The sequence below is a fragment of the Polyodon spathula genome, chromosome 5 (assembly GCF_017654505.1).
Source record: "Polyodon spathula isolate WHYD16114869_AA chromosome 5, ASM1765450v1, whole genome shotgun sequence".
In the NCBI taxonomy this organism is placed as follows: domain Eukaryota; kingdom Metazoa; phylum Chordata; class Actinopteri; order Acipenseriformes; family Polyodontidae; genus Polyodon; species Polyodon spathula.
The window spans coordinates 64749538-64893716 of NC_054538.1; the positions used below are offsets into that span (position 1 = coordinate 64749538).

Sequence of the window (144179 nt, forward strand, 5' to 3'; positions counted from 1 at the left end):
CAGCATGCATGGAGCTGTTTCTTACAAGTTCTGTAACCATACCAGTTAGTTTTCCTTTAATGAAGAAGTGCAGAGAAAACCAAGGAAACCACACACCAATATACTGTGAGGCCAGATCATTTCCGATAAAGTCTTTTTTTCCCTACTCAAAAAAAAGACGTAAGTACCAGCTTTAGTTTAAAAAAAAAAAAAATAATGGAAATTGTAGCAGTACATGTTTATTGTTTTAGAAACAAGCATGCTAATAATTATGAAACCATCAACCACACAGTGTGTGGGCAGACAACAGCAATAGCCTAAAGATGGTGCCAAGCCTAAGCAAGAAGTACCCTTGCCACGTACTGCACATCAGTTTCTTCAAATGAACATCCAGCAAAAAACAAGCGGTTTAGACATTGGCACACTGTAATGGCTCCCTAATAAGTTTAGTTTGTTTGAATAAACCTCTGTCACATCCTTTGCCTCATGTCTCCTCACACTTATAGGGTCATAGACTGCAGAGTCTACCTGTAATGTATGTTTAAGTTTAATTCTAAACGTTTAAAACAGCGTGACTGGATGTATTCTTGATTGTAGAACCCATCACTGGGACCTTTATGCAAACTTAAACTGTTGGCTTAAGGTTCATACAAAGTCATAAATTATGTTTGGGAAACTGAACTATTGTTTATAAGAGCTTCAATGAAGACCTTCCTGAAAAAGAAAACCCTGCTCAAATGATGTCTCTAGATTACATGATGCTCTTATTTACTGTAGTGGCCTAAAACAGTGCCATGCTATCCTTCTGGAAGTGCTCTCTCTGTCCTTTCAGCTGAGCATCCTCATGAACTGTTTCCTGTTTCATGTGGAATGCAATACTCTGGAGCAGCATTTTCACTGAGCTCTTTGTTAGCTGTGGCTCAACGATAATGTTTGATCAATGAACACAATAGTAGGAATGTCCCAAGCAAGATTATCTCACCCAGGCTGTGTAAAGAGGAATATAACAGACTGAGTAGACCTCCACCCAGGTCCGAAAATCTGTGTCATTATGGAGCGAAATGGCCCTCTTACAAACTGTGAGAGATTTGTCCTCATAATAAACAATCAGGTTTTCATATTAGTCTGTTTCATATTGTTATTATTTTTCCTGTCTCATTAGGTTATAGAACCCTGATTAGAGGTCATTCCTGTCTGACAGTCGATCGCAACAAAAAGATAAAAACTTAAACACACAAACAAGGTCAAATATCAGAGTCAGGGTTTGTACACTTAGAAATGCATTAACAGTGTCTCCATTGATTTAAATGACTGCTTTAATTACATGTTTAGTGTCTTGCTTTTCTGCATGCTATTATAAACCTATAAAGGGGGGTCTTGACTATAAAGACATCTTTAAAATATATTTCTAGGTTTGGAGTGGATCACATAGGCTAGACTATTGATAAGATTATAATACTGCCATGTAACAGGGGTGGACGCTGACCTGTAAGTGCAGGACGCGAAATAAAAAGAAAAGAAAAGTACAGACTTGCTGTGCAAACCTCAAGTAAAAGACACTGAAGCTGAAGCCAATAGATCCCTACGCTATCTTCTGACATCCTTGCTGCTCACAAAACAGAGCGCAAGATCAGAGCCAATCCTCCTGTTCACGATTTAATAACTAAACTCCTATCTCAGCCCCTTAAATACTGCACCAAAGACATGCCCGGCTTCCAATGGTGTGTGGTATGAGAAACCACGCCTCACGTGTGCTAACACACTAGTGACAGCCAGAGCCCCCTGTATAAAATATAACCTGCAGAACAAGAAAGGAATCTTGATGGCATGAAGCAGGCTTGCTAACTATTCCTGTTAAAGAGAAAAAACCTTGAAAAGTAATAATAAAGAACAGGCCGTGCATTTTTTAATGGCATGTTTACTATTGTGTGTATGTAATGTAATTCTGTATTAGCACGAGACTTCACTGTGACTCAGCGAGTTATTATCCCTGTTAAGACTGATATAAGTAATGCAGGTGGCAAAAATCACTGTTCCGTGAGTGTTGCTTTAAACAGTGTGAAAATGAGAGATTCTGATATGAGTCAGGGCACTGCACCATTATGCCTATTTGTCAGTTCTTCTGCTGGGGATTGACAGCGTGATGTTATAAAAAGAAATATTGTCAATGAAGATTATTTCTCCATTGCTGATCTTGATGACTGCTTTAAGCCAAGCATCAGTTCAGTTCAGACAAGCTTTAATCTTCCATGAACACCGCAACACAGTCAAAAGCCAGGTTACGAGTCATTATGTAAGATATTACATGGTTTTGCCATGTCTGTTTTAGAGTCAAGAGTTAAGGCTGCTTCAGAATTGCATATATTTTAAATATCTTCCATTTCCTACCCATTTCCCTTTGTATATTACTTGCGGTAATAATGCATTAAAATAATACTATAAAATGATAACGCCTCCAACCTTCTCAAATTGAAGGTAATCGTTCATAAAATTGATGTCATAGGTTTAATTCAACCGGAAGTCGTGTGACAGAGCAATAGGGCACATCTGGACTGAACTAGTAAGCTGCCACAATTGTTCAGTAACATTTCCCCTTTTTTATGTTCCAGTAATAATTTCTTGTCAACACCTTGTTAAAGTGGCTTGTGGTAATACAGCTTTCAAACTAGAATAATCTGATTGAATTGGTTACAATGTCAAGATCCCCCATACCTTTTCCAAATAGATAATAATTTCCATGAAATTAATGAATGAAGTGAATCTTATACAAAAAGATTTCATAATGTCTTTAACAGACTTTTTAGGTTTAGTGAGCTTTATTGCGTTAGCCGTTTAATGATATGGCATGTAACGTCAATAAAAATGTCACTTAGAGCCTGTACTACTACTACTAATAATAATAATAATAATAATAATAAATATAATAACATGAAAATAATTAGTTAATCTTTAGAGTAACGACAGAATTAAAAATTTTATTTAACTTAAAAAAACCCCTGATGGTGTTAATTTTAAGACAGTGGGTTTTACATATAGGCACGGATTTGTGGTCCTGTGGTGTGTATGTGTTATATATAGATATATATAATATATTAGAATTATATATATAGAAGATATATAATAAGTAAAGATTACATAGAAGCACCAAGCGCCCTCCACTGCTGGTTTCTGTCATTACATGTTCCAAATACAGGTACTAATTTGCCTTCTTAGAAGGCACTGATACTTTTATTTTTGACTATAGACCATATTGATCCCATTATTTATTCTATTATTATGTGCTATTAAGAAGTTTTCTCTCTGAAAACATTATCTTCCCCTTGGACACATTTGTATTGGTCTTTATTTGAGCTGTTCCAGTAAACTAGCAGTATAGGATGCAGATGGTCTAGACCTTGACTCAAGGGTGCTGGAACTAGGGGTGCTGGAATTGTAGAGCATGTTACATTGCCTCTGTATGGCTTCCATCATATACAGGGGTTACAGTTTTGTCGAATGGCTTTCAGCACCCCCACTTTAAAAATCATTCCAGTGCAACTGCCTTGACTATGACAGCCAGTTAACTAATAGCCAACTGCTACAAGTCTTTACATTTATTCTGCACAACTAATTTTGGGACACATGCTTCAGTGCAAAGATGGGGATGATTTGATCAACCTTTTCCCACCAGGATAAGTCACAGTTGGAATTGTAGAGCATGTTACATTACCAGAAAATCCACCAAGATTGCATAAACCATTTCTTTTTAAGGGATAATTCCAGTATAAATAAGTGCAATCAAGGGTGTTTTCCCAGAGCTGCAAAATGCTACAACAAAATCCAGTGGAGTCTTATTGCTTCATGATATGCCTCCATTTAATAACCAGTGTCCTGTTTGTTGAAATCATTCCACACCACCCCACAGAGCACACACATTAAACACAAAAAAAGAAACAGGAATGCATCTCAAATGGAAGTTCATGATGAGCCCATGAGATTGCTATAGAGATAATAAAAATATATATTTTTTAAAATAAAGGTGCATCTTTGTGCAAATGTTTTTGGACATCTTAAGCTGCAAATATAATTGATCACCATCTAGGATTTACAATGAGCTTGATGTGGGAGGAATCACTACTGTAGGTCCACATCTCTAGCAATTAGGGCAAGAAATGTCATCATGGTGCTTTTTCATTAGGCAGTATAATCTGCATATGCCATTGAAAATTCATCATCATTCTAACTAAATTAATGATGTGTGGAAATTGCTTGGGTTATTTGAGGATACCTAATGGACAGCCACCAACTGTGTATCAATCACGATCAATCATGTCTAAATACGATCCAAATAGAAAAATACGGCAGTGATGAATTAAATCAGCCCGGGGTTGGTGTAAAAAATATATATATACTATATATATATATAATTTATATACTATTTATATATATATATATATATTATATATATATAATATATATATATATATTATAATATTATATAGACACACACACACACACACAACACACAAACAGGTAATAGGTTGTGTATATATCCTATGCTGTTGTTAAAAAGAACTTTCTGAAGATAGTGGTTTCAGAAAAATTAACGCTCTTATGAGGGCTTTAGGGTTCAACTGATAAATGTGGCATCATTCTGCTAATCTGCCACAGTTGTACAGGGGACAGAAATTACAGCTGCACATTCCAGCAGTTTTCATGCACTGGATTTCTGCCACATCTGACAGGTTGATTTAATTTGCAGATCTTGTATTCTTTAAACAGTAACAAGATATTGATGCATATAACTTAAGTAGTATTCCAGAGGCACGGAGAAAATGGAATTAGTTGAAGATTTTATTAAGTATCATTACACACAATCCAATTAAAACCAATTGTACTGTAAGTAGATTACTGAGAAGACTATGAATAGAGGCAGGTTGCCAATTTAGTCGATTAGATTGAAGAACTCTGACGGCACATGTCAACGTAAATTACTCGTATCCTAGACTACGCCACCTGGTGGAGGCTCATGAGCACCAGGACTCACTGGGAGGTATTGTCAGAATTACACAGGGCCGAGTTTAAAACCAGGAACGTGTCAATTTGTTCTATCCTTTCTTTGCACAGGTTTGTTTTGATCTGGGGGTCCACACACCAAATGCACAGCAAGGAGGCACACCATCAGGTAAATATTATGAGGAAGCTTTTTTACAGGAAAAAGGTAAGCACCTAAAATTTAAAAATAATGAGAGTCCAAAAAACAAGATTAAAAATAATAAATAATAAAAAAAAAACAGAACGTCACAAAAATGAAGGGTCAAGCAGGGGGGAGAAATGTAGAACTGCCGGAATGACCTCATTGCGGGGAAAAGTACGTAGTCCAGCCTGAATTATCTCAGCTCCAACTCTGGTTTCACCACTCAGGATCCTAGTCACCTCCAGAAGCCATCATGGAGTGCAGATAGTAGGGTAAGTAAGTAGGAGAAGACAGGAGGAGAGAGGTCTGAGGGAGTGGGTTAAAGGATATGGCTATATTCTAAAATCCCTCCTCTACCCGTGTAGGACCACCTCACACCACTGTGTCCGTGGCCTGGTGTCCCAGTAAAACACTGTACTTATCTCATTACTGATCAATCAGCACATCCAAGCCACGCCACTCTGAGGGAGCAGGGTCTCTCATATCTACTAGGTTTCTCAATGTGCCGTGGGGGGGGGTTGGGCATCTTGGGGTGGGATGGTGATGAACAATCAAACAGAACAAAACTTAGTCCAGCAACATAAAAGAAATGCACATACAAAAACCAAGACAAAAAGAAAAAGTTACCCAAAACCATATAAGACTAAAAATCAGCCAGTACAGGGGAGGAAAATGGAAAGCGTGGTAAACAGAAAGGACAGCACGACATTTATCCTAAAACATAACTCTCTCAGACCTGAACTTGGTCGTCCTCTGCCCAACTGCTTCCGTTTGCTGGTTTCCAACTGTTCGTGCTCCCTATTCTCATCATGCTGCTATGTTACTGCCTCACTGCGGCGGTGACGGCCGGCCTGAAGTGGGGGTGGGGTGTTGGTCTGAGTGGGGTGTGCCGTTCTCTTGTTCTCTCCTGTAGGTCGTAAGGAGGCCCCAGGTTTAACGCTTCACCAGGCAGGGCACGGGGGAAGCACAAGCTGCCTTTGCGCTCTGTGTTATATGAGTTTAGGCCTTTGAATGTGTTCAACCCTATAGAATATTATAAAAAATATTCTTGTATGAAAGAGAACAAAGAAAATTTGTTAATGGAAAAAAAAAAACAAAAAAAGAGGAAAAAAAAAAAAAAAAAAAAAAAAAAAAAAAAAAAAAAAAAATAATAGAAGCAGTCGCTTTCATTTTTTAATTTTTAACAATAACGCCAAAGCTGTTTGTTAGGTGTGTAATAGGAAAAAAAACTTTTCAAAAAAGTTAAAAGTTGTCTTCTTGCAAACAAACAAAAAAACAAAAAAAAAAAGGAATCCTGGTCCTGTCCTGGTTTTGTGCTTTTCCTCCCCCCGTTTGTTTTTTTCAACATTTAACTTCTCTTTAACCAGAGCATAGCGGCAGGAAACATGTATTAAAAACGAAATTCACCCAGAAATAATATTTCATAACAAGCGAGCATTCTTTATAGGACTAAATGTTTAATTATTACATTATGTAAGGTTTTTCGCAATACCCTCCCTAAAAATGAAAATGTAATGTTTTGTTGTGATTTTGTCATGAGATAGAATTATGGCCGTGATTATTATATCTCAACCATGCCAAGTTTAATATACCCATTAACAGGGGTGTACTGGTGTCACTGTAGGGTAATAGTGTGCTCGGTATGATGTAGATTGTAATGAACCAATCCTATAGTGTTAGCTGAGGCCTGTAGCTAACCTATCAGCTACAGGCCTCAGCTAACACTATAGGACTGGTTCATTACAATCTACATCATACCGAGCACTCTATTACCCTACAAATTGTTATAGGTGAAGATCTGTCTAGGCCTTTCCCTGGTGGATCTTCTTATTTGGTCAACTGTCACATTCTCTGAGGAGATGAAGACACTTGTCTGCCACACCCGTCTTCTGGTGATTCAGGCCTTATTCTGTGTTCACAACACTTGAAAGTTCTGATTTAGTAGAGAAATTCCCTCCATCAGATCGTCTTGACAATTCTTGGTCTCCACCCGACACCAGAATAGTATTCATCTCTCGGGACAGATCTCTTCTCACAGGAGTTTCTCTGAACATGGTGCTTCCTGTTTCATTTACTTTTTGGGTCTTATTAAAGTTCCCTATGGTTCCGGAACTTTAGCCTGTATCAGATGTTTGTGCCTTCCTCATCATCAGAGTCGGTGCTTAGTCTTTTCTCTCTTCTTTATTCCTTCTATTACTTCTCCTCCACTCTGATGTTAACTAACAATAATAGGTTCCTGTGCAAGATCCGGATAAGTGGTTCACCTGATTCTGGCTACATTTTATAAATGGCTATCTTTGACCTGTTACTTTATAGATGGTCTTCTCCCACCTCTCTCACTCATATTTTGTACAAGAATTATGTCCTCAGGTTGAAGAACTATTCCTCTTATCTGTCTGTCATAGTACCTCTTGCCCTTTGCATTTGGGTTTGCTGTCTTCAGAAGCAATCTTGTAGGCCACTTTCATTCTTATAGCCCACTTCTTTGCATAGCTTCATGGCAAGCCTTGTCCCTTTTTTTTATCCCTAGTCCAAACAGTGAGTCAACTGGTAACCCTGGATGTCAACCGTACAGCAAGTAAAATGGTAAGTAGCCAGGCTGTGTTACTATTGGCCTCTGAATGTGTTTTTTGCAATTGTTTTATTTTTTAAGTTCCACTTCAAAACACTCTCACCCACTGAACACATGATTGCAATGCAGCTGTGGAAGCGTTAGGGAAGCTTGGCTGGACAGGTCTTGTCGGTGGCAGACCTTGAACAATATAATTATCTACAGTCTTGATACTTGCTGATAGTGTTGTGTACTGTATTTGTGAAACTCTTCTAACTAAAAGCTGCAGGTGTCTAAAATAACCAAGATATCAGCAGAGTAGGCACAATAATGTTTTGATTAATTTATTTTGCTTACACTTTCAAACCTTTCTGCTCAAGCATTTTCTATTGATTGTACAATTTGTAGAACTTATTATGATTTATTATGTATTATGATTGTTTATTTTATTTATTCACTATTTTATTATTGTTTGATCACAGCAAAAAGCATGTGTGGATATTTCATTTATTTTGTGCTCCCACCCCCTGCATCTGTGCCTTGAGTGATCCTGCAGAATTTCAGAGCGTTGATTTCTAGTGATTGACAGCTGTCCCCAGAGCAGGAGCAAGATGGCATCGGATGTGTTGATTTAATCAATTTCAGCTTGCGGGTTATTTAAAACAATAAACCAGGTTGAAAACAGCAAGAAACGTAGGGCAGAAAATAAAGCACTCCTGTGCTTAGTGTCTGTCTGTCTGTCCGTCTGCTGTTTTATGTGAGATATCGAGATCTTTGGTCTTTTGTCTTTTTAATTCTGGTTTTGTTTTTGTAAATCTAACAGGTTGCAGCCTTCATGTGTCGCCAATACCACACATTCATTATTATACTACTGGACCTTGTTTGCAGAGCAAAGACACATTGTCTGTAAAGGGTGCTACAAACCAGACACGATGTGACAAGCAAAACTGTGTGTTACAGGTCTCAAACAGATATAGCGTGAAACAGACTACAGTGTCTGAAAAATAGGATAACAAAGCACAGTATAACGGTAGCTGTGGCTCTCATTCTTCCCACATTTACTTCTGTCAGGAAATGTGCATCAACTACCCTTGCTACTAACGTCCTGCTTCCATTTGGTTCCTTCTAGTGGTCAATAAGATAACTCAACCCTTGGATGACTGTCAAATGGCCATAAAGAAAACAAAGCAAACAAAACGTTTGGGCTTCAAGAGTTTATAAAACAATGACCTCACAGGAATCTTTCATTTGTTTGATGGTTACATGTGCAAAGATGCGACAAAATGAATAGAACTTGTGCTTTTGATAAGTCTCTTTCACACCACAGGTAACACAATAAATAGCATTGAATCCTATTTTAAATGAATTGTCATTCAACAAGTTGGGAATTGACCAATCAGAGAGCAGCAAAATGACAGTGGAAAAAATACTTGCTGTGACAAAAATCATAGCAATGATAGAGATACAGATTTGAAAGGTAATATATAGAGTCCATTTCGAAGGCAATGGATAAGCCTGGTATGTATCATTTATTGCCATTTATGTTAAAATACCATCAGAGAAGGCACTCGTAATTACTATTGTAATATGTACCAGTCTTTATCATAGTTTTGCCAATAGCCATTTTTTAATAGTTGTATAGCTCTGGCAGTTTTGTAATCTGTCGCACCACCTATGTGTTGCTTTTAGTGTGTATGGTCATGTCACTGCTAAAATGTATTTTGTTGCCCAATTAAAAATTGCATCACATCTGGTGCATGGCGGTCTTAACTCTTAGAATAGAAGTTCTGAGCTATAAAGGTCTTGGGTTAAAGAAAATGGGTTGAAGTTCTAATGCTGCATGAACAATATGTTTTAAAGTGAGTATGATTCTGCTTATTGTGAAACTGGGGTGTGCATGTTATCTAATGACTAATGTACAGGAATAATGTAAAGAAAACAAAACTGGAGGTACTTGAATTAATTGTACAATTGACTACAATAAGAATGAAACATAACTAAATATTCTAGATTTAGAGTGCTTTATGTTTTATTGGTAGTCCTTTTTGAATTTGATTTGACCAGTCCTAAGTTTGTGATTTTTAAATTAATGTTGTATGTAAATGGAAAGATGATCACTTTCCCAGCCAGGCTGTGCATTCTTTAATTAATTCAGGAGAGAGGCCATTTGTCCTTCAGATGAGACATAAAACCGACGTCCTATTGTAAGTGACTCTGTAGCAGTAGTTCTGATGCATAGTTCACTTTGGATAAAATTATCTTCTAAAATGACTAAATAATAATAATAAAAATAAATTGTATTCCTGGTGTCTTGAGGTGTGTACTGAGTGCTGCTACCTGCAGGGGAGCAGCGACTTTTCAATATACCATCCTCCGTACAATAGAGGGTTTGGTGGTGATTGACTGGTCATGTAGGCTAATGCTTAGTCAATGAAAGGGCACCATTCTTGTAAGGGGGAACTGCAATCGCAATGAACCCCTAACTAGAACATGGGAATATTATACTATATTTGGTTGATTCTTCTCCTTGAAACCGACAGTATTTTGCTTTACTGAGATGATGCTGAGTTACTAGCCTGTATGGATACTTCCAGATGCAATTTGTTCAGAAAAAGGATGCTCTAGTCCTACTTGCCAGAGAGTGAAAATAACCTTATTCCCCAATAATTTGAATCCCTGTCTGTAACTAATAGCTACAACCTGTGTTGCAGGGTTTTTGCAGGAGGAGATAACCATTCTGATAACAAACATATGTCTGTAGTCACTGTGTTTGTTTCAGTCTTAGGATATTTATATTTAGCAACTGCAGAGAAGCAAACCTTAATACAATGCACGAGTTGCGTGACATAGATCAAAAGGGTTTTTGCATTGTTAAATCATTGAAGTGTGCTCAAAGACATGTCTGACTGTCAGGTGGTTAAATGAAAAATGTACTTTATTGCTATACTCCCACAGAACCTAGGAGAGGAACAGTCAGCCTCAATTAATGTAAAAAGAGCCTGGTCTTTTCACGTGCAAGCATGCTACTCAGCTTCTATGAAAGCCCTCCCAGCTGGATGTTTTTAATAAATAATAGTCTGTTTTCACTTATCTCACTGTCGAAACAAGGTCGCTGCTGTGAATGGGCGAAGTTGCTGCTGTGAATGGACGAAGCAAAAGATTTGGATAAACCCCTGAAATTATTGCTTACAATTTGTGAAATTCGTGTGTGTAAATAATGCAACGATAACTAATGATAACAATTCTAAAAATATATTGTACATCTGTTTTTGTAGACTACGCATCACTTGACAAGGTGGACTCTTTTGGGCTCTGTCTTGTTCAAGGAAAGTTATCTTTACTGTAGAATCTCTGGACATATTAAATCAAATGTACAGTATAAAGAATTCACTTCTTGATAATCATGTTGGGTTTGGAATTGAAACCATTCCTAATGGAGTGCCAAAGAAAGCATGTTTTGGCAGATTTAATTTCAAAATAACTCATACATTTGTTAAAGGAAGCTCTCAGTTTACATATCTTAGTTGAAGAAATCATTACATGCATATATGCACATTCATGGTCATTTCACCTGTACAGTAAATTGTAACTGGCTAATGTGACTAATTGAAAAAATACAGCTTCAATTTAGCTAATGATTTTCAACTGATTTTTTGGACTTATGTGACAATGCAACAGAAATAAACAGTGCAACACATATGAATGTATTATGAATTATTTTAATTATTTTAAATTGGGGCAAGCGGCAAATCACTGAATTTTATTTTTGGCTAGCCCGGTCTCACACTGTAACATTCGTTTTAGTGCACTCTAATTATTGTGTTGCACACAGATGTTATTATTGTATTTGTTTTCATCGGTATGCTGAAGAGAGTCAACTATATATTTAAAGTGCATACCAAAATAACCCAAACTAGACTCAATTCACAGTATAAAAAAAAAATCACACACAGGGTCTTAAATAATATTTACTGTATTTTAAAACCAATCTGGAAACTACAAGAAGCACATGAACCGATATTATTTATTATCTATTATCTATACATCTTCTGCTCCAGTCCCGTGAAATCTCAAGCATATGTACATCTTTATCTGCATAACGTACTTAAAATGCCACTCTGATCAGTATTTTTCAGTATTTCGAAACTGTAATTTTGAAAACGGCCACTAAAACATGACATTGAATTGTCACTATATTTTATAAAGCCTTGCAGATACATGGTACAACTTGGCAAAAGCTGCATTTTAGTAACCTGTATTCATACATTAAATAATATCTGCTGCTACAGCATCAGCAGTAATTGGACCACAAAACAAATGCAGCATGTCACGTTTCAGGAAAATCTTCTTTCGGAGAGAAGTGAAGGTACAGTTACGCAGAACAAAAGGCCAACCAATAGAATGATAGCAAAGCTGCGAAGAGGTGGTCGCCCTAGCAGCCAGTAGAACTCAGTGAGGATCAGTAACATTTTTTGTAAAAATAGGTCAACGGTTGGCCATTTAAAGTCTCGTACCGGTTCCGATATTTTATGACTTAGGGTCTATTTTTCTTTGTGAAGATGGGCTTACTTTGTTTCGCAAATTCGTGGTGAGGCTAGTGTGTGATGTGGGATAAGAAGGCATAATATTTTGGGACATGCGCAAAATAGGTTTGGTCTGAGGATAAGCTTACATTTTTGAAAATGTTATAAACCTACAACTATCTAGCAGTAATATGTTTCACAGTCTTAAAAGTGAAAAGATGATACTGCAGTGGGTCCTCTGTATATAGATAGAATTAAAAGGAACCAGCAGCTAAAATACCATATATCACAATATTCCATTCCCAGCCTGTCACAGTATTCGAGTACACTAATAGCACCCATGTTCTCTTAACTTGTTTTTGCATAGTACCGTATAATAATGACAAAAAAGCAGCAGCATAAATCTGGCAAGTTATTTAATCTATATGTCCTTTTGCAACAACACTTTCTTTTTAAATGTAATATCCTATATGGACCATTTTAAATAGGTGCAGCCCTCAATTTAATTAATCAAAATGGGCTTTAAAAAAGTCCTTAAAGTAATTATTGCTAATAAAATAATTCCATAAATCTCAGCCATTTTGCACTTTTATTAGCTTTGATGGTCTCCAAAGTGCAGTTTTAAAAGAAGTGTCCTGCAGCATGCATGTATTTTAAATTAAAAATCATATCTGGTACTATTCTCCTGTTATCTATTTGCACTTGCACATCCTGGGCCATTTCACCTCAGCAGTGTCTCCTGTATCAAAGCATGTTACTGATTGAAAATACAGGATGCAGCTGGTTATTGGTTATGGACAGCAAAGAAGTCAGAAGTCAGAAAAAAGGTGGGGACAATTTCATTCTCCAGGTGAAATGACCCAGGAAGTACAAGACAGTCTAAAAGCATGGTTTGCAAACAGATTTCTTTTAACCAAGTTTAGTACCAGATATCATGTTTTAAAGTAAAATAAAGACAAGCAAAGACATTTTATCATATGAGAAGAAACAATTAATATTTGTACTTTTTCCCGATTCTCAAATAAAATGAAATGACATCTAACATTATATAAAAGCATTTTGCCTGGGATTCATTATTGTTTTATGAGGAAGCATAATGTTACATATTTTAAATAATGGGATTTTGTGGCGCTCGTGTTTTGACAATGGAAGAGTTTGGGTGTTATGTTTATGTATAAGTTGCGGGTTAAAACTTGCCATTTTATTTTTTAGTATATTTTGCTTCATTAAAATGATAGGATGAACAAACAACATTGTAGGCTGTGAATTAAACAGCAATGCAGAACAAAAAATACAGATACTTCAGTACAGTTCTGTGAGAGAATAATCTACTACAGACAAGCCAGCCATTCAGAACAGACTGATCATTTTCAGTGACGTTAGTAATGTATTTCAGAATGTTCAGCGCAGGCCAAAATAATTAGTAGAAAGGGACATTATTACGATGGAGTGGTTCGTAAATTATTTGGGATGTTTGAAAATTTGACTTGCTCAGTGAAAGGTTACATTATTTTCAGATTTGATTTTCACTTGTGGCGTGTGATTTAAACCAGACCAAGTTGTTGTGTGCGTTTTAAATACAAACTTTGTAGAGTGGAGCCCCCTCCTATTCACATTAATTCATTGACTTGTGATGGAAACATTCATCATGTCCTTGTTTGTTTTTCAGGAAGAGGAGTGTGGTTTTTGTATGATGAATATAATTTAAAAAAATCTGGATATACTTTGGGTTCCTTGGCATGGTGGCATGAACAGTTGATATTTGTTTCTTTCTTTCTTTTAAAGAGAAACTAATTATTGTTCATCAAACAGTCTCAAGACAGGCGATATGCACACACAGGCCCACTGGTGTGAAATACACATTATATAAACACAGATTTCTTGAAGCAATGCTTGTCTCTAAATAACTTTCGATACTCAACTCCAGAGCTGTGTCATTAGTAAAGAAAGGCTAAATAGCATAAGTAATCATTTTTTAATTAAGATGCTTATTAAAATAAAAAAAAAAGAAACTTGTGTGCAGGATTCAAATGTAGTACTTCAGAAATCAAAGGTTATCCACTGGACTACAGCAAGCAAATACTGCACTGACATTGGACCACAAATAGTAAACACACATTACATTACTACCAGTCTCTGGTGCATACAAGCCAACAATGCCACAAATCATTTTCTAAGTGCAGTATATTGGAAAAAAATGTTTTACTTATATTACATAGCTTATATCTACAGTGATTTCAACAAGCTGCTCATGGCTGAAAGGCCAGGTGTGAGAAGATCTGTTCAATGCAGTGTCTCAGGATAAATTGAACTCATATCTGCACAGCTGAGACAGCTGCACTAGATTTGCTGTCCCTAAGAGTAACTGAGAATAAGAAGATGGAGCACGGACGGCTATTTTCTAGATTTCTAGGTATTCACTTTTACGAAGGCTGGAGACAGTGCTTCAACACTATGAGCCGTACTATATACATTTGCATCCTATGCTGCCCCAGGGAAACTATTTGGGGTCAGCTGGAATCTTTGTGAATGGGGATAGAAAGTCATGAAAAGAAAACAATATCAAGAGGAGTCTTGTGAATCATTCAGAAATGAATCAAACAAATACGGGACCTGTAACAATGTTGTTAAAAAGTAAAACTTTGTAAGTGAAGTAGACAAACGTTTTGGCTTTCAGACATCTATATAAGCATTAATTGAAACAGGAAACAGATACAAATGTATTTTTTAATTTTTATTTTACCTAATTTCTCAGGTATGATTTTACACTGATTAGGTCAACAATAGAGTTACAGAAGCCCACAGTATTCCTGTCTCATTGTATGAGAGGAAGCAAATGTGGCTTTTGGCCAGTCAGTGTATCCACCTGATTGTATTATATTTACTTATTATTTTCTATGAGATAATGTAATTGATTCAATCACTTCCATGCATGCAGATGCTGGAGGTTTATTTGTGTGGTTTTTAAACAGAGCGATTAAAAGTGTCAAACCAGACAGCAAGGCTCAGGAATGAATGTTAACAGACTCCCTCATGAATTGCAAAGATTTTATATTTCAGCTACCACCTACCATTGCGGTCAGGTCTACTCCTTGTAATTCAGTGCCGCAAGCATTTACTGAGTTAGATTAGTCAAACACACAGCCACAAATTAGTGACCTCCCAAAATGTAGCACTTGTCATTATTTTTAACAAACCTATTCTTCCTGGCAAACGACAATGACACCCAGAAATGTCAGTGGACATCAGCCTTAGTTAATCCATCTTGAACACAGCAGCAAAAAAAAAAAAAAAAAAAAAAAAAGCTATAGATTTAAAAGACCTGAAACACTAAAACATGAAAGCATTGCTAACTGGTTAGGAATTTAACAAGACAAAGTACTTTTCCTTTTACAAGTCATTTACAGCTTTGCACAGAAATAATGAGGCTATTTTAGAGTACAGGGGATTGCATCCAAGCAACTGGAACAGATTTACAACCTCCAGGCCATTCTGTGTGCTGTTTTATGTGAATATTGCCTTTGAGTGTTATGAAGTATTCACCTAAAACACTTCCTCGCTTTTCTGTGAATTAAAAAATTACACCTCTTTAAGCATGTTTTACTTATGGTAGAAAGGATTACATATTTGCCATGTTATTGCAATGTATCCGTTAAAAGAATAAAGAACATTATTAAGATCACAGTGCCTAATTCTTCTAAATTCTACCTGCATTTCTGCCATTAGACTGTAATCTCTCCAGAAGCAGAACTTTGAGAGTTTGCTTGCCAAAGACAGTCTATAAAGTTATATTTTAAGCCTGATATAGACATTTTAATGAATAGTTTTTATATTTTCCTTTCATTGCGAGTTACATCTCACCTGATATTCTGGGCTCATTTCCTGTTCCATTGCCAACTAATTTATGAAATATAAAAGTAGACAAACTTCCTGTTATATTTGGTGTACACCAAGGCAAACCATGCTTTACCATGTATTAATTTCCTTTTACTACAATGTTCTATGCTAAAAGGTAAACATAACCTTCTTAACAATAAGCCTTAGTGTTGTGCTTGTAAAGCTGGTACGTGAATGTCTACACGCAGTACAGATACGGTATATTACCGGTATTTTTGTTTTGTATCCCTTAAATGCATTTCCAAAGAGAAATGGTTTTAATGTCAAGTGTAGGGCATGTCCTCATATTCTATAAACACATAGTCAAAAGATTATTGAGTTTTGAGTCTTCACTGTGAGCTATACTTTTTGTATAACCAACTCTAGCTAGTTGCCCTGTATGTTTGTCCTTTTGTACAAATATGGAACACCTTATAACCAAAGTCAGTAAAATTGAACTTTATAGAACCACAGAGGAAGATTATATCTACGATTCTACTACAGATATTGCCATAATGATTGTTAGCTCGTAGATTCACATTTTTAATATTATTCTATCGAAAAACACAGATCTCATTAAAATGTATTTACTGTATATATAAGGATGTTGGGCCCGATCTTCGATCTTTGTGCAATCCCCTCGCTAAATTTGCGCCTTGCAAAAAATAGTGCTTTGGCACAAAATGAGAGATATTCCAAAACGGCACAAAGCAGTTGCGAGACATTGGAATATAACAGTTTTTTGAGCAATTTGCAAATCTGCTTGTGCCTCGCAAAACCATCTGTGCATTCACTACCAATATAGCAACTGCACACAACAGCCAAGCGAGAATGCAGAATGGTGGACAGTCACCATTAGTAATGCGACAAGCTGCTATCATTGGTGTTGCCACAGTATGTGCCGATATGACAGTAGACGAGACCACACAATATATCGTGCACACATACATACAGGACCATTCAAATACGCAATTGGCTCCATAACTAGGCGCCACATTTTCAAATTAATGTACTGATAACGCTATTGTTTTATTGAATACGGACAGTATTGTATCACAAGGAAATACTATACAGGTGCACAAACCTTTCGAATATCGGGCCTGTTGTCTTGAATAACATGTATTAAGAAAATGACCTACTGAAATTTTATAAGCATCACCATTCTTGATGACATTTGGTAGGTTGATAATGTCATTTTTTACTAAGAAGAAGACAAACACTCCTGTTATGCAATGGGCAAAAACTCATCCCATTCAGACCACCAGCATTCCTTTTATCATATCTAGCAATATAAATCCCAGGAAAAAAAATCTACTTTACTTATCATTCTTCCAGCTGTAACCTGCCTGAAATGTAATGGTAGTTATGGAAGCACTTTGGAGTTCCAGCTGCCTGTACCTACCTAGAATGAGCTGTGCTTCTTCTAAGAATGCTTTTGATATAAAGGTTTAAGGATTAAGCCAGAACCTCAGGTGCACATACCATTACCAGTACAAATTAACACCCTTAACTACAATGTGCTTTTTCTATGCTGAATTGCAATGTATCCTGGATTAGCAGAAAGGAAGCAGTGCAGCCTAGATCTGTTAGACTGATTTACAGTTCATTCTTTCAGTTTTGGACTACGATTCTCACAAGTTTATAGTACTAAAAACAACTAATTGTAATATTGCCTAGACAAGAAGTCCTTAAACTAGTTAGTTATAGAAACACACTGACAAAGACTTTTAGAGATCTCTTGCTTGTTATTTTACATAGGTCTTACACAATGTCCTTCACTGTATTGAGTACTGCACACTGTACATTTAGAATTGAAGCATTAAAATTTGAATATAAAGTGTTTTGGACTATCAGACTCTTTAAAGGGTACCTGAATGACTACCCATTTGTCGCTCAGTCAAATCCCCCTGTTCTAAAGATTTTTGCTGCTCTTTCATCTTGCAAGTGCATAGAGTAGAACTGCTGCAAAAGATACCCTCTGAATGACTGCAATAAGAAACCTTTATGAAACAGTGAGTTTCAGTGGGGAACTAATTACTGGTGCACACTCCTTGTGGTTATTTGTTTATTGGCCTCATTACAGAAATCCACCTTGCTTAGGCTTGCTGAGATTGGTGACTTTACTAAATTGCTACATATCCATGAGTGCTGAAACTATAATTGATGATGTATAAAAACACGTCATGATAGATAAAAAATGAAATGCCAATTTTGGTGCTTTAGTTTAGGGTATAATATATTCCTTTAAGAACAGAGCACCGGGTTCAAGTGCACACAAGATCACCTGTCCAAGAAAACCCCTGCTGTTTATTTCTAAACACTGAAAGGCCTCTGTAGTTACCATTACATAGTCCTGCTAAGATATATTGACTGTCGTTTTAACTGTAAACTAATTTAGAAGCAAGAAGAACAAATTGTCTTGTGTAATGCAGGCATGGTCTGTCTCAAATGGACGTTGACAAAACTGTTGATAGGACAACCATCCAAAACAAACTGCTATTCAGCAAAGTAGTGGCTCAGGCAGGGAACTCACTTTAAACTAGATTAAAATCATAAACATCAAGCATATTAGACCAGAACATTCATCAGTGAAATAGCTAGTATCTCATTTGTCATTCGATAAGCAAGATGTCCAATGATCAGCTAGCAAGGGCTTTATATCTTAATCCATTTGTCCTTGTTGTGTGTCAGAGTTTGCCTCCTCCTCCTCCTCCTCCTCCTCTCCAGCCTTCACCTGTTTTTCAGCCTCGTCTAAGGGGGAGGGCAGCTATCAGGCCCCTCTGCCCATGGCTTCCCTACAGTCAACCTCTCCGCTATCAGCAAACTAAATTATGGGCAGGGGTGCCTCGAGGGGTGACGCCAAAGGTATAATGAGCACATGTTGTATTTGTTATCTAAGCTTTAATAAATATTGTCCTTTCTATCTCATGTGTTTTCCTGACAATCTATAGTCCTCATTACAAAATCTGATTTTGAAGTAGTACATTTCTTCTGAGACTTGGTGGCATCATTGGTTTGTTTCTGATAAAGACTGCTTATTGTTTGACTATAAGAAGAGATATTTGAATGGCTGGAAAGAGCTGGAATATGCCAAACATCATAAAAGATTAATTACATTGCAGAAGCAGAAGAAAAACCAAGTACATAAGAAGCAGAAAATGTTAAAACAATATATTACTAATAGCTCCACTTATCATATTACCTGGATATTTTGTTAACACCTTATAGACACCACATTATTCCCAACCACAGCAGAAAATCAATCCATTGGAAATCCGTTCAGAAACCCAACATCTGACAACTAGGAGGAGGACATAGAGCAGTTTAATTAAATAAAAAATGATTAAGTGAATGGATGTAGTGGTGGTTTTGGAAAAGGTAAAGAGGAGCAATTTATAAGAAACAGGAAATGCAGAAGAGGGGGTTCATTTGTACAGGATCCCAGATCTAGTAAATATTTTTGTCTGACAGTTAAACAATTTTTAAAATGATGAACCATATGAAAAATAACAACAACAACAAAAGGAAACCTATATAAATGGTGCGTGAAATATAATTCCTTTGGTGAATGAATTGAATGACAGAATTGAATGACCGAAGTGTACCAATACTTTATATTTTAGGATGCGACGTCTATGAGAATAAAAACAAGCACTCTTAACAATAACAGTGTTGATGCTCCCGTTCATCAGATTAGTAGGCCAGCCAAACTTAAAGCATTAGAGCTACTGTAAATCAAACTCTGTATATAAGGTCTATAAACAAAAAAAGATGTTGGGAAATAACATGTAATGCCACAAAATGCAGTTCAGAGACTCTAATTCTAAAGCCTCTCTCCATCTATGTATCATCTTCCTACCCATCTACCTAAAAAATCTTTGTACCAAAATGTTAATATTTTCTTATTAGAGGTATGAAAAAATAATGTATTTGATCTCTTCTTAACTTTTGTTAAATTAGAATGGTAATGTTTACAAATGTACACATATACTTAAAAAAAAAACCCAAAAAAACAAGTCTGACACAATGGCTGACTGTTTCACTTGTTGTAAGAGACGAGAGGGTCATCAGTGATAATCAAGGCATCAGGAAATTGCAATAAAAAAATAGAAAAGAGATTTTATTTAAAAAGATAGAGGTAACTGAGAAAATAAAATGTAGAGACCATTCTGTATACTTTAGTTAAGTTTTAATTTTTTTGTAGTGTGATCACAAACAGATAGATATGTCCCTATTATACATTTCTGATTTGAATGACATGCTAGAGTTAATATGATAAATAATAACAAACAAGTATCTACTTTGGTCGATTAAGAACCCAGCTGATGTATCGCGATGTAACAGTAAAGACCTGTTACGAACTAAAACAACAGCCTTAAAATGTGCACGGTTGTCTAAGGAGAGATAGTATATTATTATCTTGAGGGCCTGGCTCTGGGTAAATAATGTTTAATGTGCGGCTGTAATGATAGGTTAGATTTCAAGGAGAGATGAAGATTTAAGGTGGGGGGATAGATTCTGGATTTCAGGGGGGCATTTGCTGGAGAACCATTGGGAACCGAGAAAGCTGCCAAATCTAATGAATGAAGCGTCTATAAAGAGAACAAGATCGTGGGATGCTGAAATGTAGTCGTCATAGAACAAGGAGAGACCATTCCAGTGGGAGATTAATGTGGCACACATTTTTGTTTCTTTCCTAGCTTCGGCAGGTATATTGATGTGGGAGTTTAGGTTCTTGGCTGCAGTGGAGAATGCAAAGAGACAAGAGATGAATGTTCTGCCCTGCGTAAAGCAAAGTTGAAATGGCCGAGGAGAGATATAAGGTCTAATTTCTTGATGGAGAAGGAAATCTGAAATGAACTGTTGAGGGAACTATTATGTTCTAGCTTGGCAGGAGGGAGGCTGGCTTCGAATTTTATCGTATCGAGCGTTACCCATAGGAATTCTAGAGAATGGTCCGGAACTTGTCTTCAGAAAGTGGGACGTCAAGTGAGGCGAACAGGGTTTTCAGTTGATTAATTGCTTGTGCTGGAAGATTCGAGGAAGAAGTCATCCATCAAGTGGAGGAGGAATGGATCCAGCAAAGTGCTTCTGAGAGATTTCAAATATTTTTGGGCTGCTACGGAAGCCAAAGGTGAGCGGAGTGGAGAAATAATATTTATTGTTCCAGCAAATTCTGAACAGGTGCCTGTTATTTTTATGAATTTGATGGCGTCTGATATCTTAAAATAATGCAAGGAGAACTGACTGTGAGGAAGAAAAGAGTTTATGCTGCTTGAAAGGCTTCCATGAGGGGCTGATAGATCGATGATGAGGCGCTTTTTGCCTGAGTATTTATGGGTAGCAATGCCTATGGGATTGATGCGATAAATAGGAAACGGAGGAGCAGAAAACGTTCCGACCATAACACCTTTGTCTATTTCTGCTTGACAATTTGAGGCTCGATTAGAGCAGAGTGCAGATTTTTGCTAGATGTTGGAAGATTGTTGGCCATTGATAAGATAGGATGTAAATTATTTGTCTGGGTAGTGTTGAAGCTCTTCTGATAAGGCTGGAATGTTGATGGAATGTTTGATTGTCATTTGAGATAGGGTATACAGATGGATATTGAGTGGGCATCGCCACAGAAGCTGCAGGTGTGAAGGAATTTGCATGAAGGAAGGTAACAGACTGAGAAATTGAAGCTATTACAGATTTGTTTAGAACCAGAAAACTTAATACTGCGGCCATGTCTATTGAGGATTGAAGATTTTGGACAGGGTTTGGAGCAGATAATCTTGAGCTGAGGTGTGGAGGGGTGGAGTGTACGCCTGATTTGAATGAGGTTGAAGCTGCTTTTGGACAGAGGGGGGTAAAGTGGGCTGTAGATGCACAGACTCTGCAGGCATTGGCTCGCAGACTGATGAAGATGCACTTGAAAAGATCCAAATCAGGAGAGGACCAGTCCACGATGTGATTACTGGCTGATAGAATGGAGGTGGCTTTAGCTGAAGTACCACCATAGCGAACAGAGACCTCTACTATGTAGAATAAAAACTGATCCAGTTCTTGGTGGCGGTGAGGATAGACTGCGAGGACAAACTCTGAGGGTTAAATTTTTTCGAACGCGTGGTTCGTGGGATTTGAGGATGACTGACAGGTCCCTGCAGTCCACAATGCGGTGGTCCAAAAACTCAGATGTGGTAATAAGAATAGAGACTAAGTTGATATCCTTACCTTCTATTATTTGCTTTTGAATATTTGGAGAGAGTGGCATCTAATGGTGGAGGCTGAGTGAGAACTGGATGCAATTGCTGATGCTAAATTGGGATTACAATAGAAGGGACTCGGGCTGAAGTACCAGAAGAAGAAGCTGCTGTGGGATGGGAGACTCAATTTCAGCCTTTTATTTTAATTGGGAATAATGTAGATTATGATTATTTTTTAAAACGTATTTTATGGTTATATTAGCAGTTGTTAAGTTGTTAAATATTTCTTTCTTAAAATTGTTAAGTTGTTAAATATTTCTTTCTTAAAATGCACAATGCTTATGGGGCTGTTAGGGCATGTTTTCAAAAGATGTCGGCACAGAATTTATATACATACCAATGGAATACATTTTGTGTGTGTGTATGTGTGTGTGTGTATACACACACAGTTGTAGTCAAAAGTTTACATATCCCAATGGAATTATATAATTTCTAGAAATTTGGAATTAATTGGAATTAATAGCTAGTTGAGGCACCTTTAGCAGTAATAACCTCTTTTAAACTATTTGGGTATTTGTCAATAAGCTTTTGGCACGATTCTTTAGTGATTTGACGCAAAATTGTTCTAGTTCATTCAAATTCTGAGGACTTCTCTTGTGCATAGCCTCAAAGATTCTCAATTAAGTTTAGATCGGGACTTTGACTAGGCCATTCCAGAATCTTGGTTTTATTCTTCTTCAGCCATTCTGAAGTAGATTTTGATGTTTGCTTTGGATCGTTGTTGTGTTAGAATGTCCATTTGCCCTTTAAACCAAGTTTTGTAGCGGAGGGTTTCAAATGATTGGCCAGAATCTTTTGGTATGCTACGAAATCCAACACATTGTTTGGCCTGTTTTAGATTAATAGTGTGTTTTGGATTGTACAGTAGAAATCTGATGAGATCCTCAAAACAGTTGTTGGGTTCATAATTAGCAGACTGCGTCATTTGTGTTTCGCCTTATAACGTATATTGTCATTTTTGTTCCCGAAATAATTTACAATGCCCACAGGCCAAATTTATATTGTATCATAGAGTGGAAAATGAAGGACGGAGACACACACAATTTGCAGATACACAAAACCATGATTTATTGGGACGATTATTCCTGTCCCGTTAGTCTGGACCACAGCAAAAACAACAGTCTTGCACCTAGGGTGACCTGACGTCCCGCGTCCAGATTGAGGTACTGTTGGGATGCCATTTGTCCCGATTTTTAGAGTAAACGTTGAAAACCCAGGCGTTAGGAAATTTCGCATATGTAGCAGCTGTAGTGTCTCGCAGTGCAACAGCATACTCTACTGGTTTAGGGCGTGTTGTTTGCATTGCATCTATGAGGCTATCCAATCACATTAACTTGCAACCACATGATGCAGTGTGCGTCATGTGTTTTACTTGGTGCGTCTGGTTTTACTGACTAAGTGTCAGGGGGATGGTGTTGACAAGCCTGTCACTAAAAAGCAAGACATAAAGTGCACGAATCGAACGCAGTGAGAAAAAATAAACTGGATTCAATCCTTGTGTAAATTGTGTAAAAAAAAGAACGCAGCATCACAAGGTGGCGAGTTGGATGTGAAGCATCACGCCGGTGGGACACTGTTATTATTATTATTATTATTATTATTATTATTATTATTATTATTATTATTATTATTATTATTATTATTTATTGTGACTGTGAATTGAAGCTTGTGCTAGTAATCGAAGCTCAAAAGTAAAAAATGAATTTCAGCATGTGCTGCAAGGAGTTCTACAGTTAAGTCATTGGCAAAAAGGATGTTATGCGCATGGTCAAGTCAGCCAGTTAGGATTAGGGTTATAGTTAGGATTTCACAGACATTTCGCGTACTTGTTTAAACATTAAATACACCTAGATAATACTTCATAACACTATAAAAGCCTAAAAATTGTGGTACTTGCTTCCTTAATGAAACAGAGCGCTGTAATTTGTTAGAAGACAAGCATGCAACATCGCCCAACATTTTTTGCCAACATTCTGTCTGGTGTGCATTTGCCCATACATTGAGACTGCACGTCTGCATCCACTGAATTGGTTGGAAGTAAGTGTAAGGCAATCGCTTTGCCAATTAGAAACAGTCCCAAAACTCGGTTACACCAAGGTTCTTTAATAAAGTGCAAATGTGCAGCACGTTTGTTGTCATGTTATTTGTCCCATCCAGGAATTTATTTTATCTATACTGAGTCTAGAAAATGTGCCTATTTGGGTCTAAAATTTTAACTGCGTTTAAAAGGTAAACAGCAGGTTGTTTGAACCGAGGAGCTTGTGCTTGATTGTACGTGTAGTGCTGATTTAACTTGGGTACAACCAACACAGGAATACTTTTTTGACCGCACTGACTTTCCAGTGTGTTGCTGTTTCTGTTTAGCAGCCTCTGTAGTAGTCTTTTGTTTAATGTGTGATTCTGAAGCTAAATAGCGATCGATCGTATTTTCTTTTAAGTCACAAGATGTGCAATACAATTACCTCCATCTGCATGCAGTTTCTTTGGGAAATGTCTTGTAACGATCCTCAGCCAAAATATACTTTGCTTGTTTTGCTTTGTTGTCCATTTTTGGTATTTTAAAAATAAAACTAGATTTTAGCAAACCTAATTCAAAACAATGCAGCACTGCCTGTCCCACCTGCTACCAGTACAGCAGGTCACAGAAAAACCAACGCAGACTGATCGGCTGATTAAAACATCGCTGTCATCTGAACAGTAAACAAGAAAGTTAACCGCTTATGAGTATTTTTTTAAAATTATATTTATCTACATTTTTGTTTTTCCCTAAGTTCAATGCACACAGGAAGAAGAAGGAATTAAAAAAAGCCTATCTACAGAAGACAGGTACGTAGTTTCCGTCGCTTGCGTTGTGCAGTAGTTAATTTAAACAAGATTTCTTTCCTCCCCGCACCAACGTCTCCCGATTTTTCACTCTTGCTATCTGGTCACCCTACTTGCACCCTCACAGCAGCGCATTCACACAGCAGCTTGTCTCATTTTAGTGCAGCATTTTTTTTTTCCTAAATCAGCCCTCTTTGGAGTCAATCTTATCAAGAAAACCTCTTAGTTTTTCTTCATCTTTTAGCCATCCATGCAATGTAGATTCTGCAAAATGTATATCTTTTGAAACTGCTGCTTGAGTTTCACCTACTCTGCCCACCGATTTGAGTTAAGTTTTAACAGAAAAAATATTTTCATTGTTTGCTATCTGCCATGCTTCGTACTGTATATCTGGAATGTTCACCCAACGTTTGTGAGTCAAATGGCATTATGGGAAATGGGAGCTGTAGCAGGGCAGTAGAAAATATTTAATTTTAGAACGGGTCTCCCCCTCCGCTCCTGTGTTATTTTGTGTTTGTTTATTTATTATTTATTATTGTTTTGTTGTTTTGTTGAATAGAAAACCTTGTGGTAATGTGTGGCTGTCGGCTAGTGCATTGTTAAACTAGCCGGCAGTCACACATAATTAATAAAGTCGTGCAGACTGTGGCCGAGGGGTAATAAAATATGTACTAACTAGTTAAACCGCTCGGCCACGGTATATAAACCTGCAGTGCTCTCAGTTGGGTAGGGTGTTCAGAGGTGGAACGAGAGTGAGCGATCTTTAAAAATAACAAAGGAACCATGAAGGCTACTGCACAGCCGGACCTTAAGTATTTGTGTTCGTGATTTGTTTTGTTTCAACCTTTTCTTTTGTGCTCTGTGAGCAAGTGTTTTTTTGTTTAAATATTTTATTTATTTTTGTTGTTTAATAAACGGCGCACCACGCATCTTTAAAACTGCAGTACTTTGTTTGTTTTCTGTTCCTGCATCTGGCCTGACGTCACCACTCGTCAGGCTGTCACAGGAGCCATGACCTTATTGTGTTATAACCGATTCCGCACTATAACAGGTCTTGTTATAACGGGGTAGCACTGTGCTTACTTCATTTAGTTTCCAATGATTTACTTAGGAGAAATGTAACAACTTGTTTCCAACAAGTAGCATGCCACGACCTTCAGTTTTAATATGGCGTGTAGATTTTACTGTAAATTCGTCATGTGGATGACTAAGCATTTACTGCACAGACAACAGAACTTCAGCTCTATAATAAAGTCTGCTTCAAAACTGGAAGAATCTGCACCGCCCCTTTTGATCTGACAGAACCAATCCTTTTAAATTTGTGGAACCAACTCATTTTTCTTGTTTCCATAGTAACACTCACTTAGGTTAACAGCAGGAATGAACATTCTGAATTCATTCTGCTTTGTCTGCAGTTTCGAAGAGAAGGCTATTGCCAACTGTAAAGAAACTAAAAAACTTTAAAAGCAACCCCCCCCAAACTTCAGATAGTAGCTTAACAACAAGGGACTAATAGTGTTGAGGTTTCTGTGCAGCCCAACGGCCCAGACGGGATTCAAAATAACAGGACAGCTTTTAAAAATGTATTTGTGTTGCCGGATTGCTGCACCACTACAGGCCATTGATAAGCACAGATAACCTGCTAAAGGTCACTCTGTCCAGTACAAGAAAGGGACATTTCATGTGTCTCTTGTTATTTTTACTTGTATTTATGTTTTTATTTTGTTTGATAATTCACTGATGGTAATAAAATAGAATGTCCTTAAAAGGTGGACTTAAAAAACAAAATCATATATATTTAGGAACATTTAAACAATATATTGAAATACTTGAGAAAAACACAGCCCTATTTTTTCCCTGATGCATGGCAACTCATTCTGGGCAACAGTACGATTGATCAGCTTGGACGGATCTTCAAAACATATGTTTTGTTTTATGCATTTGGAGATAGCAGCTAGGTTATGGGGGGAGGAGGGAGGGAGAGTGAAGCTGAGACTTGAGTCCCATCTGGTAAAATCTACTGAATTTAATGGGTTTTGTTTTTTAGGAATCAGATTTTGTGTTGCTTACCTAGCATTGTTGGAGTTAAATCAAAAGCAAATATGACAAAAACTGACAAAAGCAAAGAAATGTGTTCACTTCCTTGGAATTTTTATATAGTTATCTTCCCTGGCATTTGAATAATATAGTTCTACTTCTTGGCACTTTATGTTGGCAACGCCTGTATAGTTCCCTGACATTTTATGTATATGCTTCACTCACTGGCATTTTATGCACACAGTAATAGTTCCCTAACATTTCAAGTAAATAGTTCCCTGGCATTTTATGCACCGAATGTAGTTCATTGGAATTGTATGTAGTTAGTTCCCTGGCAGATCGATTGTTTATAGTTTGCCCTCCCAGAATTTAAAGTTAATAAAAAAACATCCATTACATGAAAACAAAGCATACAAAAGCAGTATGTGTGCAAAATAAACTCATATTGTTCCTGTTTGAAAATGTTGGCCACCATAAAAGTTCACTTTTCCACCAGCTTTTTAAAGCTCCAAAGCATACAAAGTGACTAGTCCATTCCTGGTCACACCTCATATTGACTGTTTCAGAATGACTCATTATGCTCACCAATGCTTCATTTTTGGAGAAGGGGGATACATGTTTTCTACGGATAATTTATTTCTAATTTGTTTTGGATTGGGCAGAGTTGAAGTTCATGCTTTCACCACAGTACAACACAGTACACTTTTAGAACTAGCAAGAAACAACTTAGTTACAGGAAAAAGCTGTTAATGTTCTGGGTAACACTTTATGTCTCTAACTACACTCTAAGTACCATGTAATAACAGGATGGTTGTGTAGTAACAGTGCATCTTTTGTAATTATACAGTATTTATACAATGGAATTACTATGTTCACATATACAATTACATTGTAGCTGGAGACACTTAATGACTAAGTAGCGGGAATCAAAAAAAGATAGCGTTATACATCCCCACGTATTGCCACAACTGTTTAAATAATGTAGATGTAATTTTTCTTTTCATTGTCAACTTTTTACATGTATAACGTTAAAGTCTGTTTCAAAGCTCTTTTCAAAATGTCTGCTTTAGTGCACTGGAAGTGTAAGAATTATTGCCCAAACCGTCAAACAGGTAACACAGCAATAACGATCCATGATGTGGTATGGAACAGAAAAGCCAGAGCACTTCTTGTTAACAATGAAAAGAAAAATTACTGGTATGCTATTTAAACAGTTGTAGCAACATTTATAACAGAAAGTTTGCCTTTGCACTTGGGTCCCAAAAAGCAAAAGAAAACAACAATCAACAATAAGAAAATATATTTAAATAAGTGTTACTTATTTACTGTACTTAAGTAAATGTTACTTACACAACAACTCTCAAATGATTCCAAGCAACCACAAATCAAATAAATCATTGCCCTTTGAAAAATACCAAGAGACAATATATATTTTTTTGTAAATAAATTTAGCTTGCCCAATTATTTTTCACTGTTTTTTTCCCCAATTTGTCCAATCAATTTTTTCCCTCACCTCAGCAATTCCCACAGGAGAACTGAAGGTTCAGCGGGTGTCCTCCAATCCAACGACCAAGCTAGTTTCCTCTTTTACACCCAGGAACTTGAGAGTGGAAGTCGGCAAACTACTGCTCTGGAGGACAAAGGCCAGCCCTGTAGGTGTCTGCCTGAGCTCATGGGGCAACTGACCAGCAGAGTTCTCTGCAACGCGATGAAGAGAAGCAGGCCCTGACGGTTTTGTCTCCCTAACCCACAGGAGTGTCAGAGCCGATGTGACGATCCCTTTAGAATCCCCAGCGAAGACAGGTGACTTCGCACAGCCAGGACGCTCACCTATGCTCCCCTGACTGTATGACTCGCGTTTACCAGGTGAGCCACTCAGGGACCCAGAGACATAAACATTTGACATGTAATAACATGTACTGCAAAAAAAAACAAAAAAAAAAACACACTTTTAATAAACTGCTTTGTGTTTTAATGCTTTTACATGCAATATAATGTAATGAATACTGACCTTTTAACCATCCAAACTGAGGTAATGGAAAAGCATCAAACTTTTTGGCATTAAAAAATTTGAATAACATCTGATCAAAATTATTGTTAAATAGAATGTATTTGTAAATATGGAGCCTAAGCAAGTTTTCTTCTATAAAGCAAATTGGTGGGCCTTTTGATCTCTTGCCAAAATGGCAGGTATTCAATCTCATTACAGAATCCCTTTGTCACTTGTTATGTAACTCAGCATCCATATATAATGATAGGATGTTTCTAGTACCTTGTGTTCCTATGTATTATTCATGAAGAGATCTCCAGTAGAATTATTTTCTTAAAGACAATGCTGTTGCTAAGCTAAAACGTTAGACGTTCTAGAAATGCAGTCTTAGTTATCCTTCTCCCCAGGAAATCCTCCCTCTAGCGTGTTGTTGCTACAGTACCGGTACCACACAGCAAAGCTAGCTTTTGTGTTTTTTTTTTTTTTTTTGTTATGTTTTTTTTCTTGCTGGATATTGGACAGCTATTAAAAGAAGTGAAAGGAAATAGAAATTCTACAGACTTGAGTCCCAAAATCCTTTTTTTAAAATGCTAATAATGGTTCAGAATAACTAAGTGCTTGCTCCAGTGTAAAGTCTGCAGCACTTTAGTGAAATGTTAAACATAAACAGTCCCAGAAATGTAGATCTCAAAATGCTGCACGAAAGATTGATACTAGTTTTGAAATATCAGATTTATATTCCATTTAGAAAACAAACCGATTGTGTGCACTGGTAATTTGAAAACTGATCCCACAAAAACAATTTCTGTAGCAACTTTAAACCAAAAACAATTTGTATAGCACTTTATAGGTGACTAAAGATACCAAAGCCTGTAGGTGCATAATTAAAAAAAAAAAAAAAAAAAGTAATTGGTCCTTTATATGGTTCAATAAACTGCAAATGTCAATTTTAGGAATGTGCGTTTCTAAACTATAATAATTAAAAACACAAAATGTAACTGCAGAATAACCACAGTTGAAATGTTACAGAGATCATGAATTTGGGAGGGAGCAAAAAGCTATCAGTTCAAAAATGCAAAGAGGATTACCATATTACCAAAGCAAAGTCAGTTCAGAGAAATTTCAAATGATATGAGAAGACTGCAGTGCAAAATATGCATACATCTTGAAACAATACCTTGTACTTTGAGGCTAAGTTCTATCTTGTATTCCCATCAGTCCTGACCAGTAGAACTAAAGCTGGATCCCATTAATTCCTATTATCACGTTTGTTTTAGCTGCAGTAATTTTCTTTGGGAGCTGTAATCATTTGTTAAATTGTTTACCTTACATGGAAAGTACATAAAAACACTGCAGTTAAACTTGCAAAATATAGTACTAAAAGTTCAGAGGCTGGTATTGCAATAAAATCAGACAGTTCGCGTAGGCAAAGCATTTTCAGGTAATACACATTTAACTCTCTGATAAAGGCTCTTTTCCAAAATTCTCATTGCCTTATACTAATATACTTTTCAAACATTTGGACTAGAGATAAAAAATTAAAAAAGACTAAATGCTCTATATGCAATGAATAATGCTTACAAAGTGGCTTGGCTCAAAGAGGTGGAATGGAAACTGACTAAACTTGCCCAAAGATTGTTGGCTTAAATCCTAGGTGACGAATCGGGTGTAAAATATTTTGCAGTTTTCTCTGAATTCTGGGCTTTGTTTTTAAAAGAAAAACTTTGTAATTTTCCTGGCTGGATATCTTGTCCCTCTTATTCTAAAAGCTGTGACCTATTGGCCTACATTTTGGTATAGACACAAATCTAAATAGACACATCATTTACAAACAAATTAATGTATTTTCATGTGAGTCACAATTTGACTTTTTATGTCATTTCCTTGTAGGTGTAACATTGGGGGATTTCTTCAGTAAAAATATCTCTAAAGGGCTCCATTTTTCAGCTTTTTTTATTCTTACATGTATATGCAATCTAGCAAATGTAATTGCTACAAAAGTGGATGTAATTCCTTCAGTTAAAAATTACACTTCTGGTTTTGAACTTTCTATACAGTACACTACATGTTTCCAATGCATTCACAGTTAATGCTCAGTAAACATGGTGAAATATAACCCTTACACAACATACTGAATGAAAACGGCAGAGGCAGTTTGTGCATTGCTTGGAAAAAGAACGCTTTATGTTTACATTTAGAACCTACCAGTAAATGCTGTCCACTAGAATGTTTTCAATTAAGTTAACGTATATGTTGTAGCATTTTCAGCTTCTCCTGGGACAGAATTAAAACTGCAATCGTGGGTAGATAAAGCCTCAAGCTGTTTGTTATTTACAATTATTAAATTTACCACAAAATAAATCATAAAGATGAGGGAACGGGAACTGGGAGTCGAAAATGAAAATAAATGATTACAATTAGTGTAGTATTTGGTTTATTTTGATCATTTTCCTCTTTATCTCATCTCACACAAAAAAGCACCTGGATGATCCTCAAGAGTTCTGGAACAATGTTCTATGGACAGATGAGTCAAAAGTGGAACTTTTTGGCCAAATGGGCACTGCATTGGCAAAAAGTAAGAACCATTAATTCTGCTCTGTAGAAGAGAATTCTACAGGAGAATGTCAGGCCATCCTCCATTAGCTGAAGCTGAAGCGCAGTTGGGTCATGCAGGAAGACAATGATCCAAAACACACAAGCAAGTCTACTTCAGAATGGTTGAAGAACAAGAAATGTAAAGTTCTGGTATGGCCTAACCAAAGTCCAGACCTAAACCCCGTTAAGATGTTGGGGCAGAACCTGAAACGACCTGTTTATGCTCGACAACCCACAAATGTCACTGAGTTGAAGCAGTTCTGCATGAATGAGTGGGCCAAAATTCTTCCATGGTGCTGTGAGAGCTGATCAATAACTACAGGAAATGTTTGGTTGCAGTTATTGCTGCTAATGGTGGCGTAACCAGTTATTGAGTCTAAGGGGATGATTACTTTTTCACACGGGGCATTGGGTGTTGCATAACTTTCTTTGATAAATTAATGAAATGAGTATCAAAATTTCGTGTTATTTGTTCACTCAGTTTCCCTTTTATCTAATATTAGATTTTGGTTGAAGATCTGATAACATCCACTGTCAAAAATATGTAAAAATGCAGAAAATCAGACAGGGCAAATATATTTTCACAGTACTCTGTGTGTATGTGTGTGTGTGTGTGTGTGTGTGTGTGTGTGTGTGTGTGTATGTATGTATATATATATATATATAATATATAATTATATATATATATATATATATATATTAATACTGCCTTGAACTGAGGCTCCTTGAGGCTGAGGCTCATTTTTGCCCTTTTAAAATACAAACCCAGGCACATGAACTATATGTTTAACTATAGATGTCCCTCATTACAATTAAAGTCAGGTGAACCACTTCCTGACTCACTCCCGTGGTATTCTGGGGAATGTAGTACCCTCCTGGACTACATATATTCTCCTCCACCCCCTACTCTGCCACTAATATATATATATATACACACACACACACACAAATACAGCTCTGGAAAAAATTAAGAGACCACTGCAAATTTTTCTTAAATCAGCCTCTCTACATGTATGGCAGCCATTCCATTCCAGTGTCTGTTGAATTCCAACACAGGCACACCTCATTCTACTGAATGGGGTACTGATTAGGGGATCACCTGAACCAAATCTTATTTAACGAGGAAAAGTATAAAAACCACTCTTGTGGTCATCACTATCCTCTTGCAATAGGACCAGCTGGATGGCAAAACAGTGCTAGTAGTACCTCAAAAGTAATTGGAATAAAAAAATAACTATTGACCTTACCCAAAGAGTTGAAAAGGAAAGTTTTGAGTGAGGAAAAGAAGGGTTCAATTCTGGCTTTACTGGCAGAGGGATCCAGTGAATGCCAGGTTGCTTCCATCCTTAAAATTTCAAAGACGGCGGTTTATAAGAACAAGGTCAAGCAGCACACATTGTGGATAACAAAGCTACAGACCGGCAGAGGGCGAAAATGACTCTCCACTGACCCGGATGACCGCCAACTCATTCGAATGTCACTCAGCAACCGTAGGATGACATCAAGTGACCTACAAAAAGTCAGCAAATGGCAGCTGGGGTGAAGTGCACGGCGAGGACGGTTCGAAACAGGCTCTTAGGTGCAAGTCTGAAGTCGTGCAAAGCTAGAAAAAAGCCCTTCATCAATGAGAAGCAAAGAAGAGCCAGGCTGAGGTTTGCAAAAGACTATAAGGATTGGACCGTAGAGGACTGGAGTAAGGTCATCTTCTCTGATGAGTCCAATTTTCAGCTTTGCCCAACACCTGGTCATCTAATGGTTAGACAGAGACCTGGAGAGGTCTACAAGCCACAGTGTCTCGCACCCACTGTGAAATGTGGTGGAGGATCGGTGATGATCTGGGGGTGCTTCAGCAAGGCTGGAATCGGGCAGATTTGTCTTTGTGAAGGACGCATGAATCAAGCCAAGTACAAGGTTGTCCTGGAAGAAAACTTGCTTCCTTCTGCTCTGACAATGTTCCCCAACTCTGAGGATTGTTTTTTCTAGCAGGACAAGGCTCCATGCCACACAGCCAGGTCAATCAAGGTGTGGATGGAGGACCACCAGATCAAGACCCTGTCATGACCAGCCCAATCTCCAGTCCTGAACCCCATTGAAAACCTCTGGAATGTGATCAAGAGGAAGACGGATGGTCACAAGCCATCAAACAAAGCCGAGCTGCTTGAATTTTTGCGCCAGGAGTGGCATAAAGTCACCCAACATCAATGTGAAAGACTGGTGGAGAGCATGCCAAGACGCATGAAAGCTGTGCTTGAAAATCAGGGTTATTCCACCAAATATTGATTTCTGAACTCTTCCTAAGTTAAAACATTAGTATTGTGTTTTTTAAAAATGAATATGAACTTATTTTCTTTGCATTATTCGAGGTCTGACAACATTGCATCTTTTTTGTTATTTTGACCAGTTGTCATTTTCTGCAAATAAATGCTCTAAATGACAATATTTTTATTTGGAATTTGGGAGAAATGTTGTCAGTAGTTTATAGAATAAAACAAAAATGTTCATTTTACCCAAACACATACATCTAAATAGTAAAACCAGAGAAACTGATAATTTTGCAGTGGTCTCTTAATTTTTTCCAGAGCTGTGTGTATATATATATACTTCACACAACGATATCAGGTATAAACAGGGCAGTACCTATATGTTTATTATTATATATGAGTCAGTGCTTAGAAATTCTGGCCTGTGATTGGTTAAAACCTCATAATAGGAGCAAAAATATATTGAACTATTGCCCTGACATCCTTACACTACTGGGCAATAGTCTTCGTCTGACATGTGATTGATTCACATCACTTTTTCTGCTATGTACTTTACAGTGCTTTGCAATACTTTCGTATAAAAAGTTGTATACAAATGCAATAAATAAATAAATATAATGTAAGCCGTTGACCTAGTTATTAAGCAGACTTGAATTGCATGCAGAGCTGAAGGTTGGTGCATGTTTATTCGGTTGTACCACACCCGATCTCCATCCTGTTACTAACTTGTCCAGTCCACCCACTCTCTATGAAGTCCTGCCAAAGTATTGTTGAAAGTACCCAAATGCTGCTCAAATGCTGGCAATAACACCTTAGCTTACCTTGGCAGATCCCTTTGGAATGTATTGCCCCATGGGAAATAATGATAATTGCAGGACAAAGATCTAAAAAGACAGCCCTGAGTTTCTGAAGATTTTGTTTATCAGCGGAATGGGGTTTTGTGGAAATCTTTTTTACCTGTCATTTTTTGCGCAGTTATTATTTTTTTTATTATATTACTTTGCAAAGGATGTAGTGATAATACAAACAAGTAAATGCAGGTCGGGACATCCTTATCTGTTTCCATGCAGTAATCCAAACACTGATGACATCATCCCCAATAGTACTCCAACTGCAGAAGGACTGGATAGGACATGCAGTATGTTATTATTGCTTTTGGTGTTGTATCCATCTGTTATGATTTTATTACAGATTTGTGTGTTCTGGCGTCAATATGTCTAATACTGCAATAGGAAATTCTGTTGGTAGGCCCACCTGGACGCTGAATTTTTCTATGTTTAAAGTCTGAATTATGTTCTTAATTTCTGTTGACAGTATGGAGATTCATAGATGTTGTTTGGTTTGTTTGTGTAATTTACACAATTTAAACTTTTTATCTGTCGATTCTGTTTTATATATAAGAACATCAACTTTGTTATGACCCAACTATATATATCCAAGCATAGTTTTTTTTTAGCGCCACATGCATGGGATACCTTTGAAAATGATCTAATTTGTAATATTAATAAGTGTACTGCATGTTGTTAGTGTTTTAGTTAGACGCAATTCAAAATTAAGGCCTTGTCCGGTCCGACTTGGACACATTTTTGCGATTTACAGGAATATGCATTGGAATTTTTTATACAGAGTTGTGAAAATTATTCCGAATGAGGGTAAATAACTTATAGGACTTAAATACCATTTAAGTCCTTGAAAACAGTGCTGTTAAAGAGTTATTTACCAGGTTCAATAAAGTATCCCAATGAACAGAGTTGCAGGGCTCCAGATAATTGCTAAGTAAATCTAGTCTAGTAATTGGCTGCAATGGATCACCACGACCATTAGAAAATCCAATTTAGAGAATAATGTGCAAAATAGCCAAATTAGACACGTTATTATAAAGCAAATATCACAGAAAGAGTGACAGACGCTAGCCATGATACATTGTTCAAACTCCTTTCAGCATCCCAGCATTACAAGACGTTTGTGCAAACTGTCATCCATGTACACAGGTAGTTAGTAAAACTCCAAGATTCTTCAGCAGCAGCACAGACAACAACACAGACAGCAGGTCTCTTTCTCTTGTTGCGGAGGCCAATGAATGCTATAATCATTTGAATGTGATCTATATCACCTGGCGGGGTCACCTAGGAAACAGTCCCCCTACAGCCATCAATAGGATAGTTCAGTTTTAAGGGAATGAATTTCTTATACCTATTACATATGTGCAGGCATGTGACCACATGACACTTCTGCAAACACACACATTAAAATAACAACAGAGCTGTAAAGAAATACATATAAAATGGCGGCCACTGTTTTATGATCCTACAGTGTCGCAGTGAATTTAGGACTTCAATTCGAGTGATTTTGCAATTATAGTTACTAGCGCTGAGGGAAAAATACAAAACAAAACGTGTCACCAAAATTGCATTATACTGCAAAGGCAGTTTGCTCACTTTTTCTTCTGGGTCAAAGTCTTTTAGCCCTAGTGTTAGAGATTCACCTCTTCATCATAGTTGGGCCCAAAAAGTCATGGTATCTTATATTTTTGAATTTATATCAGAAATTTGTCAAGCACGTTTCAAGATGCAGATTGAGTCTAATTCAGTTTGAGTTTGGGTGGCCGTGATTGCTTGAAACAAAACAATAACAACAAGAGAATGGAAAATGCAAATGGTTGATTATATTAATTTAGAAAGATTATTGGAAACAGACATTGCATTCTAATAAAACACAGAACATGGATTATTAAAACAATACACAAGTTCATATATACCATGTTACTACCGGATTAACGGATTCAGATGAATCCGTTAATCTAGTTGAATTTACCATGTTGGGATACACACATGTTTTGTAGATAATTTTGTACTGGCAACTCAAACCTTGCCTTTGAATAATGTATTGTTCACCCACCTATCTACACTATGTGTGATTCTATTTTACAAAGGCTCAAATTCAATTCAGTTCAATTGTCCATTCATCATTCACACCAAATATGTTTTTTTGGCATATGTTTCCTGTGATCCACACCTGCAGCCCACAATGCTACAACATGTTGCTAGTAAGAACTGCAATCTAAAGTCAGCACAGACATGGAGTCCAATATTTCTGTATTAAAAGCAAACAATTGACAAAATTTTAGGCAACTGCCTTAATTAGGCCATTCATACAACTAGCTATACTTTCTATCTAGGTGCAAAGCTATGTGGGCTCATGGTCGCCTACCATAACGACTTATAGTATTAGTAGTGACATATAAAGATAACAAATCATGGGGATACAAAGATAACACATAAAAGTCAAGTTTCTGTTTTGGGCGCACTTCAAAATAATGGCCATACATCCCTATGAATTCCAGTGCATTAGCTGCTGTTCCTGTGGAGTTCCACTCATAAGAACATAAGAACATAAGAAAGTTTACAAACGAGAGGAGGCCATTCGGCCCATCTTGCTCGTTTGGTTGTTAGTAGCTTATTGATCCCAAAATCTCATCAAGCAGCTTCTTGAAGGATCCCAGGGTGTCAGCTTCAACAACATTACTGGGGAGTTGATTCCAGACCCTCACAATTCTCTGTGTAAAAAAGTGTCAATTCATTGTTCAAAAAAAAAAAGTTATATATATCAGTTATATAAAAAAAAAGTTATATATATCAGGACAACACAAAACATTATACAATAACAGCAAAACATGAATAATGTGCTACTATGCAAACCTATGAAACTGTATTGGAATTCGTATGGATTTGTATGATTATTTTAATGACAAATTTCGACCATTATTTTAATGGTAAATGCGAAGATTTATATTTGTGTCAATTCATGATTGTGGTTTTGTGATATGGAAACCAGTGAATTGACCACCAAGAAAAGGCCTGTAAATGTACTATGCTTTGTTTTTCTACTGGTTTCAGCTCAGGTGTGTCTTGCAGTTCAACATTCATAAGTCCCTATTATAGATCTCAGGTACTAATGACCTGGATGGTAGTTGTGCAAAGCAAACTCTGAATACAAAACCCAACAAATATGAGAAATACAATTCAAAATAGTTGATTAGCTGTTGATATTGGCAAAGTAAATATGATAAATGTGTTCTTCTACCATGAAATTGCCTTTTTGTTTCTGTATTAAACCGTTTGAGTAGTAAAGGTATGTGTTATTATATGACAAGTGGTCTCTTAGCCATTTACATTCATTGGGATTCCAAATCCTGTTAGCCTGAGAAGACAGCACAGTTTCAATGGACAGATGTCACAAGGCTTTTCTTTACAACACATCATACATTACAGTCTTAGTGGAAGTGATTGTGGCACCTAAAAAGGAAAAGGACAAATAATGTGTCACACTAAAACAAGATGATACATGGTACTTATTTGCAAGTCACATATTCTGATCCACCCCCCCCAGTTGAATTGTACCAAATTAATCCTTAATTTTCTCAACAACATTACAGTGTTTAAAGTAATAGAATACAAAGCTTTCATATTAAAAAAAGGGAACAAACAACAACCCTTTTATCTTCTGCCATAACATATTTTGGAAACTAAGTTTGTTTTTTTTGTTTTGTTTCTGCACAGGCCTGGCTGTTCTTTGTCCTAAATACATCAAAGGTAACCTTATCTAAAGAATAAAAGATTACCTTTGTGGCAATCTGCATTTTCCTTTCATACGGACCATTACATATCTGTAAGCCCTTTTTGTTTTGGATTTGTCTGGGGTGCTTGTAGACTGGAGTGTTTTGTCTCTTGTAGACCGATATTAATTTGAATGTGAGTTGTGTGTACAGTTAAAATTAACAAATGCTGCTAAACTGGCTAAAACAGCTGAATGAAAAATCTTAAAAAACAAACAAAAAACACAACAATGCCTAACTGAAAGGTCATGGGCACCCTTAACTGAAATCAATTTAGATAGTAATTTAAGTAAAACCATGCTAATTATATTGCTAAACATCGTCTCTTTAGGACTCCACCTGTCAGATACTCTTTAAAATGTTTTCCTGTTCATACTACTGTCACTATTGGTTTTCAAAGAACCTATAATACCTATAACCTATAATACCTTGAAAAGCATGTCATAATAGTAATAGGATTTTGCAACAGTAGTATCTTAATCCAGCACTAAGGAACAAATCACTGTGAGAAGTCACCCCTTTTTACTCTAGCTACATTTGTCTTCAAATTAGTCTAACACTGGAAAGAATTCTTGATTAATTTATAGTGTCATGTTACAAGGTAGAACATGCTGTGAGTGAAATATTAATCCAAGAAGGACTGATATTACTGGAATGGTTCATATTTGACTGAAAACATGTGGTTAACAGAAGACAACGTTGAAATTAAAAACATAGTAAATTCATTTGTGATTTTATAATTTGTGAAAATTGTAACTACAGTACATTATAATGGATGGGTACAAAAAAGTTTTCTGTTCCGGCACCAGGACACATGCCTTATTCTTCTGCCCTATAAACTATTAAAATGTTCTTTTGTTAATACATCAGCACTTATTTGTATCTTTCATAAGTGCAAAATCCATAAATGGCTTTAGTCTTGGCGGTGTTGTCACAGAACCTTCAATGTAATGATTTTCTTGCAATACACTGAAGCCCATCTCTTATTCCACATTCTGTTAATTTTGTAGTTACTGAAGCATCTTCCCATGTGGGTAGCAGCTCATTGCAGAGGTGGAGATTGAACAGGAGCTCAGCATCGACACGTTACACTATTATTGTTGTTGCTAAGATCATTGGTTAGGTTATTCCTTTTCTCAATTATTGTTTCTTTTTAAACATTAGATAATGCATACATTTGAACAGTTTTTGACATTTTAAACTTGTTTGGGTTTACATTTGGAATTAATTTGTTGATGCAGCACCACACTTTGTTTACAGGCCAAATAACAATTAACAAATGAATGAAAAACAATATTGCTGCCTAACCTGTTTATTGTGTTATTTTAGCATTTTATTGCTCTTGGCTTGTTACTGCATTTTTATTTATAGATTACCTTTTGCAATTATTTTGGGGAAAACATTTATTTGCCTTACAGTGTTCCAAGTAACATGTAGATTTGGCAGTTCAATGTAGTCTGTTCTTGCAGTTTTCAAAAGCAATGGATTTTGGAAAGAGCCTGCTCCTGGAAATGCCAATGCCAATGGTATTGTGAATTTATTTAGCTTATAAACCATTTGTCCTTATGTTGGCCAGTTGTCTTAGTCAATTACAGAATTTTGAGCACACATTGCATTATAGGTCATAGTTGTTAAGGACAAATCCTCTTTTTGAAGGTGGTGGTAAAAGGTTATCAACTCACTCATGGGGGAGTTTCCATGTATGTTCTCATTTGTGCTCGAGCTAAATGAAAAATGACCCTATACATTTTGGCATTCCATTGGCTTAGTTTATTTTACTTGACAAGACCCTCTTTTCACCCAATGTCATGCAAATGAAGGGGAAAGGAAGATGTCGATATGCAAATTTGCCATGCATAGCATTCTTCTGCTGTTTTCGCAGACAACTCGGAAAATGTGATTCCCTTTCAATTTCAAGATGACCACCAAAACATTACGTATGGGATATGCCTGACTATTGGTAGGTATTTTCTGAGTTCTCTATACCAGAGCTGCTGATAGGCCCCTTGCTGGGATAACGTCCTCTGTCATCGCCTGCAGAAGGGTTAAAACTAAGCCATGTCTCTTTTTGCCTCTCAAGACTGTAAGGTAAGATCCTCTGTGTTGGTATCTGAGAGTATTGTGAAAAAGAGTTTTTGAGTCAACTGCAGTTCCATTGCCTTCCAGGCTGAAAGCTGGCTTGCCACATTCATGGAATCAGTGACTCCTGATACAGCCTTCTTTTTTCTTCAGCAACCTGCTTGTGCTCGGTTTGCAGGCTGCTGCTTTCCTATCTGTGGTACGTGAGTTGACTGCCTGTGCAGTACTGATTTAAAGGAGTGAGTGTTGTTGTCTTTTTAAAGCCTTCGCTCATGTGGGAGCACATCCTCCACCGGGGAGAGGCTCTGCCCCGCTTTAAATATATATAAAAACAGCAGGCCTTATCTTCCACAGGCTCGATTTTTACTAGACCTGCTTTAGAGTAGACCTCGTCGGCTGTCTCGGCCCTCCCACCTCGGTGGACCGGGCCTTCAAAAAAACAACAACAGCAGTGTGCTCCCTAGTAATATTGTTTGTATTGTATTATTGTGTTGTACTCTGTCCACAGATTCGCCCGCTCAGGCTTCGGCCTGTGTGTCCCCACGTTTTCAAAGCGCATGGATGTCATCTAGCTCCCTTGCGGCTTCTAAGGATCTGGGTGATGAACTACCTGGATGACTGGTTGATCTGTCCCAGTCTGATGGCCGCAGCTTCATCAACCACCCAACTAAGGTTACTCCACATGCGACTGATCCAAGTGTGGCTCAGTGCTTTTCGGCTGCACCCCAAGCGCGACAAACACCATCAGCTGACCGTGTCTCGCCTATGCTGGGAAACCCTACGCTGGTGGAGGCAAAATTGGACTCAGTGTCCCAGGTGCTTATATACTAGCGACCTGTTTTTTGAAGGGTGCTCGGTGGTTATACCCTCCCAGGAAGGCCGTTATCCCTGAATGGAGCCTTGATGTTGTACTGGAGGCTGTTAGGAAGGCCCTGATAGAGCTGATACACTCCACAGAGCTGAAGCATGTCTATGAAGACAGCCTTCCTCTTGGCTATCACCTCCGCAAAGCGGGTCAGTGAGCTACAGGTTCTGTCTGTGCACAGCTCCTGTATGCGGATTTGGGACGATGCCAGCAAGGTGTCACTGCGTACAAACCCTGCTTTCCTCCCCAAGGTGACCACAGCCTTCCACACGAATCGGTCTGTGGAACTGGAGTCTTTCCATCCACCAGTGCGGGTGCTGAGATGTTACGTGGATAGAACAAGAGCTTTGCGTCATTCTGACCAGCTCTTTATTTGTCACGGTTTACGGGCCCTAGGACAGCCCCTCTCAAAACAGTGACTGTCCCACTGGATTGTGGATACAGTCTCTGCAGCGTATGACAGTGCTGGCTTACCCCCACCTGGGAGAGTAGCTGCGCACTCTGCTAGAGGGTTGGCTACATCTTGGGTCCCCTCAGAGGGGCATCACTGTTCGAAATATGTATGGCGGCTCTGGTATACATTTCCCATACGTAATGTTTTGGTGGTTGTCTTTGAATTGAAAGGGAACGTTAGGTTACTTACCATAACCCTGCTTTCTCAAAAGAGACATGGCTTCTGTGGAATGAAGGTTTAAACCCCTCTGTAGGCAGGACAGAAGGCGTCATCACAGGAAGGGGCCTATTGGCAGCTCTGGTACAGAGAGCTCAGAATATACCTACCAATAGGCAGGCATATCCCATACGTAATGTTTTGGAGGTTGTCATCTCTTTCAGGGAACCAGGGTTACGGTAAGTAACCTAACGTTTCCATGCACAGAGAACTGGTACACCAGAGAATCTCACCTAGAAATCCATAGTTGTCAGGTGAGATCTTGTTTGAGTGAAACTCTAAAGCACAGTGTTAAGCTCATGTAATAAAGCTGTGATTTGTAAATACAAATGCATTGTGGTTTGTTCTTTTTTTCTGCTATGTACTGTGCAGTGCTTTGCGATACTTTTGTATAAAAAGCGCTATATAAATGCAATAAAGAAATAAATGCTGAAAAGCACCATAACACAGAATTTGTAACGGACAGCGCGACACTGTTAAATGAGCGACTTAGGCACTTTTATGCTTCTTTAAGAAATGCAAAAGGAAACCAATTCAATGTGCCAAGTTACATCTCAATCAGAGGAGGCATTAATAGACATCTTACTATGGCAGAAATGTAAACCTTACACACGATGTGTCTAGTATAATCCCTCATTAAATACATGTCTAAAATCCACCATGTTTCTATCTTCAGCCAAAGCCATTCTCTCCTGAAAATGCTGCCACACAACCTACTTGGTACACCTGCAAACTACTAGGGAAAAACTCGACTGGCAATTTAATGGCTACCTTGAGCAAAAAAGCAATGCTTATCAAAGATACGCCAACCACTGTGTAAGAGCAACTACTGTTCAGTTACTTTCTTACGCTGATCTATAGACAAGGGAGATCATGTCTGTGACAGGACACTGTAATGAAGACTCAGTCACAGCTACTGGACAGCAAATCAACAGGAAAGACTCAATTGGTCCACAATTCTGTCATCAGCTGGATCAAAACAATACCCTGCCTCAAAACCAGCCAGCCAACCCTGTTTCAGTTCTTTCCGCACCAGCCAATCCACTCCCTGCCAGCTTGAATGACACCCCGCCTCCAACAACAAGTTTCGAGTCTGATAAATAAATTATAATAATGAAGAGTAAGACCCCAATAAATAAATAATAATAATAAAAACAGTTTTCTCTACGTATATGTCGTTTTTCTATTCTAATTGTGTTAGGGACTGTTTTCCTTGTAAGGTTGCCCGACAAAATCTAGGTGGGTCAAGGTAAATATAGTTTTAAAGTTTTTTCTTGACGCATGCTCTACCGTGTGATAGATGACCTTGACTTTCATTAGTGCCCTTGCCTACGGCTCCAGTCGCGGTCATCTACTACACAGTAGAGCACGCATCGACGGGCTCTATCGCTTAAATATTGCCCTCTGAATGGCAGATGAGCCACAGTAACAAAGCTACAGTTTTCAACTATAAGCCTCAAGTCCAGTCAGTATTTATACTATGATACTGGCATTAAGGTCTGAAACCTGAAAAAAAATACTTATGATACTAAACAAGATTTTAAAATACAAGCTATTTCTTGAACTATAATAGAGAATAAATTAGCTGTGATGGAAACCTACACTGAACAAAAATATAAACGCAACGTGCAACAATTTCAAAGATTTTACTGAGTTACAGTTCATATAAGGAAATCAGTCAATTGAAATAAATTCATTAGGTCCTAATCTATGGATTTCACATGACTGGGAATGCAGATATGCATCTGTTGGTCACAGATACCTTAAAAAAAAAGGTAGGGGTGTGGATCAGAAAACCAGTCAGTATCTGGTGTGACCACCATTTGCCTCCTGCAGCGTGACACATCTCCTTTGCATAAAGTTGATCAAGCTGTTGAATGTGGCATGTGGAATGTTGTCCCACTCCTCTTCAATGGCTATGCAAAGTTGCTGGTTTTTGGCGGGAACTGGAACACGCTGTCGTACACGTTGATCCAGAGCATCCCAAACATGCTCAATGGGTGACATGCCTGGTGAGTATTACCTGGGACATTTTCAGCTTCCAGGAATTGTGTACAGATCCTTGCGGCATGGGTCTGTGCATTATCATGCTGAAAAATGAGGTGATGGCGGGGGATGAATGGCACGACAATGGGCCTCAGCATCTCGTCACGGTATCTCTGTGCATTCAAATTGCCATCAATAAAATGCAATTGTGTTAGTTGTCCGTAGCTTATGCGTGTTCATACCATAACCCCAGAGCCACCATGGGGCACCCTGTTCACAATGTTGACATCAGCAAACCGCTCACCCACACAGCGCCATACACGCTGTCTGCCATCTTCCTGGTACAGAAACCAGGATTCATCCTTGAAGAGCACACTTCTGCAGCATACCAGTGGCCATTGAAAGTGAGCATTTGCCTAGTGAAGTCGGTTACAACACCGAACTGCAGTCAGGTCAAGACCCTGGTGAGGACGACGAGCACGCAGATGAGCTTCCCTGAGACGGTTTCTGACAGTTTATGCAGAAATTCTTTGGTTGTGCAAACTCTCAGTTCCATCAACTGTCCAGGTGGCTGGTCTCAGACGATCCCGCAGGTGAAGAAGCCGGATGAAGAGGTCCTGGGCTGGCATGGTTACACGTGGTCTGCATTTGTAAGGCCGGTTGGACATACTGCCAAATTCTCTAAAACGTCGTTGGAGGCGGCTTATGGTAGAGAAATGAACATCCAATTCTCTGGCAACAGCTCTGGTGGACATTCCCGCAGTTAGTCTGCCAATTGCACGCTCCCTCAAAACATAAGATATCTGTGGCATTGTGTTGTGTGACAAAACTGCACATTTTAGAGTGGCCTTTTATTGTACCCAGCACAAGGTGCACCTGTGTAATGATCATGCTGTTTAATCAGCTTCTTGATATGCCACACCTGTCAGGTGGGTGGATTATCTTGGCAAAGGAGACATGCTCACTAACAGGGATGTAAACAAATTTGTGCACAAAATTTGAGAGAAATAAGCTTTTTGTGCGTATTATTGCAGCTCATGAAACATGGGACCAACACTTCACATGTTGCGTTTATATTTTTGTTCAGTGTATTTAAACATGTAGTCCAGACGGAATAACAATTCAAAATAAATATAAAAATTAAAAATAGTACTTTTGTTTTTCTTGCCTTAGTTAAAATTAATCCCATTTCCTTTAATTAATTAATTAAAAAAAAAAATCTTGATTGAGGATATAACTGTTGTGGAATTAGGCCACACAAAAAACAATACAAAGGCTGTTCTTGGTTAAGTGCTGGAAACATAGGGCATGTATTACAATTAAATTCCAAATAATTAGTAGAAGAGGCTTTAAATGCCATGCAGAGGAATGCCTGGGTTGCATTGAAAGCTGCAGGAGCCCAGGACATTAATCTGCAGCACACACTAGTTATGCTAATCCCCGAGGGCTTCCTACACAGGTGGTTCACATTTGTTTGCTACAAAAGTGATAACAGATATGCTTTTTGAAATGGAAAATGTATCTTCAAAAATGTTCCACTACAACCAGCAACTCCCTTCCCCCAGACTGAACTTCATGCCAATCTCTTTGGTGAAGATCGGTATGTGGGTGGATGGGTTTTGGGTTATAACTGCTAATTTATAGTTTTTGTGGAATTTTGTACTTTAAAAAGCACTTTTCTTTCTAAGATTATAATGCACTTCTTAATTGACATCAATAGTATATATTCTATTGGCTGAATAACTTATTTCAAATGCAAAAATAATTTGCCTCCCCCCTTCCAAAAAAAAAAAAAATAAATAAAAATAATCAATAAGCACCTTCTCTATTAATGGTTTCCAAAATTTGAAAAGCATTGAAAACGTCTATTCTAGCCATCACCCATCTCAAATAATGTATGTCTGCAATACCTGACAGTAAACATTTTGGCTTCTACCTTTATCAGTCTACTCATAAAGGCAAAAGCCGACATGTTTGTCTGCTGTGACAGAAATATAATGAACCTTGGTTGTAAACCTCACTCCTGACCTGTGAGGGTGCTAAGCAGTGAAAGTAGGGTCCTTTGGACGGGCTGGCCTGACAGTTCTTTCCCATGGTCGGGAAGTCGGTCAGTCTGGAAGAAAGCGAGACTCAGTTGTAAGAACATATTGACCTGGATATTTCAGTTCTATGTTGTTATCAATTTCAATCAATAAATCAATCAATAAATCAATCAATCAAATTTTATTTTATATAGTGCCTTTCATAGTGGACCACCATCACAAAGCTCTTTACAAGATTTACTAACAAGAAGAAAATCCATAATACTTTAACTACAGAGAAATGCATAGTACATGATATACAGTAAAAAAGCATAATACATTAAATACAGTGGAAAGTGAATAACACAATGATACCACTTAAGCCACCAGTTTACAAAATAAGATAACTGGAGATCTGATGACTTAAATTACTGCTGTGTCAGCAAGCAAAGGGTTGAGCTGAACATGCTTGGAAATTATTTTCACAGAAAAGGCATTATCATCATCTCTCCCAGACATGAATAATCCAAAGTGGGCATTAGCTACAACTCTGGCATGCTGGAAACAAATACAGGTACCTGAAGAAAAAAAAAACACACAGCCCCACAAACATTAAATTTATTATTTTACAACTTGGTTTGGTAATGGCGTGGTTTTGAGAGCAAATTCCTGTAAATAATTGCCCCCCTGTATTTTTCATATACCTTTGATCAGAGAAAATAAAAATCCCCAAATATCCAAATCCAGCATTTTTCCCTATTTAATTGAAGTAGTAAGAATCCAATAAAAAGACCTGTGTTTTCTTGTAAAATTGCTGAATAGCTCAATAATTAATCGTTGAATAAAGTTTATTATGCCCACTGCATGTTTATGACGCAGACTAGACATATTAGCAGTGCTGCTAGTTGAAATGGACAAGAGCAAAGCCAGTTTTTTTTTTTTTCTTCTTTTTTTTTCTTGGGCAATGAATTTAGGCAGCATATCAGCAAGGATATTAAACAGCATGACAGTACACACTTTGCTTAATAAGATGACAAAAGGGTTAGCATTTTACCACCGAAAGGTACACATTTTAAGTTAAACTATAATGCTGTTGTCATTTTTTTATTTTTAAAATAATATTCTGAATCAACATTTTATGTCTTCATAAAAAAGACTGACTTGCACAATGAGCCCCTGATATTACAGATTGGATGTCTGGACTGTATGTCATTTGTTATTCATCAGTTCCACAGAATCAGTGACCCCAGGGTTTGAATTTCTCAGAATCCCAGCAAAACCTACAACGCCAGTTCTTACAGTTAATGGGTTGTGTTTTTAAGCAGACTTGTTTATTTTACAGAATACTTTAGCTTACCGTAGTGGCAGTATGACTCTATTTTTGAGTAGCTGACTTCCTGAAAGGGAATGATTTGGAATACAGCTGGATCTTTTTAATTTATTATTTCCTGATGTGCTGACCTGCACCCCTTGTGGTGAGTCACATGAACAATTTAAGAAATAGTTGTGTCTGAAGTCTGAAGAAAAAAATGTTAAGCAGTGTCACATGTCTGGAGAAATAAACGTAATTACTGTAGAGTATGGCCTCTCTGTAAGCAAGACCTTCAACAAATACAGTAGAGTAGTATCACTCTAATTGGAACCTGATTGGATGAGAGAGGTTAATCTGAGAGATACATTAAAAATTATTGAATCCACATTAATACCTGTCTACTGGTGGTTTGTCATGCCTATTTGGGCTATACAATTCACTTATGCTTTTGAAATGCTATCCTGCAGTAAATATTATAATGTAAGAAACTGTTGTGCAAGTTGGCAGATGTTAAGACCTGCCAGCTCTGCTGTAAATACAGCCAACAAAAAGGTTATAAGGGTCACAGCAGTATGTCAGTCTTCAGAGCAGAGAAGAATAACACAAATAATCCAGCAATAAAAAAACAAACAGCTTTTGTTAACAAAATGGGATTTGAAGCTGGAAATGCTCCAGACCAGCAATGTTAAAGATAACCAAGTCAGTGAAAACAAAAACAAAAATTGTTAATGGACCGTCACTTTTTTTTTTTTTTTTTTAATAAAAATGGGAAAAAAAAGCTTTTAATAACTGATAATTTTTTTTTTTTTTTTACAGATCAGCCTGGATGGAATGCCAGCTTTTTTACTTTATTTCAGGGCTGTCTTCCAGTCCTAGGGCTACAGATTGAAAACAATATAATGTAATATCATGGACCTCACGGCTAGAAAGGTAGGTCATCGTTCTTAATACAATATAAGGGGTAGTAACAGAAGATCGAACTCCTGTCTGCACATTCAGAAACCAACACACTGGGGTTTATTCCATTAATTTTACCAGGGCAGGTCTAATTACAGCCACAGTTATAATAATACAAATATGACCAATCCTGGCATTGTATTTATTTAAATACACTAAAGAGACTCACACACACTGTTAGGCATGTAGGTTTAAAATGCATTCTGCATCTACACAAAGTCTAGTTTTTTGTAGCTTTCTATACTATTCTCTTAAATAATAAAGTTTCAGCCACAGTTCTTTGTTTTGTTTAGAAACAATAGGTATCTTGATTCAGAAGAATATTATTGTATTTAAAGGAAGGCAGTCATCTCCACATACATGGTGCAGTGATTAGATTCATGTATAGCAGAGCACCACGCCCATTTACAATTTTCCATTTTCATTCCATCAGTTAAGTGAGAGATACTGTATTCTGTTCTCTGGGCTATTTCACAAAGAATAAGACTTCTACAGGCATGCACATACATACAAAATATTAAAAGCATGTCATAAATAATTCTGTCAGCCAGTCAAAATGCCTAATTCGTTCACATTTTATTTAGTAATTTGACAAACACTCGATAAGACTGATAAAAAACAAATCACCTAAGGTCAAAAAGTAATTCCCCCACAAATCAGAGTCCGTAGTTTTGTTCTTTTATCCGAAGAGTTACATAATATAATAAAAATTGAAATGAACATAATTCAGCTGAAGTAAATATGTGTCATGTAAAATTATGTGTGTCATGCTCAATACATTAATAATGAATTATTTTATAATATGAATGGTCAACTAGTTATGCTTGTTAATGATTCCTGTGGCACAGTTTATTATCAGCAATTTTCTTCATGCACTAAAATAACTTACACTCTGTAAATGAGTGATGTTAATCAAACATGACAAATATAAAGCAATATGTACTTTGACATACACATCCTTGATAACGTGTGCTTGTTCAGTTCAGATTGATATTTCTCCACATTCACTGCTTGGGGCACCCATTCATAATGATCCCAAATGTTAAAGGGTAATTAAATTAGGAGCACTGTCTGGTCTTGTTTGAATTGAATATTATACAGAAAACAGGAACAATTCCATATTTTAGGATGATATAATACATCCAGTATTATGTAGCGCATGTTGTCTTCCGATAACAATCAGAAATGATGGATGATGTCATCAGACTGAAATATTTATTAATTCTTGTACTTATCATAAAGTGTTTTGCATCATTTTGAGGTCAAATTTAATTCTGTATAAAAATGCTATGCAATAACAAAAAAGAATACATTCATGGGAGCCAAATTTAAACAATTCACCTCTTGGATTCCAAACACCCTCAACACTGTACAATAATTACAAATTGTAATCACAAATATGATGCCTTGTCTTACTTTTTGACTATCTTTAACTGACCACCATATAGTCTGTATTTAAGGATTATGAACATAATCCATCACCAATATGGAGATTTTATTTTAGTGTAATACCCAACACATCATATACCCTGGAAATTTGACCCCAATTTAAAAAGCAGTTAGTCAGTTAAAAAAAACAAGTGCCCATTTCAAAGGATATAGATCCTTAATAGATAAAACGTTAAATATAATTTTGAGTTGCTTTTATTTTTTCTTCATACATTATATTTCTTGTGCTACCAGCTGAAGACTGCCAGCATGGCGATTGCCTGGCTATAAACATGCTGATCATCTGCTTCCCCCTCCTCTGACAAGAAACTATTCATTGCATCAGTAAGAGACCCAATACCTCTCACCCCCTTGCTATGCATCTTCAGGCTAAGTTTAGATACAATATTTACTGGTAGAGCTGGGATGCGATCTCATAACCTTTTGATGTTATGAATTAATAAACCTTACCAATGGAATTAATCATCTGAATCCTTATATTTCCTGATCCAGGACAACGCTTTCATTTCTGAAAAAGACAAGTATAAACCTGGCTCTGCAGTTTGGAATATTTACTCAGAGAATATTTGAATGTCAGACAAACAATCTGAAGGTGTTGAAATGCTCTGCATTGTCATGTGTTCCACAGATGTGGTTGGAATAGGCCTTGTAGTTTTATGAAGGAATTAATTTCGACACAAATGTGTTCCTGCAAGGCGGGGGTGTACATTTTTACTACTGATTCTGGTGTTAAAGTAATAAAGCTGCCGATTAGAGGTATTTTAAATAGCATGATCCAGTAGCTTTTCTGTCAGCTGTGAACACAGTAAAAAAATACAGCAAGGTTTACAGTGAGTTGGTCTTTTTTTTTTTTTTCTTTTTTTTTTTGGGGGGGGGGGGGGTATTTTATTGGAATTTCAGTTCCCATTTTCATACCTGAGGTGTGTTCTCTGCCTATTTCTCTATTTTTAAAAGTAGGGTTTAGTATCTTAGAATGTGAATACAGTCTCTGACTAATCTTATTCATACTTATTGCAATTAACATGTACACTCCGTGTCGAACTCACCATATAAGTCCACTTGAGAGAAGGACCTGGGGCCTGTTGCACAAAAGTGGTTTAAAGAGTTATCCTGAAAACTTTCAGGTTTAATTGTGAAAGTCAGGCTTAGTCTGTTGCACAAATCAAGATAATAATAACTCAGGCTTAAGACCATGGTAACATATCACACTTAAATAAACCTGCTTCGGAGGAGGGTAACAAAAATTAATCCTGACTTTTAAAACTGAAAAAAAAAAATGGTGTCACATTTTATACCGAGAGTGGTAGATGTTGGTGCTGTAATTATAAGAAGGGCTTTTCGTGGGGACGGGGTGTTCAGCGATCGCCAGGATCCGATTACGAGCGATACTGCTTCTCTAGGGATGATATTCTGTATCTGGAGGATCTCCTAAGACCCTCCCTTGAGAGCCCTCACCCATATACAGTTACTCTGCATTACTCTGTGGAACATTTTTGTATACAGTCAGTGATGCTGAAAATCTTAATAAGGCAATGATATGCAGAGCTATAAGGAAAGTGTACCTTGCACTGAAGAAGTTGCTGCCAGTCTTGTGAAATTTCCCGGACATGGTCCAGTGAAGTGGAACAAGGAGGCGTTCTATGCTATTGCAGGTAATTATTATAATATAATAATTACCTACTGCCCCTGACACTAGAGATGATCAGGGTGGAAAAAGCGCAGGTTTTGCTGGTCGCACCCAAATGCCCGAGGCACCCCTGGTTTGCTCGCCTCTCCAACATGTTGTGTGGCCAACCGTGCAGCTCCCGTTCCGCAAGGACATCCTGAGCCAAGCGTGGGAGTTATTGTGGCACCCGAACCCGGCCTAGCTCCAGCTCTGGGTTTGGCTGTTGAACAGAGCCGTCTATCCAGACGAGGACTGCCAGGCGCAGTGATAGAGACAATACAGTCTGCTGGGGTGTCTAGCACCAGAGCTCAGTATTTGTATAAATGGAAAGTTTTCCAAAACTGGTGCATTTCTGGGGGTCATGACTCTGTGACTTGCACTGTTGAGACAACTATAACCTTCTTAAACACCTGTTTGATGTGGGAAAATCTGCATCCACTCTGAAGGTCTGCTTGGCAGCAATATCGGTGTGCCACGATAAAACTGACTCTGTGTCTGCTGGGGCACACTTCCTGGCAGTGCAGTTTCTTAAAGGGGCCCGGAGGCTCCATACTCTGATGAAAAGCATGGTCCCTATGTGGGATCTGGAGCTGGTGCTGGGGGTCCTTACGGGTCCCTCATTTGAGCCCATGGCCTCAGCAGAGCTGCACTCTGTTTCCCTCAAAGTGGCGTTTTTGTTAGCCATTACGTCTGCCAGAAGAGTAAGTGAGCTTCATGCGCTGTCCATCGATGACACCTGTATGGCTTTCACTGGTAATGACTCATGGGTAACATTAAGAACCAACACAGCCTTTTGGCCTTTTTGGTCTCTTCATTCCATATTAACCAACCAGTGGTTTTGGAAGCTTTCAGACCTCCCCCGCATGAATCAGAGGAGGATCGCAGACAGCACACGCTTTGCCAAGTCTGGGCTCTGCGCTGTTACCTGCATAGGACAGCATCCTAGAAACAGTCAAACTAGCTGTTTGTCTGCTATGGCTCCCGCTGTAGAGGTCAAGCTCTTTCGAAGCAACGTCTGGCACACTGGGTGTCGGATGCCATACGCTTGGCGTATGACCCCCCCCCCACCCCCCATGCTGGGGGACATTACGGCCCATTCCACCAGGGGCCACGCGCCTCCTTGGATGAGCTTTGCAATGCTGCCACCTGGACAGGTAGTCACGTTTTTACCGCCTTGATGTTGCAAACCGAGCGAGGCCCTCCCTGGGCTCTAGGGTGCTGCAGGCAGCATGCCCTTAGGCGTCATGAGGGCTCTAGAGGTTATCGCCGTGTGGCTGTACTATCGGTAATCTGGAGCCACGATAGCTTTGGTACAGCTTCCCATTTGGTAATGGTTGTCATTCCACTTGAAAGGGAACATTAGGTTATTACCCTACTCTAGTTCCCTGAAAAGAAAACAACCATTACCCTTCGAGGTCGTGTCCCCAGCTGACCTTCGATTTCGAAAACGGCGATATGCTACTGTGAGGAAGTCCCTCTTCAGCAGGAGTTGGGAGGGACTTCCCCCTCACAGCAGGGCCCTGATAGGGCAGCTTTTTTATATGTGCTCAGTGATTGACTGGTCATTCTTTTCAGGGAACCAGGGTTATGGTAATAACCTAAGGTTATATCCTCTTAACTCAAACCAGATAACTTAAACTAAACCTGGCTTTTTTAAATCACTTTTGTGCAATAGGCCCCAGGGGCCTGTTTCACGAACGTGGTTTAATAAAGCCAGGCTAAATTTATGTTATCTGGTTTGAGTTAATAGGATATAACTTAGCAGGCTAACTTTGTTGCAAGAACATAGACTTAAATTAGATAACTCAAGCCAGGTTAATGTTTATATCTATGAGAGTGGAACCAACTGTTTGAGTGTGTTGTCATGGTAATCTTTATTAATGGTCATTTGAAAAAATGGAGAATACGAAAGGGCGACTTTTTTTTTTTTATGCTTTCGAGCAACACATTTTAGTTTCAGCATATGATAATATTAAATCACAAAAAAAAAAAAAAGAAAACGCTACTGCTGTCAATGTATAAGTATAGAGACGTGTCCCAAGTACAGAAGCACAAATCCCCAGGCTTTATATATATATATATATATATATATATATATATATATATATATATATATATATATATATATATATATATATATATATATATATATATTGCTCTGTATTTTGATTAATGAAAAATAAATATAAAAATTTGTACTATATAGATGTGTTTGCTTTATTTGTATGGATAAAAACATTAAATATATATTTTAATAATTACCGGCAACAGCAATCATAGAACTCCTTCTTGTTCCGCTTCACTGGAACATGTCCGGGAAATTTCACAAAGACTGGCAGCAACTTCTTCAGTGCAAAATATACTTTTCTTATAGCTCTGCATTTGTTGCCTTATTAAGATTTTCAGCATCGCCGACTGTATACAAAAATGTTCCACAGGCCATAAATCTTAGATCTATGCAGTGTACCTGTATGTTGGTAAGGGCTCTGATTCGTCGCGTTGGTTGATCAGGGGAGGGTCTAAGGAGATCCGCCAGATACAGGCTACCATCTGGATAATTTATCGGGTTCTGGTGATCACTGAACACCCTGTCCCCATGAAAAGCCCTTCTTATAATTACAGCACCAACATCTACCACTCTCGGTATAAAAGGTGACACCATTTATTTTTTTTCAGTTTTAAAAGTCAGGATTAACCTTTATTATCCTGCTCCAAAGCAGGTTTATTTAAGCATGGTATGTTACCATGGTTTTAAGCCTGGGTTATTATTATCTTGTTTTGTGCAACAGACTAAGCCTGACTTTCACAATTAAACCTGAAAGTTATCAAGATAACTCTTTAAACCAGTTTTTGTGTTTCTATCTCATGTAAGACAAATGAAGTATTTGCAAGCATGTATCACTTGCATGTGCAAATCATGGTTCATAGTTTGTGTATAACAGGTACGTGAGGGGAGCAGGTACCGCAGCTGATTCCATTGCCAGCAGCTTCCTGCTTGGTGGAATTCATGAGTGTAATGCAATTTGACAGTATTTTTTTTTGGGAAGCAAACCAAGGAAGCAGACACTGTTATATTGAGAAGATCTACTTCTAAATAATAATAAAAAAGCATACAGAATGAATTGATCTAAAGAAGAAGAATCAAACACTTGAACATCTCAAAATAAGGACATATTCACACTTTACATGGTGTAAACAATCCCTTTAATATAAAACCACTATTTTTGAGAGGTGCTCCGTGGTCTTTCAGTATAAAATCATAAGCATGAACAGCTAATTCCAATCCAAACTACCTAATCCAAACCTGGATCGCTCACTTGGACTGTATTATCCTATTTCCTAATCAGTTGCATGTAGGTTCCAGAGTGGAAGTCATTTTTCCAGATACTTTCCAAAAAAAAAAAAAAAAAAAAAAATTGACAAGCAACAGTAAACAACGTTCAGCAAAAAAAAAAAAAAAAAAAAAAAAAAAAAAAAAAACTCATTTTGGTGATTATTTTTTAACAGTCACACTTAGGTAAATAAAAGAAATGGAAAAATGAACACTACTGAAACTAAATCTAGATCAAAATACTCAGGGCACACTGTCTCCCATGAATCACTTTTTCCAGCACATTACTTGGAATACCAAATATTGTTTCCTAGATTCAGCTCTACCAAGTCTCTATATCCTATTTCTTGTGAACTCTATATTTTAAAGATAAAATTCAAAAAGCCCAGCCCTGTTGGCAGACTCATGATTTGAAAACAAAAGTTGCTGCACCATTAAGTGAAAAGGAAAAGACATCCATCTTGCAAACATATGACTGTTTTATTTTTATTTTAGAAAATAAAGTGCACCCATAAGCACATAGAGATAGATAGAAAAGATACATATGCAAAATGTATAAGACATATCAGCAACAGTAACATGATTAGCAATCTTTCTGAAAGGGTTCTTCCAGTTCAAACCTGTTGTAGGTTGGTTTCCTAAATGTGGTGTATATATATATACAGTATATATATAATAATTATAGCGCATGTATATTCCTAGTGTTCAAAACTCCAGGCTCAGTAGCTAAGGTGACCTTGCAGATAACATAATATGCTGATTGAAATGTTTCTCAAAGTTCAAAACCACTGTCCTTCAACTTTAACTGTGGACATTGTCTTTATCTTTGGTTAATTATAAAATACTTGCTAGGCTGTTTTTTTCTGTAGTGTATTGAGACGAGTGTATACCATACAAACCTCCATGTGGTGCTCTAAGCTCTGGGAAGTTTATTTAACATCTCTCAGCAAAATGTATTGACTGTGTGACTGTTTAGATCCATGCGTTAAAATATAACATGCAGAGGAATTTGAAGGTGGTTACCAAAATTAGCCCTGTTGATACAATTCTCTAATATGTCACTTGCCAGTAAGGGGCTGTTCATTTGGCAACCTTTCTTCAGCTTATAACAAATCTTTCATTTTTACAAGCAAGAGTGTCTAAAAAATGTATAACATGTCTTGTATTAAACATAATACCTGCAGAGTTTGACATATAGATCAAACATAAGATGTACATTTATGCTCTGTTTGTTTTAGAAGTGACCTGGATGTCAAAAATATTACAATTGGTTAATGTTTGAATAATATGGTCACCATACATAGAGAATATGTAATGGGTTTATTTTCCCATTTTAGGAGAGCCTCACAAAGGACAAAGTACAGGGAGGTTATAAAATTAGTTGGATGACAATTGGTGTTCTAAACAATATGTGACAGTTAATACTAACAGTGGCTGGTGACAGCAATATAATTATAAGAACATGTAACTACTGCATTTAAAATAAATCTTATTTTATAACCTTTACACTAGTAATGTGTGATTAAAATGTGGTTGTAAGAAAGTGTAACAGTATCTTTAAAGTGTGACCAAGATGTGTTGACATGATTGCATTATTATTATTCTTATTAATAATAATAATAATAATAATAATAATAATAATAATAATAATAATAATAATAATAATAATAATAATAACATGTCATTATCCTTATCTATATTGTGGCAGTTGTACAGTGTGAGTATTGCAACACCTCACAGGACCGTTGATTTGCCTGCACAGTGCATCGCTGTAAACTCGTTTAGGCTGGAATTTCAACATTAAATTCTATGGTTGGTCCCGTGTCACACACAGTCAAGTCATACCAGGTTGGGTGAGGTAGTCCGTCAGTGACTTTATCAGAGTGCACCCCTGCACCTCATTGCAATTATTATGTAATCTTCTGTGAAGCCTGATTGCTTTGTTTATTGATGTAACGATGTTTTTGTTGAAAGTTTGTAAATGTTTATAAGGGGAATGTGATATGTGAACTGAAAATAGCTGGAAAGCTGTCCGGTTGCAGCTCATGGAGCTCTTGGCATGCAAGTGGTTATTGCAGTACCGGATGGTGTGTGAATATTGCAGTACAGGATGGTGTGTGAACTTGTGCTGCTCTCTCTATCGGTTCCTTCTGCTTTCGGGGAAACACAGATGTTCTGGAGGGATCGCATGAGAGTGCTAAATCAGGTCTGTTCGACATATCCAGGAGCATATGTGCACAGTTATGTAAATGCTGTAGTTAACCCTGCTAGGGAGGACAGCTCTATAATAAACATCACGTCCCTGAGAGCCAAAGTTCTAGCACTTCAAAGGCTGCAGGCCCACGGTACATGTACTGTAAGAAACCAAAGGCTTATATGACAGTGAATGACATGTGTGGCATGAAACACGACTATAAGGAATTACTTTACAAATGAGGCAGCTAACTAGTAAAATGTAATTTAGCTTTATGGTGATTTAGTTTGTGAATTATATTCATTATTCTATAAACTACATGATGGTATGATATTTAATTTATAAAACTTTATGAATACATTCCTCTGAGACTTTATTTTACCAACCTGTATGTAGAGTATATATTGTCTGTTTAGGTCAATATAATTCATTTGGTGAATTCAAAACAAATTCTCAGAGCTCAGAAATGGATTTAATTACTACAGTAGGAGAAAGTGTTTCCCATCACATTTGTTGGAAAGGGAACTACAAACATCTGCGTGGTAGCTGGCATAGAATGTGAGACTGAACTATTTTGCTTACAAAATCATTTGTCAGTAAAAACAAGCCTATTTCCTTTGTTTTAAGTTGTATACAAATTAGGTTTGTGACATATTAAGATACTGAGTGATTTTGAACAAACGCTGAACAAACACAGACATTAATCCAACTAAACCTACTAAGGACATAGAGATGTTAAGATATGCAGCCCAAGCTGTTTATTTTTCCTCCCTATTGTCTGTGCTTGTGTTTTTGTACCACTTTTTAAGAGGTCAGTGTACCAGAGATCCTTCACTGGAAAATTGCATGGACAACTCCTGATGTAGGTTAATGCACTGCAATAAAATAAACAAACACGTAGCCTTGATTTTAAACAGGAGAGATACAGTTTTATTCCACTGTTTCATTCTTTTTTTTTTTTGGATTGGTGGTCATAGACCAAAGTCCTCTATATATCCTCAAGGAAAAGCACAAACAATACCCCATGAGCCCTACTCCTGGCCACCCCCTTTAGCGTTGTACAGTAAACATGCCATTCCAATGCCTTAATGCCAATTGTGACAAATTGTGATTGACCCAAACTTGATTCATTGGAAGGTTAGTACTCTATGAGGAAATTAATACTTAGCAACTCGTGTGAGTGATTTTCAAAGGATTTTCCTCCAGTCATTTACTCCTGAACTACAACTAAGCTAACTCAAGTTGTTTGTAAGACCCCATTCACACTGCTGTTCTGGCCCAGGGCCGCCTCAGGACCACCACATATTTAGGTCTGCAACCACGTTCACATTTGCGGTTTAAGGCGCCTTTGCGTGTTCACATATACTAAAATGTGGCGAATTGTTTTTTTGTTTTTTTTTAATGGAATGATAGCCTGCACTCAGAATGGAAGAGCTATCGGGATATACAGTAATCCTTGATTTGTAGCAGATGTTTCTTATTCATATATTTTTTTCAATGCAGCACAGTAGCAATTGTATGGTATATATTAAAATATATATATATATAGACCATGGTGCATCAACGATCTTAGTATTTGTGGATAAGAACAGTATTTAATTTGGACTGTCTCCAAATTAGTAATAAATTAATCAATCAATCAATCATCTGGAGATGGTCATATTCTGCACAGGTTTAGCATGGATGGGGAAGTTTAACCTTATCCATGCTGCAAAAACAACAATAACAAAACATTGTGTTTTATACAAATTAAACAATATGTTTTAAATAATAATAACAGAAATACTAAATAATACATAATATACATAGGGGCGGGGGGTACCCTGTCACAGTGTGTAAAAGAAGGCAGTTAAAAGCAATCAGCTTTTTAATGTAAAGACGCACTCTTCTGTAGCTATGTATATCTTGCGTGCAAAATAAACAACAGTGGCTGAATATGTCAAGTACCCAGCATTACTGATCAATATTGAGAACCACAATCCTGAAGTTTTTACATATATCGCTTAGTTAGTAGATAATAGGAAGAAACGGTAATTGTGACAAATTAAACTTAATTATGAATGCACTGCAGCTCGTATATTATGTGAAAGAAACAACCGGAACGTTAACCCACATTTTTTTTTTTTTATTTAATATTTTTTATAATTAAAGTTGTATGATGTAGAAATAATTACCATTCAATACTGATCCACTGCTGTCTTGGCTAGCAGAGCATTCACCTTTCTATTCACCTTTCACACGCGTGGTAGTATGGTAGTGCTGAACGACGTAACTTGATATGGAAAGGCGGACCTAACTCTGCTTTTCATACATATGTATGTAAAGGCCCGTCCTGGTCCTGGAAACTGTGAACGAAATCTAGGTCAGCCCTGGGCTGCTTTTTCTATTTTGGAGCGTTCACATATGACAAATCGCAAGTGTGAATGGGGTCTTAGTCACTAAACAAGTATAAAGCTACTGTAATGTATACTGTACCACATGTGTACAGTATGGACAGGATTTTCCATGAAAAGATTGCAAGAAGTTGTCATTGGAGTAATCTCTACGGTTGAATTACCCCTGACACATGTTTGTCATTATAGATGGCCACTGGGAACCAGCTAAAGCCTTATCATCAATGCAAAACTGCGTAATCTTCAAAATGAGTATGTTTCCTGTCTTGATAAGGCTTTCTATTTTGAGTTCCTTGTTGTCCATGTAGTGTAGTGTAGGTTATTACTCCTAGACTCTGGTGATGATGCGGATTCAGAGATTATAGCTGAGGTTTTTTTCAGGCCATTGACATATAATTGGGTTTCAATTATTAAAAAAAAAAAAAACTAAATGCTAGGGGACTAAGCATGTTACAGCAGGGGCATTTGGGAGAACTAGTTTTTGTCAAGACTCACAATCAAGTGTCACACTTTATTACAATCATACCTATAAGGCAGTTGACAGTTGACTTAGAGGACATTGCACAACTATATACAGGTAGCTATGAAAAGGAAGAAAAAAACCCTTTCATTAAAAAAGATAGTCAAATGATGTTTTCATGTGACTGACAGCTGTAGTCAAGAGGTTGGCTGTTCACATAATTAGCCCATTGCACATCCCATGCAGACTATAATGAGAGTATGTTGGAGCCTTCACATCGTCAATTTGGTAGGTCCTTAATTTGATTTACTAACCATGCACTGTTTTATTTCAAGTCAATAATAGCATGAGGCTCATTCTTATAGTATTCACATGGAGTATATTTACACTATAAAAGGGTAGTCTTCCAAGCATTTCAATATAATTATCAAAAACTTGTATTTACTTAACAGGACATCACTTACATAATAATTTAAACTAAAAAAAAGTTTCAGATGTTTTGCATGATCACTTTTTTTTTTCCAGGGCTGCCAAGGCCAAATCTAGGTAATCTAATATATTTGAATTCAAGGTGTCTGTTCAAAGGATTCAATATTAGAGTGTGTATGTAGGGCTTTATTTATAGTTTTAAAAGGTATGTAAAATACCAGCCTATTTCACACCTTTTAGATAATGTTGAAATGTACCTTCCATTTAGCAAAATATTCCATATTCCAATTCCATAAACAAATTATATTAGACACCCTCATCACCAGAACTTTCATCTATCAAATGGCAAGTATCTCATTCGTCATTCGATAAACAACTCGTCCAATAATCAGCTAGAAAGGGCCCTATATCTTACCTTAATCCATTCATCCCCGCTGTACATCAGTTTGCCTCCTCCTCCCCAGCCTCCACTTGTTTTTTTGCTCTAAGGGGGAGGGCAGCTATCCTGTCAGCCTCTCCGATATCAGCTAAATTAATTATGGGCAGGGGTGCCTCGAAGGGCAAAGCCAAAGGCCAAAGATGTAATGAATAATATATATATATATATATATATATATATATATATATATATATATATATATATATATATATATCTATATAGATATATATATTTTTCATCATATAGGACAGATTCTAAATTATTTATAACAATTCTAAGCGTTCAAAAAACTATTTTTGTCTATCATAAGTTTTTTCAAAAGAAAACCTTTTCAGAAGTCATTTTGTACTGTCTGTCACAAACATGACAGTGACTGTATATTATATATATATATATATATATAGATATATATATTATATATTATATATATATTATATATATATATATATATATAACACACAAAAAGGTGTTTTTCCAAAGTCGTATCAAAAGATAATGTACAGTATACAGTGTACAGTACAGTATGTACAGTATAGAACAATATGTGATACTAGATTAAAGTGTTTTTTATTCAGATTTATCACATTTGCTAGATATTTAAACAATGTCAGTACTTAGAAATCATGTATTACCTTTTAAACAGTGAACATCCATTGATAGAAACGATGATTCATGCAATAGGAAATATTGTATTTTTTATATTTAATTGATTACATTGTTTGTCTATGTAAACATTTAATTGTCAATATACAGGGAGATTAGAAAGTAAGTTTACCACAAGCTATCTTGGCCCTTTTCTTGTGGGAACAAGTACAGTGCAAAGCGAGTGAAGAATAGTATGATGCATAGAATCTTATTTTTTAAAGGAGTCACAGAGTTTAATGTGAATTTGTAATAGGATTTTCCCTACTGAGCCGCAAAAAACCATCCCCCACCAACTAAAACGGTTGCAGTGCAGCTAATTAACTCAAATGTTTTAGAGCAGTGCTTCCAAACCTTTTTCAATGTAGGGACCACCTTGGTGTTTGGATTTTTCCCACGGACCACTTGCTGCACATTTTTTTCACAACAGCATTTTGAAACACATTTTTATGTGTATATATAAGTATGTGTAGAAAGTATTTATATAACGTACCTAAATTAATAAGATTCCTGAGCTTGAATCTTCACTACCCTCATTGAATGTTGTCATTTTGCGCATTGAAAGTTGCTGATGGCAAAGTTCCCATTTCTATTGTTTAAAAACTTTTTTAACATTATGAATGCTTTGTAGATAAATGGAGTTTCAATTTTGGAGATTTAAGAGTTTCTTCTGGCAAAACCTCCTGACAAATAATGCACTGGGGCTTTGGGTCGTCCCTGGATACTCTAAATGTAAATACCAGTGCTGGTGCACGCAACCGTTACCTTGTGTAGCAAATGCATCTGTCCATTTCTAATGCAACTTATTGCACTCGCTGAACGAGCAACTTTGCTCAATGCACAGATAAAAAAAGTAAAAAAGTATAAAAATAAAAAAAAAATATTGGAGAGTGCAGATGATGTTTCATACCAATTCTGGTCGGATGTTATGTGTAAATTAAACAGGATTGGTGGCACACAGTTGATAGGATTTATAGCATTTTGTTTAAATATGACAGTGCCAAGAACAAACTGTACACATTATTTCCAGAAGTAGTGTTAAGAGAATTTCTTTTTGGCATATATTCTTGTGAGATATTAAACCTGGCTGAACAAACCCATATAATAACATGGAGCTGAAATCAGTCATTCACACTACGGTAGTTCACAAGCAACACAAGCCTCTTTTTGTTTCACAATATGTAGCTGACCAGTGTGACAAACCTTTGGGTTGGACACGAACCCAGGACCTTCTGCTTTGAAGCTTACCACCAATACAGCTGTACAAAACAGACGGGGTCCCTTGCAAGAGCAGATATTGGGCTTATGGATTCATGCTGCGATTGCGTCACCTACCAGCCCTGACCCCTACCCCCATGCACACTAGACTCTGCCCTTCTACAAGCAGTAGGCTGAGCACAGATTAGAAAGATGTGCATTTACTTGCTAGATGTAAATTTTGTCTATAATTCTGACAAGACAAATGTGCCTTCATAATGTGTAACAGTTATTTAGTTAGTATTTGTTTCACATTAAAAAGCTGTTCCAGTTAATGGTGGCTTTGAAGGCGACGCTTAGTATTGCATCAAAGGGAACTCTAATCTAAATTTATAAACACACCTGTAGTAAAAGAACACAGATACAGGGGGAAAATGCAGACTATGTACATATCTTATAATTATGTATACTGTGGTTAAAGCTGTTTGTTGTGTTTCTTAGTATTACATACTATAGTAGCATACTGTGTGATTGTGCAGAAATGGGCTTTTGAAAGCACTATGTAAGTGAATTTTGGGAGTTGTTCTGCGGACCTCCTGGAGTTTATCAATGGGTTTCTCCTCAGAACTAGTAAGATCACTGTGTTTGACTGTCCCAAGTTAAAAAAACAGGCACAGTAAATGTTTTCACTCTTTTGTGAGGTGAATTTATTATGCACGGTAGTAATCCATGTGGTGTTGTGTGTTTTTCCCCACTGAAAGGACACTGTGGCCGTAATGGCCTTGAGTAGACATACATTTTGAGTGGCATTGCAGCAATTGAGAAGGAAATCCATGGCAATTGCCGCATGGCCGGTGTTAATTACGAGCCCTATATCTGTAGTTTCCCCAAATTAGCCTTGCTTGGGCACGTTCTTGACTAACTCTTGGAATCTGTTTTGAAGAGTATGAAAAAACAACAACCAGATGGAACTTCATCATAGACAGTGGTTGATTTTTATGAAAGGCCATCCAGGTCAAAAACACATTATTTAATATGCGTTTCAAATATTTAGAACACGTTCTAATTTGACTTTTGTGTGTGTTGTAATTTTAATTATTACACGTACTAATTTGGCCAATCAGATAACAGAAAATGAAATGAGAACCAATTAATTTAAAGAAAATAGTATGAGTAATAAATTGTCCAATTTAAAAGTCACCTTACATCTGCCATATACCCACCCAAATTGTGGCAATATATGGGCTTGGTGTTGGGTAAAGTCTATTGAAAGATGGATAGACTTGGACCCTCTGAAACGAGCATCAACCAGCGGCTTCAGAGCCTTAGAAATCGCTTGAATTCAGTGGTAGCCCCACTGTAACTAATATGTAATTTTAAACAAGATCTGACACTGAATCTAATATTAGCTATGGTAGCTCAATATTTTTGTGTAAAACTGAAATAAATATAATTAGAAAATTAAAACAACGATTGTGTGCATTGTTAATACAAACTGAACTGTGTCACACTCAACACTGGCTGTCTCAAGAAGTCAGCAGCACTCAGCAAATCTATATTTCCACTGTAGAAGAAAATCTCTCGCCACCATGATTTACAGTTTTCCTTGTTCTTGATTGTTTTTTAAAATCGTCTTTCATGTCTGAAATGAAAAAGATGTTATCCTGAAGGTGACTGGCTACTCCTGTAATTACACTGAGAGAGGGTGTAGGGAGACACAAGGGATTGGAGGTAGGAGGGGGTAGTGTTGTGAAGAGAGCGGTAGACAAGAACAAGGTTCTTGTATTGAATGCTAGCAGAGACAGGTAGCCGGTGGAGAGTGAGAAGCAAAAGGGTATCATTGGGAGAATACGAGAATTTAGACCAGGAGTTGAGTGGAATAAGTAGTGAGAAAAGGACAGATTTCATAGATATTGCTAAGAAAGAATTGGCAAGTGGGTGACAGGGAGGAGATGTGTTGTGAAAAGGAGAGGAAGGGGTCAATAATAACTCAGAGGTTTTTAGCAGGAGGGGGTGGGGTTTTTAGCAAGTGGATAGTGATTGTGACCAGATAGCATCAGGAAGGAGACTCAGAAGCTGCAGTGAAAGTGCTATTGAGCACATTTATTTACAAAAACACTAACAAAACAGGAGCAAAATAAAGAGTAAATAAACAAAACACAGGAACAAACACCAATAATAATAATAATAATAATAATAATAATAATAATAATAATAATAAATAAATTATAATAATACTGATAATAATATAAACTTTATTTTGTATAGCACCCTTAAAAGCAGCCATCTCAGAGCGCTTCACAATTAAGCCTTTAGGCTGGGCTGTAGCCTTCACTAAAGGCTGTCCTAACAATCCTTCTCCCCCAACTGCTCCACCAAGCAAAGGATTGTTCCTCCCATGTGGCCATTCCCAAATTAGCACTTCATTATCTAATTAAAGAATAGCCACACTCCACCTGCGGTTTCTGGCAGGGCTGGAATTAACCCCATTCCTGCCAAACTTACATTTAGCATACCCAATCTTTATGCACAGTATTGCATTGTTTGTTTTTGTTTTTGTGGCTCCTTATGGGTGGTTTGGAGAGGACAGCGAGAGGACAGCGAGAGGGAACACAGGCTCAGCCCCAGGCAGAGGTGCAAGCCCTGGTGACCATGCAGAGATGTCTAGGCCATCAGGGGGAGCAGAGTAACAGACCAGGCGATGACTGTGCCTGGCGGTGCAGCACCCTGGGAGCTATGCCCAGGTCCAGACAAGAAGGCTGGGTGTCTGGGAGCCTGGGTCGCGGGAACCAAGCCACAGGTGCATAGGGGTGGTGATGGAGGTGGTCTCCTCACTACCTCTTTCTGCTGGGTTTGTACTTGGCCTTCTATTAGGGGCACCTGTTTAACTCCCTTGGTGAACCCTGGGCTTCTGTGAGGGGTGCCCATTAACCTCCTTTCTACTCCCTAAGCCCAATGTTCACTTTTTCCCCTTTTGGGTCTCCTCTCTGGAGGATGGCCCCAACGTGGGTGCAAGCCCCCAGCTTGCTGGCAGTGGCACTTGGCACTGCGCCGGTGGCAGTGGCATTGGATGCAGCGTGGGGTACTCCGGCAGGGGCAGCACATGCCCTCTGGATGTGTGGATGCTGGACCCTCTGGATGTGCAGCCGGCTTTTGCAGTGCCCCCATCAGCAGCTGGAGTTAGCCTGGCGGTCACTCCTCCCCCTCCTGGCTCAAGGAAAGGCCACCCCTCCACTTCTTCCTCTTTCTCGGGTGTTAGGTCAGGTAGCTCCTCATCCTGATATTGGAGCAAGGCATCGTCCCACCAACTCCCTGCAAGCGAGGCACCATCTTTGGTACTCTAATCCACAGGAACACCGAGCTGGGAAGACAGAGTAGCCTATCTCGCACTGTAGTGCAGGCAGCTGTGGTTGTTCTTTGAGGCGGAGCCATTCCTTGGCTTCCAGGCTCTCGGTGATGCCCATCCTCTCTGTAGGCTCCGCAACCTAGCTCCTTTTCCATTTTCTTTTTTTTCCCACCGCAGTCCTGCTCTGAGTCTCTGTGGGGCGCTATCCCCCAACTGACAACACATGTGACAGGATAAGGTCAGGAAGGAGACTCAGAGTCAGGAAGCTGCAGTGAAAGTGCTGTTCTGCACATTTATTTACAAAAACACCAACAAAACAGGAACAAAATAGAGTTTGTTCTCCCCATACTCCTACACCAAACAACAGATTTTTTGTTAAAAATGTCTTTTTTATGACTGGGGTATTTGCCAGTGATTTTGGGGCACTCTTCTGGGGAAAGGGTAATCAATTTGTTATCAATATCTTGTATATAATATGTATTTTCATGTGGCAGTAGTGGTTAAGAGACACAGTGGCTCATTTAAGTAAGAAAATAAATGGAATAGGGAAAGCTATTTTTTATTTGGCACCAATTTAAAAACAGCATCAGTACAATTCAAATTGTTTTTTTTTTTTGTTTGTTTTTTTTTAAATGTATTTTTAAAGAGTTAACCGTCGACAGTTCTGGACAATTACATTTTAAACTATTTTTTGTCATCTCATCAAATAAGAAACAACGGTAGCTGCACCATCCCTTTGCTCTGTATACCTCATCATACTGTGTACTCTTTCAATAAAGCCTTTTGAGCCCATGCATTTTGTATCGACAATTAATACACAAGCCTTGCACAATCTTCTCAAACCCAAATTAATTAGTTAATAGAAGCTGCCTGAGAAGAACAGCTACACATTTCTTATGTGGGGATTGAGTAAGTTTAGCAGTTTGGTATGCTTGGTAACAGAACATTGCAATATCACACAGTGGGTTGAACTGTCTTGTACTGCAAGTCAGGGTACTTTAAAATATGTACATTCCATGCTCAGTTATTATTCTTGAGGTAAAAATACACTTCCTACAGGAGTACAGTAAGATGTGAAGGAGGCTATGTGTGCTGACTTGGGTTGTCAAGTGATTTTAATCTTAGTTAATCTTGATTGAAATTGTATGTTTAATTGATATGATTACTGCATCCATCTCATTTGTTTGTTTTGTTATTGATGCTATTCTTCTTCTTCTTCTTCTTCTTCTTCTTCTTTCTTCTTCTTCTTCTTCTTCTTCTTCTTCTTCTTCTTCTTCTTCTTCTTCTTCTTCTTATTATTATTATTATTATTATTATTATTATAAAGTTCTTCTTATTACCTATAAGGCCTTACTCCATATTATCTTCAAGATCTGCTGACCTATATGTCCCTGGTCGTTCCCTGACATCAGAAAATGCTACACTTCTGACAGTTCCTAAAATTTAGATATAATGCTTCTTATCTTTGGAACTTTCTCGATTCATATCAGGAATCCTAGCACAATTGAATCTTTTAAGTCCTGTTTGTAGTTGGATTATGTATTAGACACAGGCTTTTTTAATATTTGTTTTGTAAAGTGCTCTGGAATGCTTGTATGAAGAGAGCTATATAAGTGAAATTTGTATAGTGTTATTATTATTATTATTATTATTATTATTATTATTATTATTATTATTATTATTATTATACAAAAAACAACACAGCATAAAAAAAATCTGGATTAATATTGTTGCTCTTTCTTCATAGTCTTTAATATATTTATTTACACAGAATTATACAGATAAATTCCAATATTTGCTGTTCAATTGTTTGAACCACCTGCTAAATCAAAATGTTTCAAAATCAGTTTATTACTCACCTTAACAAAGTATGTATTAAAAAAATAAAACGTACCTGCAATAAGATATCGAATTTCATTAATAAGAAGAACATTCTGTATAAAACAGCCGATGCCATGTTCGGTATGATTCTTTTGTTTCATCGTATATCACTGTCGCACATCAGCTGTGACACAAAAAGACATTTATTGCAAAGCGGGATATTTTGTTTTCTGCACATTTCCCTGTCCCTCTGTTACCACAGAAGTCAGGAAGCACACAGCAGCACACAAACAAAGGCCAGAGTATTAATACAAAAATAAGTTTTAAAAAAGTGAATGTCAATAAATAATAAAGACAAATGCGTGATTAGTGCGTGTTAAAAAAACAATCTAATCTAAGAAACAAACATGTTAATCGCAGAAGTTAATTGACAGCCCTAATAATTACTTGTCTTGAATGCTTTTTTAAAGACTTTTTGGGGTTGCTTAAGTGTTCATTGTTATTGCCTTTTAATTATTGAGAACAATAATAATAATAATAAAAAGTTTCAATAAGACAATAACTGCATTTGCATGGTGGCAGATGTTGGCCCATGAGTGATGTATTGATGTGATGTATATTTACTAGAGGCTTGTCTACTGTTTTGGAGTTTGTGAATGTTATCCCTCCCACTAAGAAATGTGACAAAAACAATAAAGAGACATTATTTCAAGTGAGTTTATTGACAGAGTCCCCAGTTTGGTTTTCATTTAGAAAGCGGTTTATTCCAGCTCGGAGACAAATGTAACTTGAAATGTTATATTTGCCTCCCTGGGAGTGTCTTCCATTTCCATAGAAATCCCCGGGTATTTCATAAAGATTTTATTAAGATGTGCATTTTCTGCAGTTGAGACAATTCGTTTTTTGTTTCAGCCAGACCTGAAAGACAGCAATTTTATTTATTTTTTGGTATTCTTTTCCGTTTTGCTATTCATTGAATTGTTCTTCATCCAAATCTGTGTGTCTATTACTATTTTGGGGATTTTTTTTTACTGGTAATTGGTCACACAGTTTTATAGTTACTGTACATCTGAAACTGTAAATAAGAAGATCACCGGTACTTTAAATTCAAGGTGGCAGCCAGTACAGTAGATAGAGAAATATGTAAAAAAAAAAAAAAAAAAAAAAAACAGAACACAATGCCATTCAAAACAATTGCCATCTAGGCCAAATCATTGTTACACAGAATGTATTTTAATATAACTATTCATAATGATGCAAACATCATAAAGAAGGCAAGAGATAAGTACAAATGTAAATGTAATTTGTCGTTACAGTATTGTAATGGCCAGCAGAACGGAAGAAGTAGGTAGGAGTCAGGTCTGCTGCAGAAAGCCGTTTGAACTGCTGTGTTTATTTTGCTCCTCGAGTTCTTTTAGGAAGCTCTTTGTTGAAATAGATTTAACACCAGGCATAAAATGGGCACACTACCTCACTCTGGCAGACGACTTGTATGGTGGAACAAAGAAAGACCCCTGTATGTTGCATGAATTAAGACATACACATATGTATGTTGCTGTAATAAAATAAAGAGCTATTTCATTGGAAGAAACATTGTATGAGTTTCTTTAGATACACGACACTCACACAGACAGGCACAGCGCTCACACACACACAGCAGTGTTGCATAAAATCACAACCACATTGGAACAATTTTCCACCCTGTTCCACAGTTCTTTTTTAAGTCCTGTCCCAGTAAGGGACCTTGCGTGGCGACTGCCCCGGTGCTACAGTGATTAAGAAAATGTTAAAATGTTAACAGCTCTGTGACATAACTATTGCTTATATTAATCAAGTAACAGTACCATGGGTTATATTATAGACCCTACCAACTGGTATTAAACATCAGTAGGTCTAACACTTATCAGTCAAGTGCAATACCTTTTAAAATACGCAGAAGTCAAGTGGTATTAACGTTTTTTTTTTTTTTTTTTTTTTTTTATCCAGCCTTGTACAGTATACTTGAATATCGAATTTTCAGTTTTTAGATAATATCCAGTTTTAATACAAAATATATAACATATACAACAAAACACCATTCCGTCTAAATTTTGCAGAGAGTATTTTTTTCATTTTATATTATTATTATTATTATTATTAATAATTTGTCATTTAAGCAGACACAAAGGGTCAATTGCAGCGAACCAAATTTAGTCCACTTGATGTGTCTAACTATTGAATTAAGCAAGTTTAGTCCACTTCATTGGACCAAAATTAGTCCACCTGTTAATCGCGATTGCATTGTACCAAAAGTTAATCATCACAGGTAGATCATCTACTAAATCAGACTAAACTAGATCCCGATTGCAGCATGATTTGTGATGATCCTGTTTTCTAAACACTACTAGGACAAGTTCATGGTTTTCCTTAATTGTCCACATCTGGATTACTCTCCTTTCTGTAAGAACGAGTAGTCTTCCTCAAAAAATGATACGAATTTTTTAAAAAACGTCTGTCGACGTAAAAAGGAGACTTTTACAATAAGACACGTAAAGCAATACAGGCAGTGTACGCCATTCTAGTTTAGGCACTCTTATCTTACAGAACGTCTTGTTAATCCAGGTTAGTTATATATATATATATATATATATATATATATATATATATATATATATATATATATATATATATATACAGCTCTGGAAAAAATTAAGAGACCACTGCAAAATTATCAGTTTCTCTGGTTTTACTATTTATAGGTATGTGTTTGGGTAAAATGAACATTTTTGTTTTATTCTATAAACTACTGACAACATTTCTCCCAAATTCCAAATAAAAATATTGTCATTTAGAGCATTTATTTGCAGAAAATGACAACTGGTCAAAATAACAAAAAAGATGCAGTGTTGTCAGACCTCGAATAATGCAAAGAAAATAAGTTCAGATTCATTTTTAAACAACACAATACTAATGTTTTAACTTAGGAAGAGTTCAGAAATCAATATTTGGTGGAATAACCCTGATTTTCAGTCACAGCTTTCATACATCTTGGCATGCTCTCCACCAGTCTTTCACATTGATGTTGGGTGACTTTATGCCACTCCTGGCGCAAAAATTCAAGCAGCTCGGCTTTGTTTGATGGCTTGTGACCATCCATCTTCCTCTTGATCACATTCCAGAGGTTTTCAATGGGGTTCAGGTCTGGAGATTGGGCTGGCCATGACAGGGTCTTGATCTGGTGGTCCTCCATCCACACCTTGATTGACCTGGCTGTGTGGCATGGAGCATTGTCCTGCTGGAAAAACCAATCCTCCGAGTTGGGGAACATTGTCAGAGCAGAAGGAAGCAAGTTTTCTTCCAGGACAATCATTTTACCCAAACACATACCTATAAATAGTAAAACCAGAGAAACTGATAATTTTGCAGTGGTCTCTTAATTTTCCAGAGTCTCAGAGCTATATCTATTATATATAGATATATATATAATATATTATAGATATATAGTTTATATATAATATTTATATATATATATATATATACATTAATTCAATCAAATTTCGGTTAATGTCAGGCAGTGAAACTGCTCTGTGCCTATGCAGCAATGTTGGCAGCTTAAAATGAAAGTATGACCTGCCAATTTGAAACGACATTACTTTTATTTTTACTTCTTAAACATGTTTGATGTAATAACCATGTGTCTTTATTTTTATACAGGGATTGCTTTATATATTTGCATGACACTGAATTCTACATATTGGATTAGTATAGAAGGGTTTACACAGCTAAAGCTAAAAGTTTTGCATTAAGGCTAGAATTTTAGGATTGAGACATAATTATATATATATATATATATATATATATATATATATATATATATATATATATATATATATATATAGGCAAAAAATTCTGCCAGAAGCCATACTACTTAGTACAGTATTTCACATTAGATTTTGAAATGTTAATTTTTGTCAGTTTTTGGTTAAGTATATGCGGTATGTAATTTAATATATTAACGTAACACTGTTCAGCAGGTTTCATTTGACTTTATAAAGCAAAATGTGTTAATTCTATAGTGATGCAAAATGTGTTGCCATAGCTGTAGGTTAGTCATCATTATTAGTCTAAATTATTCCACTTGTTTCGATCTGTTAAACCAATTACCAGGATCATCTGTTTGGTGCGCTGCAATCACGATTAAGTTAGTACAGATTTGCAGGATTTTCTAATCAACATTTTAGTCCACTTGATGAGGACTAAATCACTGGTACACTGGAATTGGGCCAAAACGGCTTACAGAAACTAAGAAGTGAAGTATGCACATTAGCACTGCTGTTGCAGTCACTTGCAATAGAATCTCAGTTTTACATCTTATACATAAGCAGCAACCAGTCTCACAAAAGAATATTCTTTGATATATAATTCATTTATAAGAACTGATTAGTGCTTTTCTTCTCGTTTTGTAACAAAATTCTCAGATTCAAATGGACTACAAATATGTACAATACAATTCTCCCTTGTTATATTGCTACCTGCCAGCGTGAAACAATGAAATGTCCTTACATAGTAAAGTACTGTAGCAGTACAATTTACCGTATACAGGCCTGGCCATGAATTAACAAAATGTGTTAATTATCAAATCTGGAAATATTGAGAGGGAGTATTAGTTCCACAAGTACTTAGAATGAAAAAGGTGTGCAAGGTAGTTTCACAAATAATCAATAGCAATATACATGCCAGGAGTTGCTTTACAGAAGACATCCCTGGAACAAGGATTACATCTGTTATGACTTGCTTTTTTCTCCACTCAGTACCAAACATTGCTCCACTTAACATAAGTTATCATAAAGTTCTATTGAAAGATATTTAACAATCAAAGACAACTGGCTTGATTGAATTTTATCAAGACAACGCCACTACCCAAATAGCTTGAAGAGTCCTAGCTACCAAGCAACTGGGGCTGGACACAGGAACAGTTAGCCCATCCTTAGTGAGAGCTCAACCCCTGTTACTATGGGGTGTTTCCATCTTTCATGAATTCATGTGGAAAAGCCTACAGCAAAACACCTGCCATGGACACTTAGCCAGAAAGCAAACACAGTGAATCAAACAGAATTGCAAAAGTAATGTATTTTAACAAGTCATGTTGTCAGTCCTATAGTGGCAGTACATCATTTCTTACCCTTTTAACTTTTTAAACACTGAATAACACTAATGAGTATTTACCAGAGCGTCACAGCACTGATAAAGGGTAGTGATTTTTAAACGCCCTACAACACCGATAAGTTTAAAATGAGTGAAATATTTTTACCCAGCCTTGCACAGAATACATAAACATACACTGATGCATTTTAAGCTTTTTTTTTTTTTTTTTTTAAAAAACAAATCTCAATAATGATGCAAAATGTGCCAACAATTACAACAAAAAAACCCTGTTCTGCACACAAATACCCCTTTGATACAACACAAGCTATGCTTTTGACACCCTGCAGCAAATGAAGGGGTGACTCCAGAGGAAGGAGATTGTAAATGTACTGCTACACTGAACAATATGGTATTGATGACATGTTATTGTTCTGTATGAGTGGAGAATGTAAATGCTTATTTTTATCATGCACTCCCTGATATGAACCAGTCAGCCAGCGGTTTGTAGCACACCACAAGGGCAACACTACAAAGGCAACATGTCCAATGTGAACGTCTGCAAGGAATGACTGATATATTTCTTTTGTCAAGGCAAAATCTCAAGAGAGAAAAGAGAGAGGCCTAGACTGTAAAAGTGTTTCCTCTGTGTGAAAATGTTTCCTGCAATGCACAACCCTAAGGCATAGTATCTTTAACGCTGAAAGAACATGAGGTGCTCAGTACACACATGAACTTGCAATGAAGTGGCACTGCAATGGCAGTCTAGTGCAGTAAGTGTCAATGGCAGCACAGGAGAAACTAAAATGGTATGAGACATTGGATAGGAATGGGACCACAGTGGTAACATTTTCATATGTTCACGCAATGGTACTGTATGCACCAATTGTTGGTTTAATGATTACCATTACAGGACCACTGTGCAATATTTGGTTCATTATTATTATTATTATTTATTATTATTATTATTATTATTATTATTATTATTATTAATAATGTAATTTATTAACAGACGCCCTTAGCCAAGGCGACTTACAGTTGTTACAAAATATCACATTACAGATAAGAGCAGTTATAAAGTACAGTAAAATAGGTAGAAAATAAGATCAAATTCAAATAAAGAACACAGTAAATAATTATTTCTAAGAGTGAAATCGACTAAGAGCAGTTAAACTAATGGTAAAAAGATCTGCTTATAAGAGTAAATTCCCTTACAAGCAAGTGGTAAGTACAATAAATGGATAAGAACAATTTAAAATAAGAGCAATTACCAAAAACATGAATACGGATATCTTTAACAGTAAAATCAAGTACAAGATATAGAAAATATGGGGCAGTTCAGTGCAAGTGCAAGATGATGCAAGTACTGGTACAATTGGTTGCTGTATAGTCAAAAGTTGTAAGGTTTATCGATGCTGTCCGAACGGGAGTGTCTAAAGGAGGCGGTGGAAGGTGGTCAGGGACTGAGCAGTCTTGATGGGTAGATTATTCCACCACTGAGAGGCAAGGGTGGAGAAGGAGCAGGATCTGAAAGCAGGGGAGTGGAAGGGGAGTTACAGCTGATCTGCTGGTGGCAGAGAAGCGGAGAGGGTGAAGGGAGAAATCATAGTCTGGAGTTAGGAGGCAACAGAAAGGTCAAGACAGTGATAGGCAAGTACAAGAGTTTTTAATTGTATGTGAGTGGAGGGAGCGGAGCAGTGGTGTAGCGTGGGAGAAACGAGGAAGGGAAAAGATATCATTATGATAATATTCTATTCTCTAGACACTAAAATCAGATGCTCATTTGTCTGTCCCTGGTATGTACATTGTCAGCTGGGTTTAATTTTGGCTGTTAATTCAGGCCCCTGTTAAGCTGAATCGTTTTGGTTTCTTATTGAGGGTTTATTCAATTCAATCATTAATGAGGGTATGCCAGAGCCAATACTTGCGCTGGGGCTGGATTTGTGTTGATGATCAAGGGGGCAGGAGTTTAGGTACTTTCAATACCAGAAGCATAGTGCAGGGAAAATTTGATTTGTAAATAAAAAATGATTAAGATATATATATATATTCAAGTCATCTCAATACTCATATTTGCACGCGAATGCATGTGTACTTTGACTTTTTTGTGCATTTGATGGTGTGACGGGGGCGGGCCTTTCGTTAGTTTCTCAAAGCATGCGTGCAAGAGCAGTTTGGACGCTCAATGGGAAACAAGCTGTCAATCAAGTAATTGAACAGGGAAGCTCAGCTGTGGTTTGGCTGATCAGGAATCTCTGATTGGCTGGGGGGAGAGCCCCACCATTTAAGGAGAGGCTACAGTACAGATCGGGGTGCTCTGCTCTGCTGTGCTGTGCTGGTGCTGCACTGGTGCTTTTGCGAGTCTTCTGTGTTCTTTGTAGTGTTTTTCATGTTCAGCTGAAAGCCAATGTCTGTTTGTACATGCGAGGTTGGCGAAAGGTGAAACGTCTGCTGGAGAGAGAGAAACGAGGAGTCACTGTGTGTGTAACCAGGATTTGTTATCACAGCGGAGAGAAACAACCCACTGACAGGCAGCCAGGAAAACCTCAGCAGAGCAAAACTACCAAATAGTAAGCATCTGATAACCTGGTGATTTATGAAATTGCCAGCGACCGTGCAGATCCGGGTTGGGGTTCATGAAACTTCTTGTTGCTAAGCTCAGGAGAGTGAAACTAATTCACTGTGTGTATATCCAGGACATGTTATTATTTGGCTCAGAACAGCGAAACTACAAACCAGGAAGTATTGGCGAACCATGACAATCTGTGCAATGAAGTCGGTGTGTTTGTGTAACCAGGACTTTATTGTTTGTGGGTTAAGGTTAGATTACGGGATCAGGGAACGGTCCCCAACCAGTATAGCGAGTGTGTGTAGTGCAGTGCACTCTGGTAGCGGGAGCCTCCTTATGGTGGAGATAGCGCTCAACTTTTATTTTTGACCCTAGTGGAAACACTGTGCAATTATTGAAAATACTGAATGAACTGTGCCTGATAATAAAACATGTGCGCCTGTGGGGCATGTCAAGTGAAATGTTCAGTGTCCAGGCTTCTCGATCCATTGAACACCCACACTGATGTAACCCTGGTTTCCTGAAAGAGAAGATGACCACCAACCAATACTTTTGGGATATGCCTGCCACAGCTGAGGTATGTGCAGAGCATTTTATGTCAGAGCTGCCGATAGGGAACAAACAGTCACTCCACACAGCTCACTTCCTCTATTGCATCAAACCTGCAGAAGTGACTGAAGCGACCTTGCAAGGTTTGGTGGTCGTCTTGTGTTTCAGGGAACAAGCCACCAGGAGAACTGTTGCCTTCTCTCTCCGGACCTTCTCTAAGAAGGCCTGGAGGAACAGTATTGGTGGGAATATGTACAAGAGCATCCTGGGCCTTTCGGGAGAACCATAAGGGGCAGTGAGTCGTCTGTGCTGTGGCAAAGAGATCAACCCTGGCCTTCCCGAAATATTCCCCATGCGCTCTATCACCTGAGGGTGGAGTCGCCATTCTCCTGGACCTGCCCTTCATCCTCCTCCTGATGGAAGGAGCCACCTTCCCAAGAAGCAGCGATCAAAATCACATTTTGATCCTCATCAATCATGCTGACATACGGCTCTAGTCATACTGGCCCACTTAACACTCCGTGCAGGAGACACTCAAAGCGGATGCCAGACTGAGGCACCTGAGCCTTAGTGCAGGGGTGTGATGCATGAAGTCACTGAAGTACCGAGGGCAGTGAGCACCTAGGGCCGTGCACTGAGGGCACCAGGGGCACCGAAGCACCGAGAGCATGGAGCGTCAAAGCACCAAAGGAGTCGAGGCACCAAGCGCCGAGGGTGTAAGCACCGAGGTACTGGGCAGGTGCTTAGCCTTAACCGCGTGCAGTCACACAACCTGGGGTTGCACGTAGCATAAGCCAGGGTGGATACACCGACTCAAGTGGCCGTGATTAGGCACAGGAGAACAGTACAGAAAAGCATGGTGCTGACCATGACTGTGAGTTCCCAGGGGGTGGTGCACAATTGGTCGAGCAGCACCTGGGTAGGGAGGGCTTAGGTCGGCAGGACAGTTCACAGTTCACCCTGCATCATCGACTCCTGTGATTGATAGCCTGCGGGTCTGCTGTGGAGCCACTCAGACCTGCGTTTTCCTCCGGCTGTATAGGTTTGATGGCTTCGCTGTGGATCTGCTGGGAGAAAAAATAAGGCTTGGCAGGACTACGTTTCGGAGGACCCCGAGTCACGAGGGAGTTGCAGCTGTGAACCAGGATTAATAAATACAATTGTCAATTCCAAATTGGGGAGAAAACTGAGGTAAAATCACTGGCAATGACTAAATTAAAAATACATAAATAAATAAAAAGCAGACTAGCAGGCTGTTGAAAAGAGAGAAAAATATTTAACGAAGCACCATTGCGCGCGTTTATAGTTCCGTCAACAGATGCTGTGTTTCTGATTCCGGGGAAGTGGCAAGCCGACTTCCAGCAATATAACTTTTGCAGCAATTTTTTAAAAATGACTTTGAAATACAAGGTAGGGGATTTTGTTTTACTTTTCATGTTGCTCACCTCGCCTAGCTCAAACAGTGAGTGTAAAAATCCTCCTTAACATGGGTTAAAATACTAGATTTCAGCACGTTGGAGTTGCTCGTTGTTGTTGTTGCTTTCCTTTGCAGTACTGGAGCGGTTATTCCGTTTGGTCGAGCTGACCACAATTGACAGCTCCCCCCTCTCCATACAATATTGCTGGTGTTTCTGTGGTTCTGAAATCAGGCATTTTCACTCTGGTTACGAGTCAGCATTCTCAGCAATCTGCAACATTCTCTGTTGAAGTCAAAGTACCGCAGGCAACGCAGGGCACAAACGTAGAAGCTTGACTAAGATGTGCAGTGTCTGATAAATTCATGCCAGAATTCCAAACTTTGGCAAAATAGATTTACTTTAGAGTTTAACAGTGAAATGTGGTAGGTGTTTGTTAAGTAAATATACATGTAAACATAGGCTTGTGTTAAAAAAAACAAACAAACAAAAAAATTATTGTGATGTTGTTTGTTGATTTTAAAACTAACTTGTGTTGTCCCTGTTTGAATACCAGGCTTGTGTTATATGTAAGAGTTTTTGTTTTTTTTACAGTGTTGAAATACATTTATCTGTATTGTATTTAGGGCATTAGTAAAATCTACTAAAATTAGTGCATGTGGTTAATTAGCCTGTGACTACTCAACAATTCTTATTGGACAATAGAGCATAGAGTTATAAAGCACCAGTGCACACAAAGCATTCATTGCTTATAGAAATGAGATTACATTCATGTTTTGTTTTAAATATATATATATATATATATATATATATATATATATATATATATATATATATATATATATATATATATATATATATATTATATATATATATTAAATTATTTACAAGGCGTTTGACAACAATGTTTGATTTCTAGAGGTAACCATTCCAGGAGCAATATGCAATCCATTGAAGGTTAGTTAGCACAGTGAGTAAATGCACTAGCTTTTTATCCATGGATGCCTAGGTTCCAATCCAGGTTACAAAAGATACAAATGGAATTAACCCTTCATGGAATTTAGTCTACATCAAAAAACCACCATACCATTTTGTTCAATAGGCGAAATAGATTAGAAAGGAATGTACCTTTAAAGAGGATTGCCCTTCCTTACAGGACTGAATTTTACTGATGGGTAAACTCACATTACTACTGCCTATGCTATTCCTGCTCTGTGGAAGAGGTTTTTTATCAAAAATCTTTTGAAAATCAACAGTATATCTTGTGCAAGATCCTAGTAGTACAGACTTCGCCACCAACTAATACAAGCCTGCTGACATGCATGGTAAATTGTGGTACAGAAGTCACGATTTTAGAGAAACTACATAGACTATTTAAAGAGCACTGGACTGTGTCAAAGTCATGCCTTGCAGACTAGTTTTTGATCGTTATGAGATATTGCCACAGTAGGCCAACTTGTTCTTTTTTAACTTTCTTCATATGTAAAAGCAATGACTATCAGTGGCTGAGGAAGAAAAAGATGGGCCCCGGTGCAGGACCTTATTGTGGGCCCGACCTTTATATAATACTTTTATAAACATAAAACATGCCAAGTCACGTGTTCTTGAATTGCACTCTTTTTTTTTTAAATCACAAGCTAATAGGTTTAAGCATCAGTCCCTGCAGGATTGTGCAGAATTTTTTTTGCACAGAAAATCTTTGTTTCAATCAGAAATATAGGCATGTTAATTTGCTTTATTTTGGTACGGAGAAGCACCCGTTAACATCTTCCACCTAAACTGCAAGATGAATCGTGCTGCACACAAAATAGAATGAGGGAGAATAAAAATGTAATTACTGGCACTGGTAGCTACAATTATATGAATATGAAGGTAACATCTACAAATATAAATGTGCAGGATATCTACAGGAATTGAAAAAAAAAGGAGAAAGTACAAACTAATCCTGTAAAGTCTAGACTGCAGCAGGAGATTGAGCGCTTAGTTAGAGAAAGGAGGCAGCTGAGGAAGCAATGGAGGAGAGCAGAACAAACTCAGAATGAGGCATTCAGTCTATTACAAAGGGTCATAAAACATAAGCTTGCAACATTGCGCAGAGCTGAGCACCTACGGAAAACAGAAGAAGGAGCCTGTGAGAGCCTGTGAGAACTAACTTTTATAAAGACCCATTCAAATTTGCAAAGAAGTTATTCACCAGGGAGAAAAATGGCACACTAAGCAAATAAGTCTGAGCTGGAGAGATATCTCGAGGAAACGCACACAGATTGAAAAAGATGTCGATTCCTTCAGACATCCCACCTATCAAGCCACCAGAATACCAAATGGAGGACTGTGCACCTAAGTGGAAAGAAGTAGAGCAAGCTAGAAAAATGCAAGGGCTTCATCATCTCCTGGGCCTAATGGAGTTCTGTACAGAGTGCACAAGAGTGGAGTTCTACGAATCCTGTGGAAATTGATGAAAGTGGCATCGGAAAAACAAGTTGTACCAAGAGCATGGCATCGAGCAGGTGGGGTCTTTATACCCAAAAAAAAAGATTCTATGAGTATCGGTCAGGAAATGATATTGGTAAATTCACACGAGGAATGCAGCACCGGTGTTGAAAACTGGAAGAAAGTGGGCAGCAAAGGAAGCCGTGGAAGATGCAAAGGATGCCCCTTGTATTGGTGATATCTGGTGCAAGTACAGCATGGAAGAGGAGGCCTTGGTCTCAATTCAGCTCCTCCTACATGGCTCAAAGCAGCCCCAACTCAATGGAGGAAGCTGGCAGTCAATGAGGTGCAAAAGCAAGAGGAGAGGATGAGGTGTGTAAAGGCCATTTCCCAGGCCAAGCAGGGAGAATGGATGAGATGGGAGAGTGTGGAACAACACAAGATTCGCTGGCGAGATCTATGGACAATGGAACAGAGCAGGATCAGTTCCCTGATGTTATGTATATAGTTCCCTGGCATTGTATGTATATACTTCACTCACTGGTATTTTATGCACACAGAAAATAGTTCCCTGGCATTTATTGTATATAGTTCCCTGGCATTTATTGTGTACAGTTCCCTGGAATTTGATGGAGTTAGTTCTCTGGCACATCAAGTGTATATAGTTCCTGTCCCACAATTTATAGATAATAAAAAAAACACCCATTACATGAAAACAAAGCAATATGTGTGCAACATGTCTCCTATTATTGTTCCTGTTTGAAAAAGTTGGCCACCATAAAAGTTCACTTGACCACCAGATTTTGAAAGCAAGTGGCCAAATGGCCACCAGCATACAAAGTGATTTGTCTCACCCTGTTGCAGTGGCTGGGTGGAGAAGAGCTGTTTGTCAAGTTCAGAAGGGAGACCTTGGCCCCAGTGTCATTTAGATTTATTGCATAGGTATTAAAACATGAAGGAATGGTCAGCACTGTGTGGATTGTGGCTGGTAAGGAGCACTGGGCTTTGGACTAGGCAGGTGCTTGTCATGGGGCCAAGCGACACCACCTGGCAGTGATTTAGTTTGTTGCAATTTTGGCACTGTTGGCCCCGGCCAAGTCAGTCAGAGCTCTAAAGTCGTGTCTGATTGAACCACAATCCCCACAACAGGGCCTGGGATGCATAGGGAGCTGCTAAACTTTCTGCACTGCAGGGTCTGTAGCTGTGGCTAACGAGGACGCTTCTGTAATCCTTTAAGAGCTGCCTCTACTTGGCTGGCTATCACCAGGTCCCAGTCATAATCTCTCTCGCACTTGTGCATTAGATGTCGTCTCAATGAGCTGGTCTCTAATCCTTTCGTCATGCAGTAAAGCAAATGTAGAGGATTGCTAGCTCCCTCAGGGTAGACATACTGAGACAACAGGTTGTTGCATCCGTTGTCTAAACTGGAACTGGCGACCGAGGATGCTCTGAATGGCTTTGAAGTGAGCAACAAGAAGGCCGATTGCATCATCATAAGTGGGAGCAATACCTTCCATGTCTTAACAGTGCAGCAGAATCACCCACATCTTCCAAACCTGCAGCTATACATTTTTATATAATCTAACAAGTGGTTCCATGGTACGAGTGGTGCCAAAAATGGTGGTGACGGTGGTGATGGTGGTGATGGCGCAAGCAAAGACTCCGCCATCCTTGTCGCCAATTGATGTATTTCAAGAAGGGCATAAACAACTGCTTTTCACGATAAATCCAGCCTTCTTACAAACATCCCAAGAACACGGTGTCTGCCGTAAAAACTCTCCTACAACCCCTGTCTCTTCAGTTATGAAAGTTACAAATCAATTTTTTATCCAATCTACAAGTTCTTGTCTGCGCTAAAGAGAGACAGTTCACTGCCAGGGACATTCATACTTTTAATTACTTTACGATTTCAGCTTTACTTTACTCAGCAACAGCGAGTGGAAGCGACAGCGAGTGGGAGAAGTACAGGCATGGAAAAGTACAGAGCAGTTTCGAAGCAGAAAGGAGAAATTGCATCTTGAATTGCTTTAATCAGAAAACAGAGGACATTGGGGAAACACAGCAGCAGCTCAAAGTCAAACAGCCGCGTATGTTTTTCTGATAACAAACAAGCTGAAACTCGGAGCAGCTGATTCAAATTCAGCGCCGTTTTGAGACACGGGCGAGGGGAGGAGCCAACAGCACAGCAGAACAACGCAGTTAAACGAGGCAGTCTTCCCAGCGACAGCGAGTGGAAGCGACAGCGAGTGGGAGAAGTACAGGCGTGGAAAAGTACAGAGCAGTTTCGAAGCAGTTTGAAAGCAGGTTGACGGCTGCAGAAGAAACTAAACTTCAAAAAAAAAAACCTCAACATGGTCTTCAAGCCAGTAATCTGTGACACCTGCTTGATGTGGGAAATCCGAGAAAACCCAGCTAAACCAAGTGTGCGTAAAGTGCCGCGCGATCCAGGATTTGCATAAACTAGTAAGTATGCTAGAAATGGAGCTGGAAGAAGTGAGACAGCAACAGGATCTTGAGGAACTGGCACACCCACAATTCATGGAAGTCTGCATCACCCCTAACAGACTGAAAGCCACCAGGGAGATAGAAGGTCAGAACAGCTGGGTTCAGGTAGGCAGAAGCAGGGAAAAAAAGAAACTTCGTCAAACACAACCACCAGAAATCAAAACAACCAACAAATTTGAGTCACTTCAGAATTTTGATGAGCAGAACCAACAACAAGAGAATGAAGGGAACAACATCCAGGACCCTATTGACAGTGGTGACCAGACAGCAAAAAGAAGGGAGGTCATGATTGTTGGGGAATCCATATTGAGAAACACAGCAAGTTCAATTCGCAGTTTGGACCCCCTTACTACAACAGTGTGCTGCCTTCCGGGAGCCTCGGTCAAGCACATCACTGAGAACGTGGACAGGCTCCTAGAACGAACAGGAGACGACCCGGTAGTAGTCGTCCACATTGGTACAAACAACATTGGAAGAGACAGACCAAAATCCCTGCAAAACAAATTCAGAGAGCTAGGAGATAAAAAGAGAAAACCAAAACTGTGGTATTTTCTGGTATACTACCAGCACCTTGCAAAGGGCCATATGGACAGCTGGAAATAATTAATCAAAATGCATGGCTGAAGACATGGTGCACACAGGAAGGCTTCACCTATCTTGATCATTGGACCACATTCTACAACGAGGACTATCTGTATAGACGGGACGGACTGCACTTAAATAACAAGGGAACCAGTCTACTTGGAGAAAAGATCCTCGAGCAGGTTCAGAAGCATTTAAACTAGAAAGGAAGGGGGGAGAAATCAACAAGAAAACAGAAGGGAGACCACATCAAAACAAGAACAACAACTCAGGTAAGACAACCATTAAATGTATTTATCTAAATGCTAGAAGTATCAGAAACAAAATTCTAGAACTTGAAGCTATTGCACTAACAAGTAACTATGATGTGATAGGTGGTACTGAAACTTGGTTGTCTGAGAGTGATGGGGACGAATATAATATTTGTGGGTATACACTGTATAGGAAAGACAGGCAGTACAGAAGAGGAGGAGGGGTAGCGCTATACATAAGAAACAGTCTTGAAGCCCAGGTGTTAAACCTGGACAAAGAAAATAAAGCCGAATCAATATGGGTCAGAATAACGGACAAAAATTCAAAAGGCATAATAATAGGAGCATGCTATAGACCGCCAGATTCAGACAGTGAGCAAAATAATCTGTTATACAATGACACTAGAAATGCGTGTAGCAAAGGAGAAGCCATACTAATGGGGGATTTGAACTTCCCCCATATAAAATGGGAAAACCCAGTGGGTAGCACGAAGGATGAAATAGAAATGGTGGAAATGACAAATGACTGCTTCCTAACACAATTTGTCAAGGCACCGACTAGAGGGGAGGCATGCCTTGATTTAGTCTTTTCAAATAACGAAGACAGAATAACTAAAACAGAGGTCAGAGAACCACTGGCAAACTCAGACCGCAACATGGTCTCATTTGAAGTGTTTTTTAAAACCCCAAAAGTAATGACTAAAGCTAAAGTTTACAATTTTAGAAAAGCAAACTATGAAGGTATGAAACAGAGACTAACAGAAGTAGACTGGAGTAAACACCCACAGAAGAAGGATGGTTGTTCTTCAAAAATGTAGTACTAGAGGTGCAAAACAATTACATCCCTAAAGTAGACAAATCTAAATGTAAAACTAAATTGCCAAAATGGTTTAATAGATCAATTAAAAAAAATATTCAGCGAAAAAAGGCACTTTATAGAGCATTAAAAAAGGACCAAAAAGAAAGTACGCAGAAAGAGTACACGGAACTGCAAACGCAAGTCAAAAAGGAAGTTAGAAAGGCCAAGAGAGAAATAGAAATGAACATTGCTAAGGGAGCTAAAACCAATTCCAAAATGTTTTTCCAATATTACAACAGAAAGAGAACATTCAAAGAGGAGATTAAATGTTTAAGAGATACAAATGGCAAAAAAAATAGCAAATATATTAAATGATTACTTTTCACAAGTTTTTACAAAGGAAGATACTGACAACATGCCCCACATGTCATCCAGTTCCTATCCAGTTTTAAATAACTTTAGCATAACTGAGGCAGAAGTGTTAGAGGGACTAGGAGCTCTTAAAATAAACAAATCCCCTGGGCCGGATGAGATCCTCCCAGTAGTACTCAAAGAAATGAAAGAAGTAATTTACAAACCGCTAACCAAGATCATGCAGCAGTCTCTTGACACAGGGGTGGTACCGACAGACTGGAAAATTGCAAACGTAATACCGATCCACAAAAAGGGAAACAAAACTGAACCAGGTAACTACAGACCAGTAAGCCTGACTTCTATTATATGCAAACTTATGGAAACTATAATAAGATCCAAAATGGAAAATTACCTATATGGTAACAGGGTACTGGGAGACAGTCAACATGGTTTTAGGAAAGGGAGATCGTGCCTAACTAACTTGCTTGATTTTTTTGAGGATGCAACATCGATAATGGATAATTGCAAAGCATATGACATGGTTTATTTAGATTTCCAGAAAGCTTTTGACAAAGTCCAGCACAAAAGATTAATTCTCAAACTGAACGCAGTTGGGATTCAAGGAAACACATGTACATGGATTAGGGAGTGGTTAACATGTAGAAAACAGAAAGTACTGATTAGAGGAAAAACCTCAGAATGGAGTGTGGTAACCAGCGGTGTACCACAGGGATCAGTATTAGGTCCTCTGCTATTCCTAATCTACATTAATGATTTAGATTCTGGTATAGTAAGCAAACTTGTTAAATTTGCAGACGACACAAAAGTAGGAGGAGTGGCAAACACTGTTGCAGCAGCAAAGGTCATTCAAAATGATCTAGACAAGATTCAGAACTGGGCAGACACATGGCAAATGACATTTAATAGAGAAAAGTGTAAGGTACTGCACGCAGGAAATAAAAATGTACATTATAAATATCATATGGGAGATATTGAAATTGGAGAAGGAATCTATGAAAAAGACCTAGGAGTTTTTGTTGACTCAGAAATGTCTTCATCTAGACAATGTGGGGAAGCTATAAAAAAGGCTAACAAGATGCTCGGATACATTGTGAAAAGTGTTGAATTTAAATCAAGGGAAGTAATGTTAAAACTGTACAATGCACTAGTAAGACCTCTTCTTGAATATTGTGTGCAGTTCTGGTCACCTCGCTATAAAAAAGATATTGCTGCTCTAGAAAGAGTGCAAAGAAGAGCGACCAGAATTATTCCGGGCTTAAAAGGCATGTCATATGCAGACAGGCTAAAAGAATTGAATCTGTTCAGTCTTGAACAAAGAAGACTACGTGGCGACCTAATTCAAGCATTCAAAATTCTAAAAGGTATTGACAGTGTCGACCCAAGGGACTTTTTCAGCCTGAAAAAAGAAACAAGGACCAGGGGTCACAAATGGAGTTTAGAAAAAGGGGCATTCAGAACAGAAAATAGGAGACACTTTTTTACACAGAGAATTGTGAAGGTCTGGAATCAACTCCCCAGTAATGTTGTTGAAGCTGACACCCTGGGATCCTTCAAGAAGCTGCTTGATGAGATTTTGGGATCAATAAGCTACTAACAACCAAACGAGCAAGATGGGCCGAATGGCCTCCTCTCGTTTGTAAACATTCTTATGTTCTTATGTTCTTAACTATGTGCTTTAAAATGAGATGGCATTAGCAGTGAAAGAAGGACTGTGACTCTGTTGTCATTTTTTATACACAAATTTGATTTGAAAAAAAACATCTTAAATGATACAAATAAATTCTTATACTATGTGGTTTGAATGAATGAGTAGTACACAAAAAGCTTCAATATGAAAGTTGAACATAAGGGTGGTTGAGAAAAATATTGGCGACTAGAAACTTCTCTGAGTGACAGTTATGCAACTGAGGTATGAACCAGCCTTAAAAGCAGATGGAATGCTGCCTAACACTAGAGAGGATAAATACTCGTTTGTCCCTGTTTTTTTACTCACCCTCTAATGTTTGATCTTAAGACTATTTTATATCACAACTCATTTGGTTTTAAACAGATGTTGTTTGCTTTATATTAATTGACTATACCTGTTTTGTAATGCCTTTTCTTATTTTTATTAATTTGAAAATATGTTTTAATAATAAGTTGGAAATTAGAAACACTGGAGTTGTGTTCTGTAATAAATAAAGTCCTTAATTAACTCCTCTGTCTTTTTCCTGAGTAAAAGAAGACATATGTAATCCTGAGTAAAAGAAGACATATGTGATCCTAGAGTTGACTGCACAGTAGTTGGAACATTATATATTGTATACATGCAAACCTCACTGTTAAATTCTTTGAAGTAATGTTGACTTTGACATTAAGCTTCTACAGTTTTACCTTGGTGCTTGGCTGCACGAAATTGTGTTTAAATCACCTTCATAATACAAAACTTGTACTAGGCAAAACTCTTCCAAGACAGTGCTATATCTTCAGAGTGTACTTGGTGTGAGTGCATTGTTTGCAAAGTGAGTGGAACCCTATTGCTAGAAGAAAAGCAGGCATACAGTATTTTATCTGGTAATTACTGGTAGCCGGGGCCTATGGTCTACAGGGGTTGCTGCATGTCTAACTGAGCAAAGTAAGTTTCGAAGCTTTGAATATGGCACTCTACCATTTCTGTAGTGCACCAGGTACAGATATAATTAAGGTCATATGGGAAGGCTAGATGAGTGTTTTTTTTTTTTTCTGGCTCCTATCCTTGCATTTTGCATGGCAAAGGTTTATGTGCTCTGCAGTTCCTTTTAAAACCATGTTCATCTGAAGATGTTTGAGGGTTGCTAGGGAAATAAAACAACAAGTTCTGGAAAGAATCACCATTCTGCTGCCCTACCGCTACCGCTCACTGCATTTGCTTGTATGTGTAAGGCATTTGTGAAGAAAACTGAACTGCAATTCTCTGTACAAAATGACATTGTCAGGAACGGAGAGAGTAATACCAAAATAAACCAAGAAGAAATTAAAATGGGTTGTACATTATATATATATATATATATATATATATATATATATATATATATATATATATATATATATATATATACACACACACACACACACACACACACACACACACACACACACACACACACACACATAGTCATAATATATATAATATATATATATATATATATATATATATATATATATAGTAGTATAATATAATCATCATATGTTATAGTTACTGAGAGGATTAATTAATCAAATTTATACTGTAGTTGAGTAATTCCTTTACTGGGAGCAGGAAACATTGTGTTGATCTTCATGAAATGGCATAAGAAATTGCAGCTGAGTGCAATCTACTGAAGTTATCAATGCTTGAACAACTCAGCATCCTGTCAGTAAAATAACGTGCTGATATTGTAAGCATGCATAACATCCGTATTAAAAAAACAAACAACAAAAAAAAAAAAAAAACATTTTGAGAAAAACAATCATTTTCTCTTAATATTATCGTCTAATGTTATTTCAGTCAGGCTGCAGTCTATGAACCTGTCAGATAACTGAACCTTAAAAGATAATTTAAGACAACAGAACAAAGTATTCCCCTGTCACAGTGCCATTTTTTCTTGCTTAAAAAAAGTGAAATACTTTCACAGAACAAGAACGAAGCTATGAACTGGACAGACCACAGATGATGCTCATCTATTTATTTATCTGAAGTTATTGCTGCGGTTTAGCAGCAGAAAAAAAAACTTTTTTACAGAAAAAGTGAATAATCCCGAGTGTGTCACATTTACTGAAGTCTCCAGTGTTGGCTCTTAGTGAACCCCATCAATATGAGCCTCACAATCCAGCTTCTTAAACTGCCAGTGCTCAGTACTTAAGCACAAGTGATCAAAAAAGAACACTCCATTCTGAACTGACTTAACCCTTTCCTGCCTAAATAGAATGACCATATACAGGCATGAATATGACCACTTTTTGTTTTAGCACATGTAGTTTGGCAACCATAAATCAGAAATTAAAACCCAGTATATCATGTAAAACCCATATGATATAATGTATTTTGTTGTGGAATGTACATATATATTTTTTTATATATAAGCCGTGCCCCAAAAAATGAATAACAAAATTTATAATAATAAATAATATTTAAAAAAATTACCAATTTTCACCCCTTTCTAAGTTAGATATAGAAAAATGATGGGATGCAACATTTTATGAGGATTTTAAATAAAAAATCTGATTTTAAATATCTTCTGCTGTTGAGGAGCTACAAGATTTTGTCCAACCTATGGTCTGTATGATAAAAATGGCCTGAAAATGGCCTAATTACCACTGTCAGCTATTTTATGGAAGTAGTCCAGACAAAGCAAAATATCACAAAGTATATTGTCAAATCGTATGTAAAAACTTTTAACCTTAAAATATATGAATAAGCACATTATTTTGTATTATGAAGAGAAACGTTATATTTATATACAAAAGTTATAGAATTCAATATAACCACGGATAGCAAATAAAAATAAAAGTCTATAGAAAAATGAACTATATGGTGATCATAAAGCAGTAATCGTAAAGATACAATAAACCTGGTCACCACTGTAAGCAAACAAAACAAACAAATAAATACATAAAAGTGATGTAGTGCGGTGTACTGTCAAGTATAAGCCTCCTCTTGATCTTGTCCTCTTCCAGTTCAAAATACGCGGTGCCTTCATCAAAACTGGCATGTAGGGATGTATTTTTTTTAAATTCCTAGGACCTAGCCTTTTTCAATGACAAGGCTCAGAAGACTGATTTGATTACCTCACAGCTTATTTTTGCCATGAGACATCCCAGAAGAGAGATTGCATCACTGGTGCTTAGGAATCGAAATTAGAGCAGTCCGGGGGTTAAAGCATCATTTCATCAACTCGCGCTTTGTGCTTATCATCATCACCGACGCAGCACAGGAACTTAGACAACACTATAGCAGAGCTGCCAACTGTCTTATGGACATAAATGGAAAGGAGATATCCACAAACAATTTAAAATGAACAATTCTTTATTGCATTTGACAAATGACCACGCTTATAATGAAACGTAATCTAACCTGGGCCCATGGCCTTGTCCATTGAAGCTCGATAGATGCCACTATATTCTGGCCAAACTAATGTAAATGTATATTGATTGAATGATAACTAATTCCAGCGGGCAGGACAAGTGGCACTCTGGGCCACCTTCCCCCAAAAGGACAAGGTGACCTGTTATGCTGGCTGAACTATCTAATAAAGAAAAAAAAAGAAAAGAAAAATTTTCCGACGTGTCCTTATGAGGGTTAACACCACAATGTAGTAAAATTCCATTGGAACTGCAGTCTAACATCCACTGCAGTACAGTCCAAGTGTCCTTGCAGTTCAACAATAAAGAGCAAGAACAATAACTGGCACATTGGAACAGTAGTAAAATAACACTGTAAATGCAGTTTAACATTCCATTAAATAGAATCACTTCTATTAAAAAAGTCCTAACTTTAGTGAAGAATGAGCAAAATGTTAAATCCTTTATGTTCATTCTTTTTTTTTTTTACTGTTAGTGAAGATTGCATTATAAATGTTTTATTAATAGATCATAATTAAAGGGTTTTGAGGGACAAAACGTATGAACCTTATGTCTTGTCCATTAAAACCTGTTTAAACTGACAAAGGGGTACTACATTAGGTTAAGTCACTTATGCTGTCTAGTGTGAACCTACCTTAAGAGACACTTCATTTCTTACATTCCAATTATGCATTATAGATTTAAAAAAAACTATGTAGATACAAACGCTCAGCATTGTTTTACTATTTTGCTAGAATTACTGAGTTTGCACTCTCCACTAACATGTCTAATAAAATATGGTAAAATGCTGCAGTCATGTATGGAATACCTCCACAGAAGTGGTGTAGTTTATAATGAAAATAAAAGCACAGTCACAAAAAGCAAGGAAATTCATTAAAAAAAAACTTTAATGCAGCAGTTAGGGTTGAACTCATTGCCACAAAAGCAAGGAAATACGGCGTTAAAGTTTCTAACCCTAACTCGCCCTTCCCACCCCCACACAAGCAGCCAAAGGAACCAGACAACCCACAAGCAACCACAGACTGCCGTCATCAAGACATAGAACATGCAACTCTTTCCAGATGACACAATAGACATCCGTCCTCATGGTCCAGATGTGCTGACATACATGTACACTTCAACACATACACAGCTACTTCAGGCTGCAGAACCATATCAACTTTACACAAATAGTTTTCTAGCATTTCAAAGCATTCAAATAACTATATAGGTTCAGCTGGTAGGGAGCCTGCCAGTTGTCCAGCCTTGCCCTGTTGTCTCAAGGGCTGCTTCCAGGAACATTCCTATCCAGAAATGTTCAGGTCTGCTACCTGGAAGTCAGCACACCCCTGTACCTCCCATTGCAAAATGGATCTTGAGTTGCCCTGGGATAATTGTCTTGCAGCCTTGGTTCTGCAGTCTCTTTTTTACAAAAAGGGATATATTTGTGTTTTTTTTTTTCTGTATTGAAAATGCGTATCTAGTGCACAGGAGCTTAAAGGGTTAATAAAAATATTTTTTTTGTAATTGATTTATTTTACATTTATCATATGTTAGCATGTTATACTATTTACATCTGGAGTTGAAGTGCTTAAATAATTTATTGGATTTGCGAAGCACTTAGAGAGCTTTGCTTGGTAGGGAACAACTTCAGATTAGAGGTTAGCAAAGGTACAAAAAAATCTGGAACTGGTTATCTGTTCTGAAATACAATTGAATATGTGGGTACCTGCTACATGGACCAGCATTCAACCCATTTAAAAAAAATATGCACAATTTTAAAACATATAAGGTTGTAATAATGCAATTGTAGACGTTCAGTACAGAGATCTACTGTTGAAGCCATACAGATGAGCTTTGACCCTATTCCTTGATCATCAGTATCTCTGGCATCATGTGTATCTTGGGTAAGTAAGAGTAGACTTGTGGAATGGGTGTTGTTCTGTTTCCCATAATAACATTGTTTACACTGAGCTAGAACCTTCTCATCTCCAGTCTTTCAACATCGTCTGCACATCTGTGTAATCAAGGTCACCTTAGTTTGAATATCAAAATAAACCAGTGCCTCCGTGTAGCAGAAATTGAAATGCCAAAAGATAACAGGCATAATAAGCTGTTTAAAAAGTAATAATTGCTAACTGCACAAGATCAACGATGGGTAATGAACGTTTACATATGAACTGTTTACCTAGAATACACAGGTTCATTGCATTGCTGGGCATGAGTCAAACATTTTGAAAACAGTCAAATTTTAAGGAGCAGATTTAAGCATTCTGTTATCAGTATTTTAGGTTAAAAAGTAATAAACTTCTGTTCCATTTTTTTTTACATGGACAACTGCCATAAAGGTGCAAATATTGGCATAACATTGCTGTCTTCAAACAAGAGCACAAAGTAATCAGGCTATTAAAATAAATGTGATTCTGGCAAGTAGGTCTATATTAATTTTCTTTCTTTGCCCCATAGTGTTACATTTTACTGCTATATAGTTAATCAAAGTAATGTACCAAGACTCTATATATTAAAATACTAAATTGGGTATAAAGAACAGCTTTATTGCATACCTGACTATGCTATTTTTTTCAAGCTGTTAATGTAACCACAGAGTGTATGTTAAAGGACTGACAGAGGGTGAAAAAACCAGGCACCCAGACACTGCTGTTTTCAATTAGCATGCTAGGCCCAATAGCATGTCCGGCCGACAGCACTTTATTAGCGGCTGTGTGCAGGACTGAGCTGGGGCTTTGCTTGGCCTGAATTCAGTCAGCAGGCTCAGCCTTTGGGAGTTTCGTGAAGTAATTTAAGGAACAGTTGGAACAAAAACCAGGAGGGACACCAGCCCTCCAGGACCTGGATTGGACACCCTGCATTACTATATTTCTTTACTGTAGCAGTAGTCTGACATTTGAACTGAAAAATATTGGCTTGTCAACTAATTTGTCTAAGCGGACCACCGTGGGAAAGCTAAACTAGATGATTAGACATTTCCCATAGCCTAGGAAGTAAAATGAGGGGCCATATGTATAAACGATGGCGGTAATTTCTTTGGTTGTTTTATTTTATATAAATTACATGTTCATTTTTTGCTTTGTGTGTTGATTATTTTTTTGTATTTATTATTAGTACATGGATTACAAAATGATAGAACTGATTGACATTCTGAGGAACCTAATTACATCACCTGTTACCCATTACCTCATTAAACCTCTAACTGCCCTATAAAAGGTGTGTTGTCAGCACAGTGCAGCAGAGAGCAGGGTAGACTGTGTTGCTGGAGGATCCAGACCAGGAAGTGGATGAGAGAAGCTGGAAAAGGTGGACAAACAGATAAAGGGAAGTTACAGCCAAGTGGTAATACTTTTGTTTGAGTGGTGAACCCTGTCTAACTTGTGGATAAGTGCACAGGGCTAGAATAATCTTGTTCAGTGTGCAATTGGAAACCATTCTATGAGGCAGTACAACACACATATTGACTTTGCTACTACAAAATAATTATGAAATGTGTCTGATAACATTACACTGATTGTATAGGATTATTCTGGTGGTTTGTATATAAGACAACCTGCTGGAATATCTTTGCAAACTTAAATTTGGGACAGAATATGTTGCAACAGAACTGTACTGATGGTGGCTTTGTTTGTCTTTTACTTACAGCATGTACCTGGGCCTGGGGTTTTGGTTTAACCCCCAGTGGACAGTGAGCAGCTGCACCACATTCGAGATGGAGAGAAGCCAGCCCTTGGTTTGATGGGGTCTGTCAGTGTGGGGATAGTCTATAGTGAAGAGGACAAGGGAAAATTTTGCCCTGGAGTGATACAAGCTAGAACACAAGGAATACAAGGCTACATCTTTATGTGCCATGGCCTCTCTTCTCACGGTCTAAGTATCGTGAGTTACCAGGACCCTCCCTGCCTATTTGTACAATTGAACTTGTTTTTAGATATTATTAATGTATGTCAGTTGTTTTAGGCAGAATTGCTATGTTAGATAGATTTTGTATTTACTGTTTTACTTGGGATTGTAGTTTTTATTGTGTAAATTGTTAGTTTTATAAAGATTACTTTGCTATTGAATATAATAAAAATTGAAGCTTACTCACCTGTATTGTGGTCCTTGGATGTTCATCATTGGGGTTTGTGCCACGGAATCCCAAAAGAACATGTAGAGAGATTGGAAAATGGGAGGGTAAACTTTTGTACACATAGTTAAGTGTTTGGTTTATTGTCACCTGGTCAGCTCTCCACCAGTTTGGTGTGTTAAAGCATGTGACACTGGTTTTGTATCTGTCATGTAGGCTGGGCATTAGCTTTCAAGTGCTTAAACTGCAGCTTTCTGTCTCTGGGTCTTTTTCCTGCCATTAACAGCTTGGGCTGTGACACTACCCTATCACAATCCCTTACTTTAGAAGTCAATGACGTACACCGTCACGTTATGGCTACAGGACCCTCTGGGGACAGACAGATTGTCCGAAATATCATGTTTTTAAAATTAATAATAAATTGTGCACACACAGGTGCTGGACGTGAGTGAGGGGCCATGTACGTACGTGAGAGGTTAGGGGCAATGTACGCTTTTTGATTTTAAAAAAATTATATTTGTATGTAGCTTATATAGGCACTTGCCTTCCTGAAAGAACTCTAACCACCAGAAATGTAATTTGTCACAGTTCATGATATTTGACTTCTGGTTGAGAAAGGATCACATATTCCCTTTCCAGTGCCCAAGAACGTAGAAGTTACTGGAGCTATTTGTTTAAAACTTTCAAATTAAAAAAGTTTGTTTGTATTTGTTACTGTATTCCCTCAGTTTACAAATACCTGCACAATTCATTCACAAATAATAATATATCTACACTTGCTTTGTGTGTTTTAAACCAGCTTCCCTGTTATGTCTTAAGCCTTTAGCTGACCAAAAACAATGAAATGCAATGTAAATGCTTCTGTCTATGTGACTGCTATTTTGGCAGTTGTGTGTTCATAATTACATACCTAATACAGCCAGGTCTATCCCTGTTCAAAGGTATTTTAATATGTTTTTGATCAAGGTAAAGCATATTGGGAGAAACCTAATTTACGTGTTTAAATTATAATCCGTATGTAATTTAACGGTTTCCGAAATGAACACCAAGACGTGTATTATCTGTTTCTTGTAGATTACAGTGATACAGTACGCCTTTATCGTACAAAAAGCTTCTTTAATGTAAAATAAATAAAAATCCTTCCTGTCACATAATACTACTATAGCTGTAGATGGCACCTATATATTTTTTTTTATGTCTAGTTATTAAAGTGGGCTTAGAAAAAATGGACTCTGGGCTGGGCCCAGGCGCAGTTGCATTCCTGATAAATTGATACCTGCTCACATCAGACTAATTCAGAAGGTTAAATTGCAGCTCAAATCTGCAGGGTTTTTCTTGGAGGATCTTCATCCAATATATTTTGTACAGCCCATACAAACACACCGAAGCCTGTCATTATCTCCACTTTGATAATGAATAGGCTACAAACTGATTTTTATGTTTTCCAACCAGTAAGTAGTCTATCCTGTACAGACAAGTCACCAATGCAATTTAAAGTAAGCGTTACAAATAACAAAATACTTAAATGACCTAATTACCTACCCAATACAGATTTATTAATCGGACAAATAATACTGTTTTTTGGTGGTAAATGCTGTTTATGCATCATCTGATGAAATAGTCATGTTAAACACTATTACTATGGACCAAAGCCTATTAAAGAGATAAAGGTTAAACTTTTCAGTACAAAATAAATAAATTACACTATAGGTCCTTATAAAACCCAAAAATAACTATTGGGTAATGATTCAAAATGTACAAGACTTTTATTGAAAAGTTTAGAAAGCTGGGCTCTGCTATCACATGTACTGTACTAGAGGTTTTTAGGGAACATAGCTGAGAAAGCATATAACCCACCAACATAACATTACACATGAACGTATATATATTCTGAACATCTTGTCCTTCCTGCATTCGGTCCAGTTTTTACAATGCAAACATAATAAACACTTAACTAACTAATTAATTATTTTTTTGGTAAATGTCAATTAATAAGGTATGCACTTTTTTTCAAAGACTAAACTCCCCACCTATAATCTATTTTTTACCATTTGTACTGCAATATTGGATAAGGAGGTTTTCTTTAAGGCAAATAAAAATAAAGAATCCAAAATAATACATTTCGGTTAAGGCCTAGCCCAATTCTCTGGACAGACACCTTGATAAAGTAACTGATAGAACCATGAGATTCCTTCATACCCATGTCTAGTAATAGACACAATAATAATTGTTCAAATGGGAAAGAAAAATAATACAGTGAAGTTTGTATTCAGCAGACCCAAAGAACTCAGAATAAAATCTCAAAACGCTAACTCTAAAAAAATGTTTCTGTTGTTTGTTATCTGAAAGCTGGCACCTCCAGCAGCACAGGAGCCCTTTATAAAATTGTTTTGAATTCCAGCCAGTGCCTTCACTACAAAACCCACTTTCCTTTTCTGCGTCCCAATTTGTTATTCTATAATGGTCACAGAGATAGGGAACAAGCAGCTTATCAGAGATCTTATTATTTTTGCCTATTTTCTTTTAGAACACTAGTAAGCAGACTGAAGCCACAAATACATGTTTCTGTTAACATGTTCTCCAGACAGCCTTCATATTAAATAGTGTAAATCAGCCTTTGTTATTTTTCTACCTCCAGCTTTCTGTCCACACACGTCTAACTGCCTCATTATCACTTTAGGGAACATTAAGAAAAGTCTGCAGCCAGGGCCTGATTAAGTTTTATGGTGGCCCGGGTCTGTTATCTTTTTGGGGGCCCCTCTTTGCATATTGAATTCCTTTCCTTTAATGTTTTACTACCACCACACTCGATTTTACATTAATGTCAAATTATTCTTCGCTTATCCATATTTGACCTGAGTCAATGTTTGGTTAGAGACAGTTTTGAAAGTGAGCCTTCGCCTCCAGCGTTAATTACTGGCTGTCAAAAAAAATTGGGAAATGCAGACAATCGCTACTCCAACTGAATATGGCCCTTTTTTCCGATTCATTGACACACTACTTATATATTTGATATATTGTATTCTAAATTATATATTTTTTGGGGGTCCTGTGACAGGGCTGGCAGAGTGGTGACGTCAGGCCAGAAGCAGGAACAAACACAGTCAGACACTTAAAAAATAACAAAAACACTGTAAAAAATAACAAAACGCCGGCTACGGGTGTCATATATATATATATATATATATATATATATATATATATATATATATATATATATATATATATATATAACACACAACAACAACCAAAACATATATACAAGCTGGGCTTTGCCCTGCCCCTTTTAATAATGCACAGGGCTCTCTCCTGCTGCCCTGCTACAGGGCCCTTCAAAACCCGAGCCCTCAGGCTGCAGCCCCTAAAGCCCCTGCATTAATACGGCCCTGTCTGCAAAGCTTTTGGATGTCATGTGCATAATGAATTCACAGCAATTCATTATTTCCTGATTCAGTTTATCACATGTATTCAGTTAAGAAAAGTGCAATAGTCTGATCCTCTGAGATGATGTTACAGACAAGGTTTAATATAATAAGTGTTTATCAACTATTTAAACGAAGAGAACAGAAATTTGTATAAGTGTGGAGGGGAGACTTTGGGTTTCCTGGTCTTAAATGATGGGACCTGTGTGTCTGCAACAACCTTGCCTGAGAACTATTCTGGGACTGCAATAATAGAAAATAATATTGTGGTTTTATTTTCTGGACTACAACCCTAAAAGGATTGAACCTGCCAACATTGTATTACAGCATGGAAATAATTACTTCAGTTCACAGTGTTAAAGTAGAATGAGGGTGGAATTAAATAGTTTATGTCTGCCTGGTGGTTACACTGCAGAGTAAAATATGGATATGTTGAAGGGAATCTCTTATTGAGCTTGCTTACTTAACGCAGGGGTGCAAAACTCCAGTCCTCTGTGGTCTTCTGGTTTTCATTTTAAAATAAGCTCTCAATTAACTTAATTGATTGTTTGTTCAGTTGGACATATTCGATATTTTTTCAAGGTCTTTACAGTTGATGATTTCAAAGGTGCATTTGATTCAAGGTACACTACCTGTAAAACATTTTGAAGCCTGGAAAGAATTGTTACATTTGTCCAGTTACCATTACCATTACAGTTGTTTTGTGATTTTTTGATCACTTCATTTATATGGTAGCAGAGATCTTGCATTTTCTATTTATCTTTGTTTTTGTTACTTTCACCTGAAATACATCATATCTGGGTCAGCTGCATGGATGGCAGCAATGCTAACCACTGCACCACGAATACTGCCTGGACCACTGAGTCCCAAAAGGGGGAGGACCTGGCTAAGAGGGAAAGCACACAGAAGAGGGGTTAGGAGGATAAATAGCAAGGTGGTTGGCTCATTTATCTAAAAGTATGATTCTTGCTTAGTGTTATACAGCATTTCTGTTCCTGTCCAGACCGACCAAGCAAATAAAAAGTGTTTCAAGCACTTTTAAATAGTTTCAGTATTAAAATGACATAGCAATATCTTTAAATCATCCTCGTTATTCAATGGAATCTACAAGTTATTTGTTCCTACAGTTTTACTAACAAACTGGTGATTGTATATCAAAATATAACACCCTCCACAAAGGGGTTATGAAGAGCATCGTAAAATTAATTGTATTCCTAAAATGTTGGCAGATATGAAGCATTATTGTTTGGGGGGATGGAGTCACTGTTTGATAGGATGTTTACAGGCTGTTTTTCAATTATTTTGCTCATTGAATAATTTTGCACTGCTCCACTTCTCAGAGATTTGCTCCAAGATACTATTTTCAAAACTTTAACTCAAACTACTTAATCCACAGGCTGCTTTGCTCCAATGAATTGCATTATATTAGTGCGCTTGTTTCTTGTTTTTGATTTTAAATGCAAATGAGGAGCAAAAGAGTCAAGTTGGATAGAAGAAGAAAAATATATATTAGCTCAGATAAAGTATAACCTGTGTAAACACAATGACAGTAATGACAGGGATGTGGTATTTACCACTCAAAAAAGAGCCTTGCCTAGTCGCATACATGTTACTTTATCATATTAGCATATTGTTTGTTAACTAGTAAAATTGCGAACTGGGAGTCTTTTCCAAAATCAGTTTCTGGAATGATTTTGCTTTCTTACTTTCATCCAAATTTCATCAATATTGCTGTTTTCCTGGCAGAGCAAAGATAATCCTTCATTACCATATGTATGGACATATGTACAGCTAATTGTGGGCTCAGGAGCAATTCTAGACAAGCATCAATTGAAAACAGTACACTTTTGGATGATTAGCGTGCAAAATTGGTCAAAAAAGTCTTTGAAAGTTGACCTGTCAGTGTTTTGTGGTGGGATAGGGCACCATAAATAAAATGCATTTGAAAAAAAAAAAAAAAAAAGCAAACTTGTAAGCAAAGCACATTTTTGCTTGGCCCTGACTGTTAAGCTATTCAAGGCTATAACTTCAACAAACTGTTTCTTGTTCTTTACTGGTTTCTAGTGGATACCTTGTTTCTTCATCTGCTAAACAGTAGCCTTTCTAACTGTGACTGAAGGGACAAGGGTGTTGCTTGCAACATTGAATGTCCCCTTGTGCTGCACAAGTATTCTTATAAATGCTGATTCAACAATGGCAGCCTGTTTTGATTCAAGTTGAAAAAGTAAGTTAATTGAGTTTTGCAGGCTGTTAACTAGGATCCTGCTGGATAGTCAGAAAACAACACAAGTCACTTGGTGGATGAACTTTACAAATACTAATCCACAAGCACTGCTATTTTTCATACAAACCCATAAATTGAATACATCCGTACAACTGAAGACAAGCAATGTTTTAACTCAATTTTCACACAGAAAAACCTATTCTGAAAACAAAAAAGTATAGTTGTCCATTTGTAGTCAATCTGGTTGAATATAAGCTGGTACAGATAGAACACCATAAAAATGATTTAAGTCTTACAAAGGCTGTACTGTGTTCATCCAGTTCTAGCACTTCACTTGAACATATTTATAAATTATTTTATTTTAAATTGATTGCTTTCTGAGTGTGCGGTTTATTTTCTTTTTCAAAGTTTAGTGTTGGCACTGCCTTGTAAACCGGCACCTCGTTATTTTATTGGTGTGCTTACCTCCTTTGTAATTTTTACTAGAATAATTTCTAACCACATAATAAAAGATGACATTTGTTTGAAAAATAGATCACATTTTACAATGATCCAAAGTAAGAGTAAGAGTAAAATCTATGTAGTCTGTTTTATGTACTGCAATGAACCAAAATGTATATTTTCTACTTCACTGCCACTTTAAAGAGTTTAAAAGGAGGCTACTGTTCAATCTTCGTAAAACAATAGAGCCGCATGGATTGCAGGGTAAGTCATGCCAGCAAGTGCTTGCTCCGTCATGCCAGGCTGCTGTTCTTGAATTGTGGCCCACCAGGAGCAGTGGATTGGTCTTTACTCCCGCATGGGTTCGGGAGGAAAACTGTCTGCCAATATTTTATTATATACCGGAATTTCATTACAATTACTTCTCTATTGTAAAGACAGCATTATTAAAAAAATCATAGCCAGTATAGATATGGCAGTGCCAGAAAAGTCAGACCGAAGTCTGAATTTACTGTAATTATTATAATAGGATTGTACTTGGTACCTCTCTAACACACTGTTATATTATTTTTTACGACAGTTACATTTTAACATTTAACAAGGGTCTACCACTGAGTCTAGCATTTGTATGCAGAATGTAACATCACGCATTAAGTCCTTATTATTCACAAACAGCAAAAGAGTATTCTCATGTTGAAAGCCTGAATTTCATAAAACTGATCTAGCATGTGTGAGGGATCAATCAACCAATCAATATTTATTTTAAATAGCACCTTTCATAGTGGACCTCTGTCAAAAATCACTTTACAAGAAACAATAACAACAAGAAAATCCATAATACTTTAAATACAGAGAAATGCGTAATACATGATACAGTTTTTTTTTTAAAAAAAAGGAAAAAAAAAAGAAAAAGCATAATACATTAAATACAGTGAAAAGTGCAAAATACATGATAGTAGCATAAGACATGAAGTAGTAGCAGCATAACAGCAGCTAATAGCAGATATCAGGCTTAAAGAGCATGGAAAGATACAAGGAGATACAATAATCTATTACATATGCAGTCCATCTTGTTTTCAGGGACACAGAATGCAGCCATTTCAGGTCCAGGTTGGTGTAGTTAATAATGATAAGCCAATCTAAATGTTTTGCTGTCTACATCACAGAATGTTAATATCACTAATGAAGTTAGTTGCTTAAAGTAGCGTGTAAGTACCCTCCACCCTGCAATCTTCAGATTTAGAGGTTTTAATGAAGACTTGCCTGCTAATTTGTATTCTATGTGAAAAGGATTTGCATAAATAGATATAATAGTTCAATTGACCTATATGCCATTTTAGTTTAAAAAGAATGTAACGTCTTTGAAGAAAATATACCTTACATGAAACCAGCTAGCTCTAGTAAAAGTGTTGTAAGTTTTCTGGCAGTTCTTATTTCAAAAGTTAGCAGAGTTAACAAAAAAGTCCTCCATCACAGGGAAGTTAAATTTACCAGTGATGAAAGCCTGTCATTTTTAATAGGACATTATGATCAGGAAACTGTATGATTTTGGAATTAGTAATAAGAACAATCAATATTATCTTGTGTTCAAACTATGCCACTGAGCTGGTCTTTTCTGAATATGTAATACACAATCTTATAAACAAACTGAATAGGAATAAGTGCATAATATTTTATCATGAAAGGCATGACCCCCCCCCCCCCCCCCCCCCCCCGCTTCATAGCATGAAAATATACTCAAATTTTGCTATCGATTAAGAATTTCACAAAACATGAGTTTTATTTTGTGCCATGTTTTGAATGGCTGATTGTGTTTATATACAGTTTAACCTGTGGAAAAGGATCTGTAGTAAGAAGGTGGTTCATACTGTCATTAATTAGACATGGACTTTAAAGTCTACCTGTGAGTATTAAGTGAATCTAATTAGATGTTGTTAAAGTAATAAGGACATGAACAGGGGGCAAAATGGGACAACTCAATGTCATGTCATACAGAATGTGTCCCAAAGCATGGTCTGCCGTATGTGAAGTCATTATCAAACCAGTGGCAAGGAGACTGCATGGATGGGGTGCACAGTGTCATGACCCCTCAGTAAGATCACCGTATTCAAACTGAGTCACATATGCGACCAAAATGAGAAATGATCCAGAACATGATCTGGGTCCAAACTTTAATACTTCTCAGTGGTATTTGCAGTCAAAGTAAATATGGGATATTATGTCACTAAAAACCAAATGAGATGTCTGACCCTGAAACTTGGGAGAGATGTAGCAAATACCTTATAATGTGGGACAATAAACGTTCCACCTGCTGTCTCTTATTTTTAGCAGCAGTAAGCCTGGCCAGGCAACACTATTTTTTTAAGAAAAAGGTACACACAAAGAAAAAAAAAATGAGCCCATTGTTTGATTTTCTATTAGGAGTGTATCCCTTTAAAAAAAGACGTCCTTGGTCATGCTTGTAAAGTTTGTAATCCATTGTAGTTCAGTCATTATAGCCTATGGAAAGATACAAAAAAAGCTATAAATAACAACCAAAAAACTACAGTGCAGCTGTGTTATTACTGTTTACGCCTTGCCCTGCTGTTGGATCTTCATTCCGTGATCAGCAAGAATATTATCTCTGAAGAATCATCCTTCACAGTTTGGATTACCGGGGAGACCGAGCTTTTTCTTTTTGCATTTGACATTTAGATTTTGGGGATTATTATTATTATTATTATTATTATTATTATTATTATTATTATTATTATTATTTTTCCCCAATTGACTCATCTGCTAGTAATCTGTTACTATGTTTTATTGATTGGGTGCATCAAAGCATATATATATATTTTCTCTTTCTTTTCATTCCGAGCATTTGCAAATATTGTGTAAATAAATCTTTTGAGTTGATACATTTTCCTGTTTCATATTTGCTATTAAGTAGTTATTTTATTTTCAGTGATGTGTATAATGTATCTCTCTGTTCTTTTCTTATTTAGAATTGTATTTGATTTATAGAGCTGTCTGTTATAAAATGATAGTCAATAATGTCGAAAATGGCTTACACGTTGTTGTTAATTTAAATCTGTATATTTGGTTCTTTTAAATATTGAATACATTTTGTTGAATAAAGTACTCTAAAATATACAAGGGTTGCTTTTTTAATTTTTTTTATTTTATCTCCAGTATCTTTTAGTAGTTGTAGTTACGATTGGTTCCACCTATACATTGCTCACCTAGTACTGGGCAATGTCGTCATTGCCCAGTCAATGTTGTTATTTATATCTTTATGACTACATTGACAAACAAAATCGTCCAATGATGTGAATGATGGCTAATGCTGTCATTGGCCGTAGCTTTTGGGCTCTGACAACAGTGCCCGGTCATTGATGTTTGGTCCCTGGAACGCTTTGTAATATCACCAGTCGAATTGTTCATCTCAGTGAAGTTGGACCTTACATAAGCTATAACACTCATTTATGAACTGATGCGACAAGAACATTTTCCTCTTACCTTGCTTAGCCAATGGACTTGTGACCTCGATAGGACTAGCTTTTTAGATTAATTAGAAAACCAATCCCATAGAAATCTAACTCATTGGAAAGTTCGAAGTACCCCATTCATGTGGCACGTCTACATCTGGTTCTTTTCTGTGTTTTTTTTTTTACAACACTGTCCACTGTTTCATTGTTTTTTTTGTTTTTTTTAATAGTCTTGTTCACATATCCACCTGGCAATTAATGTAATCTAAAAATGCATTAAATCTGTTTATGGAATGTTTTTAACATAGGTCCAGGACGTGTACCAGAATAAAAATACCATTGCTACCATATCCATACTGTCATTAATTATATTTGGTATTCTGTAATGAGGGCAAACTAGAAGCTCCAGGAGAAGGCTTATCCAAGTTTACTTTTTCATGAATAATCAGAGTTGGAAGCAGTACAAAGCTTATAACAAGTACTTTCTGATTATATTTAATAGCCTTTCTTGAAAATATATTACTTTACAGATCTCCATGGCAATATTGTTTACCGTTACTTGGAGATACAGTAGCTCTCATGAGTATTATGTGGAACAGCGCTGTAAAACCTTCATTTCACTTTAGTGGTTAGCTGGGCACACTGAGATTACTACTCCATCAAGCGCAAACATGGACTCATCCACCAAAACTCTTAAAAGATAATATTTGTTTTCTATTTCTTCTGTGTTCTTAGATATCAACATTTTCAGTATTCTTTTTCCAGCCTTTCATAAAAAATTTTCCTCTACACTCACTGCCACCACGTACTTATGGGTCAACAGTGATAGGCCTACTAGCATTAACGCCAACAAATGTCTCACTATTGAATGAGGTAACTACATATAAACTAATATATTTTGAAACAATCATTATACCACTGTGACAGTAAAACTTCTGATGGGATCCGGCTTGGGAATGTACAAAACAATAAATAAAGCTGTAATAAAAATCACGCTTACAACATTCCTCTATTGTTGCACAAACGGTTTTATTGCTGTTGGAAAACAGATGAAGACCTAACCTAATACCACTGCCTCAAATTTTTGGTCAACGTTCACCCACGCAAATACAACATAATTGCTTTGTCAATCAAATACAGGAGTGTTATCACAGTAGAGTACCTATAAAATGCATACCATTGTTCAGAATCAATTTGGAAAGCACAGCTGTTCATTCAACTGCAAACCTCTCTCATCTGATGTGTCTTCAGTTAATCTTTGCTTTGCACACTATTATTCGACAGCACAACATTACTGGGAAGTTGGTTCCAGATTCCCATGATTCTCTATGTAAAAAAGTGCCTCCTGTTTTCTGTTCTGAATGCCCCTTTTTCTAATCTACACTTGTGACCCCTGGTCCTTGTTTCTTTTTTCAGGCCAAAAAAGTCCCTTGGGTCGAAACTGTCAATACCTAAAAGTTACATTGTACAGTTTGAGAAGTTAGAGATTACCCATCAGCCGTGTAGTCTTTGTTTCAAACTCAATAATCAATTAGGTTTACCTGTCTGCAATGAATTTGCCTTTAAACCTAGCGAAAGAATTCTGTCGCTCTTCTTTGCACTGGAGGAGAGAGATGAGGGCGTTCGTTTCTCACTCCACTCTGAACACCCAACCCCGAGTGAGTGAAACATTCATTCTTTTATGCAGACTCGATTGCTAATCAATCTTCCTTGGAGCCCATGTAGACGTGTACTTTGCACATGACTAATTGGGGCACGAAGGTGCTTCCACGCTAATACTCACTTTAATGTGCATGTGGAATGATTGTGCAATCCCTGTTTTAAAATGTAAAATTTTACATTTTAAATCACCCATGACAACCCACACGTCAGCATGAATACATATATATATAATATATATATATATATATATATATATATATATATATATATATATATATATATATATATACACACACACACACACACACACATATAACAGACACATAAAACACAAAACACAAAATACATAGTTTCAGGGCACCCCACCACATTCAGAAATCTCACAACATCATATGGAAAAATATTGAAGCCCACCATATCAAAGTCTACTAACCATGTCAGAAACAGAACTGCGTCAGTAAATTCCTCTCATGTTTAATTTGGGTCAAAAAACATACTTCAGACAAAAGCATTCAAATATTGTGGTTGGTCTGTTGCTATTTTATCTATCTGTAACATATATGTAAACAGGGATCTTTCCCCTACCTTCGACAGTTTGCTTATAGTTTCTTCTTCCTGACCTGCATTCCTTTTGGTCCACCACTGTTATATTCCTTGTTCTTATCATTAGATAAAGATGGTTGGTGGCTTTTTTCTCTCTCTAAATACTACACAAATTGGTGTGCAAAGGGAGTCAAAGCACTTACAATGCAATTCTCAGTATATTTTAAAACTGTCAAACAGACTAAATAAAATAAATAATGTGATAATGGAAAATACTAGTATGTCCTGGATCCTTGTAACATACAGTCATATAAATAATGTATTTATAGTAAGACAAACTTTAGGTATAAATAATTTAATTATTTTTTTGAAGCTGGATCGGAAATCTGCAACTTCAAATTGTGACGTTAACTCACTATATACTTTAATAAATCCCAGGAGAACGTTTGGAACTTAATGACATAATGGGTCTCTAGGATCAGGTTGAGATTTATATTTGCGAGAGAACAAAGGAATGAAAATTGGGATAAAATCTGAAACAAATAAGAATTACAGCCATGCAGCTGAGGCGCGCAAGTAGCTCAGCAAGGGGTTTGTGCCTAATTGAGATACTTTGCTTGCTAGGATGTACTGGACTTCAGCCCAACACATAAAACACCATCAGACTATTTGGAAGCACTCTTTCAGGTCACTAATTTGAAGCTTTAATCCCAAATGATCTTGGACCCCTCTTTACTGGGAGCAGCACATTCCCTGGGTTATCTAGCATGGGAGAGTGAGACTTTAATCCCACTGTAGCTCTTTGTTTTCTGTGTCATGAAACTTTTTCATAGATGACTGATTGACCCCTGCGTGGGGATTTAAGTAATTTCTTTAACAACTTTAGAGCAATGTCAGATTTACTGTTGTCTTGTTTTAGGCACAATTATAAAGCCCAAGCAACTTTGGTGTAGGAAACAGTTCTACACTTTATCAAAACAGCTAAATGCAAATCACTTTGAAATAGGCTATGGTTTTATGTCAAGACTTGCAGCTTGTGAGCCCAATTATTGCAGCTAACATGGTTAATAACAAAAATAAGACAACAAATGTACAGCAACTTTTGTTACCAATTATACACACTTGGTAGCAAACACACAATTATACAAATTCACAAGTTTGAGCCTTAGAGACTGTGGTTAAGATTTCTAGGGTCTGGTACCCTGAGCTCAACAAAAATACATCTAAGAATCTTCCTGAGAGTGATTACATGGAGCAGTGCAAAAGTAGGCAAACAGGTCAAGAACAGTCTCCTAACTCTCTTGTACTGACTAATATACCTTCACAAATGCTGAAGTTCCTTTTAAAAGCCCAAATAGCACACTTTTTAAAAGATATTCTTTCCAGGGAATGCTCCCCTGATAATGATTCATTGGGGTATCTCTTTCCTGGACATAGCTCTGTGGAAGTGTGCTTGACATCTGTCAGACAAAAACATTATTTATTTATGGTACATATAGATTTTTTTTTTGTGAAGGGTCCTTTAATTAAGAATGACTCCAGTAGTACAGGACCTAGCAATTATGAAATCTTTGCAGGTCTTCTGAAGAGACCTTGAGTATGTCGAATTACAGTTAATACTAATATTCAATAGTTACATTCAGAAACATTTTAAAATAATGTTTTACATTGTGTGTTTTGTTAAATGCTCTTATTCAGAGGTACTATTTTAAAATGATTTAATGTCACAAACTGTGATGAAAGCTTTAGCTAAAACATTTGTGTTTTCTACATTACCACAATCACTGTTCAAAGCTCCAGAAAGCTATTTCCTTACTTAATTAAGCAGCAGGGCTGAAGCATACTGTATGTCCACAATTTTTTTATTCAAAGGTACACTTTCTAGTTTCCCATTTTTATACTTCCAGTCTTTTTTGGTTTTCTTATAGGTTTCTATTGGTAAAGGATTGCTTTCACTTATTACTCTTTTTATTTTTCAAGATAAATGGTCCAACATTTTTTTTTTTTTTTTTTTTTTTTTGAGATGTGTAACGTCTGTTGACATAATTGAGACCATATGCGAATTCACTGCTACTGTGATGTGTTTGCAATAAAAATATAAAAATGACCCTGGATTTTTAAAAGAAGGTGTTTATGTAAGATTTTTTTGTAGTAATTAGATGTTGCTTGTACAGTTAAGTAAATGAGCCAAAGGCATTCCATTTCAAAAGCCAACACATTGAAGTTATTAATAGTGAAAAAATAAGAGCTTATAGAGTCGATCTAATCAAATATTTTAAAGGGAGTACGTGTGTGTAGCGCAAAGTGATTATCAGGATTCAAATAAAACAAAAATATGTGGCATTGTATTGTTTATTAAATGGATAATTTGGCTAATAAACACTAAACAAACAAACAAACAAACAAAAAATGTTTCACTTCAATTACATCACCTGCCCACCCACTGGGTACAAATGAAATTCTAATTTGATGGCATAAGGCCAGTACTTGGAATGAGGATTTGTTTGGTGAACCATTTTCATCATAGCGCCAAGGATGCATTCAGTCTGGATGAGTCGTCTCTTTAAGTAACTTTACGTGACTGGGTAGAAGAGATGTGGAGTATAGCTGCTATTTTCCAGTGTCACACAGTACAGTATGTACATACACAGTAATAACAATTTCTTGCAAATTTAAAGTTTAGTAAAAAATTTTGGAAAGAAAAAACAAACATATAAAACCACAGATAAGTATGATAAAATGTTGTAAAAACTACTGTAAAGCACAGTAATTATATAATATTTACAGCTATGGCCAAAAGTTTTGCATCACCCTATCGAATTAACTAATTTTGCTTCATAAAGTTAAATGAAATCTGATGAATAATGTTATGTTAACATATTGAATTGCATACCACTTTGCAGTTTTCCATATAATGAAAAAATCAGAATCTAACATGATATACTATACTGCGGTGGAAAACCTTTGGCCACAGCTGTATATGAGCAAAATCTCTATTTAATTTACTAAACTTTCCTAATGATTTTGTTTTTCAAATTATACAGTATACTGCCTGCCGATAACCCACCACCCTTACATTACATAGCAGAAAATGCTGTTCTCTGTTAAACAATAAGAACAGAAGAAAAACTGACTGGGTGAACAGATGATAACAAAAATGTTTTATGCCTGTCCTCGACTGCCCTGTTTTTCTCAGAAATTAAATTTAGTTTATTTAGTATTTATTTTATCGTTAGAAGGATTTCCGAGACAGGTATGCAAGTTGGGTACTGACAAAGATTATCGAGATTGTCTTCCTCCGAAAAGACGTTTTTGTTCCTGTAAATGACCCATTACAGTAGTTCAGATTCCCTTTGTCTTTCAGCAGATCCAAGCTACAAAGCAAATGTAAAGATATTTAACTTAATGTTGACCTTGTATCACAGGCATTGTAACAGCTTTTCAATCACACATGACAGGGGTTAGCCTTGTTCAGAGATGGGGTTAGAAAATTCTCATAAATTCTTCAATACCAGTTACTGGCTACTGACCAAAACCAGGCATTAGGGGCCAGTTACAGTGCAAGGAAGCTGCAGTTATTCAACACCTGCAACTCTTATAAGCACAACCAGGGTCTCCTAGACTGAGTGGGGTAACTACAAGGACTTGGTGTCTGGAAATCAAACCCTAAATGATACACTTTTTCTGAATGTGTTAAATTAATATGTTTGGTTGCTATTTACAATTACCAGCTAAAACTCAATGTTTTGACATTACCCTAGGGCTTGATTCTCAATCTATTTCTTATTACAGGACTTAGATCTATATATTTAACAAATTTACCCTAATGATAATCAATATTGTTTTTGTTACTAACACCTATGTGTGTTCTCTTTTAGTGTACCTGTAGTATAATAGTCAACTCTGGTGAAGATATTAGCTTCCTTGACTTGGGAGTTGATTTGATCAACCTTTGTCAGCTGGATTTTATTACAGCATTCATGAGCCACCAATCGATGGCTATCCAAGGAAAACTTTACAACCAGGTGATTTATACAGTTCAGGGATATGCAAGAAAATCAAAACTAACCCTATTTTTTATGTTTAGGGTTCCCAGTTTTCAGTGTTTATTTTTTGGTTTAGTTTACAATGAAAACCTGACATATTACACAGTATGTATACGTTCAGACACCACTACCTTGCAACCAATTACAAATGGCAGGATTGGAGCCGTTGCAAGTTTATACCCACAGGGTTTACCCCCTACCCTGCCTACTTTTTAATCAGTGGTGGCTGATACGAATTTATTGGAATTCCTAAATACCAGTTTTGCTACCCTGTATTGAAACTTGCAATTCCCATGACAAATTCCCCAGCCAGCACAATACATATCCTTGAGAATGGAGTTGTGCTCAGACTTGGAATCATGCATTTTTCTATTAGGAATGTTATGTATGAAGGGATACCATAAATATGCGTGTTTACTTCGGGAACAACACGCAACAGACTTCTTTGATACAGATGTTTCAAATACAAACTAGGCAGCAGTTTCCATTACAGAAGGGGGTAGATAGCTCAGGCCAACAGTATTGGAATAAGTAAGGCACAAAACGCCTTCCTGTTGCCACCCTCATGCTTAACAAAATATTGCTGTTTGTCATTTATACAAGGCAGTCATAGTTACATTCCCAAATACATACAGTCATTGCTCTCCCTCCAAGGCAATGCTAGCCAGGATTGATTTGCACCACAGTCATAATGCTTGCATACTGTATAAAGCTAAATCATATTATTTTTGGTAGGTGTTTACTTGAGTCTTTCACAAGAGATAGCTCAGCACTCAGAGAAATAATAATAATAAAAAAAAAAAACATCTGTTTTGAAGTAATATTTACTGTACAGTATTAGCATGCCGTTCACTTTGATTTACTTAAAATCTGAACATAATCTTCAAATATATTAGGGATTTAAAAAGATCTTAGGTTTGGCTTAAGTTATTACGGCAAACCTCACAATAGTATTAACCTAATAGCCTCCACTTGAATGCCATCGTTTTTTAGCATTCATACTTCTTTTTTTTTTTTTTTTTTACTATTACTGTTTTGTTTTTTTAAATGCCCAAATTAATAAATACACATTATATATACAGTACCCTGAAAAGTATTTGCTCCCCTCTGTGAGTTTCTCCATTTTTGCATATTTTTGACACTAATGTTATCAGATCGTCAGCCAAATATTAGATGAAAGGGACTTGGAGTGAACAAATAACACAAAATTGTGATACTTATTTCATTTATTTATTAAAGAAAGTTATGCAACACCCAATGCCCCCGTGTGAAAAAAGTAATCGCCCCCTTAGACTCAATAACTGGTTACGCCACCTTTAGCAGCAACAACTACAACCAAACACTTCCTGTAGTTATTGATCAGTCTTTCACAGCGCCGTGGAGGAATTTTGGCCCAATCCTTCATGCAGAACTGCTTCAACTCAGTGACATTTGTGGGTTTTCGAGCATTAACGGATCGTTTCAGGTCCTGCCACAACATCTCAGTGGGGTTTAGGTCTGTCTGGACTTTAACTAGGCCATTCCAAAACTTTAAAATTCTTGTTCTTCAACCATGCTGATGTAGACTTGCTTGTGTGTTTCTGATCATTGTCTTGCTGCATGACCAAGCTACAATTCAGCTTCAGCTCACGGATGGATGGTCTGACATTCTCCTGTAGAATTCTTTGATACAGAGCAGAATCCATGGTTCCTTCAATGATGGCAAGACCTCCAGGTCCTGATGCAGCAAAGCAAAGCAAATGCTTGACCGTTGGTATGAGGTTCTTACTGTAATGCAGCATTTGGTTTTGACCAGACATACTGGGGCCCATGTTGGCCAAAAAGTTCCACATTTGACTTTTCTGTCCATAGAACATTGTTCCAGAACTCTTGAGGATCATCCAGGTGCTTTCTGGCAAACTTGAGACGAGCATTCATGTTCTTCTTAGTGAGCAGTGGTTTCCGCCTTGCTACTCTGCCATGAATCCCATTTTTGCCCAGTGTCTTTCTGATGGTGGAGTCATGAACACTGACCTTAGCCGAGGCGAGAGAGACCTGCAGATCCCTGGATGTTGTTCTAGGGTTCTTTGTGACTTCCTGGACGATTTTATGCCTTGCTCTTGAGAGATTTTGGCAGGACAGACACTCCGGGGAACTAAACTTTCTCCATTTGGACAATATGGCTCTGACTGTGGTTTGGTGGAGCTCCAGAGCCTTAGAAATGGCTTTGTAACCCTTTCCAGACTGCTAGGCATCAACTTTTTTCAGGAATTTCTTTTGATCATAGCATTATGTGCCTCTAGAACCTGTGTGCTGACAACTTCACTCTGATGGTAAGGGCCAAAGTTAGTCAGATTTATATTGGGCAGGGCTGGCCCAAATCAGGCCTGATTATTAACCAAAGTATTCAAACAGCTGACCCTAATTATCCCTTTAATTTGGTTGAGTTAACTAGGGGGGCAATAACTTTTTCTCACCTGAAGATTGCATGTTTGATTACCTTACACACCAAACAAATAAAAGAAGCACCAAACTTTGGTGTCAGTTTTTCTCTCAGACTCCCTCTACATACTACTACAACCCACAAAAAGATCTGATAAAAATTCAATGTGAAAAATGTGCAAAAATGAAGAAAATCAGACAGGGGACAAACACTCTTTCACAGCACTGTGTGTTTGTGTATATATATATATATATATATATATATATATATGCACAATGTAATACGTTTATTATATTTTATTATATTGAACTTCCAGTCCAACGCAAAGCATATTAAGTAATATCTTATTTTAGTTTATGAGTTATATCAATGTCATAAAATATGCCTACACAGTTCACGTACTGCTTGTCTGGCAAAATTAAACACATTTTAGATTGAATTACTGTAAGTAAATGTTATTAATAAGAAGTACTCCCAATTTTTGTATTTTAACGTGTGCTGAAACAGTTTTAGTGGTTTTCCCAATAAATCAAAATGAAATACTCAGTAACATTATTTATTTAGCCATTGTAAATTCTGCAAAATAAAAAGTCATAATTACTAATTATAAGTTGCCTATTTGTAGTGTCAAGACATCAAAAGAGCAGAAAGTCTGCTTACCATTCTATTTTACACCTAAACCTCGTACATCTGTATTTAGCAAAATGAGAATTGGACAGATGTAAACCTGCATAGAAAACCTGTACAAAAATAATGTAATTTATCTGTCACACAAATGTTCTAAGAAAGAAAATCCTGTTCTAAATGGAACAATTATGCAGAAACCTGGTTTCATTAGAGTTGTTGAGTTTAGGTTACATTTTAAAGTTTAATTGGACACAATGAAAACACTCAATATGTGTCTTCAATTCAATGTTGAAGTCACTCTGAAAAGGAAGGCAGTTGTGCCCTTTACATAATTTGTAAAATAATCAAACCAGCAAATTTAAAAAGCCACAAACTGGATACAACTACTATATACCTATGGAACTGTAGATGAGGGATAATGGCATCAACTACAAAACCCTCAGCTCCATAAATACTATATAATGGTGTTTTACAACATTTTGAAACTTCAGTTGAGGAGGACTCAAAGCGATGAATCTATAATATCAGCCTCCCATCAGTAAATCATTAAATATCAGATTAGCTTTCAGTATTTTTTCAAATACAAATCTCTCCCTGGCCTATACCCATATGTTTGCAGTAGTGTCTCAATTACAGGTGTGCTGTTTATACTACAAGACATAAAGTTGTGGTGGTTTCTGCGACAGGCTGGTGTTAAAACACAAAATTGTATGTGTAATGTTTTATGTGCCAATTTTAAATTGTTAGCATTTTCACCAACTCATTGTGTTCAGTGTCACTATCCACCCACCACCCTAAACAAGCATCCCCTGAGTAATATATTGCATTTCATTCCTTGAGGGCAGTTCATTACAAATCTCTGACCAATACCTTGTCATTCAGCACTCCCTAAAGTCCTGCCGCTGACCCTGTGCAGTAGTAACTGTGGGCCGGTCTCTGTGCTCTGAAACTAGGGAGGACTCACCGCTCGGTGTGTAGCGACCTCCTGACAAGCAGGCGCCGGTCTCTCTAATATGTGCTAATTGCATTTCCTCTTACTCACTGGATGAGAGGAATGCAAGTGTTATTTATAATCTAGACCCATCAGCACATTCCACTTCAAAAAGCACACAGTAGAGTAAGATCATAAAGGTATGAGGCATGTGATAAAATAAACAACCAGGCAAGAAGCATGCTAACTGGAGCTCAGGAGGGGTTGGGATTCTCATGGCTCACAAAATGATAAGCTCTCAACAGCACATTTCTAATACAGTGTCCTCTCATAAGTGTTCCTCCAGCAATGCCATGATATCCCACTTGATCGCAGCTAAAAAGAAAACATTATATGGACTATTTAAATACCTGTGCAAACCATTTATAAAATAAAATAATATAAACAGGTACAGTGTTATATTCTATTTACAACCAATAACATTTAAAAATGAATGCTAAATTGCAAACAAATAAATATTTTAGAAGCTATAAGACATGTTAAAATATATTGTTTATACTTCCTACTGTTCAGTTTTGATAGCCACAAGGATAATTTTTAAGCATCAACATGTTTTACTATCAGCACTGGTCAAGAAAAAAGTATGCCCCAGGATTTCTTTAGTTGGAATTTTCCTCAAAACCACATTTTATCAAACCATAAATCTCCAATATCCTGTCAGATGAATCAAGGTACCCTACTTCTGCTTTTCTGTGCACATTTCGTATGATTCACAGCATTTATAGATGTTTGTGTTCAACCCCATATGTCTGTTTTCAGTTATTTTATTCATTATGAAGTATTAAATACAGTTAAACCAATAGCAGGCAATATAACACTAACCAATCCCTTTCATTGCTGTACTTAAGTGCATTTGCAATATTCTTATGACACTCCTGTTATACAAATCTCCAATTTCCGTAGTATGATTTGCAGATGTGATATTGGCAGGAGATTTAAAAACTCTGTAAAGTGTAGCTGTATACCTGGAGCAATTTCTCTGTCTGATAATGCAACCATGTCTTCACAAATGAGAAAAATAATCACCATGTTTTCTAATCTTGAAATACTTATTTCTTTATCAAAAAACAGGATCAAGTTATTTGGCAAAGATCAACATAAATTGCCACCTGCGGCAAAACAGCATTTTTGCACAGTCCAGTAAGTGCCAACACCAAATTATCAAGTAAGGGGAATGTTTTTCTTGTATACAACTTGTTACAGGGGTGATCTGTCCTGGCTATCGGGTGCATGCGTGATCCTCCAGGGGGGTCAGAGGCCCTGTTTGACCCGTCTGCCAATCATGGCGATGACACAAAGGGGTTGAGCGGGGGTGAGGTTTGGGGGGGGGGGGTTCGCTCTGACCTGTTTGATTGGTTGGGGAGCGTGTCTTGGGGGAAGGTCAACCGCCATAAGAATGATGCTCTCCTGTTCCTGGGTTAGCCCTTGCAGGATAAAATCTAGTGGAAGCTCTGGCCGGAGAACTGGAGTAAACAAAGGGAACAAAAGAGTACGGAGGAGGAAAAGACAACAGAGATGACGGAAGAAGAGAGCCTCTTCATTTGTTTCACATACCCATAATGGAATGTTATTTAGTTTAGATTGGGGAACTTGGGCAACCCCATTAGTATTAGTGAGGGAACAGGACAGAGTCACGGAAACTCAGGTCTCATTGACTGGTGGAGGCTGTGAGACGCTACGTGGAGCAGCACCTTTTGTTTGTAGTTTTATTATCAGTGTTTATTTTCTCTTTTTGCTTTCACCTTTTGTTTTTGGACTGTTATTTTGCAGCACCTGTGAATGCTTAAGAAGAACTGTGCACCAAACAATATTACCGCTGTCGATATTTAACTCCATGGCATAAGTGTTCAATAAATCTTGTATGGTGTGGCAGCTAAACGTTTTTTGACTCCTGTGTCCCTTGGTGAATCACCCACACATCCTATCACACAAGCATATACATTTTCATATGCCAGTACTATTATTTCCTAATATGCTGTGCAATGGGATAGTTGTTTGACACTGGAACATACATTTTATGATAATTTGAAAAGCGGTTCTGCAAATAGATCTAAAAAGGTAAATGTGACATACAGAATAACAGATGTACAGACAGACAGACGGCAGGCTATATCCTCAGTATCTGATATTCTCAGTAATGTTTGCTAAATAATATTAATGCCAAGTTTCCTGACAACTGGATAAGTGGTTTTTCAGATATATGGAAAATGTGTGACATACATGTACGTATAATTGCCTCCACTATATCCCCTTAGCAGGTTGTTTCATCCCCGCGAGGGATGATAATGTAAAAACAGTAATATATGTGCATATGAGAAAATCCACAATCCTAACCTTAAATGCACTCCACATGGCAATGCTATTTTTGTTGTTTTAGATAGCAAAACTGTTAATGGCGTTTATTTAGAACACCTGTACAGTACTCAGTAAAGTATAGATCATATAGAAACAATGGGGGAAGTAAGAAGTTATATAATCAAGAAAAGCAAGTTTTGAACTTCTATCCTTATCGGCATACTGGCATCTACAACAAAGCACATTTACAGATCTTTTTCCTTTAAGCATTACTCTCATCTGTAATGGATAAAGGATTAATTGATTTCCTGAGGCTGCTAACTTTAGTAAAATGATGGGACAGTATTGTTGTATGACATATATACACACACACACACACACACACACACACACACACACCACACACACACACACACACACACACATATATATATATATATATATATATATGCCATTCACTTCAGTATTTTGATTGTTTCTGTATTTAGAAGATTTAAAACTAACGTGCATTCCTCTAGGAAGAACCCCTACTTCCCAAATCAAAAAGAACACTGGGAATGTATGAGGGATTAATAAAAAAAAAATAATAATAGAAACTAATGAAAGAGGGATAATCAGATTTGACCAATGACATCAAAGAACTGGCTTGGCAACCTCTTCCAGTTAGCTTTTTGAAAGTGCAAGATTGAAAGATATCGTTGTCCTTGAGGTAGATAACCACTAACTCACAACAATAATAGTAGGCAATCAACCAACAGTCAGCCAATCTTGAATACAATTTAGGTTTCCAAAACACTGAACTGATGAAAGTAAATAGTTGCTAACTGCATATGTAAATGTCCTCAAATGGAAGAGAAATTAACAAAGATATTATCTGAAATGCATTCTAATCCTATTTTATGTTAGGGACAGTACATTTATTGGGTACAATTAGTTTTTTTATGCATATGTGTGGCAGGGACTACATTTGTTTTTTAGTTTTTGTGCTTGTCATTAGTGTAAATAAAGTTTGTTAATGGAATGTTGGACATGCTGCGTAGGTCATCCAGCTTAATTTAATTAGCAGTAGCAGTAACATGTTGACACAGCTTTAGCACAGCACATTAAGGAGTCCTGTTTCTGTAATATCATTCTAAAATCTTACAAAGTTGTTGTTAATGTAATGCATGTTTAATTACACCGTGTAAACATATATATATATATATATATATATATATATATATATATATATATATATATATATATATATATATATATATATATATATATATATTTTTTTGTTCCTGGGTAGTAAGTGTTATTTCCTAATTGCTTATGCCTCAAAAGTATAAAAAATGGCTATACTGTATTTACAGAATAATCGTAAATCTCGAAAAACTACTCACTTCTAAATATTTTGTAGTCATTTTTGGATTACTTTAGTATAAATACATGTTAATTTGGATTCATATGTTGTTTTTTTCTGACTTTATGTGAACGAAAAGACACACATTTGCCCGTTTTCTCATTAGAAATAGTGATATTTTGTAATATCGCTGTCCTGGTCAAAAAGCAACGTTTGTGGGGAATAATAGCCATTTTCAATACTTTTGAGGCATAAGCAATTAGGAAATAACACTTACTACTCAGGAACAAAAATTGTGTTACATAGTGTTATTGGTATGTACTTATGATGTGTGCTACATGAAATATTATCATAGCCCCTCCTTAATTACCATAAAATGACACCCACTGGCACTGCATTTAAAGGTTTGTAAACCCTTGTCAAAATAAAAAAGGACAGGGTCAAGAATGAATTTTTTCTGAATAACAGCTTGACAATCATAGTGTACTGCCTCTACTGTTGTAAATGAGCCAATGTTTATGGGTGGTCACTTCCCTACAGGTAAACTTCAATTCATGCTGTTCTTTTAAGAGGTATTCACTGTATTTCAACAGGACAAAGTTAGGCCCATGTGGTAAAGTGGCAAAATCGTCAGACAGTTGTTGTACATTTAATGTCTTTCGACACACTTATTTATGACAGCGATGGGAAACAAAACAGAAAATAAAACCTAGCTCACTTGGAACTCTGACTGAACTTAATATTGTACCCCTAACTGTCTCTGGAAAGGACACGTCTTTTATCCCTCAGTTCAAACAAACAAGAATGTTTAAATCACAGTCTGAAATCATAAACCCTGTCCAAAATAGCTCATAACAAGGTTGGTCAGGATTATAAAGCACATCAAGGCAAACCTTCTCAAACAGCGTTTTTTACCTCCGTATCCCTTCCACCCAGCAATACATTAGACCGCAATGGGAAACAAAACAGAAACAGAAATGCCTTCCCGAGTTAAAAGGAACTGATTTCACCTGCACGCCATAGTCTGGCTGATTGACAGCCATCTTAGCTCCAGGTGATTGCCTCGTGGGTACCTTTCAGATTAGATGGCTGCCGGCTACGGAAGGTGGCATAAATGGTGGCATAACACAATTGAAGAGTATATTGACCACTGAACTAATCATGTTAAATCCAACATAGCATTCCAGTGGTTAAAGGCACTGTGCATAATCCACTATTAGACCATAATCTTTATTTAATGGGAATTTTTATGGCAGTTATCACAGCCATAGTGACAGAAACTTTGAGGAAAAAGAGGATTTATGTGATGTAAAAATACAAACACAAGAAAGTCTGCATTTTGGATTGATGGACAGAATGTGTTGGACATAAGGGTGTCTCATCCTATCCTAAACCCCTCTGTTTTACATGCAAGTAAATTAGAAAAATTCACAGTTTGTGTAATTTAAAAGGATAACCTTGAATTTTAAACATGATTGCCTGGCCAATGTTGTAGATACCTAATGTTTTGGTATCCTTAAGCATTTGTTTAGAGACACATTGTTTTGTTTTTCAAACTGAATATGCATAACTGTGTGTTTATCTATCTTCATTGTTTTATTACTGAAGTTTAGCTCAATACATCAGCTTTCTCAGCTTCATAAACCAAGAAATATCATTGTAATGCTAGGCATATGAAATGTCTTTTATTACTGTAATTTCACATCACTGTATTACTAATAAACAAAACATGAAACTATCACTGTTGCTCAGATCATGAACAGGATTCCAGTCAATCATGTATATGCCCTTTAGTTTTCATTTAACCCTTTGTATCAAGGATGAAACAGGTTTAGGCCAGACAGTCTGGTTTTTGTAAGGTTTGTCCCATGTCTGGTACTGTCATAAAGGCAGACATGGTATTGTCTGGAATTATATTGTCACCACTCCAGGCTTGGAACCCGTAATGGGCTAAATGCATGGAAATGTTGAAAACAAATGTGATGTCGGTTTTTTTTGCTCTGTTTTATATATATACACACACACACACACACACACACACACAAATTATACTAAGATATAAAGAAACAATGGGTTGTGTCAATTTTATTAAGAGATCTTTGCAAATTGTGTTTGGGTGTGTAGCTTCAGTTGCTCAAGTCAATAGATTTTTAACACAAGTGATTGAGAAAGTTCCAGTTGCATCATCAGTTCAATGTGGCAAAGCTCCTAGGTATTTAAATGAGCAATACCATCCCTCTGTGATTATCCAGTATGATCTCCAGAATTTAAACCCTTTGAAGTCAAACCATTCTAGAAATCATCTTTCAAACACAGAACTGCAAGACATATCATTATATAATGCTTCAGTATAATACTGAGGTAGTCCCAGGAGATAGTTTAAAGGTGGGACTCAATGTATAGAATGGCTGCACAGCAACTGTGTGTATCCTGACGTTATAGGTCTGCCATGCTTGAAATGAAAAATATCATTGCAATCCCAAATAATAAACACAAATACTAACACGGTTACCAGTCCTGGGTGTGTGCAGTAGTGCTCGTGGTGGGTGATACAGTTTATTTAGTGACAATCGTGCAGTGCTGTTCCGGGTTAGTGCTCTCCCTTGGCGACAGCTCTGGAATTGTGTTTAGCCATCTAGTAATACACAACAAGACAATCACAGACAAACAAAACAAAACACTTATGAGCGTCTCTTTATTATTTCTCACGGGGTCTCTGACACAGTCCTTATAGTTCAATAGTTTTTAAACCAAGCGAAGGAACAGATACATCGCTTCGGCCCCTATTTATACCACCACTCATGACCCCTTGGTAGCCACTCCTGTAATCCGCGGCTGCCACATTATTTGCCTTCCGGGTCAATGAGTTAGTGTACTGAAGCTCCATCTCTTTTCTACATGACCTACTTCCTTTAAACCCTTGGAATGAAGTGTCAGGTCAAGCAGTCCAGAGTACTCTGTTCCCATTACTCAGTGCCCTCACAGGTAGGGAGGGAGATTTACCACCAAGAATCACTATCTTTCTGTCACAGGAGTTCACTATTATTTTACTACAAAGACATAGTTTATTATAAACCCTCCACTGGTACCTGTATTGCATGCAATTCAAAAAATCAATTTCATCTGCATAAAAAAATTAAAATTAAAAAGAAGAAAAAACAACTCTCTTGTGAGTCAGTCATAGACCTGAAAGGCTGTGTACGCTTCAAATGAAAACTTGAGCCAGCAGGGAGTTTTCTGCCATTGTGTCCGCTTTGTTTTTGGCTCTATTCTGGGAAAATGTTGGCTGAAGGAAACAAGATTTAAAATATCCTGCTCTTATGAACTGTCATCTCTTAAAGTTTTTTTTTTTTTTTTATGTCCTCAATGACAGCATGTCATGTAGCTATTACCTGGGAGAATATTAAAACATAAGAGGAAATGTTGTCTTAAGTTTTTTTACAGGTCAGCTTTGTTTGCCTCACTGAAAACAATTATGGGAAGCGACTACGAATCCTCTCAAATGCATGTTCAGTCCAAACACACAGAAGCAGGAAGTTCTCAAAGCATCTGTGCAGTTCCATGTGTTCTCGGTTACCTTACATATTCTGGAACTGTTCTTTTTTAAGATATGCTTTGAGGAAAGCATTCTCACAAACACTTGATTCTTCCGGAACATATTGAGGAAATGCATCTATAGTTATATTTATACTGTATCAGAGGAACTACCATGACCTGTGTGCTGTTGTGAGATACATAAAAAAGGACACAATCAGTCACGTGACTAGAAAGTGATAATTACTTTTTTGTTGTTGTTAAAAATACCCTCATTCTATTGCTCACACATATAATATATATATATATATATATATATATATATATATATATATATATATATATATATATATATATATACACACACACACACACACACACACACACACACAGAGTTAATATACTTCTCAAAAACATTAAAGGAGCAAACAGTAAATATGGCAAAAATAACACTATTAACATTCAGTAAAACAAGTTGTTCAGGCATTAGCCAGGAAGAGCTTTTATGTTTTCTTCAATAGATTGTGACAGCTGTTGAGATGCATGTTGCACTGGTTGCCAACCCCTTAAAAGCTAATACTCCCAATTAGATGAGATGTAATCATTAGTAAAGTAGCTGCTCATGTATTAATATTGTATGGGAATACAATGTATTGGGAAAACAGGCAAATATGTGTCTTTTCGTTCACATAAAGTCAGAAAAATTTTATTTACAGTATAATTGTAAATCTCGAAAAACTACTCACTTCTAAATCTTTTGTAGTCATTTTTGTATTACTTTAGTATAAATACATTTTAATTTGGATTCATATGTTGTTTTTTTCTAAATTTATGTGAACGAAAAGACACACATTTGCCCATTTTCCCATTGGAAATAGTGATATTTTGAAATATCAGTGTCCTGGTCACAAAAGCAAAGTCTGTGGGGAATAATGGCAATTTTCTATACTTTTGAGGCATAAGCAATTAGGAAATAACACTTACTGCCCAGGAACAAAAAAAAAATAATAATTTGTTACACGGTGAATCCACAGTTTCTTATGGCTAATGGCACTCGAACAGTGAATTATTTTTACCAATTCAACACTTATCGTTGTTTATCCCTTACTTAGTAAGTGCAGTACATCTATTGTTCCAAAATGGACTACTCCCTCTCTTTTTTGCCCTGTGTTATAAAGTGTCTGGCTAGGCTATTCAAGGTTGCCAACTGCCCGTAAATGTACAGATAGTCAGTAAAAAAATAGTCACATTTTAACACTGTCCGTAAACCAGTAATTAAATAAAAGTGATTTTGGATCAAAATAAAGATGGCATATTTTGAATTGCTTTGCGGCTTTCCCAATCAGCTCCAATGACATATAGGCCCTACCTACACCTTATGTGCTGGCAGTGAAAAGCATCAAAAGAAGAATGCAAATTAGCAATACTGTGCTGAAATTAGTACACGTGTTCTTCAACCAAGTAGCCAAAGCACAGCAAGCTTGGGATGCATCGTCCAGCTTGCAATGCTTTTCCCGCAGATTGTTATTGGAAATTTGCTGGATAGCCTATAAATTGAATTTATGGAGTACCAAGTGACTGACTTGACAGATCTTAGACGGGATCTGGCAGCTGATGAAAACTGGCACAAAAATGCCCTCTTGTCTACGCCTAGCAGAAAGCCACGTTTTCCTACACTTGCCAAGTTTGCCATTAATATATTGTCCTTGCCACACAGTACTGCAGAATTAGAACAAGTTTTTTCCTCAGACATTCTGTTAAAAACAGCACAAGCTTCAGACCAACAAACCAAATTATACAGTTGGAAAATGTGTCCATGTATGACCATAGAAGTAAACAAGGCCTAAAGAAATGTAAGGACATAAAAATAGCCTATTTTATAAATGGCTTTTATTGCTTCAGATGTTTTAAAACTGAAAATGCAGTGTCAGTAAAGAGAAGGCTACTGTATGTCTGTATGTCAATAAAAACAGAATTGGAAGTTTGGCAACCATGATTCTACTGCAAATTATCTGTTTCCATTTCCTAGGGTCACTTTTGGACAATCAATAATCAGCACAGTCGTGTGGTATAGGAGGACAAACAGTAAACTGCGATCAGTTTTCATGTCTATTTCCATCTCATTTTTTTTCTTCTTAAAAAATATACACTTTCATTAACCTTGAACATATACTTTGCAAACTGAAACAACGCTGTTGCTGAGTCAGTTATCAGATTTGTAATGAGAGTGTACCCAAAGGTTTAATTACAAACAGCACATTTTCTACAATGAGTGAATGGAAGGGAATGTCAGTCAACCATCTTGATGCAAAACTTTTTAAAATAAAGAACAGTATGTTATATTGTTAACTAAAGGAGATAAAAATGCCATATAGATAGTCAGCACACTTTTTGGATCAGTGAAATAAACTGTTTTAAAAATGTTCTCTGCAGAAGCCTCCAGAAGCAACTAGTCAGATACAGATGTTAATAGAAGTACTGTAATTTTTGTTTATTTATCCCCTGGGCGCTTTAGAAATTACCCATGAAAAGTTTTACTGGACGGTTCTAAATCTTTTCAAGTTGTGTACATTGAGAAATGTTCCAGTTGTGCCTTCACAAGCACATGTTGAAAAATAACAGATTTGATTCCTGCGAAATTATTTGTCTTTCCAAAAGCACAAAACAATTTTTTGTAAATTATGTAATTAACACACAACAGAAATAACATTTTTAAAGTGCAATTAGCAAATGTTTCCTAAAAAACTAAATTCTTTAATTTATGTAAAAAGATTATATTTCCAAACTTGAAACAGTGATTTAAATTGATATCATTTTGATAGAACTACATCATTATTTAGTTGCTTAAATTTTATTGAAAGCTCTTTACTTTCTATTTTGTTGTCTGTTTTCTCACAGTTCCTGTAATGTAGCTCTAATTTTAAATTGTCAGGTATGATGGGGGAATTTTTTAAAATTGCTAAATACATTCTATCTCAGATGTAATATAGGACTATATAAAGTGTGAAGACATCTGATAAAATGATAAGTCTGTACTAGGTCTTTTTAGTGGGACCATTGTAGTAGGGAACAATAGCTAACAGAGCATGGGAAAAGGAGTCGGGTTTTGTTCACTTCTATTGTCCACAGCCAGGATGTACATCAGTGGAGCCTAACAAGGAAATGCAACAGAACGATATTGCACAGCATTACTGTCAGTGCACAAAATCCTTTCCCTGAATCAATTAACTGTACTAGATTCTGTGAGATTCATGAGATTAGAGGAAACATTGAGGTCATTACAATCAACTTGAAAGAACTCGTTCAACTTCATCACTACCATAGGAATATTACAGTATAGTATTATATAAAAAACAATAAAACACAAATCATGCTATTATTAATGGCACAGATAACAGTTTCCCTTTCTGTAATATATGTAACAATATTTTAAGGATTAAAATGTTTGAAGTGGGATGACTTTAATGGATTTAAATATGTGTGATGTTCAGTTAATTCAGTTCAGTTAATTCAATTCAGTTAATGGATATATACTGTAATTGTGGGCCAAGTCTAAGAAGTTTCTTTTTAAAGACTGTTAGCAACAAAGTAACAACCTAAAGGCATGGTCTCAGACATGGCTAACAAACAGAGTCTGGTTTCGCTTGTTAAATCTAAATGTGAAGCATTGTTAGACTCGGCCCTTTTGCACTTAGGAAACAACTATACACGTTAACCTGACTCGGAAGTAAACATTTTGTGTTTAGTTTAGTTCATCACAAATCCACTGTAATTACTAAGGATTAATGCTGGTAGTAGCATGAGTCTGAGTCTTTCTGAGAAACCTTTTTTTCTGGTCTGTCTGTTGGGCTGAGTTTACACTGGCTCTGGTTAAAGGGTTTGATCAGCTTTCGACAGGGAGGTACATTTGTTGTCAAGCGTAAACAACAAAGTCCACTTGAGAAATGAGCTGAACCAAGTCCAACTAAAGAGGTGGTCTCAGTCCGTTTGACAAACAAATAAAGTTTGATTATGCTAAACCTCAATGTGAACTTAGGAAACAAACTATACAAGGTAACCTGACTTGTAAGTAAACATTTTGCTCATAGTTTAGTTCATATTCTGAGGAAACAAGTAGAGCAATGCATCAATAGTCTCCATCTTTCAAGATAACAAGATGCCTTGCAGGATAATGTAAACATCTGGTTCACAAATCATAACTAAACTAACCTAGTGCACTTGCAAATTACGTTGTGAACACAAACAAACTCAGTCCTGAAAAAAAACAGAAAAGAGCAAAAAAAATAATTAGCTTACCTAAAAACTAACTTGGTCCCTTTGCTCGCAAATAAGTGTGAAACCCTTACATTGTTTCAAACAAAACTGACCCAGTATGAATGCAGCCTTGAATTAATGTTTCATTACGACCATCTTCCAAAACAAAGCTTGAGTGTTAACAACTTACAGCTCTTAAATTAAGCCATAAAAGTTGATGCTAACAATTCCTACAGGTGTCCCAACTTTTGTTGATTACTTACAAACCCTCTGTCTGTATAAAAGCAGTGCTGGAACAGACTGTGTTACTACACCCTCTCAAGCATTATTTGGACAGTATTGTACTGCAGGAAGTAGTATCTTTCAATCATAATGGCGAGAAAAAGGCAATTAACAAAGGAAGTCAGACAGACCATTATAACCCTTAAAAGCATAGGTCTTTCCTTTAGAGAAATTGCAAAGAAAGCCAAGGTGTCAGTGAGTATAGTTTCCTACACCATCAAGAGGCACTTGGAAACTGGAGGAAAGTCTGACAGGAATTAGTCTGGCAGACCCAAAGCCACAACAGAATCAGAAGACAAGTTTCTGAGAGTCAATAGCTTGCGTGATAGACGGCTCACAGGACAAAAGCTTCAAGCACAGCTTAACACTTGTCGAAGTAAGCAAGTCTCAGTTTCAATTGTGAAGAGAAGGCTTAGAGCTGCAGGTTTGACAGCTCGAGTGGCAGTAAGAAAGCCATTGCTAAAATGGCAAAATAAGAAAAAGAGGCTTGCTTTCACAGTACATTGAGACATTAAACTGCATAAATTTCAATAAAAACTGGAAAAATGGAGGTGTTCTAAAACTTTTGACCTGTAGTATATATATATATATATATATATATATACACACACAGTACTGTGCAAAAGTTTTAGGCAGGTGTGAAAGTTTTTGAAGGAACTCAGCAGGTAGGTTGACCCAAACGTCTTGGAGAACTAACCACAGTTCTTCTGTGGATTTAGGCAGCCTCAGTTGCTTCTCTCTCTTCATGTAATCCCAGGCAGACTTGATGATGTTGAGATCAGGGCTCTGTGTGGGCCATACCATCACTTCCAGGACTCCTTGTTCTTCTTTACGCTGAAGATAGTTCTTAATGACTTTCGCTGTATGTTTGGGGTCATTGTCATGCTGCAGAATAAATTTGGGGCCAATCAGATGCCTCCCTGATAGTATTACATGATGGATAAGTATCTGCCTGTACTTCTCAGCATTGAGGAGACCATTAATTCTGACCAAATCCCCAACTCCATTTGCAGAAATGCAGCCCCAAACTTGCAAGAAACCTTCACCATGCTTCACTGTTACCTGCAGACACTCATTCGTGTACCGCTCTCCAGCCCTTCGGCGAACAAACTGCCTTCTGCTACAGCCAAATATCAAATTTTGACTCATCAGTCCAGAGCACCTGCTGCCATTTTTCTGCACCCCAGTTCCTGTGTTTTCGTGCATAGTTGAGTCACTTGACCTTGTTTCCACGTCGGAGGTATGGCTTTTTGGCCGCAAGTCTTCCATGAAGGCCACTTCTGACCAGACTTCTCCAGATGGTAGATGGGTGTACCAGGGTCCCACTGTTTTCTGAATTCTGAGCTGATGGCATTGCTCGACATCTTCCGATTGCGAAGGGAAGTAAGCATGATGTGTCTTTCATCTGCTGCAGTAAGTTTCCATGGCCGACTACTGCGTCTACGGTCCTCAATGTTGCCCATTTCTTTCTGCTTCTTCAAGAGTTTGGACAGCACATCTGGAAACCCCTGTCTACCTTGAAATTTCTGCCTGGGAGAGACCTTGCTGATGCAGTATAACTACCTTGTGTCTTGTTGCTGTGCTCAGTCTTGCCATGGTGTATGACTTTTGACAGTAACCTGTCTTCAGCAACCTCACCTTGTTAGCTGAGTTTGGCTGTTCCTCACCCAGTTTTATTCCTCCTACACAGCTGTTTCTGTTTCAGTTAATGATTGTGTTTCAACCTACATATTGAATTGATGATCATTACCACCTGTTTGGTATAATTGTTTAATCATACACCTGACTATATGCCTACAAAATCCATGACTTTGTGCAAGTGTACCTAGAAGAATTGATGCTGTTTAGAAGGCAAAGGGTGGTCACACCAAATATGGATTTGATGTAGATTTTTCTACTGTTCACTCACTTTGCATTTAGTTAATTGATAAATATAATCTAATAACATGTCTGTTTTTGAAAGCATTCTTACTTTACAGCATTTTTTCACACCTGCCTAAAACTTTTGCACAGTACTGTATATATATATATATATATATATATATATATATATATATATATATAGTAACTGCTGTTGTAGCCAGTATATAAACCAGTCACAACACAACTGTGGTTTCGGAAACAGCCATGATAAATAATATTGCAGGAAATCATAATGCATGCTGTTACAAATAAGAAAGCAATTACAAGAAGTGGGCCATGCCTGCATTTACAGCTGTTCAGGCTGTGCGTGACCTTGTCAAAATCAAAACTGAGCTGTAGAAGCCACAAGTACATTCCACTGACCGCACAACTAGGGTCAGCTATGTTGATTAACCAGCAGGGCTGGGTTGCATCTAAAGTAATGTGATTTGGGGTGTGAATGGGTTTATTTACAAATACTGAAAGCACTTTTTAAAAAGTATTTTTCTACACAGGGTGTTAGCTATAGTACATATGCATTTTACATAGCCCATGCTATTATCATAAAGAGGAGACGATTAGGAACTGCCCATACGTAGGTTGCATAGAGCAGTCATTTAGTACAGAATCCAGCAGTGCCTGGGTTTTAAATAGAAATCTGGATGTAATGAATTGTTTTATTGCACCACTTTTCATTGGTTTTCACTCCAAGAACGTAAATGTCCACACACTTGTTATATTTCCAAAGCAGGGTGAAAACATTTTACAAAATTGAACCAATTTGAGCGCCAGTGAGTGTCATTTTTGTCGTGAATTTTTTAATACAAAATAAGCCTTACAAAATAACTGATCAATTCATCATAAACAAAGAAGCTAAAAATACTGAATGTACTGCAATATAACACTTAAACCTCAAAAGTATTAAGAAATATTATACAATGCAGTAACTGCTGTAGAGAGCGAGTTTTATTTTTTTAAAGATAAAATAAATTGTGTGTGTGTGTGTGTGTGTGTGTGTGTGTGTGTGTGTGTGTGTGTGTGTGTGTGTGTGTATATATATAACACAAAAAAAAAAAAAAATTTCATACTCTGCAGACCCTGAGCACTCACCTACAACAGGACCTGGCCTTCATACATTGATAGCCTTGGGTTAGAATATATATATCTCCCTGTTATTTTATTTTGATTTTATTTTTTTAGTCCTACAATTATATATTGCTAGTCAGCAGGGCAAATACTTAAATTAATACTCTACCACTCTAGAGAGAACAGTGGGTGTGTTTAGCTGCTACAGCCTTCATCAACATTCAGTTAGAGAAGTGAAATAAAGATTTACCATAATTGAATTCTTTCAGATATACAAACAGATTTTTTTTTTAAATTACATTAAGAACAACAATAGTGATTACTGTAGTTGTTTAACAGCTGCTCATAGTTTAAAAAATACTTCAAACTTGTAAAGAAAAAGTTCCATCTAGACTCATGGCTGTAAGTAGCTATGACACCGAGGTCATGCCCTCAGTGTTTCTCTGTTGGTTTGTCGTATAACATAGATTTGGAGGTTGAATAGTAAATACCAAGCAGGCATATAAATACTGCAGCTATAATTTGAAACCTAAGTGTGACCTTGGTAGAATATCAGCTCTGGTTACAATGCTGGCTAGACTTTTATCGTATAATTAATTACTATAGCTGGATTTTTTTCTCTTGTGGAATGGTCAATCAACCTCTGAATCATTAAACAACTGGATTTAGGAAGAGTTTAATTTAACACAACAAAACTTTACATAGCTAGCATAGACACAAGCATGACTTTAATATGTAACTTCGTGAGAGTAATAACATTCAAAAACTCAATAACTTAGTTTCATCATGTACATTAAGAGATTTATGATATATTATTACTTTTCTCTGTAGAGCAGTTCCCAGAATGCATTGATACACACATGTTACTTTTAAATTGATTTTATTTCACAAATATTTTACAAATTCCATCATATTTATTGTTTTAAAGGTTTAAAAGAGAAAAAAATATGAATTGGAAGAATAAATTAAAAATTTCATAACAGAAACCTAAATGAACAACCAACTTTTAATTACATTTAATGAATTAATTACTAGTCAATATCTGGGAGTGTACCGACAACACATTATTTTGACAATGTTATTGACCAATCATATAAATCCATAGGCGGATGAGACTGACCGATTGGTTTAATAATGATTGACACCATAGCTGCCAGGAGAAATACCTTCTCTCTGGTACCCAGCATTGGCATTAAAAATAAGTTCCGGTACTCAGTACCGATGAGTACCAGCAGAATTTTACCTAAAGTCATGTCACACAGGCTTCTAATCCTCACTCCTCTACTACACAATCATCTACTCTCATTGTTCTGCTTTTTATACCATGTGGCCAGGAGTTTATTTGACAACTAATCATTCAATCAATCACCACCTGGCCACATTCCACACTCTTCCAATCAGACACAATCAAACAATTAAGCAATCACTCCCACATTTTAAACAATCCCCATCACCAAACCTAAGCACAGAGCCTCTGCTGTGCCACACTTGTTATTGACCAACCAGATGCATCCCCTATTCACTGGCATGCTTTAAGCTAGTAACATGTTTTGCCCCAAAGGACACTGCTGAGGTAAAATGACCAAAGTCTAGGTGCTACAGATGTCCTGAGAAAAGGGGATGAAAGCTGAAAACTTTTGAAATGTAGTACCGTACTGTGTCATGTTAGACTTACGTGACTAATCAAAGTGCAAAACAGGGACGATTTGCTTTGTTCACTTACTGTAACCCTGCTGGCTTTTAAGTTTTCCTGATCTTTAAACAGTTACAATATGTCCATTAATGGAAAATGCAGAGTACATTAATGATGAAACTATGCCAGATAGATGAAAGGTTATGCCAGATAGATGAAAGGTTTTGACCATGGCAAAAATCCTTTCCTTTTATGAGGTTTTAATGGTTGTGCTGTTAGGCCTGTTTTCTGGTTCTGCTTTGGAATCACAGTCCTTTAGATCCTTAATTGCAATTGAGTAATTACACCCTTCCAGGTATCATCACAGTACTTTACAGATTAAAATGTTGCAAAATTTACAGCAAATGATGTTTGCGGAAACCTGTGCCACATTGCAAAAGGCTGTTCTAGTTTAAGACCTTCAAGAACTACAATGTCTCACTAACTTTAAAGGTCCAGAAGTTTTATAGTTCCTACTTCCTTGGTATTGTTTCATATTTGTTCAAATAGCAAAACAATAACCACAACAGAGCTTGTGAAACCAAAATTTAATCACTTCAAGGACAACAAATTCCCCATAATATAGTGGTATTTATTTATTTTTTTTACAGAAATGGAACATTTTATTCCTCCAGTGTCTGTATTTTCAGTTGTTCAGCCTAGTTTGAAATATTGCTACCCCATGACGGGCTACCCAACTTTCTCTTTTCTTCATATGCTGACTTCAAAATCCATATTTCTAAAAGAAGGGCAGAGTGTGACTTCATATATTGTGTAATCTGTGGTGGGAAGTAAAAGTTTTGGGCTTCTTTCATAGGCAGCATTCTTGAAACAATATCTGTGACAGTAATGGCTTGTGTGGAACATAACCATACCACCGCAGAATACAAAACAACAGTGTTAGTTATCCTTGCTCAATATAACCTAAAAGCCACCAAAGTGGTTATATTGAAGTATGGATTTCTCTTTAAACTATCATGGGTGCAAATGCTCCACCTGTAGACAGAATTCAGTCAAAATGGCCTCTCCTAGTTCCACTCCTATGATTTGTGTATAAATCCCAAAAAAATCTGGGGTGGGGGGTGGAAAACGATAAATGTGTTTGCATGTACTTGAGGATTTCTGAGCTTTTAGTATATTTTTCACCTGTTGAACTGTAACTTAATTGAGACCACAGACACCTAACCCATATTTTGCCACTCTTGTTTTTTTGCTCCCTGTAAACACACTATTATTTTGTTATGCTTGTTCTTTTGTTATGTTTTGTTATGGCTTTACCTATAAACGGTTTGAAATTTAAAAAATAAAAAAAAGGAAAGTCATTGAAAATAAATAAAAACCCACAATAACACGGCCCCTGCACAAACATTGGTTTGACCCATCACAGTCCACTCTGCACTATTTGCAACAGCTAACTTTAGCAGCGGTGTAACTGCAACAGAAGATGCTGGGCAGTTTGGACACTACAAAAAAATGATTAATTAAATATAGGCTATGTAATTGTTAGTTTAGTTTGTTTTATTCTCTATTAGTTACATTATATTCAGTTTATGTTTTGGGTTTTAAATAAGGACGTTCGTAGGTTCGTGTTGCTGCAGGGCCATGAACGGATTTAAGTTCAACAAATCTAAAATGTTACTGCTATTAAGCACTGGTAATAATCCGAAGCAGTGGTATTGCAAAATAACAGAATCCCGTTTTTACTTTAGGGGTTCAGTCAAAATAATTATTGGCCACTTTCACCTATGAACTATACTTATACAGTATTTCTTCATTGTTCAGCTCATAATAATGCTTTAAAAAAAGTCAGAGATTAAAAAACAAAACCCTCTTAATCCTATTCTTTTGTTTCAGTGAGGCAAAATATGTTTGTTGGGCTTCACTAAGTCGCTGCTTCAGGAAAACTAATTTTAGAGAATCCTTCTGCTGTTTACCAAGTCAAGAATCCTCGCATTTGTAGTGCTGATGGCGTCGATTTCACAGTGTTTGACTGACACATGCATCTGTATGTGTGTGTGTGTGTGTATAACCCCTCAGAGAGCTGTGGATAATTTAAGTCGTGGATGAACACGCCGTTGATAAATTAGGTTCTACTGTATGTACATTAAGGGCAACAAAGACACATCTTACTGTCTCAGGTCATTCCATAGATATGAACTGGCAACAACAGTCCTACATTTTGGACACATCAATCATCCCTGGACAGCACACTGCAGAAAACATTGCTGAACATCTAATAAGAATCACAGTAGAATAGGACATTAATTACAAAGTCCAAGCTGTGATTACAGATAATGGGGCAAACATGGTAGCTGCAAGGCATAAGGCATGGTGGAAACATGTTTTGCACATACTTTGAACTTAAGTTGTTAACTTAAGACTCATTAAAGGTTGACTCTAGTTTGGAGTCCCTTCTGCAGAAATGTAGTGCCATTGTTGGATTTTTCTGTCACAGCACAAAAGCAGCAGTGAAAGAACTGGAACTGGAAAGAACAGCAGGCTATTACAACTGCACTTTGTCTTCTTGGAAAGAACACATTATGCTTAAATGAACTGGCACAGATAAAGTCTATAATTAATACTCTAAAACCCATTGAAGAAGCAGCACAGGAGGTGTCAGCCGAAAACTGTTTCTACCTCAAAAGTCATACCTTGTTACACTACTATAAAGAACAACGTAGAATACAGAACGACAAGGTAATTCACTGGCAATACACCTATCAAGGCAATGCAAATGTAGGTTCAAGAATATAGAACTAAATATTATAAAAATTATACTGTTGCAACAAGCACGATGTTAAGCATCAGATTCAAGATTTATTATCAGCAATAACCTGACCTGGATTAAATCAAGTCATGTGCTCTCTGCAAAAGCATCTGGCCTCTTAACATTATGTGGAAATAAACGGAAATACCTTAAAATAGTGACTGAAGGTAATGGAGGGAAGGAAAAAAAAAACTTTCAAACAAAACATACCACAGACAATATGAATTTTATTATTTTAACAGAAAAAAATCTCCTGGGGCCCTAGAATTTCAGCCGCCTCCATTCCATGCCTAAAAAAAACTAAAAAAAATCCCACGGACATAGTATAGTTATACATATTAATAAGTGGCATTATATATCAAAATGCAGTGAGTTTTTTTCCCCCCAAATATAACAAAGGATATAGGAGGGTTGGATCCTGGAATAAAGTCCATCTTAGGATGCAGGTACCAGGTATTGTTGGGCAACGAGAATGTCTTTAATATTGCTCCTGGTGTAAATTTCATAAGCATCTGAAGACCACCGGAATGGCATGAATAGTTTGATGAGGAAAGGCCACCTTTTTGGAGATCGTGGAATCTTGCAGAGAACCAGGATCTGGAGACTGTCAAGTTCTGCGCAGTTAAAAGCATCAGGTCCAGAGATGCGTACCAGGGCCTGGAGGCCAGATATCTCAGCATGGTAGCATGGGGACAGAAAACAGAATTATTGTGAGCAATGGGAACAGTTTCTCCTTCCCTTAATTTATCAGATTTACTTTGTTTAATGACAGAAAACACCCCTTGAGCAGACCTCAATAGGTGGCTAGAGAGCAGTAAAGGGCAAATACAATTAATATGATATTTTACATGCTTTAAAACATACAGAATATGTGACTTGAGATTAAAGTTTAAGGTTTATATGAACTGCAGCAGGATGCCTCGATAGGTAACTAGAAGCAGAAAGGGCAATTAATACAATTAGTATGATATTTTACGTGCTTTAAAATGTAAGAAATTTATGACCTGAGATTGAATTTTAAGTCTTAGATGCTGGGGTCTGATGCTGGATCAACTGGTTTAGTGGGTGATTTCGCCATGCCGGAGAACCCACAGTGGTAGAGACTAATGTTGTTTCTAGAAATATCCTTGAATAGGGAGAAGCACCTGGAGAGCATAGTGTTGACAGACTCCAGGACTCCTTTGTGATGGGTATTTGGAAGATGAAGGTTGGAGCAGATCTTTGAATGTTCTGCAGCGACAATTGTATCCGAGGTAGTGAATTAAAGGAAACACTAATTGCGAGTAGAGAGGTGATATGTCACCCTGATTAGCTGTGCACATCGTAGGAGACATGATTGCATTAATTAGCCAACGATTCTCTAGTACAATTTTGAGTAGTCGACTTGACCGAGCATGATTGAACTGTGATTAACAAAGTGATATCGTAACCTGATGAGTAGTAACGTTTGTGAAAAGAGATAGTAATTGCATGGATTAAAGCAAAAGCAGAATTCTACAATAAGATTTTTAGTATGCGACCCGACAAAATACGATTGAGTATGGAATTGATAACAATTTCTGTTAATTATTGTCATAGTAGATAGATTATCCTGGATCCAGCACAAGCTTGCAGGGGAATGAAATTAAGGGCTGCTCCTACATCCATGTGTAAAGTATACTGCAAACTGGAATAGATTTCCAATTGGATCCGTCATGTTTCATTGATCTGGAGGATTGGTGAGCGAGTTAAAATCGGGGTTTAGAAGGAATACATTAAAGAAAGCAAGCATAATAGATTCTGAAGGGCCATTCACATCAGATGCAGCATGGCAGTAGCAATTGTTTTCAAAAAAAGAAGAAAGTACAATGGAGGAAAAGCTTATGGTTCTGATCATGGACCCACGGCGATCTTACATTTTTTTTCTTTCTCCGGGAGAGCACACAGGGCGATCACAATGATCTTTTTTTGTTTGCTGTTCATTGTTCCAGGTATTGTGTTGTTAGATGCACACTACTAGTGATTGTTGCTGCGTTTACAGTACCCCTCCCCCCACCAAAAAAAAAAGTTTGATATGCAGTAGTTGCATTTTTTAATCAACCAACTTTGCACTTCTAGATTTGTCAATATTTGACCATTCTTCCTTAAAAAACTGTTCAAGCTCTGTCAAGTTCCTTGGGGAGCGTTGATGGACAGCAATCTTTAAGTCATGCCACAAGTTTTCGATTGGATTTAGGTCAGAGCTCTGACTGGGCCACTCAAGGACATTTACCTTTTTATTCTCTAGCCACTCCAGTGTAGCTTTGCCTGTGTGCTTTGGGTCGTTGTCATGCTGAAAGGTGAACTTCCATCCCAGTTTCAGCTTTCTTGCAGAGGGCAGCAGGTTTTCCTTAAGGACTTCTCTGTACATTGCTCCCTTAATTTTCCCTTCTATCCTGACAAGTGCTCCAGCCCCTGCTGATGAGAAACCACTCCATAACATGATGCTGCCACCACCATGTTTCACAGTAGGGATGGTGTTCTTTGGATGATGCGCTGTGTTGGGTTTGCACCAAACATAACGCTTTGCATATAGGCCAAAAAGTTGCATTTTATTTTCATCAGACCACAAAACTTTTTGCCACATGCTATAAAATCTCCTGAGTGTTTTTTTGCATACTTCAAAGGGGATTCAAGATGGGCTTTCTTGAGTAATGACTTCCTTCTTGCCACCCTACCATACAGGCCAGATTTGTGGAGTACTTGCGATATTATTATCACATGTACACTTTGACCAGTCTTGGCCATAAAAGCCGGTAGCTCTTGCAAAGTTGCCATTGGCCTCTTGGTAGCCTCTCTGATCAATTTTCTTCTTGCTCAGTCATCCAGTTTGTAGGGATGGCCTCATCTAGGCAAGGTCTTGATGGTGCAATACACCTTTTCCAGTTCTTAATAATCGTCTTGACCATGCTCCAAGGGAATTATTTTGAAAGCGCCTTGGTGCTCATGGTTAAGTCTTTGCTTTGAAATGCACTACCCAGCAGAGGGAACCTACAGGAACTGCTGAATTTATTCAGAAATGATTGAATCACTACAATTTAACACAGGTGGAGGCCACTTAACTTGGTGTGTGATTTTGAAGGCAATTAATTACACCTGAGCTAATTTAGGATTGCTATTACAAGGGGGATGGACACTTATCTAACCAAGCTATTTCAGTTTTTATTTTTTAATTAATTTTCTACAAATTTCTAGAATTTTTTTTTCACTTGGAAGTTGTGGGGTAGGATGTGTAGATAAATAATAAAAAAAAACAATTTTAATGCATTTTAATTCCAGACTATAAGGCAACAAAAGGTGAAAAATTTGAAAGGGGGTGTAGACTTTCTATAGGCACTATAAATAAAATACATTACATTTTTTGAAAGTTTGCAATATAAACCCTGTGTGGGAATTGAACCCATGACATGCTTTTAATGCAGGTTAGTATGTTGTAATGTGTTCATGTTTAGGAAGTAGTACTCAGGGTAGGGCTGCCATTTTTTCCACAGACCAAACCTGGACATATTTCTCAGTCAGCCTTGGTCTATCAAAACTGCTGTATATTGTAATTCAATTAAGCAGGTTGGTGATTCCCAGTCCTTACATAAAATATGCCTTTACCATTAACATAATGCATTATGCTACATGTATTATTTTACTGAACTAATTTGAAATCACAGAAACATCTTTTATAACATATTGAAAAGTACAATAATTGCAAAAAACATCCATCTACTTGTAATTTTAGGCAACTTGAAAACTGAAGAGAAGTCTTCTTGGCTTAGTTTGACCATTTAGCTGTCACTCGCTGAATCTGATTTTACAGGAAATATACAGATTCTAGTTACTGACACTTCATAAAACAAAAGTTTATTTATTTATTTATTTATTTATTTTATCCCGGTACAAAGTTATGATACTATTATACCCAATATGTCATGTACATTGTTTTAATTGGGCCAATGGTCTTGCCCCTATGTACTGGCCATACTTAGGCCTAGCATGCTGCTAGGAGGAGGCAGGGGATGACCAAACAAAGAAATGACAAGGGTTGTACATGAAAGGGCTATTTATGGGAACAGTTATGTATGTGATTAGCGGGTGGATTCCCTTTCAGAAACACAATGGAGTTTCCAACAGAACCAACGTATTTATTTGGTTCCACGCCCAACGCTCTGAGGTGTGATATTTTTGGTGAAACTGAGCTGAAAAGACATACTATAATAGCGAAACATGGGATTACAAACGTGGCATTTGGAAAGACTGACTTGTAATGTTGTGATCCTGCATTACAATAACGACAATAAAACAATTTCATTTATGCCTCCTGTGATTCTATTGTGCGTGATTGCTCTCGCATTCGGCTTCGCCCAAGACACTGATGCGTACCTGACGGCACGTTGGAAATGCATCACAGGGCTGTGTCTAGAGCTAAGCTGAAACAAATCTGGAAATGTACTTTTTTGCACGTACAAGGTGTCACAGTTCTGATCTTGATGTCATGTATTTCAAGGAAAAGTAACACTGACTACATTTACATTCCTACCTTGTGAATTTGCAGCATGAAGTTAATGGAATGAGGAATGTTCGGCAACAAAGTGACTGGAATGAAGGATGGCTGCAAATAACATTGCAGCGTTTGGAAGATGGATGTGGTTTTGGATGATTCCTGTCAGGATGTTTTCCTGGAACTGGGTCTGCAATTGGAAAAGTTGAATACATAATGTGAAGGTAAGGGACTACATTGATACAAACAGCAGGGATACGTAACCAAACATGACAAACAGAATTCGAAAGCACAGCAGGACTGCATTTGCGAGGTAGGGTTATATACCTAATAGGTTGATGGGAAACTTGCCGATAACTGGCTTATAGATTGACCAATGAATAAGTGCACTGGACTAGAAACTGCATTAATGATAGTGTACATTTCCTGCCTGAAAACCTTGCAAGCTTTATATTGTTTTAACGAAATAATAAGTCTTGTCTGTGTGAATGATACACTTTTCCCCGTTAACACTAGCATTGTTCTAGCTGCAGCCTTGGTGGTCCTGGGACTAGGTCTGTAAGTATTGCCCCTCCCCCCTTTACCCAACACACACACACAACTTCCCACCTTTATGTAAACCTAGAGATCCTAACCCATAATACGTTTGCGTTTGATGGAAGTTCATTTTTTCTCTGAACTGTCATCTTCTTGGGTCATCCAGACACTAATATAGTACCATTTAATGCTGAAAAGCAGTAAAACTACGAGGAAAGATAGTTAAGATTTGTAACTAATCTATAAAATAAATAGATAATTTTGTGTTTTGCCTAAGGAGTGTTTAATAGTGTTTTCTCATTAAAACCCTACATTCATACCACACAATTTACTAAATTCCTTGTTCTGGCTTCAGTTGATTCCTCCTTGACTAAAATTTTGTTTTGTTATGATCATGCAAAATCTGTGGAGCCACTGGTTTATCTTTTGAGACAGGATGGAAATTGATTCTCGCAGGTGCATTCCAGTCTGTTTGGGTAAAAAAATAAAGCTCAGCCGTACAATTGAGACCACACATATAGCGCAATATTGCTGGGCCTTAAAATTATCCAACTTAAGATCTATAAAGAGAAGAACTTTATTTACTTTACACAACAACATTGTTTATACTTTACTGGGCTTTGCAGATCCTCTGTAGGCATGCATTTGTACGTAAATGTGGCAGAAGAACATGCTGGTGTTTAGAAATAGCATTGGTAGAATACCCAAAAGAGACAGCAAATGCTGAGACAGGACTCAAACATCTACCACAACATATAAAGCAATTATCATGTGGAACAATATAAATGCCGCAAAATCCACATTAGGGAGCATGAAAGAGAGTTTGGAAATCCGTTCTGATCTTTAGACTGGGAGATTCTGAAGAGACCTGAAATGCTATAATGACTGCAAGTCTAAACAAATATACAAAAAGCAAAAAAGCGCAATTATATTGCCAGTGCCAAAACCGGGCAATCCTGAACAACACCATATTGAAAATAATATTTTCCACACGTTCACATACCGAGCCAGAAGGTCCAGTTCTTAAAACACAGACACATTACTAACACTACAGCTGCTTTATTATTTTTGTCACAGGTGCTTTTTATCTGTCATGACCCCCTGAGTTATTTCCTGTTTTTAAGCTTGCAATAATGTATTAAAAAATATGCTACAAGCACTGAATCAGCATGATAACATTATCACAAAATATCATTACACACTCAATATAATTCATAACCCCATTAACCTTTACAAGCACATAGATAAGCACCCCTAAAGCAATAATGGCAAGATTTTGACAATGGGTGTTGGCGTTTTTGTGTGCTAATTAAGATAACTCTATAAAGCTAATAGAGGGAAAATCTAAAAAAAACAATCTGTCCATTTTAGTATTTTACTCATTCCTTTTGACCAAAACCAAACTGAGGGCCCCAAGAGCTTATAATGCAATCTCAGGTTGATTTGGTTGTAGTTTGCAAGTATCAGCGGTTACTATATATACTGCACTAATAGTGAACCTAAAAGTGTGTTCAAAATGTTCTAACCCAACTCAAACAGCAGATGTGATTGAAGATTGAATAAATTCAGCCATGTATACAATGTGCAATGATACCATCCACTTGTAGGCTGATTGGCAGACAGTTTATCTTTCAACACGACAGTGACATAAAAAAATACGGCTAAGTCAACTCTGGAATTCTTAAAGGAAACAAAGATGAAAGTTCAGGAATGAACTTCGTAATCGCCAGACCTCAATCCAATAGAAATGCTTTGGGCTGGTCTGAAAAAAGCTGTAGCCAAGCATTGTGTCCCATTATGAATCCAATCTGTCTGAGCTGAAGGAAATGTGAAAGACAAAATGGGCCCAGATTTCAGCAACAGGATGTAACATGCTAGTTAATAATTATCATAAACGTCTGAAAGTTACAATAAAAGCAGGAGGACACACACACAATACTCAAGCAGAGGTGCCAATACTTTTGTCATGAATAAAGATTTGAAATTGCTTAAGAGCTTTTATTCTTTTGATTTTTATAAAGATTGGTTGTCAAACTACCAAAAATTGTGTATGTTGGTCTTTGTCATATTAATTAGTGGCTAATGTTAACTAAATGCTAGTATTTAACATGTTTTCTTGAATTATCTTATGTTAAGTGTAGGGTGCCAATGCTTTTGTCTGCCACTGTATTCACCACTGAAAGTGTTTTATTTATTTATTTTTACTAATGGTGATTTGCCATTCTGAAGAACCAAGAGAGTAGGGAAGGCAATCTCTGGAAAAACACCAGATATAAAGGGGGTTATTTAGAAATAATGATTTGCTCAGCTTTTGGGTCAGCCAAAGTGTTCTTAAGTTCTTATACAATTCCCAGAAGTCACTGCTGAGTAACCAACTGCTGCTTTTGAAATGACTCACCTGTTTTCAGTGTTCGAAGTGCTCCATTACAATATTTGGAAGGAGCAATCCATAAGGCATGACTTACTGGGATTATTGAGCTAAAAAGTATAGGTGTTGTAGGAGGTTAGGGAATCTATAATGAATGCTGTCTAACAGGCCATAGCCTCCTGAACTGGAGAATATTCAAGCTTCCCTGATTTTATTGAAATGATATACATTGACCCCATCAATTGGCTGTGTCCTGACCTCATAGAGAACTTCCTGTTGACTATTGGCATCCTTTGCTTCAACCCAGTACACTCTGCTTCCCACGTTGACACAAACACTAAGGAATCTCACAGTATCCTGTATGGAAACGCATCAAACAATAACCGTCAAACACTTGAAGACTAAGGGAACTCTCTCACGATATTAAAGAGAGTTTAATCATGTTGGACGTAACCCCCCTTGCATCAACAAGTGTACTTTCCCTGTACCCTTCAAATCAGCAGTAACATACTGGACTGTAGAAAGCAGGTCATTCACCCCAGGATAACCTTACGAAAATATAAAATGGTCGTGTATGTTTAAAGTGTATATTGCAGGGCTTTTTTTATCACTGAAATGGATGCAGCAGTGTTTATTAAGAATATTAGCCTTTCAAATTTTTTTTTTATAGGAAACAACTATGAACACATACACATCGATATATATATACACACACACACACACACACACACACACATATATATATATATATATATATATATATATACACACACACACACACACACACACATATATGTGTATATATATATATATATATATATATATATATATATATATATATGTGTGTGTGTGTGTGTGTGTGTGTGTGTGTGTGTGTGTGTGTGTGTATATGTATATGTATATATATATATATATATATATATATATATATATATATATATATATATATATGGCAAGTTTTTTTAAAAACATTTTTAATGAAAATAAGATTTGAAAAATACAACTCGTCCAGTCAAGGTTGTTGTGAAAATACGTATTGAGTACTGTATACAGTAATGAAAATGGATAAAACTAGCTGCAGTGATCATGTGGAAAAGAGTGGATTGAAAAGGAGTCAAGTATCAAAGGGATTACAAAGAAGTTATGATGCAATTTTTAAGATTATGGTATTCAGAAAAGCTGATTCATCCAGCAATTATCGTGCATCCCGAAAATTCATGTCACCTGAAACAACACAGACAGGGACAAAAAAAAAATGCACCCACTCAAAAGAAATCGTTTTGTGCACTGTGGGTTGTCTATGCTTCTTAATTGCCTTGCTTACCTAACAAGTAAGTAAGTTACAGTATTTCAGTTACATTGCTATTTTTGACAGAAACTTACGGTCATAACATCGGCACTCACTTTTAAAATTATTTAGAGACTTTAATTATTGTGTGTGCATCATCAGATTACAAAACATGGAAATAGTTGTTATGGCATTACCATATGTAAGGTATAAACCATGATGGGCCGTGTGGTTCCCATGATATTTACCACTCCTGGGGTGGTGATACCCTTTAACCACCCCAGAAGTGGTATATATCATCGGAATCTCACAGCCCAAAGTGGTTTAACCTCGTATAATACAGTTACCTGTCATTTGTGGAAAGAAAAATAATTAAAATAATAAAAACACATTTTAAATTGAGACATACCTAGAAACTTGAATATATATATATATATATATATATATATATATATATATATATATATATATATATATATATATATATATATATCTGCAGTGCAATATAAGCTGACGTCGAATCAGATTTTATGCACCTTAATTCTAAAATACGTGTCAAGCAGTGCCACAGTTTCCCGCTGACACTTCAAATCCAGGCTGGTGAAGTTTAGGGGGTGGTGTCTGGCCTTGAATTTACCTGCTTTTCCAAAAGTTTTCCTGACTAACAGAACTAAATTATTGCTGGTTTTAATAAACCGCTTTTAGTTATGGCACATTCAGTAAAAAAAAAAAAAAAAATATATATATATATATATATATATATATATATATATATATATATATATATATATATATATATATATATATATATATATATATATATAAAATAAAAAAGTAGGGTAATCAAGAACATTATTTATAAAGTGATTAACACAAACATACATGCTTATTCCTCAGTGCACCATGGATTTTCATTTAGTTTAATTTCAATATGAATCTACTTTTACAATTGTGTGTACAGTAATTTCATAGCTGTTCTGGCAGTATTTAGCCCAGGTTGCAAGTATCGAATCCACAAGGTTACACCACATCAACAACGTCAATAAATAGAGCCTGATGTAGTGAGTAAAATAAAAGAAAGAAAGAAAAAAATGTAAATGTATTTTTAATGATGTATTATTATTATTAAATCTATTTCTTGTAACCTGTTTTCCTTATACACAAAAGCAAAACTTTTCCACAACAGATTTTTCCTAAAATTCTTTGTTTTTAAGAAATATGTATAGGTATAGCTATAGTCAAAAGTTTACATACCTCAATGGAAATTTATTTACTAATTAAATAAACTTTAATGTCACCCCCACCAACACATTCACTTACACACATTGCCCCACCCACAACTTCCACCCTCATCTTACCATGTCTAATTGTGTCCTTCAATGTAACTATCTGGTAAGAAAAAGCATATGCAGACAGGGTGGGAAATGAAAACTCATAAACTGTAACTATGAAAACCTAGAATTAACTTATCCATCCTGAACAGAGGATACACCACAGTCTCCTATTCCTCAAAATCATAATCACAGAACTGTATCCAAATGACAACATGCGATAATAGTCTAAACATGTTTAATAATACAGTGACAGTCTGAACAATTAAGGTTGAGCCTCTGCTGCATGCATGTCTTATAATCAGTGGGGGACCTGTATGCATATTTTTTCACATCTTGATGGCAGACTGAGCCATTAGAAGCTCAAGTGATTTACGTGCCTGTTTGTCTTTTACTGTGTCTGACTCTTTGTTCGCTGCAGTTTCAGATTCTCCACAAAGACAGTCATTTACGTTATCTAACCACAGATTACCAAGGTAATAATTCTGGATGAATTTGTGCACTTACACCAGGGAAAGAGCAATAGCATGGTACAATTAATGTAAACAGTAGCATTCGAATAATAAGAACATGTCTAAAAATGTAAATAGTTTTTATTTCCATTACAATACATTTGAATCAATGTTCAGAGAAAAATCAGTCATCGCTATGACTTCCATAGAAAATCACTTCTATGTTGTCATTGAAAAAGCTTTTTCTTACAAACGAATGTAACTTATTCAAAATTGCAACTGTGAACACGATCTCAGGCATTGTACAAAACAAACTTAGTACACTCTGTTACACTATTCTTCTCTTGCGACGACTAGATGCCCTTATATCAGCGTTTGAACTGGCCTAGGCAAAGTATATCGTGGTCCATAGAATCGGTTTGTTTTTAATCAGTTCGTAAATTATCACCAGAATGTATATAAGCTTAGTCTAAACAAGTTTTAATCTGCCTGTTTGCGCTGTGGTATATGGGGTGGTGTGTGGAATGTAAATCGCAGTGGAGTGCAATTTTAGGAGATAAATTAATAAGACCAATTCTACAGCTCACGTTACGGTCAAACTTTTTTTTCCACTTAAAAGGGACAGAGCATAACTGGTGACAATAAGTACAGTTGTTTTTATCAGGAGTTCACCAATAAGAAAGTTATTTGAAGACATTTTGATACAACAAATCTACCTGTTTTGCTGTGGAATTCAATTTTCCCAATATGATATAGCTCTTTCATTGGTTACAATAGTGTTATTAAGTGTTAATCACTTACCTTTATTTTGTTACCAAGCCTTTTTTTTATTTACTATGCAACTTCATATTGAAGCACAGGTATGTGCTGACAAATTGTTTGGTTGGTTATTTTCAAAATGTTTCACATGTTGGATTTTCATGTTCAATATCATATTTTTTACTGTAGTTTATATGTGTGTTTGTTAAATTTTAAAGGCAATTACTGTTGAAAGCAGTTTTTAAAAATAAATATTAAAAAAAGATTATCACATCAAGACATAATTTGTTCA

General features: G+C 37.0%; 1 long non-coding RNA gene across 2 annotated transcripts; it reads left to right on the forward strand.

Annotated features, from left to right (window-relative positions):
• The first annotated feature begins 20671 nt into the window (after window positions 1-20671).
• Window positions 20672-93596, forward strand: LOC121316167. Of its 2 annotated transcripts, none has more exons than XR_005950361.1 (3): window positions 20672-21239; window positions 48424-48537; window positions 93240-93596. It is a non-coding gene; the product is annotated as an uncharacterized LOC121316167 (long non-coding RNA). The 2 variants fall into 2 exon arrangements; XR_005950362.1 differs by lacking the exon at window positions 20672-21239 and adding an exon at window positions 48192-48306.
• Window positions 93597-144179: the final 50583 nt, after the last annotated feature.